Source organism: Gossypium arboreum, chromosome 5 (genome assembly GCF_025698485.1).
Source record: "Gossypium arboreum isolate Shixiya-1 chromosome 5, ASM2569848v2, whole genome shotgun sequence".
Classification (NCBI taxonomy): Eukaryota; Viridiplantae; Streptophyta; class Magnoliopsida; order Malvales; family Malvaceae; genus Gossypium; species Gossypium arboreum.
In genome coordinates, this window is record NC_069074.1 from 14,730,008 (window position 1) to 14,860,451 (window position 130,444).

The 130,444-nt window shown below is 33.2% G+C and overlaps 17 protein-coding genes, 2 long non-coding RNA genes, 1 other non-coding gene and 1 pseudogene across 31 annotated transcripts; 13 read left to right on the plus strand and 8 right to left on the minus strand.

Annotated features, from left to right (window-relative positions):
- The first annotated feature begins 31,855 nt into the window (after window positions 1-31,855).
- Window positions 31,856-32,737, plus strand: LOC128293031 (uncharacterized). Its single transcript, XR_008283052.1, has 2 exons — window positions 31,856-31,941; window positions 32,462-32,737. It is a non-coding gene; the product is annotated as an uncharacterized LOC128293031 (long non-coding RNA).
- Window positions 32,738-50,096: 17,359 nt separating this feature from the next.
- LOC108453783 (thiamine thiazole synthase 2, chloroplastic) lies at window positions 50,097-51,630 on the plus strand. Its single transcript, XM_017752077.2, has 2 exons — window positions 50,097-51,170; window positions 51,260-51,630. Exons 1-2 carry the CDS (start codon window positions 50,271-50,273, stop codon window positions 51,425-51,427), a joined length of 1,068 nt encoding a protein of 355 aa, XP_017607566.1. The 5' UTR covers window positions 50,097-50,270; the 3' UTR covers window positions 51,428-51,630.
- A 1,900-nt stretch (window positions 51,631-53,530) lies between these two features.
- Window positions 53,531-55,566, plus strand: LOC108450996 (pentatricopeptide repeat-containing protein At4g21170). Its single transcript, XM_053028378.1, has 2 exons — window positions 53,531-54,098; window positions 54,254-55,566. The coding sequence occupies exon 2, from the start codon at window positions 54,296-54,298 to the stop codon at window positions 55,394-55,396; it is 1,101 nt and encodes a 366-aa protein (XP_052884338.1). The 5' UTR covers window positions 53,531-54,098; window positions 54,254-54,295; the 3' UTR covers window positions 55,397-55,566.
- Window positions 55,567-55,700: 134 nt separating this feature from the next.
- LOC108453544 (probable dolichyl-diphosphooligosaccharide--protein glycosyltransferase subunit 3B) lies at window positions 55,701-56,957 on the plus strand. Its single transcript, XM_017751699.2, has one exon. It carries the CDS (start codon window positions 55,792-55,794, stop codon window positions 56,809-56,811), a length of 1,020 nt encoding a protein of 339 aa, XP_017607188.1. The 5' UTR covers window positions 55,701-55,791; the 3' UTR covers window positions 56,812-56,957.
- A 2,034-nt stretch (window positions 56,958-58,991) lies between these two features.
- On the plus strand, window positions 58,992-59,821 carry LOC108453545 (nuclear transport factor 2B-like). The gene is made up of 2 exons (XM_017751701.2): window positions 58,992-59,431; window positions 59,512-59,821. Exons 1-2 carry the CDS (start codon window positions 59,132-59,134, stop codon window positions 59,584-59,586), a joined length of 375 nt encoding a protein of 124 aa, XP_017607190.1. The 5' UTR covers window positions 58,992-59,131; the 3' UTR covers window positions 59,587-59,821.
- Window positions 59,822-60,983: 1,162 nt separating this feature from the next.
- LOC108452390 (pectinesterase 2.1-like) lies at window positions 60,984-64,705 on the plus strand (annotated as a pseudogene).
- A 768-nt stretch (window positions 64,706-65,473) lies between these two features.
- LOC108452040 (CRIB domain-containing protein RIC10) lies at window positions 65,474-67,789 on the plus strand. 4 transcript variants are annotated; one of them, XM_017749772.2, is made up of 5 exons: window positions 65,474-65,927; window positions 66,221-66,344; window positions 66,479-66,576; window positions 66,688-66,772; window positions 67,282-67,789. In XM_017749772.2, the coding sequence occupies exons 2-5, from the start codon at window positions 66,287-66,289 to the stop codon at window positions 67,470-67,472; spliced, it is 432 nt and encodes a 143-aa protein (XP_017605261.1). In that variant the 5' UTR covers window positions 65,474-65,927; window positions 66,221-66,286; the 3' UTR covers window positions 67,473-67,789. The 4 variants fall into 4 exon arrangements, with proteins under 4 accessions (XP_017605261.1, XP_017605260.1, XP_017605259.1 ...); XM_017749771.2 differs by having other exon boundaries at window positions 65,475-65,927; window positions 66,180-66,344; XM_017749770.2 differs by having other exon boundaries at window positions 65,475-65,927; window positions 66,183-66,344.
- A 453-nt stretch (window positions 67,790-68,242) lies between these two features.
- LOC108450272 (RNA pseudouridine synthase 6, chloroplastic) lies at window positions 68,243-72,161 on the minus strand. Of its 3 annotated transcripts, none has more exons than XR_001866222.2 (10): window positions 71,857-72,161; window positions 71,351-71,479; window positions 70,980-71,234; window positions 70,822-70,903; window positions 70,566-70,681; window positions 70,395-70,449; window positions 70,047-70,158; window positions 69,421-69,590; window positions 68,554-68,957; window positions 68,243-68,458 (listed from the first exon to the last, which is right to left on the minus strand). XR_001866222.2 is itself a non-coding variant. In XM_017747824.2 (10 exons), exons 1-9 carry the CDS (start codon window positions 72,087-72,089, stop codon window positions 68,676-68,678), a joined length of 1,434 nt encoding a protein of 477 aa, XP_017603313.1. In that variant the 5' UTR covers window positions 72,090-72,161; the 3' UTR covers window positions 68,243-68,458; window positions 68,637-68,675. The 3 variants fall into 3 exon arrangements, 2 of the variants coding, with proteins under 2 accessions (XP_017603313.1, XP_017603312.1); XM_017747824.2 differs by having other exon boundaries at window positions 68,637-68,957; XM_017747823.2 differs by having other exon boundaries at window positions 68,243-68,466; window positions 68,637-68,957; window positions 71,857-72,152.
- A 189-nt stretch (window positions 72,162-72,350) lies between these two features.
- LOC108450454 (phospholipase A I-like) lies at window positions 72,351-79,538 on the plus strand. Of its 2 annotated transcripts, none has more exons than XM_017748087.2 (18): window positions 72,351-73,167; window positions 73,439-73,586; window positions 73,789-73,867; window positions 73,954-74,107; window positions 74,203-74,415; window positions 74,519-74,764; window positions 74,830-74,992; window positions 75,079-75,339; window positions 75,422-75,540; window positions 75,846-76,007; window positions 76,138-76,330; window positions 76,414-76,550; window positions 76,830-76,968; window positions 77,071-77,277; window positions 77,371-77,845; window positions 77,939-78,146; window positions 78,250-78,339; window positions 78,852-79,538. In XM_017748087.2, the coding sequence occupies exons 1-18, from the start codon at window positions 72,643-72,645 to the stop codon at window positions 79,311-79,313; spliced, it is 3,981 nt and encodes a 1,326-aa protein (XP_017603576.1). In that variant the 5' UTR covers window positions 72,351-72,642; the 3' UTR covers window positions 79,314-79,538. The 2 variants fall into 2 exon arrangements, with proteins under 2 accessions (XP_017603576.1, XP_017603577.1); XM_017748088.2 differs by having other exon boundaries at window positions 77,377-77,845.
- A 7,887-nt stretch (window positions 79,539-87,425) lies between these two features.
- On the plus strand, window positions 87,426-91,648 carry LOC108489923 (tobamovirus multiplication protein 1). Its single transcript, XM_017794671.2, has 11 exons — window positions 87,426-88,053; window positions 88,433-88,523; window positions 88,636-88,688; window positions 88,985-89,077; window positions 89,234-89,305; window positions 89,501-89,573; window positions 89,727-89,772; window positions 89,865-89,928; window positions 90,105-90,158; window positions 90,879-90,956; window positions 91,042-91,648. Exons 1-11 carry the CDS (start codon window positions 87,895-87,897, stop codon window positions 91,132-91,134), a joined length of 876 nt encoding a protein of 291 aa, XP_017650160.1. The 5' UTR covers window positions 87,426-87,894; the 3' UTR covers window positions 91,135-91,648.
- A 3,907-nt stretch (window positions 91,649-95,555) lies between these two features.
- LOC108450155 (derlin-2.2) lies at window positions 95,556-98,652 on the plus strand. 2 transcript variants are annotated; one of them, XM_017747655.2, is made up of 6 exons: window positions 95,556-96,017; window positions 96,460-96,559; window positions 97,131-97,345; window positions 97,437-97,520; window positions 97,749-97,802; window positions 98,190-98,652. In XM_017747655.2, exons 1-6 carry the CDS (start codon window positions 95,919-95,921, stop codon window positions 98,367-98,369), a joined length of 732 nt encoding a protein of 243 aa, XP_017603144.1. In that variant the 5' UTR covers window positions 95,556-95,918; the 3' UTR covers window positions 98,370-98,652. The 2 variants fall into 2 exon arrangements, with proteins under 2 accessions (XP_017603144.1, XP_052884373.1); XM_053028413.1 differs by lacking the exon at window positions 97,437-97,520 and having other exon boundaries at window positions 95,611-96,017.
- Window positions 98,653-100,414: 1,762 nt separating this feature from the next.
- LOC108452801 (uncharacterized) lies at window positions 100,415-101,907 on the minus strand. 4 transcript variants are annotated; one of them, XM_017750594.2, is made up of 3 exons: window positions 101,605-101,883; window positions 101,074-101,131; window positions 100,415-100,760 (listed from the first exon to the last, which is right to left on the minus strand). In XM_017750594.2, exons 2-3 carry the CDS (start codon window positions 101,111-101,113, stop codon window positions 100,525-100,527), a joined length of 276 nt encoding a protein of 91 aa, XP_017606083.1. In that variant the 5' UTR covers window positions 101,114-101,131; window positions 101,605-101,883; the 3' UTR covers window positions 100,415-100,524. The 4 variants fall into 4 exon arrangements, 3 of the variants coding, with proteins under 3 accessions (XP_017606083.1, XP_017606082.1, XP_017606081.1); XM_017750593.2 differs by lacking the exon at window positions 101,605-101,883 and adding an exon at window positions 101,205-101,552 and having other exon boundaries at window positions 100,415-100,745; XM_017750592.2 differs by lacking the exon at window positions 101,605-101,883 and adding an exon at window positions 101,205-101,545.
- A 1,777-nt stretch (window positions 101,908-103,684) lies between these two features.
- Window positions 103,685-105,796, plus strand: LOC108450994 (putative F-box protein At1g67623). The gene has a single exon (XM_053028126.1). The coding sequence runs from the start codon at window positions 104,113-104,115 to the stop codon at window positions 104,830-104,832; it is 720 nt and encodes a 239-aa protein (XP_052884086.1). The 5' UTR covers window positions 103,685-104,112; the 3' UTR covers window positions 104,833-105,796.
- Window positions 105,543-106,340, minus strand: LOC108452021 (15.4 kDa class V heat shock protein). Its single transcript, XM_017749753.2, has 2 exons — window positions 106,067-106,340; window positions 105,543-105,950 (listed from the first exon to the last, which is right to left on the minus strand). Exons 1-2 carry the CDS (start codon window positions 106,215-106,217, stop codon window positions 105,682-105,684), a joined length of 420 nt encoding a protein of 139 aa, XP_017605242.1. The 5' UTR covers window positions 106,218-106,340; the 3' UTR covers window positions 105,543-105,681.
- Window positions 106,341-106,901: 561 nt separating this feature from the next.
- Window positions 106,902-110,105, minus strand: LOC108450056 (uncharacterized). The gene has a single exon (XM_017747491.2). It carries the CDS (start codon window positions 109,035-109,037, stop codon window positions 107,139-107,141), a length of 1,899 nt encoding a protein of 632 aa, XP_017602980.1. The 5' UTR covers window positions 109,038-110,105; the 3' UTR covers window positions 106,902-107,138.
- On the minus strand, window positions 110,023-113,276 carry LOC108451983 (uncharacterized). The gene is made up of 2 exons (XM_017749708.2): window positions 113,109-113,276; window positions 110,023-111,610 (listed from the first exon to the last, which is right to left on the minus strand). The coding sequence occupies exon 2, from the start codon at window positions 111,536-111,538 to the stop codon at window positions 110,240-110,242; it is 1,299 nt and encodes a 432-aa protein (XP_017605197.1). The 5' UTR covers window positions 111,539-111,610; window positions 113,109-113,276; the 3' UTR covers window positions 110,023-110,239.
- A 139-nt stretch (window positions 113,277-113,415) lies between these two features.
- TRNAR-UCU (transfer RNA arginine (anticodon UCU)) lies at window positions 113,416-113,488 on the minus strand. The gene has a single exon. It is a non-coding gene; the product is annotated as a tRNA-Arg (tRNA).
- Window positions 113,489-114,981: 1,493 nt separating this feature from the next.
- Window positions 114,982-117,623, plus strand: LOC108453515 (UPF0051 protein ABCI8, chloroplastic). Its single transcript, XM_017751659.2, has 2 exons — window positions 114,982-116,588; window positions 117,114-117,623. Exons 1-2 carry the CDS (start codon window positions 115,149-115,151, stop codon window positions 117,330-117,332), a joined length of 1,659 nt encoding a protein of 552 aa, XP_017607148.1. The 5' UTR covers window positions 114,982-115,148; the 3' UTR covers window positions 117,333-117,623.
- Window positions 117,624-118,816: 1,193 nt separating this feature from the next.
- Window positions 118,817-119,440, plus strand: LOC108452310 (uncharacterized). Its single transcript, XM_017750084.2, has one exon. It carries the CDS (start codon window positions 118,980-118,982, stop codon window positions 119,316-119,318), a length of 339 nt encoding a protein of 112 aa, XP_017605573.1. The 5' UTR covers window positions 118,817-118,979; the 3' UTR covers window positions 119,319-119,440.
- Window positions 119,441-120,644: 1,204 nt separating this feature from the next.
- Window positions 120,645-121,445, minus strand: LOC108452451 (uncharacterized). 2 transcript variants are annotated; one of them, XR_001866394.2, is made up of 2 exons: window positions 121,206-121,445; window positions 120,645-120,939 (listed from the first exon to the last, which is right to left on the minus strand). It is a non-coding gene; the product is annotated as an uncharacterized LOC108452451 (long non-coding RNA). The 2 variants fall into 2 exon arrangements; XR_008283347.1 differs by having other exon boundaries at window positions 121,053-121,445.
- A 3,126-nt stretch (window positions 121,446-124,571) lies between these two features.
- On the minus strand, window positions 124,572-127,635 carry LOC108449914 (protein DETOXIFICATION 40-like). Its single transcript, XM_017747295.2, has 7 exons — window positions 127,131-127,635; window positions 126,393-127,024; window positions 125,792-125,848; window positions 125,377-125,615; window positions 125,174-125,292; window positions 125,017-125,103; window positions 124,572-124,915 (listed from the first exon to the last, which is right to left on the minus strand). The coding sequence occupies exons 1-7, from the start codon at window positions 127,485-127,487 to the stop codon at window positions 124,850-124,852; spliced, it is 1,557 nt and encodes a 518-aa protein (XP_017602784.1). The 5' UTR covers window positions 127,488-127,635; the 3' UTR covers window positions 124,572-124,849.
- Between the last annotated feature and the right edge of the window lie 2,809 nt (window positions 127,636-130,444).

Below are 130,444 nucleotides of genomic sequence, written 5' to 3' on the forward strand. Positions count from 1 at the left end.
CTACATTTATCTCTCACGTAGCTCTCTTGTCTACATGGGATACATCCCGTATCACACATGTGACCTAGCTACTATATAGTATCTCGTAGCCTTCTTGTACACATGATGTGCACTCGGCACCATACATGTGACCTAGCTACGTACCATCTATTTTGTTCAATTTTTTTTTCCGAATGTTCAACCGGGATCTCTCTCTCTCTATTATTTATTTCCATTCTTTCAATAGTCTATTTATACTTCAACATCAGCTAATAGATATAAAATAGGCTGAAATATAAAAATGTAAATGAAATTTATGTATTATTTACATACAAACTTACCTCGGTGCAAAATATGAGAATTTTGCAATTTAGTCCAAAACTTTCTCCTTTCCCCGTTTGAGGTCGATTCCACGCCTTTCTTGATCTATATCAACATATTTAGCTCATTTAACACTCAAACTATTTATTTTAATCCAAAAATCACATTCTACAAATATTACATTTTTACCCCCTAATTTTTACAAAATTACAATTTTGCCCCAAGGCTCGGAAATTTAATTTCAGCCCTTATTCTTATGTTTAATGACCTACTGATCATTTTTCTCTTCTATGGAAACATCAAATTCTCACTCTAACACATAGTTATGCACAATAGATATTTTTATCGATTATCTTGGTTTTGCTCGTTTTCATTAAAAATCGCTTAGAAAAGATTGTTCCCTAACTTCAAACATTCATATTCTATCATCAAACAACAAAATACATGCCTATCATTCATGGGTAAATTTTAAACATAAACCTTAATTGAACTAATGGTAGAAATAAGTAAACCGAAACTACGAGGATTTTAAAAATGTGAAGAACATTAAAAACGGGACTTGAATTCACTTACTATGAAGCTTGAAAGTTGAAGAAACCCTAGCTATGGAGGAGAGAAATTTTCAGCAGCAACTAATGAAGATGATAACCAATTTTGTGTTATTTTTCCCATTTTATTTCATTTAATATACAAATGACCAAAATGCCCTTACTACTAAACTTTCAAAAAATTCCCTCCATGTCCAACTTTTGTCCATAACTTAAGAATGGGTCAAATTGCTATTTAAGACCTCCTAATTAATATCCCAAAGCAATTTCATACTAAAAACTTCTAAAACACGAGTTTTACAATTTATTCGATTTAGTCCCAATTCTCAACTTAAGCGCGAAATGCACAGAATTTCATCACGAAATTTTCATGAAATCATGAAATCATATTATAAACCCCAAAATAATTATAAAACAATTATTTCTATCTCGAATTTGTGGTCACGAAACCACTATTCCGATTAGGCCCTAATTCGGGTTGTCACAGAGTATTGAATACTCAATGGTGCTATCATAAATTGAATTAGAACATATAAACATAGAACACTAAAGCATAACTATGAAATCGAAATTTAATTATCGAATAATTTTTATTTGAAATATTATAATTCCTAATTCGAATCAAAACATATCAATGTGCCTTCTAACATTACATTTCGACCTCAAATTTTAAGTAATTTGATATTTTTAATAATATTGTTCATATTTCACTTCCATTCATTCATGATATCGATTACTCTCTAAGTCATCTAGCTTAATTAGCATCATAGTAGTTCCTATCATAACTTTACATCATTTATTTAATCAATATAATATTGATTAACCATATCAATTCTAACATAACATGTAATAGCTTGATTTTCAGTGGTGCCAAAAAATGTGGTTTCAGAACCCCATTTCGTAAATATTAAATATAAATATTTACAGAGTTAGAATAAAAGAATATTAAAATTTGGTCCTTCAATTTTCTCTATTAATTACTCAATTAAAGTACAGGACTAAATTATAAAAGTCTTATCATTATTGATTTTAATTACCTAAGGGACCAAAATAGTAATTAAACTATTTTCTAATGTGTGTTAGTGGGAAATGATGAAAGATTCTACTTAGAATTGATTAATGGTGATTAATTTTAATTAATTAAGGTTAAATTAAGTTAATTAAGTAATTAAAAGTTTAATTAAAGTATATAAGACAAATTAGGTAAAAGATGACATCTTTTCTTCATATTCTTCAACTTTTCGAAATTTAAAACAAAGAGAACCCTAGGAATCTTTCAAATTTTCGGTCCTTATTTGGTAAGCTCAATTAATGTATTTTCTTATAATTTTTATGTTTTTGAAGTCATGGGAGCTTGATTTAGCTAGCCCATGTACCAATTTACAAAACTGTTAAAGTTTTTGATAGATTCCAGTGTTGATTTCTTGAAGAAATTGGTGTTAAAATGATAGATTTTAAGCTTAGATTATGAAAAAAAGACTAAATTGTAATGTTTGTTTTTTAATTTTGTACATAAGGACTAAAGTGAATAAAATATGAAATTGATGTGAAATTTTGGTAATGATAGATAATATAGGGCCTATAATGAATGTAATTGAGGTCAATTTTCAAACCAACGCTCAATATTGAAAGTTATGGTTATTTTGGTTTTAGGGACAAAATTGAATAAAATGTAAAACTTTAGAGATATAAAAAAATGAAATTATTTAGGTTCATTCATGACATGGCATAGTGTATAAATGTTTGGTATTGATGGATTGAATGGAATAATTGTATAGATCAAGAATTGAATCAAACCGATGATAATCGAGGAAAAGTCAAAATTGTCATTAGTCCCTGAAGATTCAGTTGTTTGTTGTTTTGACCAGGTAAGTTTATATGGAACTTTCTACATTAATTTTTAGTTATGTATGAAATATATTTGTTAGAATTGAGTAGAATTAAAGTAATTGGCACAAATGTTTATATTAGACTAAATTGTAAATTCATGAAAGTATTGGTTATATGGAAATAGAACAAGATGCATGTAACAGCCCGTTTTTAATCAAATCGGAATAGTGGTTTTGGGATCACAAATCCGAGGTTAAAAATTTATTTTAATATTATTTTAAGTATGTACAGCTTGATGATGTGATTGTGTGAAAATTCCATGAATAAATTTTATCGTTTAAATGGTTAATTTGGTAAAAAAGACTAAATCGCGTAAAGTGTAAAACTTGTGTTCTATTAGATAGAAGTGTCAAATAGCTATACAACCTTAAATTTAAGGTCCTTAAATAGAAATTAGACCATTATTGTGATAGTGGATGATAATGGCATGGCATAAATGAAGTTTTGAATTAATTTAAAGGTTAATTTTGGTATTTGATTATTAAAGGTTATTTTAAGTAAAAACAAAACTCAAAATTTGGTGGCATTCATCTTCTTAGCTGAATTTAGAAGAAGAAAAGAATCCATATAATTTCATCTAGGGTTCGGTCATTTGAAAGCAAAATTGGTAAGTCATTTTGACTCGGTTTTTAATGATTTCTATATTTTTAAAATCGTTGCTTCTTATTCTAGCTAGCTCGTACCTTAAATTTTAAAATTGTTAAAGATTTGTCATGTTGCCCTTGTTGAATTCTTGAGTAATTTGATGATTTATGATAGATTTGGAAGGTTTAATGTTAGATTAATAGTTTTTGTAAAGAAATTTTTGACAAAATGTCAAAAAGGGATTAAATTGAGAAAATGTGAATCGTGGTTGTTAAAAGTGTGAATAAATTGAAAATATGGGCTGCTAGTAACATGTATTAAATTTGGCTAAGCATGGGTTTGTAACAGCCTAATTTTCAGTGGTGTCGGAACAGTGATTCGAGATCACTAAATCCGACAAATGAGTAGGAAATATTATTAATTTAGTGAGTATAAATTAAATGTGAAGTTAGGAAAAATTTTGAAATAGTGAATAGTGAGGAAAATTTTTGAAATAGTGAATAGTGTACTAAAAATAAATATTAAAATAATTAGAATAAAAAACGAGGTATCGAGACCTCGATAATTTTAAATTGAGCCATAAATATTTTTATAAATATTTATGGAGTGTCAATATGTTATTATTAAAGTTTCGTCAAGAAATTTTAAAGTTCTGATAGTTAATTGAACAAAAAGGACTAAATTTTATCAAATGCAAAATTGTGGGAAATGATTAAATAGCTTAATTGATAAAAGAAAGAGGGTTTAAAAGGAAAATAGACCCAAAGTCTATTTGGGCTGGACGGCAAGGGCATGAAATCAGCAAGAAAACAAGGAGAATTAAGGGAAAAATTGCAAAATTGCAAAATTTACTTAATAAAGCTAGGACTAAAGTGGAATTATCTAGATTTCTCTTTATTTTTCTGCATCCTCATCAGAAAAACGCCATGGAAGAGTTCTATTAAGCTGGTTTTTCATATTTTTACTTCAAGTAAGTTCAATTCTTGATCATTTCTTGAAAGTTTTGTGTTTTTGTGACTTTTACAACTAGGTCCTATTGTTGAATTCATTAGTTTTTGATTCTATGAAAGAAATTGAAAGTTTCTATACATATATGCTGGAAGTATATGATGATAAGTTTCTATACATATGTGCTGGAAGTATATGATGATTTGGCATAGAATTAGAGCTTTAAATTATTTATATGTTAATTTTATTGTAAGAATTGAATAGAAAGTGAATGTTTGGGACCTAATTGTAATAGAGTTTGAAGTTAGAGTTTTATGTGGAAATTTTGAAATTCAATAGTTATGAAATAACTTATAATATTTATGAAAAGTATTAATTGAGAAAATTATCTTAATTGAGGGGTTAATTGAGCAAGGACTGAATTGTATGAATTGTGAAATTTGGGGCAAAATGGAAATCAACATTTTGCACTAAAACTGTTTTGGACAGCAGCAGTAGTCTAACTTTGAAAAATCACCAAAAATTGTAGAAATGGAATTAGAGGATGAATAAAATGTCAAATTAAAGATTATTGAGTCTAGTTTCTTATAGAAGAAATAATGTAAGCAATGGAATTGTAAATCATGAGATATGATAAATTTTGTGAGACAAGGTCAGAATGATTTTGGGTTCCCCTGTTCTGACTTTGTAAAATCATCAAAAATTGGATAAAATAATTAGGGGCTTAAATTTATATGTTTAGAATCCTGAATGAGTTTATTTTTAAGAGAAACAAACGGGAACATCATTCGAATCCTGTACGAGGAGATAATTAATTTTTAGTGAAGAAGGGTCGGAACTGTCAGACAGCATAATAGGGGAGACTTCAACGAATAAACTGTATTAATTGGCCCAACCTAAAATTATGAAAATTTTATGGTAATAAGATATGTAAATCTAGTTTCTGGGAAAATTTATGGATCTTAATTTGGAGTTCTGTAGCTCAAGATAAAAATAATTTAGTGACTATGACACAGATGGACAGCTTGAATATTCACATAAGTAGATAGTGAAAATTATAGATAATGTTACATACAAGTGTGTTGTTTATACTAAGGATGTGGATGGAGAGGAGGAGGAGGAAAATATACAAAAATATATGAATGACTCGTGTATAAATTGATCACATGCCCAATTATAATCGATAAGTGTTGAATTAGAAACGATATAATGTTTTATTTGGAATATTTATTGTGAAATTATGATTATCGCTATAATACAAAAATCGAACTTGTGAGTTTATATAACTAAATTTAGTGACCATTTGTTAATATTATTAAATTTCAATATTATTTTATGAATGGTGATTAATATTTATGTATGTTAAATGTTGAAAATAAGTAAATTATGTACAAAAGTTATGAAATTAAACTGAGAATTTCAGAGGAACGGAACGCAGGAAATGAGTACAATTTTTCAGTGAAAAAGATGAATAAACGGTAAATTACCCAAGTAAATCGAGATTCAGCATTTGTTGCGAATTCTCGTGTTTGCTTTCCGTTTAGCTCTTACGAGCTTCCGTTAACTCATATGAGTTTCAGTTAACCCTTTTGGGGTTTCAGTTCACTCTAATGAGCTTCAGTTAGCCTCCGGGCTTTCGTTTAGCACTTATGTGCTTCAGCTAGATTTCGGGCTTCAGATCACGATGTAATCAAATTCGTAAGCTGTTCTTTGGATGGACAAGTTGGTAAGTCGTAAATGTAACATGTGGAAAAAGAAATGTAAGTAATGTTATCATTATTATTATTGAGCTCAATTATGTGATTTTATCATTCAGAGATTGTGTTTGACAGGATATGTTAGTAAATTATGAGTATGTGAATCAAAGTGACAGAATTTAAACACCTAATGAGGTTGAGCTGATTCACATGAATTTGTCATTTGAAATTGTGATTGACAGGAAGAAACAGTGAATTACATGCTTATCAATGGTTACACATAATTATCTGAAAAACAAGAAAAATGACGGTTACTGATATATGAATGTGGAATATGTTTGATAAATGTGTTCATTCTTAATTATGGAATTATGTACCTCATGTGTGCTATTTGCATAAAGATGATATTTCAAATACTTTGGTAAGTAGAGCTTAAATATGAAATAGTATGAAATCGAGACAAGTTGTTATGAAAATATATTTAAATTATCTGTAAGTGTTTTGTACTCCTCGGTAATGCCTCGTACTCTATTTCAACGACGGATACGGGTAGGGGGTGTTACAGGGTTTATACTAAATTACATGAATTTGCAATTTTATGTGATAAGGACTAAATTGTAAAAATATAAAAGTTTAGGGGCAAATGTATAAAATAGTCCTAATGTATATTTTGGATTGATTTGAATAAATAGTTGATTAAATGAGTTAATTTTAAATATTTTTAGATCAAGATAAACGAATTCGGATCAGGATCGGGGAAAAATGAAAGTTATCGACTAATTAACTCGACTCGTCGTTTTAATATTCGAGGTAAGTTCGTATGTAATAAGCATTATTATAATTATATTTATAATGCTTTGATATTGCATAAATTGTATATACGAGATTAAAGTTATGTTCAACAACAAATCGATTATTTGTGGCACTTAGTGTACGATTCGACATAGCTTCGGCTATATATGGTGTAATAACCCAAAGTTCACGGGCACCGGAAAAGTGAGTTATAGGGCCTCCGTCTTAATGAAATAAGTTCGAAAATAGTTATTAAAAATATTTATAAGCCTAATGGTGTGTCTAATTAGGTTTTAATTAGGTGAATTTAGCTTAATTTAGAGTAATTAGCAAAAAGAACTAAATTGAATAAGAGGTAAAAATTTAATTCTAAAGTAATAGAAAATAAAAAGCACCAAAATGGTAATTAAGCCATTTACACAAATTGAGGCGGCAAATGGAAGAAAAATCAAGATTTTTCTTGAATATATGTATTATATATATTTAATTATTACCATGGTTTTATATAAAATTATTATTATGGCTTTATAATTATTATGATTATTTAATGGATATTATGTTTTAAATAAATTAAATAGTTGATAAATGTATGGTAATAAAATATACATGTGTAAAAATTATATTGGTACATTTGTAATTTAAATACTTAATTACTTATAATTTAAGTATAAAGATATTTGTTAATTAAATAATTAAATTGTGAGATTTTTTGTTTAGGAAACAAATTAAATAATTACAAATATAATAAAATTATTGGTACAAATGTAGAATTAAATATGTGTACAATTGAAAAATATGTAAAAGATGTTAAAATAAATATTTATTAATTATTACTATTAAGTTAAAATATTTATTAAATAAACAATTAGATTATGAGATTTTATATGATAAACAAATTAAATGATGACAATTTATGGTATTGATAGTGTACATTTGTATGTATATGATTAAATACTTAATAGATATTTAAAATAAAAATATTATAAGATGTGTTAAATAAATAAGTAAAGTAAATAAAATATAAAAGAAAAAGAAACAAAAGAAAGGAAAGAAGAACAGAGAGCATTCGAAATAGGGGAAAGAAAAGAAGAAAAAAGGGAAAATAGGGTTTTTGAAGCTTGGAGTTAATTTGGTAAGTCAATTAAGCCCTTTTTAGTTAATTTTGATGTTTTAGAAGCTTTAAAACAAGGTTTTAATGAAATTAATTTGATAGTTTGAAAGTTTATAAGCTTTTAAACAAAGTTCATGTTGAAGAAAAAGATGAATTAGGGATTGAATTGAATATATTTTAAGTTAGAATTAGTAAAATGATTAAATTGTAAAGTAAACTATAAGTTTTGTATTAGAGGATTAAATTAAAAGAAATTTTAAATTAGGGTTATATTATGAATACTTGATAGTTAGGATGAATATGGAAGAAAAATGAATAGAATTGAAGTATGAAATAAATGAAACAAATAAAAGAGTCAATTAGGATTAAATTTAAAATTAGGCATAAATTGAGTAGAAATTTAATTAATTATTTAAATTAATGCTGTAATTAATAATGTAAAATGTTATTATTATTTTTATTTTCGTAGCTAACAAGGAAAACGAGGTATCGGTATCCAAAGAAAAAGAAAAGATCGTTGAGGAGTAAACTTGTATTCCGGGTTTGTATTACTATAACTCAAACTATTTATTAAATGTATATTGAATTTATAGTTATGGAATAATTAAGATAAGGTAAGTATTATATTTGAAATTAAATATGAGTATGTGTAAAAATTAATTTGTATATGAAATAAGATAATAGATGTTTGAATTGATTGAGTATTGAAAATTTTTGTGGAAATGAAATTGATATTGGAAAAGTAAAATAATACCCTATTAACTTGTCGAACTAGATTTGATACAAATGGCATGCCATTGGATTTGTGATGTGATGAGGAAATTTGTAGTTCGGCCGAGAAAATATTTCTGTTATTATATACTTCGGTTTATCCGAAGAGGCATTTAATGCCTTATTAGTGTGTTATGGAGGATTTATAATATTCCGGGTGTGTTTGGGCTGGATATTCTGGTGTGTTTGGGTGGAATCCGCGTATCTGTCAGAGTCCGAGCCTTGTTAATAGGGTAAATAATTGAAATGAAATTTTGAAAAAGAGATTAATTGTTTTGGTACAATTGAAAAGTATGAGAAAGGATGTATGAGTTAAATTATGAATTGAGTTAGTATGTGAAAAATGGAATATGAATTTAAGAGTTATGAAGTAATATAATTATATATATGTAATTAGTTTAAATGATTATAAAGTTTATGGTTGATGTTTGTAATTTATTAATGTTAAATAGTTTTGATTTATAGTAATACCATTGAGTATGAAATACTCAACAGACGATCGTTTTCATGCGCAGGTCATTAGAGTTTTGGCGATGTATTTCTTCCTTTTGTTAAGTGACATGTACTAGGTAGTTGAATATGAATTATGTATATACATTTAGGTTAAATGATTTTGGTTGTATGTAAATGATTATAATGTTTTGGATTATGAATATGATATAAAGTAATGAAATGGTAAATTTGGTATTAAAAAATTGAAATGAAATAAAAGTTATTAATTATACATATATACTAACATGTTATATTGTTTAAACTAAGGTATTAAATTATTATTTTGATAAAATTGGATGTATTTGAGTTTACCTAATCATTGGTTGGAGTATTCATATTGGATTGTTTTGGGTTTGAAGTTTGCATGGGGTTTTATGTAAAAATAAGCAGAAATACTATCGAATTTTTTATAAAAAAAATTACAAAAAAAATTTCTGGAGAATTCGAACAAGTTCCGTTTCACTTTTAATTAACGTTTTGGCTTTGAGCGTCTATTATTGGGACTTAACTATTAAATTATACTATGAATGTTATTTTATTTGTGAATTATTTTGTAAGTTGTCTGATATGTCTGGTAATGCCTCGTAACCCTATTCTGGCGACGGTTTGGGTTAAGGGGTGTTACATATGGCATTCAGTGTGTGAGAATGAGATAGCTTCGGCTATATATGGCACTTAGTGTGCGATTTGAGATAGCTGTGGCTATATACGACACTTAGTGTGCGAGATATCGAGTATGACACTTAGTGTGCAGGATATCAAGTATGACACTTAGTGTGCGAAATATGTAGTATTAAATGGCATTCTGTGTATGTATCAACTCGTTATGGATTGGTACAAGTATGTACATGTATATTATGAGTTTAAAATCGAAGAAGTTACAAAGTTTATATATATAAGCTTATGAATAAGCAGGTGAAAGGTTTGTTAGTAAACATTAAGTACATGATAAAATGTTTAGATTGATGAATGTTGTATTTGTGATTGGTTAAGTTTATATCATACGAGCTTACTAAGCTATAAAGCTTACTTTGTTTATTTTTCCATGTCTTATAGTGATTTCAAAGCTATGTTACGTCACACTATCCAACCATCACTTTGGTACTTTTGAGCTCTTGGTTTGGTCATATGGCATGTATAGGATTATGGTCATTTTGCTTATGTTTTGAAAAATGAATTTTGTCATTTGAGATGACTTGTGAATGGTTATGTTTTGTTTGTATATATAGCCATGAGATTTGGCTTAAATTGGCTAGTTTGGTTGTAAATATAAGTGTGTTTATGGTCTATGTTATGAGATTTGTGGAATTGGTGTTATGCTTGTGAATTGGGAACAAAATGATGTAAGTTTGGTATATGTTGATTAGATATGTTAATGCTATTTTGTAATGTGTTTAATGATACTTGGAAATGGTTGATGAATAGATGGTGTTTATAATTGAGATTTAGGCTAAGAAATGTTTAGATGAAATGATAGGAATTATGGTTGATTTAGTTGTTTTGGATTGTCTATTTTGCTTTGTTTTTGTGCCATATGTGTAGGTGAAGGTGTGTACCAAATGGGGTGGCAAAATGGCTTGGTAAATAGCCAATTTTTGTCCACACGGGTGTATGCCTTAGCCGTGGGTGACACACGGTCATGTTACATGGCCGTGTGTCCCCTAGTGTTGAAATTGAATTGAAGTTAGTATGGTCCACACGATCTCACACACGGGCGTGTGGTTGGCCGTGTGACCCAAGTCAATATACTCTCCAGTTTTCACACGACTTGGCACATGGGCATGTCTTCGTGTAACACCCTGAATTTGGGCCTAGAAGTTTTGGGCCTTGAGCATGGGAGCGGTTGAAGGCAGCTTATAATATTTTGTTGTGCTTGTAAATTTCGTTAATGAAGGCTTGTTTTAGTGGTTAAGCGTGCTGAGAAGTGTTGGAGAAGTCCTGGGGTCAAACCTGGACTCTAGCAAAAATTTTGATTTAAGGTGAATCAAACCCTGGGTGTAGTAGGTAGGCCTTAAGAATATTGTTGGAGAAATTGTGCCACAAAAAGCCTTGTGGTCTAGTGCAAAGTAGCGCCACATAAGAGGCAGGAGGGTGGCGTCAGAGAGTTGGTAAAGAGGTCCAGGGTTCGAAACTCATGGCAAGCAAAGAGCATTTATTTTACTAACAGGGGGCAGCAAAAGTTGGTGTTGAATTTAAACTCTGATGATGGAGGGATCCCACATCGGGAAACTAATATAAGAGTGGATGCGAAACTGGCTTTAAATAGAGAGAACCATGAGGAGAGTAAAGGTACCTTTCTTGGCTGATCCCTTTCGCTTTATGGCGTGCTCGTTTGGGTTGGGCGTCGGCTAAGAGTGCTCGGAGCGCAGATTAACTCCAGTCTCCTATCAGGTGTGTATTTTCTCGCTACTCTAGCTGTAGGATGACTACTTCGGGCCGAGATGGGCCTAAAGGGGTCATGTGGGCCCAATGGGCCTACAGGCCCTGTAATGGCCTAAATTCAAGGTTATCGGAACAGTGGTTTTGTAACCACAAATCCGATTTAAAGAGAAATTTATTTCAATATTTTTGCATGAAAATTGATATGATAGGAAAATCGTATGAAAATATTGATAGAAAAATTTTACCGATTTAGTGGTTAGTTAGAAAAAGAAATTATTCAAGAAATTAGGTAAAAACAAGATATCGGGACCTATATATTGTAAAACCGAGTTGAAAATAATTTTATAGATATTTATGAAATGTTATTAGTGTGGTACTAAAATTTTGTTAGGAAATTTTAATGTTTGGGTAGTCAATTAAATGAAAAGGACTAAATTGTAATAGGTGTAAAAGTTGCTAGAATGATTAAATAGCTTAAGAGTCTAATGAGAAAGGATTTAAAAGGCAATTAGACCCAAAAGTTATTTGGGATGGACGGAAAGGGTATGAAATCAGCAGAAAAATTGATAAATTAAGGGGAAAATTGGAATATTGCAAAATTAACTAAATAAAGCTAGGACTAAATAGGAAATATCTAGATTTCTCTTCATTTCTCTTCAATTCCAGCAGCTAGAAATGCCATAGGAGGGTTCTATAAGCTGGTATTTCATAATTTTTTCACCAAGTGAGTTAATCCTTGCCTTTTTTTTTGTAATTTTTGTGTTTCTAAGACTTTTACAACTAGGTCCTACTATTAAATTCATTATTTTTTGATTTCATGGATGAAATTGAAAATCACCATGGTTGAATTATGTAATTTTATGATGAAATATAATGAAATTAAAGCTTTAATTTGTTTATGAGATGATTTTATTAGGTAATTTCAATAGAAATTGATTTTTAGGACCTAATTGTGAAAATGCTTGGAATTAAAGTCTATTTCTGAAATTATGATTCCTAAAGGTTGTAAGCTAGTTTAAGGTGATATAATAAAATATTAATTGAGAAAACTCAGTTCAATTGAGAGGCTTATTGAGTAGGGACGAAATTATCATTTATTAAAAGCTTAGGGGAAAAATGGTAATAAACAGCTTGCACAAAAACAGTTTGGACAGCAGCAGTAGACTAACTTTGAAAAATAACCATAAATTGTAGAAATCGAATTAGAAGATGAAAAAAATATGGAATTAAAGCTTATTGAGTCTAGTTTCTCATAGAAGAAATAATGTAAGCAATGGATTTGTAAATTTTGAGATATAATGAATTTTGTGAGACAAGGTCAGAATGAATTCGGGTTTCCCTGTTCTGACTTTGAAAAATCATAAAAATTTAAGAAAAACAATTAGGGGCTTAAATTTATATGTATATAATCCTTAATGAGTCTATTTTTAATAGAAACAAATGAAAACATCATTTGAATTCTGTATGAAGAGATAATCAATTTTTAGTGAAGAAGGGTCAGAACTGTCGACAGCAGAACAGGGGTGACTTTAAAGAATAAACTGTACTGATTGGCTAAACCAAAAATTCTTAAAATTTTATAGTAAGAAGATATGTGAGTCTAGTTTCGGGGAAAATTATTGGATCCTAATTTTGAGTTCTGTATCTCAAGATAAAAATAATTTAGTAACTATGACTCAAGTAGACAGCTTTGAATGAACTATAAATAATAGTTGAATAGAGAATGTTGCATATGAACATGAAATGTATTAAATTGATAATTAAATTTACTTATTTAGATCCAGAAGATTCAAATACGAAGCTAGATCGAGGAAAGGAAAAAGTTCGGGATTAGTAGATTTTTTTTGTTTACAAATAAGTATCAAGGTAAGTTCATGTAACTTGAATTATATTCTTAAATGCTTGAGATTGTATGTTATTGACGTGAATATGATTTGAGTGTTCATTGTATGAAAATTAATGAAACATTGATATATTTGATAAAATGGGAAGAAATCCCGGTTGAATGAAAGGAAAATTTGATGGATCTCTGAAAAGGAATTGACGGTAAAAAGGATCTAGCCCGGACGGGTGATCCTATCTTGATATAGCCCTCCCGAAGAATATGTGTAAAATGGATTTGGCCGGACGGTAATCCGAATTAGGTCTGAATTTAGCCTAGACGGTAATTCAGATCCAAGCTCATTAGAGTAATTGTCGTTGCGGGATTTAGCTCGGACCGGTAATCCCGACAATACTCTATGAGTTTATATTGCGAGATTTAGCTCGATGGTAATCCCGCTGCAAGTTGAGGTTCGCGGGAGTGTGCTCTCTGAAATGGATATGTGCGCACATGAATATGAATTGACGGACCCGGAATTGTACACTAAAAGTGTACCTCTGAAAAATCCATCGAAATTCCGATAAATTCAACGGGATAAATATGAAAAAATAACAAGGAAATGGAAATCATGGTATTGATGAGCTCATCAATCATAGTATATATTATTGGTACATGGAAATTATTGTACTAACTTGAATGTTGAGTTTGTGCATATTAGAGTAATAATGCATTGAATGGATATAGGAATGTTTATTGTATTGTATTGAAAATATTAGGTAAGTATAATTCTTGTTACATGAGCTTACTAAGCACAAAGTGCTTACCCCGTTTCCTTTTTCCCTGTTTTGTAGTGTCAAGAGCTCGGAGGTCGGATTTGGTCGGAGACACATCACACTATCAACCTCAGGAGCTCGGTATATAAAAAAAATTTATTTTGGAAATCAATGGCATGTATAAGCTAATAAAGTAAATGATTCTGTGAAATGAATGTAGAGTTAGCCATTGGTATGGTTAACAAACCTGATTTTGGGTGTGTGATGACGTTATTTTATAAATATGCATGAATTTATCTTGAAAATATGTTGAATTGGACTGGTTGATTTGGATTGGTCTCGATATAATATTGCAGGGAAGGTTAGATATCTGTAAAGGGATTATATTGAATTTTCCTAAATAATAATAATAATAATAATAAATTCGTAAACTCTGGTAATACCTCGTACCCTATTCCGGCAATGAATACGGGTAGGGGGTATTACAGGCCCAATTGAATAAGTTGTTTGATTGTGTAGTAAATATTGGACTAGGCTAGGTGAATCTCATATCTGTGGCTAGATTTAGGCTAAAAGGGCCACACGAGCGTGTGGGTTCATTTGGGCCGGGAATAGGCTTTAGGCCCATTCGTATTATTATCCCTGTTTAGAAAACTTTAGTTTACCAAATTACTGAAATACCCTCAAATTGTAAAATTACCAAAGTACCCTCAATTTACAGAATTACCGTTCTACCCTCGATTTATAGAATTACCATTTTACCCTTGATTTATAGAATTACCGTTTTACCCTCAATTTACAGAATTACTGTTTTACCCTCGATTTACAGAATTATCGTTTTACCCTCGATTTACAGAATTACCATTTTACCCTCGATTTATAGAATTACTGTTTTACCCTCGATTTATAGAATTACCGTTTTACCCTCGATTTATAGAATTACCATTTTACCCTTGACTTACAGAATTACCGTTTTACCCTCAATTACAAAATTATTGAAATACCCTTGATTTACAAAATTACCAAAATACCCTCGATCAGTAAAATTACTAAAATGCCCCTGGTTTGTAAAATTACTAAAATACCCTTGGTTTATAAAATTGCCAGAATACCCCTGTTTTGTAAAATTACCAAAATACCCCTAGTTTGTGAAATTACCAAAATACCCCTGATTTGTGAAATTACTTAAATACCCTTGACTTGTAAAATTACCAAAATACCATTGGTTTATAAAATTACCAAAATACCCTTGGTTTGTAAAATTACCAAAATACCCTTGATTTGTGAAATTACCAAATACCCTCAGTTTGCAAAATTACTGAAATACCGTTTTACCCTCGATTTACAAAATTATTGAAATACCCCTGTAGGGTAGAATTATCAAAATACCCCTATAGGGTAGAATTATTGAAATACCCCTGTAGGGTAGAATTATCGAAATACCCTTGTAGGGTAGAATTACTGAAATACCCCTGTAGGGTAAAATTACAGAGATACCCTTGTGGGGTAAAATTACCATTTTGCCCCTAGGGTGTTAAATGATTGTTTTGCCCTTGTGGGCAAGTGACTGACTTGGACTGTGTGGTTGACGGATTTGATTGTGAATATATGTTAGTGATATGAATGACTTGACTGTGATTGTTTGATTCAAATATGGGCATGACATTCTGCATACATGGCATGTTGCATGGGTTGAGTTTTATAAAAATGGAGGAAGTGCTAAAAGTGCTTTGCCCCAGTTTACTGAAAAGGGCTTTGCCCCAGTTTACCGAAAAGAGCTTTGCCCCAGTTTACCAAAAAGGGCTTTGCCCCAGTTATTAAAAGAGGCTAGGCCTCTAGTTATATGATAAAGCAGCTATGCTGCCAGTGGAGAGTTTGGTTGGGTGGGTTGAGTTATTCCCCACATGAAGAGCTTGGTTGGTACGGGTGGAGAATAGCGGATGGTGGGTTGAGTAGTCTCCCCAAATGGGCTTGCATACATCTATTGGTATTACATGTGATATTGAAATGGACCTATGGGCCATACCGTTTACAGTAAAGGCTTCAGCCCAGTGATATGATTTACGAAAAGGCTTCGGCCTAGTAACCATTAAACGAAAGGCTTCAGCCCAGTATATGTCGAGACCGAATAGGGTTTTGGCCCAAATTGTACTGATATCGTGTTATTCACTGTTTGTTTGTTATTGGGATTACACACTGAGTTTTCGTAAACTCACCCCGTTTATTAACCTTTCAGGTAATTTCCAGCCTTAGACGGATCAGAGCTGCGAAGGGCTCGGAGATGGCCACACTACTGTTTCTGTTTCTTTTAATTGCAATTAGATTTCATTTTGGGTTTTTTTTATGTAACAAGGCCGTTGGTGGGTTTTAAATAATTTAATTTGGATTGTGATTTCTTATACTAAACTACTAGTCTAGAAAAACTCGAGATTTCAAAATGGCATGATTTTTCTAAGGAATACGAGCTTCCAACAACAAAGTTTTCAAAATGCTTCTGCGAGTTTAAATGAGGTAATATACCAATGGCAAACAAATTGGTAAACGTTTTGATGGGAACTGTGGTTTAATAAATTTAGATTCAGTAATGGATTTTCACCGGAAAGATTAAATTTGAAAAATGGTTTGATGTGACGCACCAGATTTAGCCATAACGTCTAGGCTGGGTTTGGGGTGTTACACTTCGGCCGTGTGAAGTAAGTCAGTATGTATGCCCTGTTTCCACACAATCTATGACACGGGCATGTCTAATGGCTATGTAAGACACACGGCCTGGCTCATATGCTTGTTTAAGGGACATTATGATTGTGTTTGAAAGATAAATGTATGAAATGATATTATGTATGTGATGTTTGTGTAATTGTATTGTAAGTCCGGTAATACTCTGTAACCCTATTCCGGCATTAAATACAAGTGAGGGGAGTTACAATGCAAATGAGATTGTTGATTGAATTTATTTCTTATATGAGAAATGAAGTTGTGTACAGGAATTGATAATGTCAAATACACGGAAATGATGCCCGAGTAAACTTAGTAAAAGATTAGGATATGTATGGCATACCATTAGGGTTATACGTGCAATTAATCAGGGCCTTACATGTTATTACGAGATCTAACATTTGTCGTAGATTCTTGAGTTATATGTATTGTTGGTTTAGCTTGGACGGGTAACGTCAATATGATGTCAGCTTGTGTGAGCAACCCTAAAATACTGTTAGCTTTTGTGAGCATTACATTCTTGTGTATCCCAATCCATTTTACTATAGTTCCATCGGGTGATGCTCAATTGATTGAAAAATGAAATTTAAATCATGAATTGAAAAAAAATGGTATTGATGATATTTGACATATTAATTGTTATATTATTATGTTTTAAATGTTGACATTATTTACGTTCAAGAACGTAACTAACGTATTCGAATTGTGGTGGTGATGCATATATAAATATGTATTCATGTGCCGAGGAAATGACATGCTTCAAGATGGTTTAGCATAGGTAAAGTATGGAGATTGCATGACTTGGTTATTAGTTGAAATGACATTGCATTGTTTAGGTTTACATGGTGTATAAGTAGTAATTGACTTGTTAAGAACTTGAATATGGATGCTTGTAGTATTTGGCATGTTTTGGTATTATTTTGATTTAAAAGAAATTGGTATTTGTTGGATATGTTGATAGGTTTGGTTGGAAACTTTGAAATAGGTATCAAACGGTTCATTTTTACCAAAAACAGAGTCCACATCTTGACAACCAATTTATCTTGTTGCAACATCGACCGACAGTGAGTCTTGTCATGACGTCATGTAATACCCCTAACCCTTATCCTTCACCAAAACAAGGTTACGAAGCATTACCGAACTTTATGGATTAACTACAAATATTTCACAGCCATTAATATACATATCAAGAATTATTCATAAATCACTCATATTATCCCTTATATGGGCCCTCGAGGCCCAAAATATGTGTTAGAAACAAATCGAAATCAAATCAGAAACTCAGAGAATTTTTATCAAAATTTCAAAATTTTCCTTAAGAATAAGCGACACATGCTTATGTTGCCGGCCGTGTGAGCCGATGTCTTCCGCCGTGTGGGCAATTAATGTGGAACACACGACCGTGCCTCAACCCGTGTCCTTACTCGTATAACTCTTTGACTTAGTTCACACGACCAATCATACGCCTGTGTGCTAGGCCGTGTGCAAGGTGCAAGGTGCAAGGGTCACACGGTCAAGTCACACGCCTTTGTGCTGGGTCATATGCAAAAACCTGGGCATTCTGTTTTGAAATTTTAAGGTGCAAGGGACACACGGTCATTCCACACGCCCATGTGCATGGCCGCGTGTCATACACGACTAAGACACATGCCCGTGTCTTTGCCCGTGTGGACGAAAATATGTCATCTTAGGGCCACTTTTCTCACCCTTTATAACTCCAACCTGCACTCAACATTTGAAACCACTAATATGTCCCAACCAAGCAACCAAAACAACCAAAATTCATGTTTTAAATATAATATATCATCACAAAACTTGTTTACCTAAACTTACCAAAACAACTTCATTCATTGGTTTACCCAAAATATACTACTAAATACATGCATACAAACATATTTAATTATGTAACACCTCTTAACCCTAAATCGCCTCTGGAATAGGGTTACGAGGCATTACCGAACATATCAGACAATTTACAAATAATTCTTAAATAAATAACAAACATATTATAATATAATCATAAATTCATATAATAACAAACATTTTATATTAAATTCATATAATTCTTTGCTAACTGACTTCATTCATTTTTTTTAAATTCAATATAACCCTTTTTCTAAATATTTAACCTTCCCTGTAAATTTCAAATTGCAACCAAACCAATTCTAGTATTTCAACCAATGCATTTATGTACTCAAATATACTTAAATTATACTTGACATATTGACTTAACGATTTAATTAATGAAAACCCTATTATCATTTCTAATTAGCTCATAAAACTATTCAAACCATTTCAATTCAATACCAATGCCATAAACAAATTTTACCACTTCACTAATTTAATTATCAAAACACCAAATACCTTTTTTTACAACAAAATTTATATAACATACCAAAATAACCATTATAGTCCCTATCTACATGCCACTTTCACTTAAAGGAAGAAAACATCATCAAAATCTTGATGCTGGAGTCGGGATTGTTCGGATGCTGAACCGGGACACTGGACTCCTATTAACCTGTGCACGAAAATAACCGTACGCTGAGTATTCCTTACTCAGTAGTATTACCATAATTCAAATTATAATAGCAAAAAGAATTATAATTACCAAGCATGTAACTATCCAATTTCTCAAATATCAATTCATTCTTAAACTTTCATTAATTAACAATAACAATACAATTTTTAGCTATTCTTCAATTTCCATCACATATCACATGTAACAATTTCAATCACTACATGAACATTAAGTTCATGCCTTTCATTTTCAATCTCAATTTCAATCCATAATTCAACTTTCTCATTTCTTTCAATATTTTCTATAATATAATCAATCAATTTATTTTAAATTTCTCATTTTAGTTGTTCACCCTATTAACAAACCCGGGCTTTGACGGATACACGGATTCCAACCCAAACACACCAGTACGACATATTGTGCCTAAAACGGTACATAGTACTTGATTAGTATACGACACATAAGTGCCTGAAATGACACACGATGTGCTTGAAATACGACACATAAAGTGCCTGATCGACAAAGCCGATAAATCCCGTACTCTTCCAAATCCTATGGTATGCCAATTATATCCGACTCAGCCCGATTAATTAATAGGGTATTCCATATTACTTTTCAATTTCAATTTCGTTCTCAATTTAATGACAACTCAATTCAATATACTTTTCCATTTCAATCCACATACAATTCAACTTCAATACATATTCATCATTCAACTCAATTCTCATTCAATTCAACAGTAACACTTACCTTATAATTTACTTACCATATACATAAATTAATTTAACATTTAATGAATAAATAAATAATTTGAATTATAGTAATACAAGCCCGAATTTCGCAGTTACTCCTCGACGACCTTCTCCTTCCCTTTTTGTGCCGATACCTCGAATTCTTTGTTAGCTACGAAAATTAAATAATTATACTATTAATTACAACACTAATTTTACAATAATAATTGAATTCCTGTTCAATTTCTTCCTTATTCTCAATTTGATTCTAACTAAGTTCACTTACTTTCCTAACTCAATTTATACTTTATTTCTATTCAAATTTTAACCAAACTCAAATTTAACTATTAAATTTTTAGCATAAATCCCTAATTTCAATTTTTTCTCAATTTAGTCCCTACAACACAAAGCTTATAATTTCTTTTACAATTTAATCCCTTTATCAATTTTAACTTGAAATTCATTCCATTAAATCCCTAATTCAACAATTTGTCCAACATGAACCATGCTTAAAAACCTATAAACTTCCAAAACCTCAACTTATTTTCAATAAATCTTTGTTTTAAAGCTTCTAAATCATCAAAATTAAATAAAAGGGCTTACTTGACTTACTAATCAAAGCTTTAAACCTTAAACCCTTAGTTTTTCCTTTTTCTTTTCTTCTTTCTTTTTCTTACTCAGTTTTGAATGCCTCTGTTTCTTTCTTCTTTGTTTTGCTTTTGCTTTTATTTCTTTTTGGTTTATTTAATTTATGTTATAATAATATAATATATAATAATTATTTAATAACAAATATCTTTTAGCTTAAATTGTAAATAATTATATATTTATTTTACATTTGTACTAATAATTTTATTACAATTGTTATTATTTAATTTGTTTATCAAACAAAAATCTTATAATTTAATTATTTAATTAATAAGTATCTTTAACTTAATAATATTTAATAAATATCAATTTTCTAATTTAAATATAATATTAAAATGTATATATTTTATTTATACACTTGTAATAAACCATCTCCATCCACTTGTCTTCATTTTATTTCCTCATAAAATATTTCATCATCACCCTACATTTGTCATGTTTTACTTTATTTATCCTATAAAAATCTCATAATATAATTAATATAAATTATAAATTAATAAATTAATGATAACAATAATAATACACTATAATAAATATCTATTTAATAACAAGTATAAATACTACAATTGTACACATATATTTTTGTACATTTGTATAATATCATTACCATCCATTTGGCAAAATTTTAATTTATTTATCATACAATTGTCTTTATTTCATTTATTTCCTATAATATAATATCTTAACTTTAATTAATATAATTTATAATGTTTTAATTAAATAATATTTTATAATATAAATAAAAAATTCTAATATTTTTCCATGTATTGCTGCCTCATATTAAGCCATTGGCTTATTTACCTATTTAGTCTCTATTATTTTCTTTTACTTTATAATTAAACTTTGCACCTTATTCAATTTAGTCTTTTTCACTAATTACACTAAATTAAGCTAAATTCACCTAATTTAATCCTAATTAAACACATCACTAGACTCATAAATATTTCTAATAATTATTTTTGAACTTGATTTACTAAGACGGAGGCCCGATATTGCACTTTTTCGATGCCCATGAATTTTGAGTCATTGCAATTTATATGTTATTCACAACCATATTTTAAATTTAGCTCTTTCCCAATCCAACCTTATACATGCCATATAAACCCTAAAAATGTATAATAAAATCTACCGGGGTAATCTGGATAGTGTAGCCTGAAGTGTTGATCCGATCTTTCGAACTTCTTGAAAATCTAAAAAGAACATTAAATAACATAGGTAAGCTTAATGAAGCTTTATAAGTTAATAGGCTTTAAATTTAAATCTTACCAAACATACTAAATATTTCATTTAAACTAAGCATTTCACAAACATTCCTGCCAGTCACAACTTTGATTGATGAATCCAATTGATTGAGCTCAATAACAATAATTACTTAAGTTCTTTCACACTAATTCCACATAATACTTACCAATCCTTGTCAAATTAGAGAACGTCTTACGGATTTGAGTACATCGTTTTCTTTGTGCCATAGTCCAACTATGGTCTTACACGTGTATTTCCATGAACCTACCATAGTTTTACATTCGTAGTGCCATAACCCAGTTATGGTCTCACCATCAGGATGCCATAACCCAGTTATGGTCTTACACATAAATATACCGCCATGGTCCAATCATGTTCTTACATTGAAGATGCCATAACCCTGTTATGGTTTTTTCATTAAAATGTCATAGCTCAGCTATCGTCTTACATTTAAATATTGCTATGGTCCAACCATGGTCTTATCCATCAATTCATACTTTTTCACTGAACGATAGTACTCAATCCTGCGTTCTACTCAATTTGAACATTCAATTCAATTTTCATATTTTTACAATAATCATAATTCAATAACAAAAATATGAAATAATACATTATATCATTCCTAAACTAACAATTAATCATGAAATTTCAACCATATGAACTTACCTGGGCTAATATGTAGAATTTGTTGTAATTCAGGGATTATTCGACTAATTTCCCTTTTTCACGATTTTCTTCGGGCTCTTGATCTAAAATATAAAATTATTCAATCATTAGCATATAATTCAATTATAATTCACCTCACAATTTATGCCTTTCCATTTTCAAAATTACACATTTAACCCAACTTTTACAATTTTTACAATTTAGTCCCTCATCAATTAACCCATCAATTGAGCTAATTTTTCTCAATTAACATTTTTTATATTTATTTTAGGCTACCATACAGCTTTTTATATTCATAATTTCAATACAAAACCCTAATTATTAACCATTTTACAATTTGGTCCTAAAATCCATATCAATCAAAATTGCTTAATAAAATCATCATATAACAAAATTAAAGCTTCAAATCCATGTTAATTCATCATAAACATCCAGAAATCATCAATGGTAACCTTTAAAATTACCCATAGCATCAAAAACTAATGAATTAGATAGTTGGACCTAGTTGTAAAAGTCCTAAAAATACAAAAATTACAAGAAAAAGGCAAGAATTGAACTCACTTGTAGCAAAAATATGAAAAAAAAGTTCAAGAGGACTCTCTTATGGTGTTTTTCTGAAAATGTGATGAAGAATTGTCTAGATTTCTTTTAATTGTTGTTTTATTTATTTAATTTTGCAAAACTTCCAATTTCATCCTTATTTCACCTACTTTCGAGATTTTTTTTCTTGCTAATGCCACTTCAGCCATCCCCTTTGGGATAATTTTCCCTTTTAGTCCTCCCTTATTTATCACTTGAGCAATTTAATCATTTGAGCAAATTTTGCACCTTTTTCAATTTAGTCCTTTTTAATTAATTTACTAACTCAATGACATTCCATAAATATTTATAAAAATATTTACGACTCGGTTTATAAAATCGAGGTCTTTATACCTCGTTTTCAAAACCAATTAATCTAATAATTATTCTTAAAGCATAAATCACTAATTCATAGCTTCCCTAACTTTACAATTGGCTCATAAGCACTAAATAATAATATTTACGAGCTCACTTGTCAGATTTAGTGATCTTGAATTACTATTTTCGACACTAGTGAAAATTGGGTTTTTACACGTCAAGTGACTTGAGGTCACGGCGTGACAAACTGTCTTGCCATATCACAACTTGAGGGAGATGACATCGCAACATCGGTCCTGAATATTTAAAAATTTTGCAATTTTAGCCTATTTCATGCTCGGGTTGAAAAAAGAGCTTTCATAAGGTCAATTAAGACTTAGATTTGATTGTTTAACATTAATTGAATGTGTTTGGCATTAGAATGCAAGTGTAAAAGATTTATTATTATATATTTGACTATAGTTGCCCTGACAACGAATGTAACATTTTGTAGCTCAGACTCGACGACTAGGTCGGGCGAGGAGTGTTACATAGCATACAACAAAATTACTAACATTGATCACTTATCATACCTTGAATGGCTATTAGCATTCATGATACTATAAATTCACCAAGAAACATACAATGAGATAAAACATACTTTCACCAATAATAACTTTGAGTCAAAAACTAAACAATAAGTTAAATATAGGATAAGAACATATAAATTAACACGTATTAAATTAGAGATTACTCGACTATGATATTCCTCTTCCTTTAACTCTTGACATTCCGACACCGTCTTTAGCCACGTACGATGAATCTAATAATAGAAATAATATTAGCTACACACAAACACATGAAAATACAAGAATTTAACATAGTTTGTATTTTGTTCATTTTAGTCATTTTATCTGAAATGCTTGTATCTTTTGATATTTAGCATCGAATCAAAATCCAATAATTCTTTACTAGAAACCTCGAACTTTTAATTTATAGTATAATTTCTTAACATATTTTAATTTGTTCAATTTAGTCTTTAATGTCATAAAATTAATTATAGGGCTTAAGTTGAATTTCTAATTAAATCCAACACTTTTCACAACATTTTAATATAGTCCTAACATAATCTATACATATCCTTTATAATTCATCATCATTAAGCTCCAATTTCACTAAAATTCAACAATGATAACTTGATATAAACTTAACAATTTGAAAATCTATCACTTGAGCTAACTTCAAAAGCTTAAATGACATAAAATCTATAAAAAATTGAAAGGAAAATACTTGATTACCTTGATAAATTTGGATCGGATGGCTAATAGAACAAAGAGAATTTTTTTTCTTCTTTCTTTCAAGCTTTAGACGACAAAACTAGAAAAAGATGGTGACTCTGTTCTCTCTCACTCACTTAAATATATATACTTTAGATTAATGAATTAATTTAACCTAATAAACTTAATTAAATAGTTATAATACATAACTAACTTTCTTAATTAAAAATTGAGTGGATGGATCATTACTCTACTATCCATGTTAGACAAATGGTTAAATAATCATTTGACCCTTGGTTGAATAACCAATTCAACCCTCTAACTGTAACACTCCCTAACCCTTATCCGTCCTCGGAACAGGATTACGGGGTATTACCAGTCAATACAGTTCAATTACGGTCATTAATTAAAATAATTTTTTTATTGAACAGTCATTAATTAAAATAATTTTTACACTTAACATAAATTTAACATATCGTCCCTTTAATGGGCCCTCGAAGCCCAATATGAACATTAAAATCAATTTGGGACTAATTTAAAATCACTATGAATTTTTCTCAAAATTTTAAAATTTTTCTTATGAATAGTACCCGCACACCCATGTGGATTGCTCGTGTGACTCACATGGCCATGTCACTAGGTTACAGGGCCATGTTAAGAGCCCGTGTAACTCTCTGAGCAGTTTTTACACGGCCAGTCCACACGCCTGTGTGCTAGGCCATGTGGACTCAAAATGAGTCTTAAACAACAAATTTACCAGCCCTGCAATTAATATACCAAACATTCCAATAACCATTCATTCAATTACTTTAAATCTCATTCAAACCTACTCAAAACATGTCAAATTAGATATTTTATGGGCCTATATGATAAATCTTTTTAAGTATTTCGCATGCATTTTCAAACAGTTCAAATTTCTTACCAAATAAGCCAATTCCTACCATATACTATTACCAAATCTAAGTTTACTTATTTCATCCTTACCTGACAATCCAAAATGACACATATAGACATTTTAAGTACATGCCATTACTAATAATTAATATACTTCATCACGTTGTGTTCGGGATCGGCCTGGGATGCTGATTCAACTGTCTAACTTTAACCTATCCTGTGCACGGAAACAAACCGTACGCTGAGTATGAACTCAGTGGTATTTCTATAATCCGAACACTTAATAATATAACATACACTTAAAAATCATATGACAATTACAATTATATATTTGTTCACTAAAAAGTTAAATCCTTAATAACTCACTCAATTTTTCTCATCTACTAACCCGATTAGCTTTCCAAAATAAATTTACAAATCATTTGAACAATAATATTTTCCATTAATATCTAGTTAAGAGATACGTAATTCATATGTCTCACTCATACTTCAGTCCGTTGTTCAATATCAATAAATAATATTCAACTATTTACTTCTCAATCAATATTCTATACTTATCCATTTCAATAGCAGTCAGTATTTTTCTGTAACAATCAGTTGATCTTTATTATTTAGTAACAATCAATCATTAGAGAAATTAGTCATTCAGTACCTTTATTTACCCCTATTAACATGACTCGGACATTGACGGATACATGGATCCAACCAACATACTAGTATGGCACCTAGTGCCTCATCGGCTTTGTAGAAGTAAACAGTAACAGTACGGTAATCCCCAAAATCCACGGGCACCGGAAAAGTGAGTTATAGGGCCTCCGTCTTAGTGAAATAAGTTCGAAAATAATTATTAAAAATATTTATGAGCCTAGTGGTGTGTCTAATTAGGATTTAGTTAGGTGAAATTAGCTTAATTTAGAATAATTAGCAAAAAGAACTAAATTGAAAAAGGGGTAAAAGTTTAATTCTAAAGTAATAGAAAATAAAAAGGATCAAAATGGCAATTAGGCCATTTACATAAATTGAGGCGACAAATGGAAGAAAAATCAAGATTTTTCTTGAATGTATGTATTATATATATTAAAATTATTATTATGGTTTTATAATTATTATGATTATTTAATGAATATTATATTTTAAATAAATTAAATAGTTGATAAATATATGGTAATAAAATATACATGTGTAAAAATTATATTGGTACATTTGTAATTTAAATACTAAATTACTTATAATTTAAGTAAAAAGATATTTGTTAATTAAATAATTAAAATTTTAAATTATGAGATTTTTGTTTGAGAAACAAATTAAATAATGACAAATGTAATAAAATTATTGGTACAAATGTAGAATTAAATATGTGTACAATTGTAAAATACGTAAATGATGTTAAAATAGATATTTAAAATAAATATATTATAATATATGCTAATTAAATAAGTAAAGCAAATAAATATAAAAGAGAAATAAAGAAACAAAAGGGAATAGAAACAGAATTGAAAACAGGAAGCAGGGGAGAAAAAGAGAAAGAAAAAGGAAAAGAAAAATAAAAGAGAAAACTAAGGATTTGAAGCTTGGAGTTAATTTGGTAAGTCAATTCAGTCTTTTTTAGTTAATCTTGATGTTTTAGAAGCTTTGAAACAAGATTTTGATGAAATTAAGTTGATAGTTCAAGAGTTCATATGTTTCCGAATATGGTTCATGTTGGACAAATTATGGAATTAGGGATTTAATTGAATGAATTCTAAGTTAGAATTAATTAAGGGATTAAATTGTAAACTAGGCTATAAGTTTTATGTTGTAGGGACTAAATTGAATAAATTTTGAAATTAGGGAAATATGTAGGAAATTTTATAATTAAATATAAGTTTAGACAAAATTTGAATAGAAAAGAGAGTGAATTGGATTAAAAAATAATTAAGTTTAGTTAGGATTCAATTGGGAATAAGGTAGGAATTGTTTAGAAATTTAATTATTTATTATAATTAATGCTGTAAATAATAATGTAAATTACTATTATTTTCGGTAGCCAACAAAGAACCTGAAGCATCAGCATCAAAAGGAAAGGAGAAAGTCATCGAGGACTAAAACGGGAGAATTACGGTGTGTATTACTATAATTCGAATTTTAATTATTATTGATTGCTGAATTTTTAATTGTTACGTATGGTAAGTAAGACTTGAGGTAAGTATGTGAAATTGATATGAATATTGAGTGAAAATGAAAGTGATGCAAATTGAATTAAATTGAATAGAATAAGTGAATTATGGAATATGTGATTATTTGAAAAGTGTATTGATTGAAAAATGAATGGTGATTTGAATTGTGAATTGAAAGTGATATAGAATTGAGAAAGTGAATTGAATACCCTATTAACTAGTCGGGCTGAGTCAGATATAGTTGGCATGCCATAGGATTAGAAGTGTTCAGGGATGCTTCGACCTCGAGTCGATGAGACACTGGGTGTCACTAAATTTCTTCGGATAGATTCGATGAGGTACTGGGTACCAACTTTACTTCGGCTAGGCTGATGAGACACTGGGTGTCAACTATTACTTCGAACTATCCGATGAGGCACTGGGTGCCATATTGGTGTGTTTGGTTGGATCCGTGTATCCGCCAAAGTCCGAGTTACGTTAATAGGGTGAAAAAATTGAAATGTGAATTTAAGGCATTGAAATAAAAAAAAAAAGAAAAAAAAAAGAAATTGAATTATGAATAGAAATTGGAATTGTGATAGAAAGAGAAAAGTATGAGCTAAATGTTCATAAGTGGTTTAAATTCAAGTTTGTGAAAAATACATTGATTGACGAATAATTAAATTGAATTGTTATTATGAAATGATGAAAATAAAAATAAAAATAAAGTATGAATTAGTATTTAAGAAATCAATTGTTATGTATTTTAATATTTATATTTTTATTATTGATGATAAATTTTGAATTATGGTAATACCACTAAGTATATCCATACTCAATGTACGGTTGTTTCCGTGCGCAGGTTAGTAGAAGTCAAGTGTCCTGACTAAGCATCCAGAACAATCCCGACTCCAACACAAATTTGGTGATGTATATTTTTCTTTTGGGTAAAGGTGGCATGTACATAGGTATTGTTTAGTCACTTGAATATGTATATTACTTTGGGTAGTGAATGATGAATTATAAGATTTTAGATGGTTAAATGAATGAAGTTTTTAATCAATTTAGAATGATGCTATGATAGTTATTAAGTTAAAAATTATGTTAATGATATAAATATTAGTTATATGAATGTGAAACATTGGTGTTGATTGTTTTGGTTTGAATTTGCAGGGGGTTTTAGGTAAAAATAAGCAGAAATGCTGCCGAAATTTTTTATAAAAATATATATATATTTCCAGGAATACTCGAACAAGTCCCATTCTACTTTTAATACGTGTTTGAATTTCGAGAGTCTAATATAGGGACTTAATTATTATATTATACTATGAAAGTTATATTAATTGTAAATTATTCGTAAGTTGTCTAATATGTCCGGTAATACCTCATAACCTCGTTCCGGTGACGGTTTGGGGTTAGGGGGTGTTACAGGTACTCAGTACCTCATCGGATTAAATCGATATAACCATGGTAGTATGACACACATGGTACATCATCGACTCTAAGTCGAAGTAACAGTACGACACTTATAGTGCATCATCGACTCAGGGTTGAAGTATCCCTGAACACTTTCAATTATATGGCATGCCCCAATTATGTCCGACTTAGTCCGAATACTATTAATAGGGTTTTCAATTCACTTTCAATTTTTCAACCAATACACATTTCAATTAATCACATATATTCTCAATTTAATGCAATTTACTTCACTTTTCAATAACAAATATTTCAATTTCATAATAGTCGATATTCATATTAATTTCATCACAATTTCAATCAATTTAATTTTCAATATAAATGTGAAAATAAAATAAAATAAAATAAAGAATACACATATTTTACGTGGAAACCATTTTGGGAAAAAAATCACCGGCAGAGGAGAAGAAAATTCACTATGTCGAATTCGAATAATTACAAGAGAAATAGACTATGTCTATTTATAGGCTTGTAAAGCCATATTCTAGTAAGATTGAAACACCTTATTCTAATCAATATAAAATAGATGGAGTTTAATAAGTTTTAAAAAACCTTATTCTAAAATAAAATAAAAGAAGTGTAGTTCTATATGGATTTTACTTTTATTTTATTTTACCACTGTATTTTATTTAAATAAGGATTCGGGTCATTTAATTCTAACAATCTCCACCTTGACACGAATTCTCAATGAACAAGTTCTTCACCGCGAACTCTCAACGAACAAGTTCTTCACCTCTTCTATAACTTCAACAATGAACACCAACCAAGTCCAAGCAATGTTCAAACTTGGCTATAGGAAGTGACTTAGTCATCATATCTGCAGGATTTTTATTAGTACTAATTTTGCTCACAACAATATCAGCACGAGAAATAATATCATGAACAAAATGATACCGAACATCAATGTGTTTTGTTCTCTCATGAAACATTTGATCTTTTGTAAGGAAGATTGCACTCTGACTGTCACAAAATACTGTATTGGTTTGAAGGCCTTCATTGAGTTCACTAAAGAGTCCCTTCAACCAAATACCTTATTTACAAGCCTCAGAAATCACCATGTACTCAGCTTCAGTGGTAGACAAAGTGACTGTAGTTTGCAAAGTGGCTTTCCAACTGATTGCACAACCTCCGATTGTAAAGACATAACCTGTGAGAAATCTTCTTCTATCAAGGTTTCCAGCAAAATCAGCATAAACATACCCAATGACTCCATCTCTAATTCTTCCAAACTATAAGCAGACATCAGTAGTACATTGTAAGTATCTTAGAATCCATAAAATTACTTTCCAGTGTTCTTTACCGGGATTCGCCATGTATCTACTAATTGTACTGACTACATATGATAAATCTGGACTTGAACAAATCATAGCATACATGAAGGATCCCACCGCACTAGAGTATGGAACATGTGACATGTACTCAATCTCATCATCAGATTGTGGAGACAAAACCGATGAAGGTCTGAAATGGGATACTAAAGGAGTACTAAGAGGCTTAGCACGCTGCATATTGAACTTGCAAAGAACTTTCTCAATGTACCCCTTTTAACTTAGGTACAATTTACTTACTTTTCTATCTCTGAGAATCTCCATACCAAGTATTTTCTTTGCTGGTCCTAAATCTTTCATCTCAAATTCTTCACTTAGTTGGGCTTTGATGTAATGAACCGAAAGTTACAGTATCGAAAATTAAGTCTTGAGTACTGTTTCCGTGAAATTTATTCATGAATATTTATTAGAAATATTTATGAATTATAATTGAATGGTTATTTAGTGTTTAATTAAGTGAAGTAGCTTGAATTTAGTTTAAAGGGCTAAATTGCATAAGGAATAAAAGTTTAATTATAAATTAAAGAAGTAAAAGGGACTAATCTAGTAATTAGACCCTATGTGCCATGTGTGTGTTAATATTGAATAACGTGTGTAATAGTTGGTATATATGTGTAATAGCTATAAGATATTTTATGTTATAACTATTACACATGTTAGTTTTATATTTATTATAGGTTAATAATAGTATAATAAGTAAAATTTTGATAAAATAGAAAAGAAGATAGAAAGACTAACAGAGAGCAAACGTGAAAGAAAGAAGAAAAAAAAAGGAAAATTTGAGGATTAAGGTCCTAAAGTTTGATTGGTAAGTTGTTTTAGCTCATTTTCTTATGATTTTTATGTTTATGGATGCCTAATTCAAAGTTCTACATGTATGAGGTTAAAATGAAGAAAAATAGAGAATTTTTAGATATTGATTTAGTTGAATAAATTGAGGTTTTATGGGTTAAATTGATAGAAATTGAAGTTAGAAGTGATTAGTTAAAGGAATTTCTAAGTTAGGTTTAAATAGGGACTAAGTTGAATAGAGCTCAAAATTTATGTTTTATAATGAATTTTATGAGTTAGAAATTGTTAATGAGTTGATTAAAAGAGAATATGAAGCTTAAGTTAAAGAAAAAAAGATTAGTGATGGAAAAAATGATGAAATTGGAATTTTTGTAAAAGTTTGGTAGAAAGTGAAAATGTGTTTTATGAATTAATATATTGATGATTTTTAATCGTATGATTTTTAGTAGCAAACGTAGCACCGGATACGTCATCAAAGAAGGGAAAAGAGAAAGTGAACGAAGATATCGATTAAATTCGATAAATAGTGGTTTGTATTTCTATAAACCGAGCTTAATCGTTATTGCTATATTTTATATTTATATTGTATGAAAATGTGAATGAGGTAAGTATTTTTACCATATTGAAATGAATGTGATTTTGAATATCCTATTAACAATGTCGTGCTAGTCGGATATAGTTGACATGTCATAGGAATTGGAAGTATTGGGATATTCCGACATTGAGTCGATGAGACACTATGTGTCGACTACTGTTAAAGTTTCAGATTTGTTCTGATGAAGTACTTTGCGTACTATAATGTTAAAGTTCCGGATTTATTCCGATGAAGCACGATGTGCTTATCCCGGAGTGTGGGTTGGATCCGTGTATCCGTCAGTGTTCGAGTTATGTTAATAAGGGTAAATAAAGTAAAGGTTATTAAAGTACTGATTGATATTGAATAATAGCAATAATGTGTTTGAATTACCATGTTTTAAAGTTGATTAAGCTATTGTTTATAGAAATACCACTGAGAGTATTCTTAGCGTACGGTTTGTTTCTGTGCGCAGGCTAGGTACGAAAGTATAATGACTCAGCATACAAGCCGATCCCCAAACTCAAATTGGTGAAGTTTCTATCTTTTTGGAAAATGGCATTGTACCTAGGATGTCTTTTGGTCATTTTGAAAGTACCTAAGTTGTTAAGTGATATTTTGGTATGTTTTGTAAATGTTACCAAAACCTTAAGTATGGTATGTTTTGATATGTTAGTGAAGAGTAATAAGAGGAATTGTTGGTAAATATTGTAGAGAGAAGAAATGAAGATGTTATAAACTTAGTTATCAACATTTTATACTAAAACAGATTTGGACAGTAGCGGTAGTCCAACTTTGAAAATATACCAAAAATAGTATAAAGTGAATTAGATAATGAATAAAATTTGTAATTGAAGCTTAATGAATCTATTTTTATATGGAAGAAATAAAATAGGTAAAAGAGTTGTATTTTATGAGATATTTACGTTTTGGTGAAACAGGGTTAGAACAATTTCTAGATTCTCTGTTCTGACTGTAGAAATTCACCATAAATTGTGTATTAAGAATTAGGACTCAAACTTTATTTGTATGGATTCATTATTGAGTCTATTTTTAATTGAAACAAATGGCATAGTCATTGGATTTCTGTACAGGAAGAAATTTGATTCGTAGTGCACAAGGGTCAGAGTAGCCGAACCCTGAAACAGGGGAGACTTTTTCTAATAAACTGTACTAATTGGCCTGACCAAAAATTCTAGAAAAAATTTAGTAAGTAGATATATGAGTCTAGTTTCAGGAAAAATTTACGGAATTAGATTTTGAGTTTCGTAACTCGAGATATGATTTTTTTGGCGACCGTGACGCAGATGGATAGTTTACTACGAAAACTGTTTAAGTGCTAAGATAAGTTTTGTAATGTCTCCTGCTCGACTCCGACGACGGTCTCGGGTAGGGGGACGTAACAAGCTTGATTGGTATCAAAGCTAATTAGATTTAGTCGGTTCTAGGACTAAATCGAATGTCAATGTGAATCTAGAGGTACATGCCATTACTGAGTCAAATTTGAGTTAGGATTGGATGCTGATATGTTTATTGAATACTTTTGTTTTATAGCATTAAGAATGTCTGATAAAAGCATTGAGGATACTGATCAAGAGATGTATAGTGAGGATGATGAACCGTATAATGTGAATGAATCGGAGTCTGCAACTCCAAGTGTGAATCAAGTAGGAAATCAACCGAATGTTGGAAGTGATAATACTGAAGTCTATAGAATAATCACCGATGCCCTTCAAAAAGTGGAAAGAACTATGCCTGCTACGTCCTCTATCCCTATTACCCGAAGAGCTCCAATTAAAGAATTGAGAAAATATGGAGCTACAGAATTTTTGGGTGCGAAGGGAATTGATTCAACTATTGCTGAAAATTGGTTAAAGACTACAAAGAGAGTTCTGAAGCAACTTGAATGTACACCACAAGAAAGCTTAGTGTGTGTTGTCTCATTACTGCAAGATGAAGCTTTCGTATGGTGGAAATCAGTGATTCAGAATGTACTTGAGGAACAGATAAGTTGGGACTTCTTTCAAAAAGAGTTTCAAAAGAAGTATTTGGGAGAAATGTACATAGAGGACAAAAGACAATAGTTCTTAACACTAAACAATGTGAGATGCTCATAGTGGATTATGAACAAGAATTTCTGAGATTGAGCAGATATGCCACTGAGTTTGTACCGACTGAAGCCGATCGATGTAAAAGATTTTTAAGAGGATTACGTGATGAATTTAGACTACAGTTGATGCCTCTTAGAATCACTGAGTTTGCGGATTTAATGGAAAGAGCTAAGATGATTGAAAAAGTTCTCGGAAGGGATAAAAAGTCTGAAGTTGCTCGTTCGACTGAAAAACGTCCCGGAATAGTTAGTTCAAGTCCACAGCCTAAGCGGTCAAAGGAATCACGAGGTAATTGGAGATTTAGTTCTCGATCGGAAAGGAGTGATCGAGGTCGGAAAAGACAGACTACTGTGTTTACTGGCAGTATCCGAAGTCCAGTTCAGAATGCTGAAATTCCAATATGTGAGCATTGTAGAAACCGACACAAAGAGGAGTGTAAAAAGTTGACTGGAGGTTGTTTCCGTTGTGGAACTACCGATCACTTTATTAAAGATTGCCCAAAGATATCTGGAACAGCACCGACAGTAGTGCAAAGATCTAAATTTGCTTCCAGAGGCCGGGGATCAGGCCGAAGTAGTTCGTTTGCTAGAGGTGGTACTAGAAGAACTAGTGAGAGTGCTACACAACAATCTGAAGCTAGAGCTCCAGCTCGGGCGTATGTTGTGAGGACTCGAGAAGAGAAAGATGCTCACGATGTGGTGACAGCTATATTCTTATTGAATTCAGCACCCGTTTATGCTTTAATAGAAAAAAAAATTAGAGTCTGAATTGTCTAAAGTTATGATAGAAGTGTCTAGTCCACTGGGACAAACTATTTTAGTGAACCATATATGTCGAAGATGTTCGTTAATGATTCAAGATAGAATATTCCCTGTTGATCTGTTGATTATGCCATTTGGCGACTTTGATGTTATTTTGGGAATGGACGGTTATCGAATATGGAGTCATTTTAGACTGTTATAAGAAGAAGTTTATTGTTCGAATGAAAGTGAAGATAGAATTGAAGTAAATGGTATTCGGACTAGTGGATCAATTCGTATTGTTTGACCATTAAAGCTAGCAAGCTTCTTCATCGAGGTTGTAATGCTTTCTTAGCATATGTGATTAATTCGGATTCAGTTGAAAGTCGATGTAGTAAAATTGATTGTATGTGAATTTTCCGATGTATTCCACGAGGAATTACGGATTACTCCCGATCGAGAGGTAGAATTTGTGATTGAAGTCTACCAGTCTGATCCGTGATCGATACCTCCGCACTGTATGGCACCCTCTTGAGCTAAAGGAATTAAAAGTACAGTTGCAAGACTTATTGGACAGAGGTTTTATACGACCTAGTACATCACCATGGGGAGCTCCAATGTTATTTGTTAAGAAGAAAGATGGGTCGATGCGGTTGTGCATTGATTATCGACAACTCAACAAAGTGACTGTTAAGAACAAGTATCCACTTCCCCGAATAGATGATTTGTTTGATCAACTAAAAGGAGCTTCCGTATTTTCAAAGATTGATCTGAGGTCGGGATATTATCAGTTGAAAGTAAAAGAGTGCGACATATTGAAGATGGCATTTCGTACGAGGTATGGGCATTATGAATTTTTAGTGATGCCATTTGGACTGACAAATGCCCCTGCTGCTTTTATGGATCTTATGAATTGGATTTTTCAGCCATACTTGGATCAGTTCATAGTAGTTTTTATCGATGATATTTTGGTGTATTCCAAGTCAGAAAAAGATCATAAGCAACATGTCCAGATTGTTTTGCAAATACTACGAGAAAAGCAATTGTACGAAAAATTGAGCAAGTGTGAATTCTGGTTATCAGAAGTTGTGTTTCTTGGTCATGTCGTATCAGCGGATGGAATTAGAGTGGATCCAAAGAAGATTGAAGCAGTTATTCAGGGGAATTAGAGTGGAAAGTTCCAAAGATAGCCTTATCGATGACCAAGCTACTACAGAAGAATATTCCATTTGTTTTGAATGAGCAATGTCAGAAAAGTTTTGAAGCATTAAAACGAATGTTAACAGAGACACCGGTGTTGACTTTACCAGAATCAGAAAGAGATTTTATAGTGTACAGTGATGCTTCATTAAGTGGACTGGGATGTGTACTGATGCAGAATGGGAAAGTCATTGCTTATACTTCACGGCAACTGAAACCGCATGAATGCAACTATCCAACTCATGATTTAGAATTAGCAGCTGTAATTTTTGCCTTGAAGATTTGGAGGCACTATCTTTATGGTGAAAAGTGCTATGTTTATACGGATCATAAAAGTTTGAAATATCTGCTTTCGCAAAAAGAATTGAATCTGAGACAAAGGCATTGGATAGAGCTTCTAAAAGACTATGATTGTGTCATAGACTATCATCCAGGGAAGGCTAATGTAGTAGCCGACGCACTGAGTAGAAAAGCTGTGATTGAATTACGAGCAATGTTTGCACAACTTAGTATCATTGAAGATAGAAGCCTTTTGAATGAATTAAGAATAAAGCCAGTAATATTTGATCGAATCAGATCAGCACAGTTAGAAGATGATAAGTTGTTAAAGAAAAAAGAGATGATTCGGAATGGTACAACAGAAAATTTTAGCATTGATGGAAATGGCTGTCTAAGATTTCAGAATCGACTTTGCATTCCGAATGATTCTGAGTTGAAAGAGTTAATTCTTCGAGAAGCTCATAATAGTCCATTTGCATTTCATCCTGGAGGTATGAAAATATATCGTGGTTTGCGTGAATTATATTGGTGGTCGGGAATGAAAAAGGATATAACTGAATATGTGGCAAAGTGTTTGACTTGTCAACGAGTGAAGGCAGAACATCAAGTTCCATCGGGATTACTTCAACCCATCAATATTCCTGAATGGAAATGGGACCGAATAACGACGGACTTTGTGACGGGATTACCAACGTCTACAAGTAAAAAGAATGCTATTTAGGTAATAGTTGATCAACTTACAAAGTCAGCTCATTTCTTAGCTGTGAGAACCGATTGGTCGTTAAAGAAACTTGCCGACGTTTATGTTCGGGAAATCATTAGATTACATGGTATTCCAAAATCAATAATTTCTGACAGAGATCCAAGGTTTACGTCAAGGTTTTGGAAGCAATTACATGAATCTTTCGATACTCGACTTCACTTTAGTATAGCTTTTCATCCACAGACTGATGGTCAATCTGAAAGGGTAATACAAATTTTAGAAGATATGCTTCGAGCCTGTATGATTGATTTTGAGTCTAACTGGGAATATTATTTGTCATTAGTCAATTTGTGTATAATAATAGTTTCCATCAAGTATACAGATGGCACCGTATGAGGCTTTGTATGGACGAAGATGCCGATCACCCGTATGTTAGACAGAACTGAATGAGAAGAAGATGATTGGACCTGAATTGGTTCAAGAAATAGAAAGTACAGTTAAGAAAATTCGGGAAAGATTGAAAACTACTTTTGATAGACAGAAATCCTATGCAGATTTGAAACGACGGGATATTGAATACTCAGATTTGAAACGACAGTATTTTTAAAGGTTTCACCTTGGAAGAAAATTCTAAGATTTGGTCAAAAAGGAAAATTAAGTCCTCGTTTTATTGGGCCTTACGAAGTTATTGAGAGAATTGGACCAGTAGCGTATCAATTGGCCTTACCTCCTGAACTATAGAAAATGCACGATGTTTTCCATGTTTCTATGCTAAGAAGAAATCGATCGGATCCTTCACATGTTATTACAACTGAGAATGTAGAGATTTGACCTGACTTATCGTGTGAAGAAGAACCAGTTGAGATTCTAGCACGAGAGGTAAAAGAATTACGTAATAAACGTATTCCTTTAGTAAAAGTGCTATGGTGAAGTCACAGTGTTGAAGAAGCTACGTGGGAACCGGAAGAAACGATGAGATCTCAATACCCCCATCTCTTTTCAGGTAAATTTTGAGGACGAAATTTATTAAGGGGGAGAGAATTGTAATGAACCGAAAGTTACGGTAAGTCTTGAGTACTGTTTCTGTGAAATTTATTCATGAATATTTATTAGAAATATTTATGAATTATAATTGAATGGTTATTTAGTGTTTAATTAAGTGAAGTAGCTTGAATTTAGTTTAAAGGGCTAAATTGCATAAGGAATAAAAGTTTAATTATAGATTAAAGAAGTAAAAGGGACTAATCTAGTAATTAGACTCTAAGTGCCATGTGTGTGTTAATATTGAATAATGTGTGTAATAGTTGGTATATATGTGTAATAGCTATAAGATATTTTATGTTATAGCTATTACACATGTTAGTTTTATATTTATTATAGGTTAATAATAGTATAATAAGTAAAATTGATAAAACAGAAAAAGAAGATAGAAAGACTAACAGAGAGCAAACGTGAAATAAAGAAGAAAGAAAGAAAGAAATAAAAAAGGGAAATTTGAGGATTAAGGCCCTAAAGTTTGATTGGTAAGTTGTTTAGTTCATTTTCTTATGATTTTTATGTTTATGGATGCCTAATTCAAAGTTCTACATGTATGAAGTTAAAATGAAGAAAAATAGAGAATTTTTAGATATTGATTTAGTTGAATAAATTGAGGTTTTATGGGTTAAATTGATAGAAATTGAAGTTAGAAGTGATTAGTTAAAGGAATTTCTAAGTTAGGTTTAAATAGGGACTAAGTTGAATAGAGCTCAAAATTTATGTTTTATAATGAATTTTATGAGTTAGAAATTGTTAATGAGTTGTTTAAAAGAGAATATGAAGCTTAAGTTAAAGAAAAAAGATTAGTAATGCAAAAGGATGAAATTGGAATTTTGTAAAAGTTTGGTAGAAAGTGAAAATGTGTTTTATGAATTAATATATTGATGATTTTTAATTGTATGATTGTTAGTAGCAAACGTAGCACCGGATCGTCATCAAAGAAGGAAAAGAGAAAGTGAACGAAGATATCGATTAAATTTGATAAATAGTGGTTTGTATTTCTATAAACCGAGCTTAATCGTTATTGCTATATTTGATATTTATATTGTATGAAAATGTGAATGAGGTAAGTATTTTTCCATATTGAAATGAATGTGATTTTGAATACCCTATTAACAATGTCGGGCTAGTTTGATATAGTTGACATGTCATAGGAATTGGAAGTATTGGGATATTCCGACATTGAGTCGATGAGACACTATGTGTCGACTACTATTAAAGTTTCGGATTTGTTCCGATGAAGTACTTTGTGTACTATAATGTTAAAGTTCCGGATTTATTCCGATAAAGCACTATGTGCTTATCCCGAAGTGTGGGTTGGACCCGTGTATCCGTCAGTGTCCGAGTTATGTTAATAAGGGTAAATAAAGTAAAGGTTATTAAAGTACTGATTGATATTGAATAATAGCAATAATGTGTTTGAATTACCATGTTTTAAAGTTGATTAAGCTATTGTTTATAGTCATTACTAGTACTTTTAGTTCCTTTGGGTTCGACAATCCGGTCTTGCTAAAACTATACTACTGTTCGATAGGTACACTTGCCTACATCGTGATAATAGTTAGTTTCAAAAACGATTAATTATAAATATTTAAAACCTATCACGAAATCATGCGATCAGAATCAAACCTCTTGTACCACTGTCTTGGTGACTATTTCAAACAGTAAAGAGATTTTTTCAGCAAGCAAACATAGTCATCTTTTTCTGAGACTATAAAACTCTTTGGTTGTTGCATGTAAATGTCCTCCTCAAGTTCTCTATGCAAAAATGCAGTTTTTACATCTAACTACTCAAGCTCCAAATCATGCATGGCCACGATACCAAGAAAAGCTCGAACCGAACTATGCTTTACAACTGGGGAGAACACATCTGTGAAGTCTACTCTTGGAATTTGACTATAACCCTTTGCAACAAGCCTTGCTTTATATCTGGGTTCTTCAACTCCTAGAGTCCCTTCTTTCTTTTTAAACACCCATTTACAACGAACAACCTTTTTACCTTTAGAAAGTTTCACAAGATCCCATGTTCTGTTTTTGTGGAGTGATTCCATCTTCTCTTGCATAGCAAACATCCACTTTTCTGAGTCTTCACAGCTAATTGCCTCAGAATAATTAGATGGCTCTCGGTTTACATCTATATCTTCTACCACATTTAAAGCATAAGCAACTAGATCAGTCTCGGCATACTTCTTTGGAGGTTTAATTTCTCTTCTAGTTCTATTTTTAGCAATAGAGTATTGTGGTGAAGAAGCAACTCTATTCTAAATTTTTGTACTGGCTTGAGGAGTTGACTTTGTATTAATCTGATACTCCGCTACTTTTGATTTTCTTTATTAGAAGAGTCTTTAGAGATAAGTTAGGTAGCATAGCAGTTTCATCAAAAACGACATCTCTGCAAATCACAACTTTTCTATTTTCAGGACACCATAACTTATACCTTTTTGCACCGGCTTTATAACTAAGAAAAACATATTTAATGGATCTCGGTTCCAATTTTCCATTATCATGAGCATACACAGGACACCTGATAAATCGTAAATTATACATATTTTTACCCCATGTTTAATGCATTTTATGGATGATTTCTTATTAGAATTGGTGAATTCGATGCTCAACGCTTTAATTTCATGTTTTATACTTAGGAGGGCATAGGAGAGCGAAAGGAACGAGAAATGGGCCAAAACGGAGAAAATGGGCCAAAGTACGAAATCAACACGGCCTGGACCTCCTCACACGGGCAGACCACATGGTTGTGTCAATCTGGCAGAATTGGAGCACGACTCACACGGGCATAGCACACGCCCGTGCCATTTTAACAAGCTCAAACACGGCCTGAAGTAATCGTACATGGGCGTGTCACATGGGCGTGTCTCTGCCGAGCCCAAGTTAAGTCCAATTCAGAAAATACCACTTTTGAGGGCTTCTAGGCATTCCAAAGCCTATAAATACACCCTAGAAGAGGAGAGAAAGGGAGACGGAGAAGGGGGTAAGGAATTACCCCAAGGAAGCCGATTGATCCATCTCAGAAGCCGGATTCATCATCAAGACTGAAGATCTCTCCTCAATTTCCTTCAGAGTTTTGGGTTTTCTTTATGTTTTATATTTTTATTCTTCAAGATGTTTTCTTATTTAGTTATGAACTAAATCCCCTAAATACCTAAAGGGAATGAAACCTAAGACGAATCTTGTTATTATTTTCTGAATCATATGATAAATATTTAACTTGTTCTTAATTATGTGTTCTTAATTCTTGTTTTGATATTCCAGGATACTGATTCAAGACATGCTCTTATTTAGATGAGGAATAAACCCTGTCTAAGAGTACTTTTTGTCATAATTAAGCGGAGTTGATTGCGCGCCTAGAAATAGGGTGACAAGATTTTGCCGGATTAGGGTGAAACTTAATAAGGGGATCCATAAATCGAGTTAATGCAACCCTAGAGTGTTAATTAGAGAAAAGTATTGGTTTTTCAATCTAGGGATTAGACATTATTAGTCTTGAATAGGGATAATAACATAACTTAGGGATCTCTGCGGAACAAGTTGAATGAATAAATCGTCCGATTCGGAGCCAGAATAACAAGTAAAGTCTAGGTGGATTCTTCCTTAGGTATTGTCTCAAGTCAATCGATTTCCCAAAAGCAATTCCCCAATTCTTTTCTCTGTGCGTTCTTAGTTTAGATAATTAGTTAATTAAAACAAAACCTCATTATTCTTAGGCTAGATAATAAAAAGACAGTCATTACTAGTACTTTTAGTTCCTTTGGGTTCGAAAATTCAGTCTTGCTAAAACTGTACTACTATTCGATAAGTACACTTGCCTACATCGCGATAATAGTTAGTTCAAGAACGAGTAATTATAAATATTTAAAACCTATCATGAAATCTCGCGATCAACACCCAAAAATTTTTAAGTCAGAATAATTAGTAGGATTACCAGACCATACCTCTTGTGGAGTCTTTTTCTAAATGAAAACGGATGGAGATCGGTTGATCAAAAAACATGCAATAGAGGCTGCTTCTGCCCAAAACGACTTTGGTAAGTTGGAATTTGACAACATACATCAAACTTTCTCCATGATCGTTCTGTTCATTCGTTCTGCAATGCCCTTTTTGTAACACCTCTTAACCCCAAACCGTTACCGGAACGAGGTTATGAGGCATTACCGGACATATCAGACAACTTGCGAATAATTTACAATTAATATAACTTTTATGGTATAATATAATAATTAAGTCCCTATCTTGAACTCTCGAAGTTCAAACACGTATTAAAAGTAGAACGGGACTTGTTCGAATATTTTGAATTTTTTTTTTTATAAAAATTCCGCAAAGATTTCGCTTATTTTTACCTAAACCTCCGCAAATTCAAACCAAAACAACCAACACCAATATTTCACATTCATATAACTATTATTTATATCATTAACAAAATTTTAACTTAATAACTATCATAGCATCATTCAAAATTGATTAAAACTTCATTCATTTAACAACTTAATGTTCATGTATCAAAATATCATATACTTTTCTTACCATTTCATTTAACCATCTAAATTTTATAAATCATCCTTCACTACCCAAAGTAATATACATATTCAAGTGATTAAACAACACCTATGTACATGCCACTTTTACCCAAAAGAAAAATATACATCACCAAATTTGTGTTGGAGTCTGGATTGTTCGGATGTCGAGCGAGACACTTGACTTCTACTAACTCATGCGGAAACAACCGTCAGACGCTGAGTATGGATATACTCAGTGGTATTACTATAAATCGAGTCATATCAACAACAAGAAAAACATAAATATTAAAATACCTAACAATTAATGTCATATGTACTAATTCATAATTCAATGTATTTTCTCAAACTTAAATTTATATCACTTATGAATATACATTTCATACTTTTCTCTTATTATCACAATTCCAATTTCAATTGTAATTCTTCTCATTTCAATGCCTCAAATTCACATTTCAATTTTTCACCCTATTAACGTAATTCGGACTTTGGCGGATACACGGATCCAACCAAACACACCAATATGGCACCCAAAGGCCTCATCGGATAGTTCAAGTAATAAATGACACCCAGTGTCTCATCGGCCTAGTCAAGTAAAGTTGGTACCCAGACCTCATCGAATCTATCCAAAGAAATATAGTGACACCCAAAGTCTCATCGACTCGAGGTCAAGTATCCCTAACACTTCCAATCCTATGGCATGCCAACTATATCCGACTCAGCCCGACTAGTTAATAGGGTATTAATTCACTTTCTCAATCCTATATCACTTTCAATTCACAATTCAAATCACCAATCATTTTTCAATCAATACACTTTTCAAATAATTACATATTCCATAATTCACTTATTCAATTCAATTTGATTCAATTTGCATCACTTTCATTTTCACTCAATATTCATATCAATTTCATATACTTACCTCAAGTCTTACTTACCATACATAACAATAAAAAAAATTCAGCAATCAATAATAATTAAAATTCAAATTATAGTAATACACACCGTAATTCTCCCGTTTTAGTCCTCGATGACTTTCTCCTTTCCTTTCGATGCTGATGCTTCAGGTTCTTTGTTGGCTACGAAAATAATAATTTATAATCATCAACACAACATGATTCAATTTAATTCATGGGCCTAAACATGCAAATTTAACCATTTTTAATGTATATATATATATATAATTTCACCATTAAGCTGTTTACTTGAGTCATTGTTACTAAATTATTTATATCTTGAGCTACGAAACTCCAAATTAATATCCGTAAATTTTCCTTAAAACTAGACTCATATATCTTCTAACCATAAAATTTCCAGAATTTTTGGTCTAGTCATTTAGTACAGTTTATTCGTTAAATACTCCCCTGTTATTTCATTTGACAGTTCTGACCTCTCTCTACTAAAAATAAATTATCTCATTGTACAGAACTCGAACAAGGTTCTTGTTTATTTATTTTGAAACTAGATTCATTAAGGAGTTCACATATATAAATTACACTCCATAATAATTTTTGTACAATTTTTAATGATTTTCCAAATTTAAAACAGGGCATCTCGAAATCACCCCGAACCAGTCTTACAAAATTTCAAATATCTCTTGATTCATCAATTCATTGCTTACACTATTTATACTATAAGAAACTAGACTCAATAAGTTTTAATTACATATTTTTTCATCCTCTAGTTCAATTTATACAATTTTAGTGAATTTTCAAAGTCAGACCATTGCTACTTCCCAAAACTGTTTTGATGTAAAATGTTAATAACCAAATTTATAACACCCATTCACACCTTATTCCTATTCAAATTTCATTTAAACTCAAATTTAACTATTAAATTTTCAACATATTTTCTTAATTCCGAATTTTCCTCAATTTAGTCCCTAAAACACAAAACTTATAGTTTACTTTGCAATTCAATCCTTATTTCATTTCTAACTTGAATTCCTATCAATTTAACCCCTAATTCATCTTTTTATTCAACATGAACAATATTTAGAAATCTAATAACTTTCAAAATATCAACTTAATTTCATCAAAACTTTGTTCTAAAGCTTTTAAAACATCAAAATTAAGAGAAAAGGACTAAATTTAGCTTACCAAATAAGTTTGAAGCTTCAAAATCTAAATTTTCCCTTTTTCTTTTCTTTCCCTTTTCTTCCCCTGTTTTTCGAATGCTCTCTGTTTCTTATTCTTCTTTGTTTCTTTTTATTCTTTTTCTTCATTTGTTTTATATACATATATATATATATATAATATTATTTAATAATAATAGTTAATAATAATTTATAATTTATAATTCAATAATAATCTAGAGAAATCTTTAGATTTTTTTCTTTGTTTGCCGCCTCAACTATACTAAATGGTCTATTTTCCATTTTGGTCCTCTTCATTTTCTTTTAATCTACAATTTAACTTTCATCCTTTATTCAATTTAATCATTTTTACTAATTACTCTAAATTAAGCTAAATTTACTTAATTAAAACCTAATTAAACACACTACTAGACTCATAAATATTTTTTTAATAATTATTTTCGAACTTATTTCACTAAGACGGAGGCCCGATAACACACTTTTCTGGTGCCCACGGATTTTGGGTCGTTACAGTTTTGCTGTTGAGTATGACGAACTGTCAAGTGTCTCATGATCCCTTCTGACTTGTACAGTCTATTAAACTCATCAGAACATAACCCTTAGCCATTATCTGTGTGGATGTATTTTATTTATTTTCCCGTCTATTTTTCAATCATAATTTTCCAAGACTTAAATGAGGAAAACATATCACTTTTCTACTTCAAGAAGAATGCCCAAACTTTTTTGGAAAAATCATCAATAAAAGTTAGCATATAATTAGCTTCACCTCTCGAAGGCACCCTAGATTTCCCTCACAGATCAGAATGAATATACTCCAACATTCCCTTCGTGTTATGGATTCCTCTGATGAATCGAACTCTCTTTTGCTTCCCAAAAATACAGTGCTCACAAAACTTCAGTTTGCAAATTCTTTACCTATCAAGAAGTCCTCTTTTGCTCAATTCTACCATGCCATTCTCACTTATATGCTCTAGGCGCACATGCCAAAGTTTAGTAATATCATCATCTGATAAGGAAGAGGAAGCGACAGCTGCATCACTAGTAACAGTAGAACCCTGCAAAACATATAACTTGGTAGCCTTTCTCTACCCTTTCATCACAACAAGGGAACCTTTGGAAATCTTTAAAACTTCACTTTCAGCTGTGTATCTGTACCTTTTTGAATCAAGAGTACTCAACGAAATTAAATTTCTCTTCAATTTTGGAACATGTCGTACGTCACTAAGTGTCCTGACAACTCAATAAAACATCTTAACTTTAATTGTTCCAACACCTGCTATTTTACATGAAGTATTATTTCCTATCAAAACAACAACTTCAGACACTGTTTCGTAAGTTGTAAACCAATCCCGATTGGAACTCTGGAACTCACATGGAAGGTGCAGCCTGAATCAAGTATCTAGTCATCACTCACTTTAGAATTGTTGACAGAAGCGACTAGAAGTTCACCATCGTTGTAATCTTCTACAACATCAGCTTTACCGAAATTTTCTGGTTGTTTTCCCTTTTGATTCGCAGCCTCCTTTTTAATTTTGTTTTGTAGCTTATAGCACTCAGATTTAATGTGCCCTTTTTTTTTTGCAGAAGTTACAAGTTTTACCTCTGTTTGAAAACTTTGATCTACCCTTAGATTTATCGCGATGATTCTGTTCCTGTGTCCTTACACGATTATCATCAGCATTCCGATCTTGTCTCCCACGAACAATGAGACCCTCTTCTTGAGAGTCGGGTTTAACCACAAGTTACTTTATCTTATCATACGAGGTCAAAGAATCATAAACCTCATCAACTGTGAGAGACTCGCAGTTATAGAAAATCGTGTCTCTAAAGGTTGAATAAGACGGGGGAAACAAACAAAGTAAAATCAACCCTAGATCTTCCTTATCATACTGAACCTCTATGGCCTTCAAGTTTAAGAGAATTTTTTAAACACTGTTAAGCAGTGTTCGTGTACAGACGCACCTTCCTCCAAACGATGAGCATAAAGACACTGCTTCATATGTAACTTGTTTGTTAGAGTTTTCGACATACATATTTGTTTCAGCCTCTTCCATAATGTAGCAACAGTCTTCTCATTTATCACATCCTGCAAAATTTCGTTGGACAAATGCAGATGTAATTGTGTTAATGCCTTTCGATCCTTACGCTTATTCTCTTCATCTGTTAATGTCAAAGGCATCTTATTTATCCCTAGCAGAGCATCTTCTAGATCCATCTGCGTAAGAACTGCTTGCATCTTAATCTGTCACAACGCAAATCTGGTGTTGCGATCCAACAACGGAATTTTATACTTCAAAGACGCCATTACCGTGATCGAGATGAACTACTTGGAAACTTGGATACCAATTTTTGAAAATAAAATTAAAATAAAATATAAATAAAATAAAGAACACACAGATTTTAAGTAGAAACCCTTTCGGGAAAAAAACCACGGGCAGAGGAGAAGAAAATTCACTATGTCGAATTCGAATAATTACAAGAGGAATAAACTATGTCTATTTATAGACTTCTAAAGTTATGTTCTAGTAATATTGAAACACCTTATTCTAATCAATATAAAATAGATGGAGTTTAATAAGGTTTAAAATTTTTATTCTAAAATAAAATAAAATAAGTGTAGTTCTATATGGATTTTACTTTTATTTTATTTTACCACTGTATTTTATTTAAATAAGGATTCGGTCATTTAATTCTAACAATAACATACATTCAATATTCAATTTCCACATTAATCACGTATATCCATATAAATTCAATAAATTTATCACATACCAAATCAATCCATTTCAATTATAAAACTCAATACAAATAATTCTCACCTTAATTATTTACTATAACATTTAATCAAAATACAACAATTAAAAATTAAATTCACTTTTCAATTTCAACCAATGTTCACTCCAATTCAAATAATCATTTCAATGCACTTACCATACATATTAAATAATAATTTCAACAATTAAATATTAAGTTCGGATTATAGAAATATAAACCGTAATCATTAAAACAATTTCCATAATTATTAATACAATACTAATTTACATTTAGGATTTAAATTTCTTATTGAATTTCTATTCAATTTCTACTTTAATTTCAATTTTAATCTTAACTAAATTCACTTACTTTTCTTTCTCAATTCATACTTTGTTTCTACTCAATTTTCAACCAAACTTAGACATAACTATCTAAAATTTATCATAAAACCCTAATTTTTAAATTCTTACAATTTAGTCCCTACTATGTAAAACTAATAACTTCTTTTACTATTTAATCCTTTAATCAATTCTAACTAAAAATTCCATCAATTAAACCCCTAATTCATCATTTTGTTCAACATGAACTATATTTGAAAACCTATAAAATTCCAAAATATTAGCTTAATTTCGTCAAAACCTTGTTTTGAAACTTCAAAAACATCAAAATTAAATAAAAGGACTTAATTGACTTGCCTTTTAAAGCTTAAAGCTTCAAATCCCAAATTTTTCCTTTTTCTTTTCCTTTACACCTTTGCTATTCTGTTCTTTCCTTCTTTGTCTTTTTTGTTTTATGTTATATATATATATATATATATATATATAAATATATTTATTCTTTTATTTTATTAATTAATTTATTATATTATAATATAATAACATTAAATATCTTTTATATAATTAATCATATACATACAAATGTACACCACCAATACCATACAATCGTCATACTTTCAATTTATTTACTAATAAAAATATTCTAATATAATTATTTAATTAGTAATTATCTTTTACTTAATTTTTAAGTAAATAAATAAATATAATACAAATGTATATATTCAAATGATTACAAGTGTTACTATCTAATTTGTTCATTACACAAAAATTTCACAATTTAATTATTTTATCTAATAAATATCTTTTACTAAAAATATCACAAATGTATATATTTTTATTAACACTTGTATTAAATCACTACTATACATTTATCTTTATTTAACTTATTTCATAATATTATAATAATTAATATAATTTATAAATTAATTTAAAACCTTCAACATGCAAAATCTAATAAAAATCTTAGATTTTATCTAAGTTTGCCGCCTCATCTATGCTAGATGGCATATTTTCCATTTTGGTCCTTTTACTTTTTATTAATCTATAATTCAACTTTTATCCCTTATTCAATTTAGTCTTTTTTCCTAATTATCTTTAATTCACCTATCCACAATCTAATTAACCTCACAATTAACTTCATAAATATTTCTAATAAATATTTTTGAATCTATTTTTCAAAAACAGAGACCCAAAAATATACTTTTTGATAACCGTAAAATCCGGGTCATTACACTAACATTTTCTAAATTAAAACTTAATAATGATTACACTTTTACAATTTAGTCCCCATATTATAGTTAACTGATTGCACTTTTACAATTTAGTCCCCATACTATAGTTAACCGCTTTCTCGATTCAATTACTTGACCATCCAATAATATATTTTTCATACTAAATATGTAAATCATCCATTCAAAAATTTACTAACTTTATTTACGGATTCGGCTTCGAAACCATATTTTTTTACACTGGCTAAAATTGGGTCGTTACAATCTGATGGCCAATGTAAAAAATTGAAGAATAATGCTATTTAGATTTTGGTTCGCATATTGATGACGTTCAAAGTAATTTTATGAAAAAAATTAAAATGTAGAAGATGAATGAAAGTTTACTCATCTAATTGGTGTTGGAGGTGAGAATGGAGAAGGTCATACAAAAATAATTTTAACAACCTAATGACTTAAATGAAAACTTTTCAATAATTTAATGACCATTTTCTAACTTTTGAAGTTGAGTGACCAAACCTTAAATTTATTAATAATTCAGTGACCTTAAATGTAATTTATCCTAAAATAAAAAGTAAATGATATGTATTAGTAATTTTTAAAGTAAAATTAAGATTTTTAATACTACAGCTATCATTAAACTATATATAAAATTACCATATCCTATTATGCCGCCCTTCATTTTCTAAAATTTAAATTATTTACTTTTATTTTATTAATGTAAATAAAATCTAGTAAATTTTAATAATATTATATTAAAATAAATATGATTTTATTATTTTTATTATATATACATTTTAATTTAATTTCTTGACTAGTGAATGGTCATTTTCTATTGTCATTTACTAATTTATTATTTTTATCATATATATATATTATTTTAATGTCTTGACTAGTTTAACCGTTACGGTAATTAATATCGCCATCATTAACTGTGGTCCGTTCAAAAGAAATCTTAATGATTCTTTTGTTTAGGGGTTGTGAATTTTCCAGAAGAAAGTCGAAGGAGCCTAGCAGCAGGAGATATCATTATACCCATATCCCAAGCTGATAGCAAATTTCCAAGCATTATGAACCGTTCAAATTCTATCTTCCATCACTGCTTTTCAGATTTTTTGAGCAGATATTTTGATCCAGCTTCGGCGCTCCAGTTCAGATATTTTCAGCTCTCTCCCCCCTGGAAACAAGCTTAAATAACACCCCAAGTTAAATACTCATTATCATATCCCCTCCATTTACCACACAAAAGCACCCCAGAAACAGTTTTGCACCATTCAATGGTAGCCATGGCAACAACCCTCTCTTCACTATCTTCCACCCCCAAACCATCCTTCTTAGACCACAAGTCATCCTTCCATGGCACCCCTTTAGCTTCTCGCTTTACTCCCATTAAATCCTCCTCCCAAATCTCCACCATTTCCATGTCCTTAACCCCTCCTTACGACCTGCAGTCCTTTAAATTCCAACCCATCCAAGAATCCTATGTCGCTCGTGAAATGACACGCCGTTACATGATGGACATGATTACCTATGCTGACACCGATGTTATCATCGTCGGCGCCGGCTCTGCAGGTCTCTCCTGTGCTTACGAGATTAGCAAAAACCCCAACATCCGTGTCGCCATAATTGAACAGTCTGTTAGCCCCGGTGGAGGCGCATGGCTCGGTGGCCAACTCTTTTCAGCCATGGTTGTGCGGAAACCGGCTCACAGATTCCTTGACGAGCTCGGCATCCAGTACGATGAACAAGAAGACTACGTAGTGATCAAGCACGCAGCTCTGTTCACCTCAACAATCATGAGCAAGCTCTTGGCAAGGCCTAACGTGAAGCTATTCAATGCTGTGGCTGCTGAGGATTTGATCGTGAAGGAAAACAGAGTCGCCGGTGTGGTTACAAACTGGGCTTTGGTGTCAATGAACCATGACACACAATCTTGCATGGACCCAAACGTGATGGAGTCCAAGGTTGTGGTCAGTTCTTGTGGGCATGACGGACCATTTGGAGCCACCGGAGTCAAGAGATTGAAGAGTATTGGGATGATCGATAGCGTCCCTGGAATGAAGGCACTGGATATGAATACTGCCGAGGACGCAATTGTTAGACTTACCAGGGAGGTTGTGCCTGGCATGATTGTTACGGGAATGGAAGTTGCAGAGATTGACGGAGCCCCAAGAATGGTATCCTTATCCTTGTGTTTAGTGACTGGGAACATGTTCCCTGTCGAGTAAAATCATGTTATTAACAAAATGTTGGTTTGATTTTGCAGGGTCCGACATTTGGAGCAATGATGATATCAGGGCAGAAGGCAGCACATTTAGCCTTGAAGGCATTGGGACAGCCAAATGCGATAGACGGGACCTTCAGCGAAGCTGAAAGAGTACAACCAGAGTTTGTTCTTGCTTCTGCTGAAACAGAGGAGATTGTGGATGCTTGAACATATTTGACAGCGGGTTTGATTTTCAGGGAATGGACTCCATAAAGATTATATGTAAATAAAACTACACCGTTGTGGAATGGTGTGTGTGAAAGACTGGCGCTGGACAAAAGGAGGACTTTTGCTTTGAGTTTTGGTTTAATCGAGTTATGCTTAATGTCCATATTATCTTAGAAAATGAGGAGAAAAAAATGTTATGCAAAGTAATTCTAAGTGCTACATAATTTAACCAATATTAAATGAAGGAAAGGTAAATGTTGCTGCAACTCCAGGTTGTGGTCCATACCTGAAGCCCTTGGGGTTGAGCAGAGATGCGTTATTACAACTAATGTGTTGTCGATATGCCCTTCTGGACTTTGAACTTTCAGAACAAAAACAAAAACCAAATTTTAAGCCCTTTTGTTCAATAACAAAACTTGCAACCTAAAAGGAATTAGCTATGCCATTTGTCTAAAAAAATTATTGAAAGAAGCTGAAAGTCTTTAAAATTTGCTAATATTTGAGAGATTAAGGTTATTTTCCTTTAACAGGACTCAAGCAAAAGCGACATGATTAAAGGCATCATTAAAATCCAAGTGCTGAAATTGGATTTTAATTGCTCATTGCAAATTGGACCTTTAATTTAAACCCAATTGCACCCTTCACAACCGAATCAATCACCACTTTAATCCATTTTTCTTTGCTATTCTACCCGATATTTAGACATGGTTTGGTTACTGGTTTTGAGGCGGAAGATTTCTTAATTACTTAAAGGGGGCTCAAAAGAACTTTCAGTAGAAGTTTACGCCTGATTTAAATATAAACCGAATTTGGATTTTAATACCTATAATCCATTTTTTTATTTTTATATATAATTTTATCATATAAAATTGAATATATACTACAAATTTTAGTTGTACGATCAAATTTAAATTTAAATTTTAAAAGTTTACCTCATATAACAATAAAAATATTTTTATAATAATATAAGTTATTTTAGAACTACAATTTTAGTTGATTCTCTAATTCTTATATTCGAGTTGGAATTGGTTACTAACACCAATTTCATTAATCAATTAATTAAAAATAATATAAATATTAATTTCAACTCGAATCGAAACGAACAAGAGTGTTAAAATTAGATTAAATTAGTTAAATCGATAATTTATAGTTTAATTAGTTCAACCAATACTATAAAATTAAAAGTTTAAATTGATAAAAAATCAATTGAACTAAATAAAAGATTGATTAAAATATCATTTGAATGAGATCTAAGTTAGTTTAAATATTTAACTTTATAAATAAATGCTTATCTTGGTATTATTATTTATTTATATTTATTAATTATTTTATCATTTTTGTTTTCGTTTTTTTCCTTTACTATTTTTAAACTTTTGTTAGAACTAAAATAGTCACTTTTATTTGTCACAGATTACATTTTAGTCATTTATGTTTGAAATGTTACGTTTTAATTACTTACGTTATCGTATTGTAACATTTTAATTATTGAGCTGTTGATTGCCATCAATTGTGTAACAATAAGTTGACGTGGCATGTTAAATCATCATTTCAAATAAAAATTTTAGGTTAAATTCTACAATTGGTCCTTATATTTTTTTTATTTTGAGCAATTTAATTTTTTTCATTTATGTTCTTTTAACTTTTTTTCCCATTCTCTTCTGCTTCTACTCTGTTTTCCTCCATTCTTCATTTCTTTTTAACGTAGTTTTTTTTATGTTTTTTTTAAGTATATAGACTAGTTGTAACAAATGAAAATTATAGAAAAACTATGTTAAAAGAAATAGAGAAGGAGGAAAATACAGGAAAAGTAGAAGAAAATTAAAATGAAAAAAAAGAAAAGTTAAAAATATAGAAGAAAAAATTAAATTATTTAAAACGAAAAAATATGGGGATGATTATATAAATTAAAATGAAATTTTATTTAAAATAAGGATTTAATGTGCTATATCAGTTTATCTTTATATTGTTAACTACTAAGTTAATAAAATGTTATAATGTAATAATGTAAGTAATTAAAAGTAATATTTAAAATATAAATAATTAAATTATAATTTAAAATAAATAAAATAATTATTTTAATACATTAATCATCTCACCATCTCATCAAAGACCATCGATACAGTTTTACCCGAACCCGATTCAACATATCTAGTTGAGGGGAAAAATGCTTCTCGAGAACGGTACTTTCTCAAGCGACGGAGAGTGTAAACTCTAAACTGAACTCCAATGAAGTTTCACTGCCGCTCTCGCCGTTTTATGAAACCTTTTTCAAGCCTCACACCAAGGCAAAGAACAAATCATCCTTCTTCTTCTTCTAATTGGAGAACTCAAATCAAACAAACCCAGCTGGTTTCCCAAGTCTCATCCATTCTCTTACAAAGACATAACTGGCCACCCCTTCTTCAAACTCTCAACCTCTCCTCCAAACTAACCCCATCTCTCTTCCTCCAAATTCTCCGCAAAACCCAACATCAACCCCATCTCTCTCTCTCTTTCTTCAACTGGGTCCAAACCCATCTGGGTTTTGAACCTGACCTCCTCTCCCACTGCCATATTATCCGAATTTCACTGGGCTCGGATGTTTCCCCATCCCTAGACCCCCTTTTACACTTCCTGATTCAGTCGCATCCTCCACCACTAGTTGCAGATTCTATGGTTCAAGCTTGCAGAGGTACAAATTTTGATTCCACTGCTTTAAGTTCGTTGATCAAATGTTATTCAGAAAAGGGTCTTTTTATGGAAGGATTTGAGGTGTTTAGGAAAATCAGAAGCTATGGATTTACTCCTTCAATAAGTGCTTATAATGAGCTGCTTGATGCTTTACAGAGAGGAAATGAGGTGAAACTAGCTTGGTGTTTTTTAGGTGCAATGATTCGAGATGTCGACCCTGATTCATTTTCTTGGTCATTGGTTGCTCAAATTCTTTGCAAAAATGGGAATTTTGACAAAGTGGTTAAATTGCTGGAGAAGGGCATTTATAATACTAAAATTTATGATCTTCTTGTTGATTTTTATAGCAAAAATGGGGATCTTGAAGCTGCATTTCATCGATTAAATGAGATGAATAATAGAAAGCTTGATGCTAGTTTTTCTACCTATAGCTCAGTACTTGATGGGGCTTGTAAATATAATGATAGTGAAGTGATGGAGAGGATAACGAGGATAATGATAGAGAAGCAATTGCTTCCGAGATGCCAATTTTCCGGAAATGATTCGATCATCCAAAAGCTTTGTGATTTGAGGAAGACACATGCAGCTGAAATGATGTTTAAGAAGGCTTGTGGTAAGAACATTAGATTACAAGATGAAACTTATGGATCTTTGTTAAAGGCCATGTCTCAGGTCGGAAGGATAGATGAAGCGATAAACATGTATCAAACGATGTTGAAAAGGGGAATTAAGGTAAAAGACAGTTGCTATTGTGCATTTGCAAATGTCCTTTGTAAGGAAGATCAATCTGGTGATGGATATGGATTGTTGGTGAATATCATGAAACAAGGACATCATCCTTGTCCTTCCCAATTGTCCAAATACATAGCATCACTGTGTAGGAGGAAGAAATGGAAAAAAGCTGAAGAACTCTTGAATCTAATGCTAAAGAAAGGGTTATTGCCTGATTCAGTTCCTTGTTGTTTGCTGATGGAGTACTATTGCTTTAATAGGGAGATGGACAAAGTTGTTGCATTGCATTATGAGATGGTGAAAGTGGAGGGAAGTTTAGATGTAACGACATACAACACGATTCTTGAAGGGCTGTGGAGGGAAAAGAAAGCAGAAGAAGCAGTCGGGGTGTTTGATTATATGACAGGGTTGAACTTGGTTAATAGTGCAAGTTTTACGATCATGATCTGTGAGCTCTGCCGCATGAAGGAAATGAGAAAAGCTATGAAAATTCATGATGAAATGTTGAAGATGGGATTTAAACCTGACAAGGGTACATACAAGCGATTGATTTCTGGATTTAAGTAATAGATATAGGTAGTGCATATATCACATTCACATGGCCATTTGATTATTAGGTTATGTAGAGCATTCAAGTTTGGGTCTCGAAAACTTACTCCTCCATTTAGATAGATATATATTTTTTGTGATTAAAGTATCTTTCATCTCCATTTAGATTCATGAAGACTATCTAACAACCTTGTTTCTAAGGTTTAAATTTGATCTCAACACTTGTTGGAGAGAAGGAAAAGAATATATATAAACTTTTAGATTATTTCAAAAAAAAAAAAAATCTTGTTATGAAACGGTGTCGTAAAGGTGGAGTTCAATATCAATTCAAAGTCTTCCGGTTCAGTCGAATGATAAACTTGACCAATATACCATAAACCAAACAATTCCAACTGGAAAAAAAGGGAGTAAAAATGGCGGATCATTTCTTCACATTCTCGATCATTACCCTTTCTCTCTTCGTTGTAGCTTCCTCAGGTGGACTGGAATCAGAGCTGGTAGCCGATCTCCTAACTCTACAGGCCGAATCAAAATCAGGAGTCATCCACTTAGACGACCGAACCGTATCCAAATTCCTAACCTCTCCCCGAACCCCTCGCCCTTACTCTTTTCTCATTTTCTTCGACGCTGCCAATTTCCACGACAAACCTGAACTCCGCCTCCGGGAACTCCGCCGGGAATTCGAAATCGTCGCCTCGTCTTTCATTACCAACCACAACAGCTCCAACACCAAGCTCTTCTTCGGTGACATCGAGTTCCGCGAATCCCAATCTTCCTTTCAGCTGTTCGGCGTCAACTCCCTTCCCCACGTTCGCCTCGTCGGCCCCACGGCGAAATCCTTGAAAGATGACTCGGATGTAATGGACCAGGGCGATTTCTCCCGTTTGGCAGAGTCAATGGCCGAGTTCGTCCAGTACAGAACTAAACTCACCGTGGGTCCCATCCATCGCCCTCCCGCTCTTTCTAAAATGCAACTGGGTCTCATCACTGCCCTTTTGTTACTCTGTTTACCCTTGGTCGCCAAAAGGATCTTCGCTGGCGAAACCCTCTTACACGATCCCAAAATTTGGCTTTCCGGTGCCGTTTTTGTTTATTTCTTCAGTGTTTCCGGTGCAATGCATAATATAATAAGGAAAATGCCCATGTTTTTGGTGGATAGGAACGATCCAAACAAATTGGTTTTCTTTTACCAAGGGTCAGGAATGCAGCTTGGAGCGGAAGGGTTCGCGGTTGGTTTTCTGTATACTGTTGTGGGGTTATTGCTAGCATTCGTGACCCATGTCCTTGTCTATGTTAAGGATGCAACAGCCAAACGCTTGGCGATGCTTTTTACGCTTTTAGTTTCCTTCTGGGCAGTGAAGAAAGTGATTTTGTTGGACAATTGGAAGACCGGGTATGGGATTCATGGGTTCTGGCCTTCCAGTTGGAATTAAAGGGATTATCATTTTTTGTTTTCCCGGTTACTATAATTATGGTTTTAACATGGAGGTTTTAGTTGGCAAATCGATACAAATTTAGATACTTAAATTGTATAACTTTGCTTGGAATTTTTGGCTTATAGAACATTATTTTGTTAGAAGTTGACATCTTTGCTTGAAAAATCAATTTGCATGCTTTAATCATAGCGTTCCACATTATGCGTCCACTTATTTCTGTTTCTATGCTGCGTTAGGCTTTACATGTTTAGCATTGATGGTTTCGCTAACCCTCGTTTCAGTCTCTGGGTTTAGAAATGAAGGCTTACATGCATGGGATAAAATCTTGTGGAGAAATAAAATTTGCCGCCCTTGCTTAGTTATCTACTTATACATGTCTACGTTTGCCTTTTCTTTGTTCTCTGCTTACACCTCCAATTTCGTGCACCAAAAATACTAATCTAATCTTTGTAATTGATATTAGTGACGCTTTAAGTATCTGCCGAAGCATAGATTGGAAAATGTCTTGTAGGATTTCATATCCTAAACTGCAAAGGAATCCTGTAGACATATGAGAACCATAGTTTTTATTTGGAAAGATACTAATCATATCTGTGTTTGGTGGTATCGGTGCAGGATTCTCTAAACCAAACTTTAATGTCCAAGTTGAATTCAAGCCTTGGACACCTTTTACTTGCCATGGTTCTTAGGATTTGTTTATGTCCTAGTTCCTGATGTTTTGTATCATACAAGTTAGCAGTCTTATGTCAGTCACGTGTAGAAGTTGATGTTCTTGATCAATAGAGTCACATCTAGAGCAGTAAACCGTTGACTGCACATTAAACATGGATGGGTTTTATATGGCTTATGCTCCATGTAGCAAACTCCTTGCATGCACGCCAGCAAACTGCTTAAGACGAGCAGTGGGAAAATTCCTTTTTCATGGCTCATACTTATGGGTGTTCAGATTGGCCAGGGCATAAAAGAACACACATTTCGTGTTATTTCTTCCTGGTTGAAATGCTGGTTTCTTTTTTTGTTTAGTAACTCATGATCCTGAATTCTTCGAGTTATTTTGGGGATCATGCTATGTTTTCTGTCTATTGAGAGGCTGAAGAAGAATGATTTTTGTTGACTAGATACTTGTTCAGTGCTTCAGAAACGAGAACACATCAGCTGATTGATTAATGTGAAAAACCATGAATTGATTAATGTGAAAAACCATGAATTTCATACCGTTGATTATTAGAAAACCTATAGCCCCAATAGATTCAAAGTATTTTCCGAGGGCTCCCTTGTTGATGACTTTTCCAAACCAAATTAGCTCCTTGGGTATATTTGGTTGTTGGACCTTGTTCTTCAGGTAAAAAATTCTATATATTTAGGGATTTAAATAGCGGTCTGATATCGCTATAGCGGCCGTTATATAACGGTAGCGGCACCGGCACCGTCCGAAATCGTTATTGCTGAAACCGCTATTATTGTTTTACAATAAGTTGTGTGAATTTTTAAAAAAATTCACGATCACGATACCCGCAGTGACCGCAATAGCATTCGTTATGTCCGCAACTGCGACAAATGCAATGCGACCGAAAACGCGGCCGCGTCCGCAATTTAAATTCCTGTTTCATACCAAAAAACTGAACTAAGTATTTAAGTAGTTTCACTTCTATGATAGGGATCTAAATACTCGCGCCTATTACACTGATTTAGCTGATTATGGAGATTTGGACCACTGGCTAAGTGTAGATATGGTATCCAATGAAACTCTCTTTGGTCCAGTTTCTGGCATTTGGAATCGGTTCTAAAGAGGATAAGTTTCTCAGGGGGAAAGAAAAGAAAAATATATTCCAAACTTTCGGCCCACCTCCTACTTCACTTTCTTAAGGTGTTCTTTTTCTTTCTTTTTTTTTTTTCAAACTTTTACTAAAAGAGATTGCTGCTGAGTCACTCACGACCATACAGGGCATTTATACATCACAAAAAGGTAGCTGTTGAGTCATTTGGACGGCTAGTAAAGGCTCTGAACTGTGGTTTCAATCCTCCATCCAATCAAACTTTGCGTATAATTGCAGGCAGCGAATTCCTCATCTTACAATTACAATCGCACCCCTCATCTAGTTGGAGGAAATCTCTACCCTTTTAAGCTGAAGGCAAATGAATATGGGGTACTATAGTCATCTAAATGGTAACCCGGGAGACAGTCCCTTTTGGTTGCTTAGCTTAGTTCGCATGTTATTCTCTTAATGTCATATATTCATCCAACCTTATATTCGCATGGCATGGTGACTCTCGAGAAGGAGGGAACCTTTTGAGTATTATTGAGAGATCATAACAAATGGAAGAACAAATTGATTTGGTGGGGAAGGCATTTGTGGATCATTACTACCATCTCTTTGATAATGATCGGCCTGCATTGTCTTCTCTCTACAAGCCTTCCTCCACGTTGACCTTTGAGGGCCATAAGATACAAGGTGTTGAGGACATCACTGCTAAGCTTATCAGTCTTCCATTTGATCAATGCCGACATGTAATCAGCACCATTGATTCGCAACCTTCTTTCTCTGGCGGCATTGTCGTCTTCATCAGTGGCAGTCTCCAGTTGTCTGGAGAGGAGCACCATTTACGGTTCAGCCAGGTTAGGTATTTCTTACTCAAAGCTTGGTTCTCATTCTTAATTAATACAATTTTAGTCTCTAATTTTTAATGGTATAACAGATGTTTCATCTAATCCCCATGCTTGAAGGAAACTTCTACGTGCAGAATGACATATTCCGCCTGAACTATGGATGAATGGTTCTTTTTCCCATTCAATCATTTATTGTTCAACATACATTTCTTGGATAAAACTCTATAATCACTGATCAATTTGTTCCTTTAGTATCGTTATATTCATTGTTGTCTGCATTTATCCTCCTCCTTGGATTGCTAAAGTTGTAGTTTACATCAAAGGCTGCCTGCCTGCATTGTTATTTCGGTTTAATATAATAAGAGATTGCAATATCCGTATTCGCGTTTTAAGCTTAAACGTTTCCTGCTCAAGGTGACTGCTTACTCCGCATTCAAGTACTAAACCTAGTTTATGGATGGATTAGTCAGATGGGATCCTTTGAAAAGCTAGTTGGGCCATTTTGATTTATTTGTTCATGGACCATTTCGAATGGGTAATTGTTTGGGATGGGCTAAGAGTAAACAACTCTCTAGGTATTGTAAAGAAACAGCGAGATTAAAGCAAATATCAATGTCCTTTTCGAGTTGAAAGATAAGAACCGAGAAGCATAGACTAGTATAAGTTGATGTAAATTTAAGTTTTTAAAATACGTTAAGTTGTTCCCAATGTTTAAACTTAGACAAAGTTCTAGGAAGAAAAGATGAAGAAGTGTAAAATAAAAAGGACAATAATAAATTTTTATTTAAAAAAAAAAGAATGGTAAACAAAGGTAAGTAGAATAGGTGAAGTGATTGAATGGTGATATTTAGCAATTCCATGATGGCTCACATTATAAGCGGATCTAAAATCCTCCACTTGGATTCTAAAGTGGCAGACAGTGCCATCATGATCCCTTGCTTTTCCGAAGTCATTGCTCAATAACTAAGCATTCACATACATATGTGCTTCATTTTGTACTCTTTAGTAAGTATTGTTTTTGTTCCAATTTGATTATATTTATGTTTTTAAAAGTATTGGGTGTGTTTCCGTATTAAAATCTTGTCTCAGCCGAATATGTATAAGATAATGATATGCACCTTATGCAATGTCTTCGAGCACTCCTCGTGTATTTATGAACCATTTGAACATGTAGCAATTTCATAACCATTCAACAGTTTTCAGATGCATGTTTCAAGCATTCGGAAAGTTGTCAATAATTAAAGATAAAAATGAGAGAGGTTTAATGTTTAGATTTAGTTGAAGGAACAAAAGGTTCGAGCTTATTCCTGAGCCAAATAGCCTTAGCTATAATGTTGCCGCTTAAACATTGAGGGACCCAGAGAAAAAGAACAGCCTAAAGCATGGTTACAAATGTCCCAGTTTTCCAAAGTTGACAAATGATCCACTGAGAAAACTTGATCATCTCAAGACTCAAATCCTGGGTAATGATAACTTCCATCTTCATTCATGGTGTTAATTATTTACCTTTTTTATTATTATCCATGTGTAACTGTTTCATACATTATCCCCTTATGTGCTTTACTTCAATGTTGTGATTAAGAAAATCCCGTACTGGATTCCCTTGCTTATTTAAGGATTATGTAGCGAAAAAGAGCCTAGCTACTACTGCAGTTAAGCATATCAAGCTTACTTAAATACCATGGCTAATATCCGACAGCCTTTACTAGACAGACCAAGAGGTTCTTACAGCAGGGATTGCCCCCTAATTTTCACATTGGTACTTCTAATATGCTTAGCTGCCCTGGTTGCAATCCATTTAGTAAGATTCAGCTCCTTCGATGCTAATCATCCATATAAATATTGTGAGAGAGCTGTTGACCAGAAATCATGTTTAGCCTTGCTCTCTGAAGTAGCCTCAAAGACAACCGTGAGAAAGAAGGGTGTTGATCTGCTACATGCTTTCTTAGAGCGATCTGCTTCTGATATGCAAAATGTCATCAACCAGGCTCGCAACTTCAACGATGGAATCAATAATAGTAGGGAGCAAGCGAGTTTGGCTGATTGTCTGGAGTTGGTGGAGTTATCCAGGGACAGGATCATGGATTCTATGGTTGGTGTTGAAAAACAAGATGTTAATTGGCATTCCAATGCTCAGGCGTGGCTAAGCAGCGTGCTGACAAACCATGTGACGTGCTTGGATGGGTTACAAGGGTCAGTGAGGACCCTTATGGAGCCAGGGCTCAGCGACCTTATATCGAGAGCAAGAACTTCCCTGGCCATTTTGGTTTCCGTTTCTCCTACGAAGACAGAATTCGATGACGACCCATTGATCGGTGGGTTTCCATCATGGCTCAGCAGCAAGGATCGAAAGCTTTTACAGGCTTTGCCTAATGAAATCAAGGCCGACGTTGTGGTGGCTAAGGATGGGAGTGGCAACTACAAGACCCTAGGAGAAGCAGTGGCAGCGGCACCATGTTGGGTTTTTGACACACTTTAACCGGGTAAAGTAAGAATTTCAAACAGAGCACCAGCAGCAACGTATTATACCCGGATAAAATATGAAGGAAAAATGCTTGAAGTTCAAGCCTTTAGCTATTGTTGGGGATTTTTGACAGCAGAGGAACGGAGCAGAGGAAGAAATACAGGACAGAACAAGACAGTATTTTTACTTGCTCACAAATGTGCAGCAAGGGAGCTATGGCTTCAGCTCATTTAGCTCATTCATTCAATTAGAAAAACAATACATTTATAGATAAAACACATTACCAAATACTACCTACTCCCACTTAGTAGCCTAGGGACTTGCTAAGCATTACTTGTACACATCAATAAGCTAAATTATCAGCTCAATCATCACCTAAACCCATCAAAACATCAATAACTAAGTTCATTTTCAACCAAACTAAACTAAATTGCAACTACAATAGTCAACATGTTGCTGCAGCATGTAGCATGTATACAAGCCGTATGCACTCAACAAAAACATAACAGCAGCATGGATGGCCAATTTCCAACACTCCTCCTTGGACTCCATGCTGCAAATGTCATTCATTCATCAAGTTTTTGAACTTGGCAGTCCTTAGATGCTTTCTTTCAAGCTGACCCTGCACAAGCACTTCATTTTCAACCTTGGCAAATGGAGTCTTCTCCTCCTTCACAGCCTTGGTTGACAACACATCTTGCCTTGTTCCCTATTACAGTCCTGCTTCTTCTTGCATAAACAGCTTGCAAGTATAGTTTGCTTGCCTTCAGTCTGCCATTTTTGGCTTCAGTCTGCCATTTTTGGCTTGCACCCACTCGGGCTTGCATTTTGCTGCTCGCAACTATACACCTTTGATGAGCTCGCTTTTTGCTTCTGTCTTCAACAGTGTCTTCAACTTTGTTGCTTGCAACCATACACCTTTGATGTGCTCGCACTTTGGCTTCTTGTCTTCGGTTGGTGTCTTCAATAGGCTCGCAACTATCACTTCTTGCTAAGCTTGCGCTTTGACATCTTGCTAAGCTTGCGGCTTGGACATTGGAAAGCTCACATTCTTTCCTTGAAACTCCTCCTTCAGTCTATCCCAGGCTTGTTTTGGTGTCTTAATTTTAACCACCCATATGTGATAGCCTTCTCCATTGGAGACCGGTGGTGCAATGGTGAGAAGCTTTGATGAAGCCATCGTTTTTTTTAAAGTTTGCTAGAACAGTCCCTTAAGAATGCAACTCTAGATACCAATTGTTGGGTTTTGACACACTTTAACCGGTAAAGTAAGAATTTCAAACAGAGCACCAAAGAAGAACGTATTATACCCGGATAAAATATGAAGGAAAAATGCTTGAAGTTCAAGCTTTTAGCTATTGTTGGGGATTTTTGACAGCAGAGGAACGGAGCAGAGGAAGAAATATAGGACAGAACAAGACAGTATTTTTACTTGCTCACAAATGTGTAGCAAGGGAGCTATGGCTTCAGCTCATTTAGCTCATTCATTCAATTAAAAAAACAATACATTTATAGATAAAACACATTACCAAATACTACCTACTCCCACTTAGTAGCCTAGGGACTTGCTAAGCATTACTTGTACACATCAATAAGTTGAATTATCAGCTCAATCACCACCTAAACCCATCAAAACATCAATAACTAAGTTCATTTTCAACCAAACTAAACTAAATTGCAACTACAACAGTCAACATGTTGCTGCAGCATGCAGCATGCATACAAGCCTATGCACTCAACAAAAACATAACAGCAGCATGGATGGCCAATTTCCAACACACCAGATAAAAGCAAGACCAGGTACATAATTCATGTGAAAAAGGGTACTTACAAAGAAAACGTCGAGATTGGAACAAACAAGAAGAATTTGATGATTGTTGGTGATGGCATGAACTCGACGATTATCACCGGTAGCCTAAATGTCATTGATGGATCCACAACCTTCAAATCAGCCTCCGTCGGTAAACATCTTTACCTTAAAATACATCTTAATGCATACATATTCCTTTCAACAGTATGGTTTACTTGCTTTCAATAATGCAGTGGCTGTTGGTGATGGATTTATGGCCCAAGACATATGATTCCAAAACACAGCTGGGCCACAAAAGCATCAAGCTGTGGCCATCCGAGTTGGAGCCTATCAATCTGTTATAAACCGATGCTTACCAAGACACTCTTTACGCCCACTCCAACCGCCAGTTCTACAGGGATTCCTACGTTACCGGCACGGTGGACTTCATATTTGGCAATGCAGCTGTGGTGTTCCAGAACTGCAAACTCGTGGCCCGGAAACCATGAACTCACAATCAAATATGGTCACGGCCCAAGGAAGATTAGACCCAAACCAAAACACTGGGACTTCGATCCAAAACTGTAATATTAAAGGCTTCATCAAGTCATATTTAGGTCGGCCCTGGAAGGAGTATTCAGTATTCACGAACTGTTGTGATGCAATCCTTCATTGGTGACCATATTGACCCTTCAGGTTGGTCGGTTTGGAGTGGGGATTTCGCTTTGAAGACATTGTACTACGGGGAGTACATGAACAGGGGACCAGGAGCCGACACTAGCAAGAGAGTGAAATGGCCAGGCTTTCATGTCATTACTAGCGCCAAAGAGGCCAAAAAGTTCACTGTGGCTGAGCTCATACAGGGAGGATCTTGGTTGAAATCTACAGGGGTGACTTTTAAAGAATGGCTGTAAATATATTCACTGCGACTCGAGTTTTTTTTTTTTTTTTTAATAAATGAAAGTCGTCCACCAACCCTTTCGCTGTAATAGTTTGGCTAAAACGGACACGAATTTAAGGTTTGCATCAAGTTTTAGTTCATTAACTAATCGATTGCTTTGAAGCAAGGGTAATAAGAAGTTGCTATTGTCTTACTCAATTCACTAAACTAAATTTGATGGTAACCTTTTACTTATAAATTAACCTTAGTTTCGTTGAACTTAAGAGAGAGATTTGCTGAGTATTCTACTTTGTACAAAAAAACCCAAGGCATATTCAAATTCGCCCTTTGTCTTTTAAAGCTGAGAAGGATTGGAAACCAAGTACTAAAGCTGTGTTTTATTCCAAAAGACAGCTGCTCCAAACGTGGCTACAACAACCAATTACATTTCAAAGATATTGTGTGGTTTCCAAAGAAATGCTTAGGAAATTTAGCTGTATCAGATTCCAAGATGATGTTGGTCAAAGCAGTTATAATATTATAATACCCTAGGAGGAAGACATTGTTAAAATCAGATTCATTGCCAGAAAATATTTTAAAGAGATGATGAGTATCCATGTGGGGGTCATGAAAAATCCATTATAATTGATTGACAATTATGGAAAGATACGTTTATGTTAATGAACCAATTAAAAGGAATGAATGATTCCTTTTGGTCTTTGACTTTTGATTTCCATCGAGAATTAACAGTGTAGCAGTAATAAGGTGAAAGAAAAAAAGGGAAAATGAAAAATTTTTTTCAAGGAAGATTAAACGAAATTGAACAGGATATGTCCAAACTGCAACATTTGGTGGGCAAAAGAAAGGCATTATATCTTTTTTGTCCTTCTCCCATATCTTCTGGTTTTTTGCCCCAACTTAAAAGAGTATCTTATTAACTTTGACGGAGTAGCCTTAAAAATACATATAAAGTAGCAACAACAAATACTGTCTCAAGTCTCAATCTTGTGCTTTTTAACCAAACAAACAGAGCCACCACCCGATTTTTTTATGTCGTGACTCGATTCTTTGTTGTTTTATTTGTCTGTCAAGGCCCATATTATCTCACCTTTCATTTTGGGAGGTTCTTATTTAGTTTCATTTCATGCCCTTCCACTATCTCTTCTAGTCCCTTTAGAACCCTCTTTCTTATCTTCTTTCCCTTGAAGCCGCCATCTGCATTGCCTTTCCCTTTCTCTTCCTTGTTATCTCTGTTGGGTTTTTTCTTTTTCTTTTTTTATGTTTATCCGTTTGTTAAAAAAAAAGTGATACAAACAAGATGAAGAATGGAACCTTGCATCAATGCTTGGAGAAGATGGGGGGAAATTTATAGGTACATTAAAGTTGTTTATTTTTACACCTAAACGATCTATCTTTCATCTATTTATTATCATAATTTGCTTTAGTTCCAAGGATAGATACCAACCTTGTTTCACGGGTAATATAGTCCCTCAATCACATGTAATTACTCCTCTGATACGCAGCAACTTTTTGTTTTTTTGTATTTCTATATATATATATATATATATATATATATATAAAAGTTAAAGCAACAAACTTCATGTCAAGTACAACTACTTTTCAGCAGGCAAAAGTCCAATCTCTTCCCATTTCTCATTTTTCTAGAGGTTCCTTCAACAATCAATCATTCTTTGAACCAGTTGCTCCATTGTATTCCTAGTCAACACCATCATGGTTACCAAGATGAAAGGGATCTACAAAAGTTTCAAATTCATTTCCCAAATCTTTGGTAAGGCCCCTTTCTGTCTCTTTCTTTATACATTCATTCCACAAATGTATGTATTTGAGCATGTTTCCTGGGTTAGTGTTGTGTTTTGATTGCTTTGGAGCTGAAGTGGGAAAGGGGTATTTTGTTGTTTGTAGTTGTGAAGGAACGAGAGATGGAAATTGGGTATCCGACAGATGTTAAACATGTGACTCACATTGGTTGGGATGGCTCTTCTGGCACTGCACCCAGTTGGGTAATGTTATCTCCACTTTGTTCCATATTTGATTTAACATTCAAGTAAGTTGTAAGTCCGTTTGTGTTTATCTCTTTAACTGTGTTGCCTTGGCATGGACCTTTATTGCAGATGAATGAATTCAAGACAGACCCTGATTTCACAGCAACATCAATTGGTAACTCCAGAGATTCTAATCCTACATGGTCTTCTCAAGGCATGTTTTCTCTCAATTTTACCTTGTTTTTATTTGATATGCTAATATGCGTGCATGATTTAGATGAAATAAAATAGTAGTCGAGAGTATGCTATACATACAGAGAATAATATTAGGAATTATTTTATTTTATTTTATTTATACTTGAAAACCATGCATCCATCATCCCTAAAGCATTGTCAGATACCATGTGGAGAATTCTTAATAAGAGTAAAACAATAGAAATAGGGCCATTTCACGGGTAAGATGGACAAGGGGGAAATGTTTTATATATCTCCATTATATTGAAGCTAAGTTTTCCAAGACATGGAGAAAAGATTTTGAAATTATTTGCTCCCTTGGCTCTTCTGTCACGGGACAAAAACTTCCATATCTAGGGGAACCCTATATGCTACTAGTCCTAACTAGAGATCATTTTGGTGGTCCCTTTCAATAATTTTAATGGATCTTTACACTGCTATAGATATATACACGTCTTCTGATGGGGTGTTTCATTATTTAATAAACAGATTTTGAGCAATCAATGGGATGCCAACCTGCAACGGAGATGATGACAAACCTCTCTTGCACGGATCTCCCAGATATTCCTAAGAAACAAAAGCGAAAAAAGAAGACGTCTTCATCCTCAAAATCTTCACGAACATCAAAGACCAGGGCTGCATATACTCAAATGGGTTCCTCCACACAACTTCAAATATAAAGAGAGATCTGCATGTAATAAGATTTTTGTGGCTTTTACCTTCCTTTCAGTGGTCATTAAGACCAGAAAGAAGTGCAGGAATTTGGACCAAAAAGCTTGTGTAAATTAGAAAAACATATTTATTTTACAAAACGGTAAAAGTAAATTAGCTTTGGGTGATAACTTGGACACAAAATGAATGATCCAGATGGGCTGGTAGTTTGTATTGGGTTGTGTTTGGTGGAAAGTTTTGCTAATTCATATTATTGGCTCCACCAAGTTTGTAAAGGATTCTAATTTTTTCGTGTTGTTATGGATGAAATGATAGTTTATTTTTATGTGTTCGACCTCCAAGTACATTTCATATGCATGAATGTCATACAAGTTTTGTTTGGAATTGGAAGTAATTGCCTTTGGAATTCCAGAGCATTTTTCTTTTTGATCCGTGTAGATATGATGCAGTGAAATTCCAATACTACATGCATATTATGAGCATCAATCATAAATGAGGAGATGTATAAGTTCAGGCCAATCAAAATGGTTGCAGTGGAAGTTTTATCTTGGAAATAAAAAATCTTTTCTTTTGAAAGTTCAGGCTCATGGGGCAAGGCTAAAGCCTTTTTCCTGTTAAGCCATCAACCAGTTCAAGAACTTTCTTATGAGCTTTATTAGTGAATTTACTTAAATAATTAAGGGAAGCTGGGGTGTAGATTAATTACATGCTGTAGCATATTTGAACTTCAGAGAATAAAATTGTAGTTGATTATTAAATTAAATTTAGATGGCAAGACTGAAGCTGCAAGAGACTAATAAATTAAATTTTTAACTATTTAGTGCTCAACTATTTGGAAACAACCTCAACCATATCTCACTTACAACCACTACAAAGGTTACAAGAAAAATCACAACCCAAGAGAAAAGGGAAATGGAGGATCTAGCAATTCAAAATGAGCCAAAGAGGGCCTTTCTAACTGGAAACATCTACAAATTGAAACTGCCACGTGACCCTGCAAAACTTCAGAAGGAGAAACAAAGATTATATATTGCAGGAACTCCTTACTTAAACAATGATCATCTGCCTTACTCCATCTATAGACTTTACCTTTATGCTGGTTACTAAAATTGTAGGGTCCCTTTGTAAACAGAAATGAGACCTTCACAAAAAGATTAACACGAGGCATGTACCTTAAAATGACTGATTATCCTTGTCCCATCGTATACAATTTAAGCCATTCCAGATCTCCACCAGGGAGATCTGGCTTCATAAAAGTGCTCACCATCATCCCATGAAATTTGACAAGCTTGCAGACCAATGGCAACCTTTGGCTCTTTCCCAAACCGGGCAAACCACTTTGTGACAGCCATTTCTTTATCACTCTCAGTAGTGTACTTTTTGTATTTACCAAATGGGTTAAGCCCAGGGTTTGCCATCTCTGCAATAGCAGCTGGCATGTACATCGAGTCGCCCACTATTGGTGCCCCACAGGCAGCCAGTTGTGCACGAACCTGCATCAAATGATGAGTAGTTATAAAAATCCATTCCTATTGCCAATACTATGAAAATTCACATTGAGCTTTGTTCTTTTCTGCTCCTCTCTATTAATTGAAGTACAAAAAACTAGCACCTAAATGAAGGCCGAGGGATGCAGAAATGGACTTAGAGCAGTTCAGAAACAACTCTAATTATATCTGAATTATCAGGAATCAACAAAATCCATTTCCCCTAGCTTTAGGTTTTTTAGATTTTCTAAAGCTCACCATAATCTAGACAAAATATTTGCTTAATATTAGGAACCAGTAGTCATCTCTAAAAGGAAAAGCATGCTACTAGACATATGTCAATAAATTACAGCAGTTACCTTTCGAACGCCACCATAAACCAGGAAAAATGATGCTATGAAAGAAACAAATAGCTTAGACTGCATATCATGTAAACTTGGAAGACTACAGAAAGAAATAACTTAATAACCTGATGAGTCCGACCAGTCAAAAGGTTTATTTTACACTCATAAGCACGATCTTTCGAGGGCCACTCAAAGTCCTCAATACAGTACTTTTGTTGAATGACAGGATCTGGCCAGGGAACCTCCTTGCATTCCATAACCTCAAGTTTACACAAGTACCATCCTTTAATAAAATCTGCAAGTCATATAAACTCCAGGCTTTAACCAATATTAGAAATGTTGAAACAGGACAGAAAGAAAATGCTAACGACCAAAAGAACTTCTGAGAAGACAATGTAAAAATTACTCGAGCAAATTAGTGGAGGGGGTTGAAATCTCCATGTAATTGCAGAAAACATGTAATAAACAACAACAGCAAAAAAAAAACATCACACATCCAATGAAAAGCCTTCAACTGTAATGCGATTAATTTCTACAAATCAAGTAGCTTTTAAAACAGGACTTGGCATTCATATCAATTCATGAATAGAAAGAGGGGAAAAGAGTGAGTGAGACATCATTTGGTCAGACAGAAGCAATATGGAGAGGGCTACATCTTTTATGTTCCATGTTTTTTCCTCATTCTTAGAGTCTTTCGGGTTTGATTGAGATATTAAATAGCATAATCAAAATGATTAGGAGACAGCATTACCCTCTGAGATGAGTCTAGGAGCAACATTGATTGGACGCATATAGTGTGTTATTATTCCAATTGGTACAGGTGCAGCTGTGAGAGCAAGATATAGTTTCTTTACCTTTTTCTCCTGTTGTGATAAAACCAGAAAGCGTCAGTGCAACACAGACAAGCAAACAGACTAGAACAAAGTGAACAAATATCCATTTGCTAAATTAAACCTTATACTCATTCATAGATAGTTAATTAATTAATCTATTTACTTTGATAAAACATGACTTCACAGAAATATCAGCTATGTTTACAAGTTAAAGCTATCAGATATAACTACCTTTCTCAAATTATACAAACCTATTAGAAACTTACTCTGATTTTTCCATGAAAAATTGAGCAATACTCCTTAGTCCTAGCTAATACAACACTGCAAGTAAATTACTAGTTATTACTTAGCATACCAACAAACAACGGAAATAAAATAATAAGAAAGAAAAGGCTATAATCAACCACAAGCAATGTAACATCAACAAGATACAATACCAGCCTTCCGTGCAATTATCTATCTGATGAGTAGTTTTCAATGGGGTGGAAAATCCCAAGGCACGACTAGCAAATGTTGCACAACTTTCTTCTATATTGTCTGAAGTTCCTCCAACCTAGCAAGTTGAGATAGAATATAGATATTATAATTCATCCACACCTCAAATTTGAAAATATCGGATTTGGGCATGCATTAATAGAATAACTTTGCTAAGTTCAAATCACAATTGAAGAAATAAAGGAAGCAGACACATACAGATGTACCAGCAGGTTTGTCCAAAACCACATAGGAGTCAGCCACAGCTATGATTCTTGATTTCCAGTCAATTTCATAACACCTGGTCTATATACAAGTTTCAATAGCATTACAATGAAAAAATAAATAAAGAAACAAGTGTAATAGTAGTGTTTCACCTTGGAAAACGTTTCGGGTGTACATGCACACGTAAGTATGTTCCAGCTTCAACAAACTGCTCAAAGTGAGTTATACGGAAAGTTTTCTGTGCCTCCCGTACGGTTTTCCCCTTAATGGATGTTCTTTTACTTAAAACTGATGGTGCTGTTACTTCTTTAAATATCCTAATTTGCTCCGGGGTGGCACTTGGAGGGGGCTGTGGACATACAAGGGCATAATATACTGCTCCAAAATGGATGAGATCTGCAACAAACCTTCAAAGAATGAAATTTTGAATGTATCACTCTGTTCTTATTAATGAAAAGATCAGTGTATAACACCATAAATCACGTAGTTTAAAACAAAATAAACATAGAGGATAATAACTTACAGAGGAGGAAGATCTAGTGATTTACAGATGTACTCCAGAACAGGCCCTCCTTCTGAAACAACTAAGTGTTCAACTCTTGGTGGGCCATTTTCTGAAGGACATGGAAGCAACCGGTCATATTTGTGATAGCTGCAAGGGAAATGAATCTCAATTACAAAACATAGAATTACCATATAAAAAGGATGAGTAAAACGATAAAGAAGGATAACCTCAATGTAGCACTACAAATAACAAAAGATCATCAATACCTCAACAGGATTCGAGTTGGAATATCAATATTTATAGTTTCCTTTTGCTTGAACTCTCAAAATTTATAGTTGAAACTATAGACAATAATAATAAAAAAAACTAAAACACACACCAAAAAAACATTTAAACTAAGAAAGAGAACCATTTTTCCAGTTACCTAACTTTTTCTTAACATTTACAATCCGAAAGATATATTTTTTTCTCTAAAAACAGATACCCGACAACAAAAAAGGAGAAGAAAAAAGAAGCTGAAGTACCCATTAACAGAAGAAGTCGTTGTTTGGGCAACGTCCACTTCGGAAGATAAACAAGCAAGCTCTATCTTGCTTGAACTCAAACAAGACAAAACTGCACCCTTGCTATTCCTCTTGTAATGCTTATATAAAGAAGAAGACGCTAACGTTCGCCAGGAGGAGACTGGAGCACCGAGACTCCGGTAGCCATTGCTGAAGATTGAAACTAAACCAGCTGAGGCTGAACCCATCTTCATGGTTTAGATAGCTTGAGGCAGTGTTGGTTTTGAGGGTTTATGATAAGATTATTCGGATAGGATTTGGCCCATTGTTTTGCGATTAACTTAGGAGGTTTTAGGCCTAATACCTTTTTAAGCCCGTATCTCTAATACAGCCCAAACGTATCCGTTTGTTAAGACAGTTGTGAGTGGGACTGGTTTCGACGACGTCGTTTACATTTTAATCATGTACATCCACCAAGATGACGTCGTTTGGCGGATCTCTCCGATTAATTGTAAAACGACAAAAAAAACAGTGTCAGACGAACAAAGAGGTAGTTGATTTCATAGGAAAAATGAACATAAATACTGTTCCAGTTTTTTCAGTCACTCTCTCATTTCTTATGGCTCCCGCCTTTTAATCTCTCTAAAGTTTAATCCTTAACACTAAAAAGAAAGTAACTTTATTTCCATTTTCAATGCAATTTTTCTTTATAATTCTCCATGAAGAAATGCAAATGTGAAACATCAATTGAACCGTTAGATCGGGATCATAGTTCTCTTCCCCGCGCATTTTAACTGTCCGATTACAATGTCTTGGGGACTAGGATGGAAACGTCCTTCGGAGACCTTCCGTTTATCTCTAAACTACGGATACGAAGAATCGACGGAAAAGCCTCACCGCAAATCCTCGTCACCGGTTCTGACTTCCTCTTCTTCCTCCTCGGCATTGTTAACGTCTACAGACCCGCAAGACCTCGGCTCCAAGATCGATCTGGATTGGGTGTCGGGAGATGACGACGACCAGGTGGCGCTAAGGCTGCAATCTCAGCTGATGGTGGCGCTTCCAGCGCCTCAAGATGCGGTGGCGATTGAATTGAGAGAGACGGCAGAAAATGTTGTAAGGGTGGAGATGAAGGTGGAGAAGAAAAGGGAGCCCTTACGAGCGGTTACAATGTTTAAGGCTGGCGGGTCGGGTCAGCAGAGTGATGGAGTTGGAGTCCTGGCTCGATTGTTAAGGTCAGATTTGGTTCTTTCTGGTAACGGGAGTCCCACCGGATATGATGACCATTGGAGGAGTGTAACTTTGCTTAGCCTGTGTGGATGTGGTTTAACGGTAATTTCTTATTTTCCTTTACCTTTTCATCGGTGATAGATATTTATATATTTGCAGAAATGTGGGAGCAATAGAGTGCAATAAAGTATAAGGCTAAGTCTAGGCTATTCTTAATTAATAATTGATTTTTTCATTGTCAACAATCCAAATTGGTATTGAGAAAAAGTGGGTCCATAAATTTTTTTAATAAGTATTTGAACTTTATCAGGCATGTTTCTTTTCCTTTCCTTCTGTAGTTTGATGCTCGCTGGTTGCTTACTTTTTGATACAGACACTGCCCATCGAGTTAACTCGTTTGCCAGTTCTTGAGAAAATATACCTTGATAACAACAAGCTATCACAGTTACCACATGAGCTTGGTGAATTAAAAACCTTAAAAGTTCTTAGGGTCGACAACAACGTGCTTGTTTCGGTTCCTGGTAAGCCTAATCTTGTTTTTACATTTAAATTACTTTCCTGAAAGTTATACTACCATATCAAGTTCACAACTTGCAACACAAGGGAAAATGTGTTCTCATGATTTTGGAGGGTCTAAGCCAATGATGTTGGAATCTGCCATATTTACCTCAGTGGCCATTTTCCTTTTCTTTTTTTTTTTTTTTTGGGGGGGGGGGGGAGCAGTAGAGTTGAAACAGTGCATCGGATTGGTGGAAATATCATTAGAGCATAACAAACTTGTTCGGCCTCTTCTTGACTTCAGGTCACTTTATTGAACAACTTATTTCTTTTAGGCTAGTGAATATATAGCTTTCTCTGGTCTAATGCTTTTCTCCAGTTGGATGGCAGGGATATGGCAGAGTTACAAATTCTGAGGTTATTTGGTAATCCACTAGAATTCCTTCCTGAGATTTTGCCTTTAAGGAAGCTCCGTCACTTGTCTCTTGCCAATATTAGGATTGTGGCTGATGAAAATCTAAAATCGGTGACTGTGCAAATAGAGGTACAGGTCAACCAATATTAGCTGTTTGTATGCTCATGCCTTTAAATGAGCATAATAAATGAATGAAATGAAGTGCTTCTCTTGTCGTGTAACAGATGGAGAATATTTCTTATTTTGGTGCGTCTAGACACAAGCTCAGTGCCTTTTTCTCTCTCATATTCCGTTTCTCCTCTTGTCATCACCCTTTGCTTGCCTCTGCACTGGCCAAGATAATAATGCAAAACCAGGGGAATCGTATAGTTGTCGGTAAAGATGAGAATGCATTGCAGCAGCTCATAAGCATGATAAATAGTGACAACCGCCATGTGGTACACTGGCTATACTTTCCTTTTATGAGGTCACATAGGGCATCATCTCTTTTTCTTTCCCCTCCCTATTTTGTACCTTCTTTATTATTCTGTTTTGTCCCAGGTCAAACAAGCCTGCTCTGCTTTATCAACTCTTGCTGGGGATGTTTCTGTGGCCATACAATTGATGAAATGTGACATCATGCAACGCATAAAAAATGTTATGAAGTCTCCTGCCCCAGAAAAACTGATTTCTGTGCTGCAAGTTGTGGTCACACTGGCCTTTGGATCTGATACTGTAGCTCAGAGGATGCTAAACAAGGATGTTTTGAGATCATTAAAATTATTGTGCGCCCATAAAAACCCAGAGGTAACTGTCTGATTATAATTGACTAGTATATTGAACGGTTTGGTATATTTAACCTATCCAATCAGGTGCAAAGGCTTGCTTTGGTAGCTGTAGGAAATTTGGCCTTCTGTCTGGAGAACCGCCACATTCTTGTCACCTCTGAAAGTCTGAGGGAACTTCTCATGCGCTTGAATTTTACACCTGAACCACTTGTTAATAAAGCTGCAGCTCGTGCTTTGGCAATTCTTGGTATATTTTTTTGGATTTTACTTTTTTTGTTTTTTTGGTTTAGAATCTTAAGATTATAAGATTATCTGATTATGTTCTTTTTCTAGGAGAGAATGAAAGTTTGCGACGTGCTATTAGAGGGAGACAAATACCAAGACAAGGCCTACGCATACTCTCAATGGATGGAGGTGGCATGAAAGGTCTTGCAACTGTGCAGATCCTTAAAGAAATTGAGAAGGGAACTGGAAAGCGGATACATGAGCTATTTGACCTTATATGTGGAACATCGACAGGTGGTATGCTTGCTGTTGCCCTTGGTATTAAGTTGATGACCTTGGAGCAGTGTGAAGAGATTTACAAAAAGCTTGGTGAGTATGCTGCATAAATATTCATTCAATAACAATTTACTTGTTTATTTTTTTACTTTATTCTCCCATATTGGCTCTGTAGGAAAACTTGTTTTTGCTGAACCTATGCCAAATAACGAATCAGCAACTTGGAGGGAAAAGTTTGATCAGCTTTATAAAAGTTCATCACAGAGTTTCAGAGTTGTTGTACACGGATCTAAAGTATGAATCTCTTTGATGTATACAAAATTTGTGCATCTTTTTTCAATGATAAGTTCCTCATGTCTTGCTGGAAAATGCATGTGCATCAGTATGTATACAGGGATATGCATGAATAACTGTGTGAAATTGGATCTCAAACAAATGGGATTTTCCTACTTTCTAACCAGATAATTTATGAGCTTTTAGGGGATTTACAATAACTTCTGGAGGTGTTCATTATACCAATAATTCAAATGGGCCTGTTTGTTTTACCTTTCAAAGTATCATTTGCTTTCAACAAGACATCATAACTTTTAGTATTGCAGCACAGTGCAGATCAGTTTGAGAGGTTGCTAAGGGAAATGTGTGCTGATGAGGATGGCGACCTACTAATTGAATCTGCTGTGAAAAACATTCCAAAAGTTTTTATTGTGTCAACTTTGGTGAGCGTGGCACCAGCTCAGCCTTTTTTATTCCGCAATTATCAGGTTGAGGTCAAGGGTTCCTTTTTTATCATATAATATGAACTCTTTTTGGGTTCAAGTATTTTGTTGCTTATATATGGTAATCTTGTTAGCTGTATAAATTTGTTACACTTTTTTTTTTCTTACTGTGCAGTACCCTGTGGGAACACCTGAAGTGCCTCTTGCAATATCTGAAAGTTCAGGAATCACCATTCTAGGGTCTCCAACTACAGGTTCTCAAATTGGCTACAAACAAAGTGCTTTTATGGGAAGTTGTAAACACCATGTGTGGCAAGCTATACGAGCATCTTCTGCTGCCCCATATTATCTTGATGACTTCTCTGATGGTATTTTTCTTCTGTTTGCTTAGATCAACTACATCTTTTAAGAATGTCTAAGCTTTTTAACCTTTATTTTACCATTTGTGTAGATGTGTACCGCTGGCAAGATGGTGCTATAGTGGCAAACAATCCAACTGTCTTTTCCTTAAGAGAAGCACAACTTTTGTGGCCTGATACAAAAATTGACTGTATAGTTTCAATTGGTTGTTGTTCTCTGCCTATTAAGGTAATTGCTTCCCTTTTGTGCTTTTGCAATTTAAGAATTTTTCATGACATTGCTCTAAGTATCCATAAACCTTTACCAATAACCATGACCCTGAACTGAAAATCACCATTTCACGAGGATATTCCTGCAGATTAATAGGAAACAGAACAGGTGCTTTTATTGATGCTTCAACTTCTATGTGATATGTTTCTATGTGGTTCTGATATTTTGCCTAACTGGATGATAAAAATCAAAAGACTTCAATTTCATAAATTCATGATTATCTCTTCTGTGTTATAGGCACGAAAAGGTGGTTGGCGTTATCTAGATACCGGACAAGTGTTGATTGAGAGTGCATGCTCTGTGGATCGAGCTGAGGAAGCTTTGAGCATACTGTTACCTATGCTCCCTGAGATCCAATACTTTCGGTTTAATCCAGGTACAAAAATTTACAGGTTCATTATGGCTTCCACGGTTGTGTAACAGCTCTTTAGTTAAATAATTATGAACTTTTCACTATTTTATATGGTTGCCCCTGTAGTTGATGAACGTTGTGACATGGAGCTGGATGAGACTGATCCGACAGTTTGGCTGAAACTAGAAGCTGCTGTAGATGACTACATCCAAAACAATTCAGATTCCTTGAAGAACGCATGTGAAAGGCTTCTTCTACCCTTTATACATGATGAGAAGTGGGCAGACAGTTTGAAATCTCCACATTTTACGAAGGCAAAGGCAACAAATTCAGGTGTTGAACCTTGTTGTTGTTAGTTGCATGTGTTCTAACTTTCTGGATGCTATGCTAAATCTTCTCAAATTCATTTTTCTTGGTCTATACTAGTTCCAGGTGAAAGTAGCCCTTCATTAGGTTGGAGGCGAGATATACTACTTGTTGAAGCTTTGAATAGTCCTGATTCGGGAAGAATTGTGCACCATGCTCGAGCACTTGAGTCATTTTGTTCAAGAAATGGAATAAGATTATCTCTTTTGCATGACATATCTGGAATTTCAAAGGCGGTACTGGAAAAAAAATTTCCAACATCATTTACCTCTCCTCTGATCACTGAAAGTTATCCCTCAAGCCCTCTTGTTTTCAGTCCTGATGTTGGCTCGCAAAGGCTTGGCCGAATTGACATGGTCCCACCTTTAAGCTTGGATGGATCTGGAAAAACAGTTACTTCACCCCCAGAACTCTGTCCTGAGCCCAGGCAGCTTTCTTTACCCGTACAGTCATTACACGAGAAGTTACAGAATCTACCACAAGTGGGCATTATACATATGGTACTTCAAAATGACTCCATTGGCTCAATATTAAGGTCTAAAAGCCTTTCTGTTTTGTCGCATAATTTGTGTGTGTAGATTATGCCCTAATCTTAACCTTCTAACCTTCTAGCTGCTTCTTTCTCTAGTTGGCAGAAGGATGTGTTTGTCGTGGCTGAACCTGGAGAATTGGCTGATAAGTTTCTACAAAGTGTCAAGGATACAATGTCCTTTGTGATGCAGAACCAGAATCGGAAGGGTGCATTACCTTTTGCTAATATTGCTGATTTGGTTCACTGCAGACCATACTTCCAAGTTGGAAATATTGTCCACAGATATGTTGGACACCAAACTCGAGTGTGATGCTTTTCTCATTTGCTTTGTAATGATTTCATTTGCTGTCAATTTGGCATTATCAAAACTAATGAACTTCTGTTGTGATTTTTATGAGTTGTTAAAGGTCGTGGAAAATGATAAAGAAATCAGGGCATACATGTTTTGTCGTAACATACCTTCTTTGCACATAATACCTGAAGATGTTCGTTCCACGGTATGTACGTTGCTTTCATTTGATTATCTAGTTTACCAGTCAAAGCACATGATACCTGAATCCCGATGACATCCATTGGATAATTTGTATTTCCCTTTTTCACTCTGGTTAGCTTTTGCATGGAGAAATAATTCGTGGTTAACCTCCATTGTCCACTTTATGTCTATTAATGTTCTGTGTTCTGGTTGTCTTGTAAGGCCAATATCTCATTTACAGGTCTAGTGTAATTTCCCTTGGTCCAATTGTATAACTTTATGGATCGAGATGACCTTGCTAGAAATAAGATTACCGTTATTTTTAGCCATTCTGGATGTTGTAGGGCCAATGTTCAGCAGATTCAATAATCCCACTTTCAATGGCAGCGGAAGTCTTCTTTTATATGTTTTATGTTATTTTCTTTCTGTTCTCTGTGGATAATGAGCTATGATACCCTGAAGAAAATTGTTTTGGTATCATTTTGCTGAAAATATTTTTTTCTTTTTGACAAATTGTGCTATGTTGAATAATGCCAGGTTGGAGCTTGGAGGGACAGGATCATAATCTACACCGGGACTCATGGTCCCACTGCAAATTTGATTAAGGCCTTTCTGGATTCTGGGGCAAAAGCTGTTATATGCCCCATTGCTGAGCCCCAAGATGTGTCAGTGACAACAGTTACTGGATCAGGAAAGTATAACACCCCGGAAAACGGAGAGTTCAAGATTGGTGCAGAAGATATAGAAGGTGAAGAGGCTGAACGTATCAGTCCAGCAAGCGATAGGGAAGACAACGACTCGGAGAAGAATGGAAACCACCAAACTAGCGGTTTCCCGGACGAAGAAGAAGAGGAACTATCAGAGTTTGTATGTCAGTTTTATGACTTGGTATTGCGTGAAGGAGCAAGCGTGGATGCTGCCCTGAAGAATGCTCTTGCCTCCCATCGGAAGCTGAGGTATTCCTGTCACCTTCCGCGTGAAAATGAGCTTGTCAAATAAATCTCATTCAACATTTAGAAACAAGTAATAAAACGAAGGCAGATGAGGCAGAGAGAGAGAGAGAGAGAGAGAGAGAGAGAGAGAGAGAATAGAAAATATCAAGTGCATGAATAACTCCTACATTTATTTTCTATCATTCATTTTAGGTTAAAATATACCCCTAGATCGTTCCTATATTTTTCATAGTTTGAGAATTTAGTTTTCTTTTTTCTTTTTATTTAAAAATTCATATCCAATAGATAGCTCTGTTAAAATTTTCTGCTGACATGGATTTTAGGAAAAAAATATTTGGTATTTTACGTGTCATTTAAAGGGTAAATTAGAGAAGTAAAAAAAAAACTAACAAAAAAAGGGAGTAAAAAGTTTCGTAATCTTACAGAAAAAAAACTTTGAAATCTTGGAAGAAAAACCGTAAATCCAGTCGTATTTTATGATTTTAAAGTGAAATACCAAACTCATTTTCAATCCCTGATATTCAAATTTAAACCCATCCTAAAACCTAACCCCTTTCGAGAATTTTGAATCTGGAAGCTAATCCGATCTCAACCTTCAATGGTCTCTAAATCTCAACCTTGCAATCTTTTGCATCTGGGATTGCAAAAGTTATAAATAAACCAAGTTTATCAGCTTGAATCTGATGGTTTACGTTGAGTGTGGGTTTTATTTATATTTTGGTGTATATATACAGTTTGTATGTATAATTTATGTATATATAATGGGTTAGGGTTTTCCTATAAAATACGAAATGGGTTTAACATTTCAAATAATTTCGATTCGATGTTGTGGGCTTGGTTTCTTTGTTTTTCATTTTTAAGATTAGTTGCAGAGAAGAAGATCATAAAATGTTTTTCCGCCACATTTCTCTGCTTGAGAAGAAAGTATTGAAACATGTTTCTGAAACATGTTTCTATTACTCATTAATTTACATTTTAAATGACATGTCAAATGCCAAGTAAGTGTTATTTTTCTTTCTAAAATCCACATCAGCATAGTTAAATAAAAAAAGTATAGGGATTAAATTCTCAAAACACCAATAACTACAGGGACTAAAAGGATATTTTAACCTTCATTATATTAACAAGAAGTGTATATATTTTGATTTTCTTTTATTGGAAATGTGTATAGAAATTGAAATTTCGTCTTAGCGCCTAGCGATAGCCTTTTCTGTGTGTTGTAACCTAGCCAGTGTCTTCTTATGAGCTTATTCTGTACCTTTATTAGAGTGCAGTTACTGAAAATGACCACAGATAGTTTTTTTTTTTTTTGAACAAAAAAACAGCCCAAACAGGCCTAACTTTCATTTATAACATCTTGAATAACAAGATCATGGATTGAAAATGACCACAGATAGTTACTATTGATGGTAAGGGTGATGGATTGAAGATGATGATTGCTATATGAAGTATAAACTCATTAAATTGATCGTACATTCTATTTTTTTTGTAGAAAATGATTTGATCTTTATTAAGATGATGGATTGCTTGCACGAAATAGAGAGAGAAAACTTTATTTCTTTTTTATCATTATTGCTTTCTGATGATATTTTCACTCGCTCACTAGAGCTTCAAATCCCCTTATGTTCATGTTTTTTTTAACTGGAAGAAGATTTATAATTGAATATGTTCTATTTTATTTAAATGGTGAATCCTGACGTTAACATAAAAATGCTACCTAAAACTTGATTGGGGGGCATGCAGGGCAATATTGCAAACACATGAAGTATATGATTATGTTATCCCTATCCAGTGCTCCAATTGTGCAGAAACCCATACTGACCACTTTTATTAAAAGTGATTAAGACTAAAATAGCTTATTAAAGTAACCTTAATTACCATATCTTCAAAAAGATCACCAGGGCCACCATTTTCTTCAGCGACAAGCTTCCATTAATAATACCACTTCGAATGCACCAAGTTTTTCTCAGAGAACTCCTGTTGTGATAGGAACAAGAGGAACTGTGGGATCACTACTCCAGAAGGAAATCGAGTACTTTACCAAGTTCGAGTTAGAGGGACGAGGGAGCTTTGCCTTTTGGACGTCTCGTGGACAAATAGTGGAAAAGGATTGCAGGAGTGGTCATTCAAAGTTTCTGGCCGGAAACGGAAGAGGTGGCAGCGGATTCCGACCATCGACCAAGCCTATGTTGCAGATAAATATGAATCAGCTAAAGAAGATTCCTGGTTTCAGTTACAGGATCCTTAAAAATGACGTGTATAACTTTCAGGTTTAGTCATGTTGGAGGCAGCCTCTTAAGTTGGATTTTTAGGAACCCACCCTTCAAGCCCAGAGCTTCAACTTCTCTTCGTAAAATCAAAACCCATGGTTACTCTTTTTCTTAGAGACACAATCATGTTGAACTGCGGCACAGAACCTTGGAGGTTCCCCTATGTATGGTTTCGTTATCTTTCATGCACAATCTTTGAATTGTATATGCTGATATACTTACAAAATGAAAAACACCCTTTGCTCTGTTTGGTCTTGCTTTCAACTGCTAATCTAATCAGCTCCCGACTTTATGAAAAATATTCAAATCACTTAATTTGAGAAAAGGGAATGAGATCCATGTCAAGATTTTGTATTCTTTTTACAAGTATCTTTGACATTTGAGGAATTCTGAAATATGATGTTCAGATAATGCCATAACAGCTCCAATTGGCCGCCTTCTTTTTGTTACTTTCTCTGCCTCTCAATATCGCTTGCTGCAATTGCAAGAACTTGATAATTGATAAAGACCCTTTACAGGGTACTTCTCTTCATGTAGGGAATCGCCATCACCATCAACTTCTGCCGGTCCTTAAATAATGGCTCTGCCTGCGGGTTAAAAGATTAATTTAAATTGACCATACATGATTGATTGAGTTGTTAAAATATTAATTATATAAAATATAATTAATTTATATAAAACTATTTTAAATTTATATTAGTGTGAATGAATCCTTACTAGTAATAAGTAAGAGATGATTAATATGATGAGTTTTTAGCTAAGCAATGAAACAATAACATTAGACGTAACTTAAAATCGAATTTAAAAAATTAATCTTTATAATTCATAAAATAAACTTAAAAGATATCTTAATTCTGAAACATGAAGTTCTGTTACCAAAAACAATTGATTATGAAATCCATATAAATACTAAAGTAACCAAGTTTTATAATTCGCTGCCACTTCATTTCATACATGCGAGCATAAAAATGTTAATAGCTATAAACCATACTTTACAAATTATAAAAGTGTTTATAGGTCATGCCTAAAACTACCTATAACTCCTCCCCAATTTTTAAACAAGAGGATAATGTGTTTTGACGCACTTAAATCTAAGGGTGAGCAAAATCAGATTCGATTCAAAAAACTCGATAAAAAATTCAAATTTTAAATTAAATAGTTCGAGTTATTTGAGTTAATCAAGTTATTTGGATCAATTCGAATAAAAAATTAAGTTTTTTTATTTAACTCGAATATGAATTACATAATTTGAGTTATCCGAAAATATGAATAAGAAAAGACAAAACTACATAGTTTTGATAAATGTTTACTTTATTAAAAGTTAAAAATCAAAATAATTAAGTTAAAAGGTAAAACTACGTCATTTTGATAAATGTTTACTCATTAAGTTAAAAGACTAAATCATTATATTGTTCATGTAGTTAAAGAATCTTGTACTTCATCTACTAGTTAAATAATCGGTCCATCTAAACACAACGTTAAGTATAAATAATAGGATTCATTAACTCGACTCGATTTGACTCGAAATTTTTTGACTCGATTCGATTCGATTCGAAAAAATTTCAAATTGAGTTCGGTTGCTAAAATAGGATTTGTCAACTAGACTAACTCGAAAATTTTTTACTCGATTCGACTCGACTCGATCGAATACTCACCCCTACTCAAATTTATATCTTTTTACACTGATAATAATGTTGATGCCAACTGAGCAAAGACTCTATCGACATCAAACGATATAATTATATCTTATATTTTATTTTAAATCATATACTAAATATATTTTATAACTTAAATTCATTTCTTAATTTTTTTAATTCTTATTTTAGAACACTTAATTTTTTATTTTACCAAACACAAATTAAATAAATTAAAATTAAAAAATATAAATTCAAACCCCAAAGCCAGGCGAACTGGATTGAGCAGAGCGGACCACCCGCCAATACATTGCTGATCCTTGTTCGGCATTTCCAATGTGATTTGTTCGGCATTGCTGATCCTTTTGAATTATGATAAGATAAAATAACGTGCTTCATTAATTGTAGCCTTCTCTTTTTATATGTATACAGACGTGAATTTTCGTAGCCAATCAACCACGTCTAGAGGCTTACGTGGATAGCAAAGGCCAAGGGTTCCAAAGAAATCAATTTCTTTAAATATGTTCATTATTTCATAAAATATAAACAATTTAATGCCTTAACAGCACAACACTAGATATGACATATCAGTTTTATAAAAGGAAACTGTATATATAATGGCAACAATCATACAAGATAAAAGAATTTAATGAGATTTTGGTGACGGGACATCGGATTATCTTTTAAAAAAATTTGAAATGGTATTGGTAGGGAGTCCACAAGCTTTTCAACAGTAAAAATATTGTATCTAAACTGATTAGGTTCAGTTTTATCTTTTGAATTTTGTTTTTAATTTCCAGAAGAATTCACCATGTCACTAAAGAATATTCTAGTCAAAATTTATGTCTTTATATTAATATGAGTGAATAAAAATAATACCATTTAAACTACCTATCTTAATAAGTGAGACTTTCATAAATTCTATAAATTTAATTAAACTCTCCTCAAAGTCGAAGAATAAAATTTGAAGATATAAACATCTTTAAACATAATATTTTCATTGTTAAATGATTGGTCGACTCTTAATAAACTACATTTTAAATTTTTTAAAAAATTCCATGTTTTCTCAATAGGCATCATATGCAAATTTAATCCCTCATCCTTTTATTATGATATAAAAACAGAAGGTTGTCAGAAGAAAACACAAACTATTATGCAATTGTTTTGTTGAACATCTCATCCCATTTATAATTACTGTAATATAAAAAGAGAAAATCTAATAAAACAACACTTATTGCCAAAAGAGATGATAAAACCGAACACGATAGAGCCTTGTTTGTATTAATAAAATAAATAAATAAATTGGAAAGTGGGGGAAATTCAGAAGACACCGCCAAAACCGACCATGGGCCATTGGACACGTCATCGATAGGGCGCAGTGAAGAAACTTCGCGTCACAAGCTGTTAACGTAGTACTTCCCGGTTCTCACTTCTCCATGATTGTGGGACCCCAACTCTCGGGGAATCTCTTACGGCATATCCCATCTACCACACCTGTTATCCTCTCACTTGCTTGGCCTTTCCCTTTTATATCATCCCATTCTCATCTCCGGTTCTCCATTAATTTTAATCAATAATTCTGTGATTTGGAATTTAAATATTTTAAAATTATATATCCAATTAGATGCTAATAATTGAACAAATGTACCCAAAAAGCACTCCTAATCACAATATTAATATTTCAATCCTTCGTCATCTTAATTATGTTGTTATTTATTAAAATTTTTATTTGATATAAATTTTAAAAAGTTTTAGTGTATATTTTTCTTCAATTTTAAGGGTTTAGAAAATATTATAAGTCATAATAGTAGTAGCAATTGTATAAAAACTTTATTATTTAAAAATTATAAAACCATTACAATAGAATAAATTTAATGGTAGAATATGTACTTAAATTCAATTATAATAATCAAATGAGAATATAAAATGATCATTAATAATATTAGAATAAAAATTTTATATAATCAACATTTTGGATTGTTTGAGCTTTATGAAATTATTAAAATTGTGTTAAGTTACAATTTTAATATTATTTTTATACTTTTAAATTTTAAAATTTTAGTTTTGACTAAATAGTAATAATTAAATATGTCTGGTTAAATTTTACTATTAATTATGTAATATGTGTAAAGTTATAGATTTAGTCCATATTCGTTAACTAAATCATTATTAACTACTATATTTTCTAAATTTTAAAATTTTAATCTCAATGAAAAAGAAAATCATAAAGTCCATTGACAATTTTTCAAGTAATATATAAAAATAGTAAACCGATGATAATACACATGTGATAGTATATTTGTCGCATTAAAATTAAAAATAATAAAATTTAACTTAATAAATTTAATAACTATTTTTGATCAAAACTAAAATTTTAAAAGTGCATGAATTAAAAATAACTAAATTAAAACATAAAAATTAAATCCAACAATTTATATATAATATAGATACAAATAGAATTTAACCTTCAATAAAATGTAGGTTGAGTAGAAATCAAACTACACCTTTTGTAAGAAAAGGTCAACTCCCTAACGATTTTCTTCTTTCTAATTTAAGTGTATGTACTTTTATTATTATTATTTATAAATATGTAAATAAGACATTACACTGTGCATCGTGATTTAACTTTTTTCTCTTTAAAGAATAATCACTATCAATACTACATTGGTGAGAAAATGTAAAAGAGTTTTCATATTTATACATTTTTAAATAATTTTATTATAAATTTTGATATGTTATTTTTATATAATATTTAGAATTATTTATAGCTCATTCCTAACTCATAAATAAGAGTATAATACGCTTTAGCATACTCGAACTCACATATTCTGCATTAACAATAATATCTATGCTAATCAATTAAAACTCAATCAATATTTATATTTATATTTTTAAATAAATGATATTTATGAAGGATAAAAAATCAAGGGTGCTCTCAACAAAAAAAATCAAGGTTATTTTTAAAACAATGGTAGATTTTTGAGGAGAGTTGCTTTTAATGCTAATATTTTGAAAGATATTTTAAGGAAAAACATTTGCATTAATATTGTTTTACAATTTTTCATAATTTTTCTATAATCTTCTAATAGTTTAATTATTATATTTAATTATATATATAAATCATATAAGTTTGAAGTAAATAATTTTTTGACTATTTGTTTTATATAATCAACCATTAAATATGTATTAATATGGACAATATTTTATATCGATATGATAAAATATTATATCAATTTGAAACTTTACATGCATAATAAATACAATTATATTGTCAAATTCAACTGTTATTTAAAATATCAATTGCTAAAAAATTAGAAAAATGCGTCAAACCATTTTAATTTTACATTGTAAGTGATTCCATCCATTTTTAAGTGATAAGTTATTTTATTTGAATATATATTATATATATTTTAAAAATTGCGTTTAAAATATTTATTATTTTAAAAAATTAATATTATGTCAATTGAGTTGTAGTTCAATTGGCATCGGCATTGTTGCTAGTACATGAAGATGTAGGTTCGAGTGTGCAGAATTGTATTATCGTCCTATTCAAGAGTTGAAAAGAGACTATGGGTAATTTTAAGCATTATATAAAAAAAAGAACAAATATGATAAGAACCTATCATAAAATTAATGTTAAAAATAATATTATTTAATTAAATTAGTGCTGGATTAATTTATAATATTAATTAAATCAAAATTTTTATACTTGTAATAAATTATTTAACAATTGAATTAATTTTTGAAATACTTAAAATCGATCATGGTATACGAGTAACAAAAGATGAAATAATAACTTAGGCGTTATGATTGAATTTTCTTTTATGTATGATTAGAATTAAAATGATATTTATATCACTAATGATTTCTTTTTGGTGAATTATAAAAGAAGAGCAAAGCTCTGATAATAACATGATTAATATGACTCAAACGCAAGTTACATTTGGGACGATAAATACATTGACCATCAAGTTAACACACGGGGTTCATCATTTAATACTTAAATTACATAATTTTAAATTTTATTTTTTTCTTGATAAAAAGATATTATTTTTAATATTATAATGATAAGAAATCATTTGAGTTGTTATTAATTTTTATATTTATTAAAAATATTATTTTATCAACATGGCTTCTCCAAAATTAACATGAAACAGGAAATATATAAAAAATGGAAATATGTTTGGACACCATAAATTAAAAATATTATTTATGTACCATTAATATTAACTTTTTTATATAAATCACGGCTCGACCTGTTTGAACCATAAACACCTCACCAACAAAAGGGAAGATGAAAGAGAGGAAAAAAAATAAAATAATGAAAAGCAAAATTGGAAATTGCAACTACCACGAACTCGTAGAAGCTTAGGTGGGAGTTGAGAAGGGAAGAGAAGGCAAAAGAGCGGCCCAATAAAGCCATAAAAAACGATAATAATAAAAAAAAGGTTTTCACAGTTTTATTGCTAATAATTACAGAAATTAGGATTAGCTCCATCGCTTTGGACCGACGGGTAGATTTATTTAATCAAAAAAAAAAAAAAGAAAAGAAAAGGGCCTCTCTCTTCCTATCTGTCTCTCACAGTTGGAGTCATTGGTGTCCTCGGCTTTTCAAAGTTTTTCATTTCTCTTTCAGCTCTTTTTGTTTTTAGGTTTTCTTCGATTCGTGTTTGGCTGAGGCGGGTTTTGTTTTTCCCGGGAAAGCTCGGGGAATTAAGAGAAAATGGTTAGAATGACGAAAATGCCACTGAACTTAACTTCTATGGAGCTTCCAGCTCTGGTGTCCGACTGGTGGGACGAGATCAATGAGTCCACTAAGTGGCAGGATGGCATCTTCTATACTCTCTGCGCCGCTTATGCCCTAGTTTCCTCCGTTGCTCTGGTCATCCTTCTATTCCTTTTTTTTTTAAAATTATTTTTCAAGTTTTTTTTTGTAAGTTTTTGTTTGATTCACTGAACTTTTCGATTTTCATTTTGTATGGATCAGTGCTTAGTAGAAGCCCTGTTCTTGGAGTTTATTTTTATTTTCATGTTTAGTACTTTCCAATATTTTAGGATTCAAACTGATTTAGTTTGTTTAGTTAGTAGTGACATTTTATCACTAGCTATTCTTTTCACACAAATTTAATATAGAATTAAAGCTTTTAAAGTTAATTTTACTACGTATTTTATTGTTAATGATTTCAATTTCGAGAAATTTATTCCCAGTACTGGGATATGAGATTAGTTTGTATGTGAAAGTTGCTGTTTGTAATGTGCAGATACAATTAGTAAGGATTGAATTGAGAGTGCCCGAATATGGTTGGACGACACAGAAAGTTTTCCATCTAATGAACTTCATTGTTAATGGAGGTAATATTCAAAGTCCTCAAAACATATGTAGTGTTTTCTATTACTGTTATTAGGATTTAGGATTTTGGATTTTAGTTTGATTATTTGATCTTGAATTTTGTTGTTGTTGCAGTGCGTGCAATTGTGTTTGGATTTCACAGACAAGTATTTGTATTGTATCCCAAGGTTAGTTTGCTATAGGATCCAGAGATATTGGTTCATTTCTGACACAAAGTTTGCATTGCATTTCCAAATGTGATAACATTTCATATTTGGGAATAAATTCGTTTCACTCTTTCTGCTTCACAATCTAGGCCTATTGTTTGAGTTTCTCATACAAATTAAGGTTTCTTGGGTAGCATAAGGAGAATAAAGGAGGATTCTATTTTGAGAGAACAAGGAGTATATAACTAGCAAGTTGTAATGATCCAATTAAGACAAGAGTTTTATAATACTAACGTGAGCATTACTTCTTGAACTAGGTCCTCACATATATGTTGTTGGATCTTCCGGGCCTTCTGTTTTTCTCCACATACACATTACTTGTCCTGTTTTGGGCCGAGATTTACCATCAGGCAAGAACCTATTCTTAATTGCTTTTGTGAAATGATGTGTCAAACTTTGTTTCTCCATGATATAAGATCAATATACCGGGTTACAAACTCATGTACTCGGTTCTTTCTTGTACTCTTGTGAGGAACTGTGCCATTTTACCTTTCCATTATGAGCAGGCTAGAAGCTTACCAACGGACAAACTCAGAATCTTTTATGTGTCAATCAATGCTGTTATTTACTTTATACAGGTGTGCTCCAACTTGCATTATCTTGTCTGTTTACTCAGTATTACCATCATTAGTACTAGGCTAATCTGTGAAGGAAGTGATTATATCTGTTTACTTATTTCTCTGTTGAGTTTTTATCTCAAATTTCCTGCCACTCTTGCTATGACATGTACTTAAATGTGTGAGTGAAGTTAAAAAATGATATTTTGACTTCAGGTCTGTGTGTGGGTATACCTCTGGATAGATGACAACAGTGTGGTGGATTTCATTGGAAAAATATTTATTGCTGGTAAGTGTTACAGTGAATTATCAATCCATGTTCACTAGGTTTATCCCTGGGTATTAGTTTTTCTTTTTTTCCCCTTAATGAAAATCTTATGCACATTAAGTCTTACTATTATTTTTTAACATTGCCCCTTATTTTCTATATTCTTTTCTCCAGTGGTGTCATTTATAGCTGCATTAGGATTCTTGTTGTATGGAGGAAGGTAATTATGGTTTGCTTACACAAAATTTATTGATATTGAATTATAGTGAGCTTCTAAGTATGACCAAATCCTACTTACTCAATTCCTTGCAGATTATTTTTCATGCTAAGACGATTCCCTATTGAATCGAAAGGAAGAAGGAAGAAGCTTCACGAGGTATTTTCCTTCCTTTATAACTCTATTAAATAACAATTCAATTTCAGTATAAGCCTGACATAGCATAAGTTTAACGTGCATTTCTATGTTCTAATCTCATGGTTTCTAAAATGGCCATCATGCTGTAAGATGTTCTCGACATTACTATTGTTTATGGATGTGTTATTTGTTTGTAGGTTGGATCTGTTACGGCCATTTGTTTCACCTGCTTCCTTATTAGGTGCTTTGTGGTAAGTTTTTCTTTCTTGACCAAACTTTGTTGTAGGTTTTCAAGCTATGTAATTTATTGCTTGACCGAGAATGTTGCACTTTAAACTATTACTTGTTTGATAAATCTCTTGTATGTAACTCATGCTGCAGTCTCTCTGTTCTCAACAGATGACAGTTTATTTGATTATTACATCCTGAGGCAAACTGATAATCTGAACTCACAAATATGCATGAATTTAGACTTGCTACATCCTTCACCTGAGAGAGTACCTCTGGGAGATTTAATTTGTATAGTATACTTTTTAAATTAAAATGAGGTAAAATGACTAACAATATTTTCCGAGCGAAAATTGCATACTTCATTCTGAGTTTTAATTCCACTTCTTTCTCTTCCCTTTGAACTGAAAGAAAACTTGAACCTTTAAAGAAAACTTGAACCTTTCCTCGAGTTTTTTGTTTTCTTGAAATTCTTGCTAATAATAAGAGACAAGGAAATAGGTAGTTTGCATTTGGCTAAATGCTCCCAGGAATTGGTGTATAGCTGAATGTAAGAAGATATTGATTTGCCCACTGGATATAGAGAGAAGAGAGGCATGAGGCTAGGCTTGACAACAGTCAAATGCCAAAACTCTTTCCATCAACCATTTAGAAACAATAATATTCTGCTGCTGATTTCATTTAGTTGCTCAACGTTTCCCTACTGCTTTATGTGCTCCTTTAACTAATTTCTCTGCATACAGGTGGTTTTATCTGCCTTTGATGCAGATGCGTCACTTGATGTTTTGGACCATCCAGTACTGAACTTGATCTATTACACGGTATTTAATGAACCCATTTCTCTCATGTCTTATTTGTCTCTCTTATATTCTCCTAAGCATGTAATTTCTATTGATCAAATTACAGCTGGTTGAGATCCTACCTTCGGCTCTAGTGCTGTATATCTTGCGTAAATTGCCTCCAAAGAGAGTATCCGCTCAGTATCACCCAATCCGTTAGTCGGAATGCATCTTTGTTCGTAGAATTGTTTATTCCCGTAGGAAAACAAAAAAAGATGGTTTTGGCATGTTTCAAGAGGGCTAGTTAAATTTCCAGTTGAGTGAGGGAATCAGAGCCAGGAGAACTGGAATGGTTGCTGACGCATGCAAAAATTTTTTAATTTTGTATGTGACATAGCTGTTTTGGAGCTTTCTTAAGGGGAGATCTTCGTTGATTTCTTCATTCGTTATGTGATCGAAGAGTTGGTTTATCTGACGCTTTGCGCATTATTGGTTGACAATTGAGAATTTAGTAGGGGTTTCCAAAAAAAAAAAAAAAAATCAGAGTTTAGTAGTTGTTTCATCGGTTTGCTTATTGGAAAATGAAGATGAACATGATTTGTGTTGGGCATGCACGCCTTTGTTTAATGTATAACTTTTGTTATAAGCAAGACATTATTGTTAGCTTTACTAGCAGAAGCTTGTTGAAGGGAGAGTTTGAAAATAAAATAAAAAAAATTCATTTTCTGCCACAATCTGTGAAACTGGTGCTCTTTTTTTCGTAATTTATGTTCCGACTTAAAGTCTTAGAAAAGAAACGAATAGTTTTCTTTTTCGTGAAAAATAAGAAACGAATAAATTTCATTTTCTTTTGTTTAAATATGATTGAATTTTCTGTTGATGCCTTGGCCTTGGGTATAATTGACTGTTGACAGTGTAATACTAGTAGGTTTTGATTCACTTGTTTATTTTATTCACACAATATTATTATATCAAATGATTTTTTTTAGATGACAAGTACGACCAACGCCATTTGAATAGTCAACCATTATAATTTGAATATATCTTAATCAAATCATAATAGAATTTATATAAATTGTAATTTAATTTGAGATTTCAATAATAATATTAATATGATATTGAAATTAATTACATGGTACTTGCATTTGGTTTTAAAGTTTAATTTCGTATGTAGATTAATTGATATTATGTGATCCAATGGATGTTTGACACGTGTACTCTAGAAAAAAAATATAGGTACTTTATTGGGATAAAAAATTGAAGTACCAAATTGGAAAAAAATACCTCAAGTATCCAATTGCAAGAATTTAGGTATCAAAGTGAATGTTAAAACTAAACTCAAGTAGGACAAAAAAATATAGGTATCAAATTGATTATTGAAACCAAACGTAGGTACCAAATGATTTATCAACCCATTTTTATACAATCAAAGACATTCCAATAGAGGGATGTTAAATGTTAACACTAAGGTGTCACTTTTAAGCATTTGCTCCTCGAGTTATTGGCGCCAATAATTAAAAGAGTTAATATGTAATTTGCCCCTTGAACTTGTCTAAAAGTGCTCAAGTGATGCTAGAGTTTTTTTTTTTTTTACTTAGTTGGTACCTAAACTTGTATTCTGTCACTTAGGTTGGTACTTCTACACTAGCATCGTTAGTTTGTACTGAAGTGATATTGATTGCCAATCTTATATCGACACGTGATGACCTCTCAGTATGATACATGACAAACATAAATTAAAAAAATAAAAATCATTTTAAAAATATAAATTAATTTAAAATGTATAATTTTTTGGACAAGTTTAAGTATCAATTAGATACTTTTGGACAAGTTCAAATACCAACTAAATACTTTTGGACAAGTTCATAGGGCAAACTCCATGTTAATTCAAAAAAAATTAACACTATAAACAAATTGGGACAATGTGTATGACAAAATATTAGTCCAGGTACCAATTTGATACAAAAAAAAAAAAAAATTAGGCGTCGACTAGGTACTTTGGCCAAATTCAAGAGGTAAACTACATAATAACCCTAATTAAAATGACATAAATTATAATATATTAAATCTACATATGATCTTTGGTCAAATGTGCAATTTCATACATGAATTTTGATTTGTTGTAATTATACATATAAAACTTTGATTATGGTTCATTTGTAAATATGAAACTTTAATTTTAATTTAATTTTATACTTTTAAAGAAATACATATATAAATTTATTCTTATATTGAATTAATATAATTGTTTATGTTAGTGACATATAACTGTAAAATGGTGCTACGTCAATAAGGTTGTTAATGGTTTGTTAAATTTAATTTAAATCGAAATATCATATATAAAATTATATAAAATCAAGGTTCATATATGACATTACACATTAAATCAAAATTCACATTTAGTTCTAATATTTATCTCTATCGGAAACAATGACTTAAATGAAATATATATACATAAAAATTTATATAGTAAGAATTATTGAATTTTGACTATTTTAACAATTTTAGTTATTTTTTCCAAAATAAATAAAAATTGATTATAGAAGTGAAATTCGAATTTGATGCTCAATGAGTCAAAAATTTTATTGGCTTAATTTAACCTTTTTATTTATACAAAAAGTTACATAGTTTTGAGCGTGATACAGTATGCATTGATAAATGAATAAATCTTTAAGATTTGCGTGGAAGCAGCAGTTAAGAAACAATGTTAAGTGAATATTGATTAGAAGATAAAGAAGAGCTTAGTACACCAGTATTGGACTGTGGTAATTAATGAGCTTTTTTAGTTAATAGGGGCTTAAATTTTTTTTAAGTTCAACAATAAGATCATAATCAAATTTTTAGAGAATGAAAATAAATAAAATTATTCGGGAATTAATTGAGTAGATAGTTATTGGCCAACTCAAAGAATAGTTGAGTAGGATAAAGGTTTATAATTTAAAACAAGGAAAGTAAAACTCTTGAAGAGATCAATGTTGCACTTTGCTTAAGAATGGCGGCCAAAAACTTGAAGGAAAAAAATATACATGGTGGAAAACTGTGTGATGATCGGTTAACGTAGTGAAAAATGTATAAATGGATCTCTTATTGATTTCGACATTTAAATTTTAAAAAATTTTATGCAAAACGCAGAGGATGAGTGGAGGATTAGTTAATTATAAATAAACTAATTGATCATGAAAATAGAATTTACAGTTTAGAATTTATTATTATTATTATTATTATTATTATTATCAAAACTAATATTTTGATGTATTGTAAAACTATGAGATATTTTTATTCAACATTAAGCATGTAAATAGTGAAATTAAGATAAATGTTACATGAAGATAGTTTTTTCTTCCCTTGATATGTACTTGACGAGAAATGAGAAAAATACAAAAGTTAACACTCATAATAATTTTGACTTAATTATTTCATTGACAGGTGGTAGAGCCAGAGAATAAACCATCAGCTGAGGTAAAACATATTTACGATGGATTTAAATATATCTAAGTAGGATCTTTTTTAAAAAACAGATGTGTAGGTAAATTTTGAAATTATGATTAGCTACGTTTACGCATTATGTGAGATTAACGAGTAAAAAAATTAATAAAATGAGATTTTAAAAATTAAAAGCCCTGTTCAAGGTAATGGTAATGGCTAATGAGTATGCTTTGTTTTAGAGTTGCTAATTGTATAGCGAAAGAGATTAGAGGTAGTTTAGATCGATTGATTTTTTTTTCCTCCACCTATATTTATGTGACGGATTTTGAAAGTAGATATACATCACGCACTGTCTACAAAAGTCGTTGTTAATTAAATTTGTCGATTCATCATTGCTTTTAAAAAAACTGCTCCTTTTAAGGAACAATTGCATGCTATTTCAAAGACATTGAAGAAAGTGATTAAATTGGTAGATTTATGCTTGAAAGAGAAGTACGAGAGAAGCTTAAGAATATTTAAACAAAATGAAAAAAAAAAATTAAACAATTTTATTTATAGATGATGTCACCTCGTGCTTATGTGGCACGCCATGTAAACTACTTAGTTGACTTGTAGTTTAACTGACGGTCAATTCACGTTTCCAGTTAATATTGAATTGATTTTTAAAAAATCATAACGACAAAAGTGTCAATAAAAAAAATAGATTAAACCTGAAGGTATTTCAACAATTATGACTTGAAAAGAAGTTAAGGTTTGGAGATGTATAGTTAGTGATAGGTGCTGAGGAGAAAATTATGGAGTTAGCGCGAAGAGATGAAACATGTTGGTAACTTAGTGGTAGATATTTATTGTTTATTTCTTGTGTGGATTTGTATTAGCTTTGATGCCATAGTTAAATAGTGTTTTGTTGTTTTTAATTTTCAAGAAGTAGATCATTAAGTAAGGTGCTTGTCTTATTTAATAAAATGGATTGTTGGTTAATAGAAGAATTGTAACTTTATTTTATTATTTCTTCTTATAAAAGTTTTGTACATGTTTTCTAAATTAAAAATAATAATAATTATGTAATTTGATTATATAGGAATTATTACTAGACTCGAAAAACTGTTTAGCAATAATTCATTTTTATTTTTATTTAAATAATAGAGTGCCAAAGTCCTTATTAACCCTAAATCATGAGTTTTATCGCTAAACAATCCATTCTCCATCCCCCAAGAAAAATAGGAATATGCTATGCTCTACTAATTACTATTTATTACCAATAAAGGCAATGCTATTGGTCTGTGTCATCTACTCGCTCTTTCATTCGCCAGGATTTGTCATTAAACAAAACCCGTAGTATACAGGACAGCCAAACTATTGTCAATTTTACTTCCTGCGCCATCTCGCGTTAATTCCCATTCGTTTCTTCTTTTTGGTTCTTCAAAAACAAAATTATTCTCTGTTTCGATCTTGAAGAATCCCCAAATCCCAGAAAATCAAATTAACAATTTTATCGAATTAGCCTTTAAATTATCTTGATTCAATTTTGTTATCGTTGAAATTAAGGAGATCTTTTTTTTGGTAAAAGAGAGGAAAATGGCTCAAGCTGTTGAAGAATGGTATAAGCAGATGCCCATCATCACCCGCTCTTATCTCACAGCTGCCGTAGTTACCACTATCGGTTGCTCTCTCGAAGTATGCCTCTTTTTCATTTTTTATTGCTTTTATTTTTGTTTTGGTGTTATTTTTCTTTCTGGGCAACAGGATTGATATCGTGCCTTCGATTTTCATTGACTAATTAATGCTTGCTTTTTAATTTATATCCAATTGGGTATGAATAATTTCGTTAGATTTGATCTGTGCTTATCTCATTTTTTTTCTCTAAATTTGGCGACTCCCTATTGGGTTTCCTATATGGTTGTAGCGAAATTTTATTTCTTCAGAAAGTTGGTAGGGAATATGGGCAGGCAAAGCTAACAATTTTTTTGTTCCTCCTTTCTGAGTTATTTTTTTTTTGTGTATAATGCACAATTGGTTATGATTGGTTTTTCACATCTTGAAATTGAAAAAAAAAAGAATTAGAATAAATATTTGGGATTGTTATGCTAATCTAATTTACTTTTCTGAATCTTTGCAGATAATATCACCTTATCATCTGTACTTGAACCCTAAGCTCGTGGTTAAGCAGTATCAATTCTGGCGCCTCATTACTAACTTCCTGTACTTCCGCAAGATGGGTAAATTTCATGTGCTTTTACGTCTGAGTGTTATGAAATCTCTGGTTTATTGTTGTGCCGTCAGAACGATGCTGTGTGGTATGTTGTGCTGGTCAGTGTTGTCAAGGGCGCGAGGAACTCTAGGTGACCCTGCTGTGTCCGAAAGGGTCTGAGGCCATAAGTGCGCCTTGACAACATCACTTCATGTTATTGCTAGAGATGTAGAATGTTCTCAATGGAACAAAGAGTTGTTTTTAATGTCCCCCTTCAAATGTTAGTCAAAAGTATTGAAATGCAGTTGTGTTTAGACTTCAGATGATTTTAAAAAGCTTGAACAGAGTACGTGTACGTGTAGCAGTGTAGGTAAAAGTGAAGTGACGTATGATTTTTTTTAAAAAAAAGAATAAAGTCCATTGTTCCTATGCCCTCCCTGTTTCCTTTCTTCGTAGAGTACTACACTAATAACGTTAAAACATCTTTAAAAAGAATAATTGATTGCCAGGCATGTATATGTGATAAATTTGAATATGATTGAGGTCAGCATTCTCAAATCATTTAGCATCTTTAACACGGTATCCCTTGATAATGCCAGATTTGGATTTCATGTTTCACATGTTCTTTCTTGCTCGGTACTGCAAGCTTCTTGAAGAGAACTCTTTCAGGGGAAGGACTGCAGATTTCTTTTACATGCTCTTGTTCGGAGCTTCAGTCTTGACTGGCATTGTTCTTGTTGGAGGAATGATACCTTATCTGTCAGCATCATTTGCCAAGATCATATTTCTAAGCAATTCATTGACATTCATGATGGTAATTTTGTCTGCCTTTAATTACATGCAAAATAGTAGTATATGTTTTTTGGAGTCCATTTTGGAAAGCCGTCTTATTGTACTACATGTAGGTTTATGTGTGGAGCAAACAGAATCCTTTTATACATATGAGTTTTCTGGGTCTTTTTACCTTTACAGCAGCTTATTTACCCTGGGTGAGTGCTTCTATTCTTTCTATCCTTTTTTTCTTATATTGTTCTTCGAACATGTATTTTCTTTATCAAAGCATTTTCAAGTTTTGACCAAGAAAGAAAAAGTAGCTATGTGGATTGCCCATTGAGCTAAACTCTAAAGTTTACTATTTTATATATGTTTGTGCTGTTGAATATGATTCTACTTCTCATAGTTAAAGAGTGTAATGGCTTCTGTTCCCTGACTTTCAGGTGCTTTTGGGATTCTCTGTCCTTGTTGGTGCTAGTGCTTGGGTGGATCTCCTGGTACGTTTCCCTTCCAGAGCCTGCTTTAACGTCAAAATATTGGGACACTGTTGTATGGGTTTTTTGCATATCTCCGAAATCCTTTGTTATATGTTAAGGGGGCCGAGCTTATATTTATATAATAAAGCATTTTTTTCATACATGCTTACTGCTGGGAAGTTCATAGTGCAAGTCTCGAAAATGTGAGGGGAGTAAGTCGATGGTGGACTGTCAGACTGCCTTATAATTATGTTGTGGTCCTATAAACTGCCACCTGTTCTAGTCTCACTTTGTTTAGTTAGATTCTCACTGCTGTTATGTTCAACTTTTGCGTCTTGTTGGTTAACAATTATAATTATTACTTTTGTGGCGTTTGTTTTTATCGAACTAAATATTTGGTTGATCCAGGGAATGATTGCTGGTCATGCCTACTATTTTCTTGAAGATGTATATCCACAAATGACCGGACGTCGACCCCTAAAAACTCCATCCTTTATTAAAGCGATGTTTGCAGATGAAGCTGTAGTAGTAGCACGGCCAGCAAATGTGAGATTTGCTCCACCCGCAGATGAACTTCACGGAGACTAGTCGGCCCTTGGAAAACTAGAGCAATTTTGGTTGAATTAATCTCTGATAGGAAAGGCCTAAAAAAATGCATGGTTGGCCCCTATTTCTTAGACATGTTCAAGCTTTAACATGCTTAAATTGGTGATTATGGACAACATATATCTTTTGGTAGAATTAGAGGCGTGTATAACTGTATATCTGTTGTTATTGCTTGCACTATATGTGCAGAAATTGGGGATGAAATCTTGTAATTATTACCAGACTCTGCTTTTGGTTGTTATAGAATGCCCTTTCTCATCATCAACCTTTTTGCAACATGGGGAAGTTCTACAAATATAAAATAATTCTGTATATACCACCACCAATTTGTTTCCATATATGAATCGATTGCTATTATATCTTATGAGAATTTCAGCCACTTCCTGTTTTCTTACAATAAGCTCTGGCTCTACTTTAAGATCCTAAGCCAAATTAAATGGGCATATTTATTAGGCTTCATTGAAAATTGAAAATTGAAAATTCAGACTAAAACGTACTTGCTGTTGCCATAATTCACTGAATGAAAGCTACATGCATTATTCACTTGGGTGTATTTCAAAATTCATTGATATTTACGGATTTAAGAATAAATTTTGAATTTTATTTTTGATCTAATGTCTACTATCTATAATCTCTTCTTAAACCTTAAATAGAAAAAAAAAAATCAATCAATCATGTTGGAAACCACACACTCACTAATTGAGCTAAGGCTTAACATTAATTATAAATTCTAATTAAAATTACAATTAATGCAAACTGGTATAATGATGATAGAAGAGCACTGAGGTGCAAGTTCCTCTCTATCTAGACTTAAAATGAAAAATATGTATCTATGCAATTTTTCTCAATTAAGTATTAATAGTTAACTCTAATTAAAAATCTAATATATTATAATTTGATTGGTTTAAAATTTTTTAATTAAAGTTAATGGTGGTAACAAAATAAAATTTTAAATAACTACTTTAAAAAATTTAAAACTTAAATGAGATAAATTACATAATTTGAATATATATTTTGGTATAAGCTCTTAACAAATATGAATCAAACTAATAGTTAAGCAACGACATGAAAAACAAAAATGATAACCTAAAACTAAGAGCAATTTTTAACTCCAAATCAAATTTGTACAAATATTTAATCCTACCAATTAAAGGATTTTGATTTCCTAATCTAGTCAACAAGTGACACCGCCTCTAATTCCCTTCCTATATGTGTGTATATATACACATAATATAGCTTCGTTGTATTATTAGATTGCATTGTAGGATTTGTTTTGAGAAACAAGCCTCTTATCAATCTCAAATAAAATCATATTGACGAAGAAAGATGCTAACAATAACATCATAAGGTCTTTTCCAAAAGATATGTTGGCGGAAATTCTCAAGCATGCCGCCTCAAATTCCATCACTGATTTCGTCAACGCCAAGTTAACTTGTAAAGCTTTTCATGGAGCATCAAACTACCATCAAATTTTGGAGAACGTTTCCATGGACATAGTGTCGTTCCATGGCGTAAAAGTGAGAGTCTTTCAGAAAAGATGAAAAGCTGCCAAGAATGACGAAGCATTATATAGGAAAGGAATGGTCGATTGTTTTAGTCGAAGGAAATAGGAGTCTGGTCTTTGTTTGAAGCATGCGGCAGAGAAAGGTCAGGTCAAAGCCATATATGCCTACGGCATTATCTTGATTTGTTTCGGAGGTTCAAGTTGTGTCGTCTCTCGATCTTGCAAATTCTAGTAAAAGAAGTTCAAAAATCATTGCTAGTTTCCGTTTGAAAACCGAGAAGTTTTTGAGCAGCATGTGGGTGTATGTTGCACTGACCGGCCGAAACAAATCGGCTGTAATTGCTGCCATCATGACATCAGACAGACCTGTTCGAGTTCTTCAGAAGGCCAATCTTGGGAAGCAAGTAACAAAGTCAGCTGTGGTTGCGATTTTTGTTTTTGGGATCACGAAGCAACTCTGTTTGTAGTTTGCTTAGGAAATATTTAGTTAATTAAAGTCAAAATTAGCCTAGTGCATGCAATGTAATCTAAGCTATGTCTTATATATCTATTGTTTTAATTGCAGAAACACTTGTTAACCCATTAAGCAAAGTACTTGAACAGTGCTGATAAACTGAAGAAAACAGTTTGCCCTTATTTATTCAGGTCCCTTGACTTGTCCCTCGACAATGCAATATATTCATCTTTTAGGCTGTTATATTTGAGGATCAGGTCATGGAAATCTTCCTTTTTCTCACCTGGGGTTTCCTTTTTCTTCTTCTGCTCCAACCGAAGCTTCACAGTTTCGATTTGTTTCTTGAGCTCTTGGATCTTCACTGTTTTCTCCTCGTGCTGCTTCTGCAGTGTTTCCAACTCTGACGCCGGTTTGCCTAACAGTTCAGTATTTCATATAACCAGCAAAATCCACACACACAAAAAAAGAAAAACAGCAGCTATAATATAATATAATTAATAAATTAAGTTGATAATTTCTAGATTGAGAAATCATGTTACTTGGGTTGAAAAAAAATATGCATGAGATCGGGGGAAAAGACAAGGAAGGAAAGCGTTTGAATATGGCATATATATTATACAAGCTTCCATATTATGTACTTTTTTTTATATAAACATTTGACCCCCCCCAAATATGTTGTGTCTGAATTTATGGGGAAAATATAATTCGAAGTGGTAAGAATTTGGTACCTGCCGAAAGGTTATAAGAGCTACCACTTCTGTCTTCCATGATTTTCTTCCCAGGTTCCTGTTGGACGGCTTCATTCAGGCTCAAATTCAAACAAGCTATAAACTACTTCAAATCCACCAAATAGACTTACATGTTTTAAGCTTGATTTCCAAACAATTTGATGAATGCAGTAAGAAAGAAATAAACAAATACGCCTTGCACATAATGCCATTGGCATTTTGAGATAAGGAAGCATCAGATTTTACCTCAAAAACTATAGTTGAAACACCAAGTCAATGAAAATTAAGATTAAGAAGCTATTAGCTAGCGAAGATAATATAGTTTTAAGATCTACATTAGTGCTAACTCTGTTTACGCATGTAGCTGATGTGTCAACATCAACTCTCGGAGCCGAAAATTAGACGCATCGTTAACATTTATGGCCACCTTGGTATGTTTTTCTTAATTACCAATCAATATACATGCAACACAATCTTAACTAGCCTTATAAGAAAGAGATGAAGCTAAATCCAATGCAAGAAAATCCTAACCTTTTCTCTTTGTTGGTGGCCACACTTCACAGTGAAATGCAGTTGGTGTTATAATGAAAGAACTTCCTCAATTTACGTATACATATAAAGATGGAGCTATGACAAAGAAAGAAGGTTTTTGCAAGTTAAACAGAAAAGAGCATCTTCCATTGATAGAAACAATTATTAAGGCCATAGAATCTCTGGGTACGATCATTTGCTGAGCCCCTTGTTAGTGAAAGTCTCTCCATCTGGTCCTCACATGCCCATGTATCTCTGGTGCTATTAAAAAAGAATCAGAATACTTCATATTTTCATGCTGAGTGATAATGATATCATGCAAATAAGGAGCAATGTATGACGTGACGTCTTTTATTTTTTCTTCAATTTGGACATGCTTTTGAGCTCATGAGACAAATAGGGAAATCAATCATGGTTTCATTTCATGGCACTCAATGCTTTTTGTTTGCTTTTCTGTATTGGCTCAGTTGCCATATGTGGGAACTTTCTTGGAAGTTCAAGGACCGTGTAGATGAAACTAAGTTTCAACATAAAGAAAACTGTGAGGTAACCTTTCACGTGTAAGGCTTGTGGGATGGTTGGGAAGATTATAGTCATTTGATTAAGCTACATAAGAAATTTGAAAATTGTATTGATCACTTAAAATTTGTTAAATCAGTAGCAGAATATGTTGAGTTTTTTGAAAATCAATTTCTTTGTTGAAACTGATTGAATTGAATGAGTGGTAAACTCACTTTCTTCAATATAAATTTTATGTGACATGATCGATGATAAATTGATAATTTTTTTATCTTTTTTATTTCAACCATTAATTTTAAACTCCTTCAAATTTTTAAGATACCAAATCAAAAATGATAAAATTATTATTCAAAACTCATTTTTCTTTTTAAAATATTAAAATCCATACTTTTATTTTTTTAAATATTAAACATAATATCATGTTTTATAATTAATTTAAACGCAATTTTTTATTACTTAAAATAATTTGAATTATAAAAAGAATTCAAACTAAGATTTATCATAATAATGAGTAATTCAATACTAAATTATTTGTAATGTTGGTTAAAATTTTCATTTTACACTTAAATGATCCGATTCAAATACTATTATTCCTACTCTCTTTTCAATAAAAATGTCACAGAGGCTTCAGACTAGAGTTAAATTGTATTTTACTCCACTTTATTTAAAAAATGGGTAAATTAGTCCATATACATTAAAGCAAAGAGTAAACTGGTCTTATATATTAAAATTTTTATCAATTTGTACTGTTTTAAACTGACATGATTGAGGAAAAAAACCGACAGTAACATGTGGCATATCAAGTGCATCTCATTCTAATATACAATAATAAGTTTCAAATAGTAAAAATGGATAAAATTTTAACAAAAAAAACCAAATTTTTTCTTTGATATAACATATAGAGACTAATTGCCTATTTTTGAAATAAATGGAGCAAAATGCAATTCGACCATTGCCACAAAGGCCTCTATGATACTTTTACCTAGGGCTGTAAATTTGACATTGATGCTCGCAAGCTAAGTTGAACTTGAAAAAAATTTAAATTTGATTTGATAATTATTGAGTCGAGCTTGTATAGCTCCAGTTATCAATTGAGCTAATTTCGAGCTTAGTAATATTTGACTCAAACGGCTCACGAACCTTACCCAGCTTTTTATATTTTTATATTGTTAAATTACGTTATTGCCCTTAATATATATTATTAACCTTAAGCTTAATTACTAAACCGAGTTCGAGCTTGAGTTTAAGTATAGAAATTGATAAACGAGCTTAATCGAGCTCAAGCTCGAGTAGTTCGATTATATCTCGAATAGATCTCGAGCTTAAAAATAGATGTTCGATCTAGCTCGAGTCAAATATCAAACTTCAAATTTCGAGTTGAGCTTGACATTCAAACTTGGCTCAGCTCGATTATACCCTTACTTTTACCCTTTCGTGATAAAAAAATTTATGTGAATGAATCCTGCATAGGAGGCAAGGTTTTGAAATGTGACGAGGATCTTAATCTTTAAGAATGATTGCTTATTATTAGAAAGGAACATTTGGAGTTAGGTAATGTGGAACTTGAATATTTTATTTATTTTATAAATTAAGTAAAAAGGAAAATATTAATTTATATATATAGTATATAGAGTTAATTCATGTAAGTATAATTTAGTTTTTCATGTATAAACGTTATTGTAGAAAAGTTTCTTAGTCAAACTTGCTCCAAAAGCTTTATTGTTCAAAAGGTGGCTGATGCCTGATGGCGGCTGTTTTTCTTTTTTACTTTGGTTTCTAATTCATTGAATGGGCAAAAGCAATTGGAAACAATAACTTGGTTTTAAGGATGCGTAAAAATTGTATTAAATATTTAATCCTACCAATTACAGGATTTTGTTTGCCTAATCCTGGTCAATCATGGCACCGCCTCTAATACCCTTCTTATATAGCTTTGCTTTGTAGGATTTGATTCAAGAAGCAGCTTCTTTATAATCTCCCAACGGAATCATGACGAGCAAAATTGTTAACGACATCGCAAGGTCACTTCCAGAAGATATGTTGTCGGAAATTCTCAAGCATGCGGCGTCGAATTCTGCCGCTGATTTCGTCAATGCCAGGTTAAGTTGCAAGGCCTTTCGTGCTGCTTCGAATTACGATCAAATCTTCCAGAACGTTTCAATGGAGAAACTTAACTTCGTTCCATGGCGTAGAAGCGAGAAAGTTTTGCAAAAAAGATGCGAAGCTGCCCAAAACGCCGAAGCTTTATATAGGAAAGGAATGATGGATTGTTTTAGTCTAAGAGAATCTGAATTTGGTCTCCATTGTTTGAAGAAAGCGGCCGAGAAAGGTCACGTAGAAGCTATATATACTTACGGTATTATCTTGATTTGTTTCGGGGGTGAGCTAAGGGAACAAGGGCTTCGAATTATATCTTCTCTTGATCTCACGAATTCTAGCAAAAGAAGAACAAGAATCGTGACCAGTTGCCGTTTAAAAACCGAAAACTTTTTGAGCAATATGTGGGTGTACGCTGCATTGACCGAACCCACACGAATCAGCCGTAGTTGTGATGGTGACATTAGGGAAAGACCGAACCGTTCATGTACTTCTTCGGAAGGCCAAGCTTGGGAAGCAAGCAAAAACGTCGGCTATTGTTGCGATCCATGTTTTTGGGACGGTGAAGCAACTCTGTTTTGTAGTTTGCTTAGGAAATATTTAATTAATTAGAGTGCACGTAATCTATGCTATTTCTTCTGTTAATTGTAGATACCAAACAATATTCCAATTTGTGGCTCAGGTGATTTCAATTTATTTTGGGCCGACAATGATTAAACAAGTTGCAACTTTGATAATGATAAATTTAATATTTTCGTGGATTTTTGTCAACTTCAATTAAATTAGTTGTGCTACAGATTTGAGTGATGGTCCCTAGTCCCAATGGCTGCTACGCACGTGAATGATCCTTTTTGTCGTTGCAGTGAGAGATCCACTCAAAAGGGAAAAAATTATCTAGCCAACTATATCAAGGGACTGTTTGGGTAACAGACTTGTTTAGAGTAGCAGCAGCAAAGGGGAAAAAAACAAGCCCTTGTTGTTAAGTTGTTTGCAGTTAAAGCCTGTTTGGTGGTCTGAATGCGTATCTTCCACCTCAGTTCACAGCTGTTCTACAATTTAGATTCCAATAATCTGAGCAACGGATCGGACAGATAAGAGAGAGAATTTGAAACATGCCAATATAATGTGGGCCAAGTGCTTGTGTTTCTTGACATATCAAAATGAGAGATTTCTTTTCTTTTTGAGGTAGATGGGAGGAATTTTAGATTATATTTAATCAAATAAAATGTAATGTACAGTTAATCCCATGTCCATAAACATGCCTGCTGAACCTGGATGTTTGTTTCCTGGAAAATTCTGAAGTTTTAGAGTTACAGGAGCCATAGTCCAAACCAAATTCAATCTTTCATCCTTGGGATCAATCTTTGGTACAATCAAATTCCCCAGGTTCTCACCCCAGACCAATCATAGCCCACAAATAAGGTTTACAATCTAAAGAAAAAAAAAATAATGTTCCCAATTTCAGGCGGCCCTTGCAAGAACTTCGACCCTATCAGGCACATCTGCAGGGTCAATATAGAAACTACCCCTCCTGAAAGTCCTTGGCACGGTTACTGTCAAGACCCCATCTTCATATTTAGCTGATATTCCATCAATATCTATGGAACCAGGCAGCCGGAATTTCCTCTTGAAGTCCATGGCTGGTTTTGTTGAGTCATCGATGGCCTCGGTCCTAATTATAAGATATCTTGAGTCCTCAACTTCCACTTTTATCTCCTCCTTCCTCACCCCTAATGTATAGTACAAAAAGAAAAACCATGGCATGAAACTAGTTTCTGGTACATAAATTAACAAGGTAAAGGAAAAGAAGATAATGAAAAGAAAATTTTCCATGGCAGAGAGCTACCAGGAAGATCAGCAGAGTAAACGTGATCCTCTGGGGTTTGAGTCCAATTAACATGGCTTTCAGGAAGAAGCTGGTTGGAGAAAAGGGCAGGAGATGGAAGGAGATAATGATACAAGGAAGAAAGTTGGTATGATGGGAAGGAAAACTCCATTTTTAGTGGGAGGTAACTTTTCTTGGCTGCCTAATGGATATATAGCCATCGGGGTTGGTTTTATAACGTGATAGGAACAGGGTTGTCTGCACTTTTGATAGGCCAAGTGGGCAAGTTGGGGGTCATGGAGGCATTTAATTGACGACCTTATTGGCTATTCAAAGGTTCAATCAAACTTTACAGTACTTTGTATAGTAAAAAGGTTGTTTTTGTAATGACAGACTTGATCTAGCATGGCATGGGCTGTCGAAAATGACATGTTACTTTCACCATACTTGCACATACTACTCCTGAGATTTTAAAAGGGAGAACTAAAATATTTGTTCGTGTACAGATTTCAAACCAAGTATTGAAGTATTCAGGCCCATGTAAGCATTAGGATTGGAACTTGGATGGTATCCACGTATGTATTGTAGGATGAAAAAGGAGAAAAAGAAAAGGAATAGAAGCCACGATTCTCATTTCCTCACGAAACAGTCGTATTATTGCAGTCAAAATCATATATGCCATTGCTAATTCCCTAATGGTCTCAGATTGCTAATTCCCTAATGGTCTCAGATACTTTAGAAACAGTCTTATCAAAATCAAAGAAAACAGAAAACTGTCCGACTATAATAATGAAATTTACCACCAAGTTAAGCAGAATAATATCTGGTAGCTTTCAGTCAGAGGAGGGACAAAAAGTTCGTTCACAGCCATAGTTTTTATTAATCAGAAGTGATGGAAAAATCATAAAGTTTACATCATTGTATTCAACTCAATAAGGGAAACAGCCTATCTTGCAATAAGAATTTCATTCCCAGATTGTCTCTCAGCCAATATCTTATCAGTAGGTAAAGCAGCTAACAACATTCAATATCTACTTCTAAAATAAAATCATGAAAAAACTTAGGTTCCGGTGTCCAGTGCCTGAAATTTGAGTCATGCATTTACCCCCAACACAAATCCATTGCTGTACGAAGGAAGATTGGTGGAAGAATCGTGATTCTTCACCGGGGAACGGAAGGGATTAGGTGTCACTGGGTGGGTGATATGTAGTCCAGCACCACGTAGAACCTGTTTAGCATTTGCACACAAAATTTCAGATTGCTCAGTGAAGAAAGCAGGGACGCCGATGGCTTTAATCAGATCAAGAGCACCACCCCAGCTGGAATACCTATCCAATGCACAGTTCAGAGCAACTATAACATGGGGGGAAGGCAAGTAGGTGGCTTCTTCCTGATAAACACCCCTTACTAGATTCACCCTAACTCTGCTACTAATTCCTGACGTGGTACCTGACAAGTTTGTCGGAACTTCAGGTCCTACCATAATGATTTGTATATTACCCAACCCGTTTAACAAGTGACTGATTTCAGAAAATGCAGGCATCCAATCCATCTCCCCTTCAGGCCCCAGGTAGTGAAGAATCACCTCCTTTCCCTTTAGTAAAAGATTCTTTGTATTGATACTGAGAGCCGTCAATATATGATAAACGGTCAAAGGGTGGGAAAGAATATCAGCAACAGGGCTCGACAATGACAGGGACCGAAGGTTATAGTACTCGGACCAACCAGAAAGAAGGATAGGGCTAGAGATCCCATCTCGAAGTTGATTGTGGAAGGGCAAATCACCAGGGTATTCTTCATCATCTAGCCCACCCCAAGAATCCCATAACCCACCTTTAACTGGAAGGAGACCAAAAGGGCAGTGAGAGTAGCAACTGCACTTCCTTCTCCACATCCCTTTCTGATGGATTCCCAATGATTCAAGCCATTTACAAGGTTGGGCAGCAGAGCAAGGGAACATGAAGATTTTCATTACAAGCTCTTCTTCCCTTTCCATCATAGCTTTGTACAGACCGCACATGCTTTTATGTGACTCCTTCCAGTGCTGCTTTTGGCAGAGAGAAGTGCAGTAGACCACTGCTCGACATCGCCCACAGCAGAGAGATTGATCTCCATGAACTTCTTTCTCACACATTGCACAATGGATTGAGCTTGAATTTGAGTTTACTCTAATATCCATGAAGGTGACCTCATCTGGAGGCTCTGCATACTTGGTTGGTGTTGAGCTGGTGGTTGAACTTATCTTTTCTTCATATGCCTGACCAGGTGGATGTGAGATTGTAACAGCAACAAGCTCATGACCTCTAGCCATTTCTGAAGGCCACTGAATGTCAACCGTCTCGATAAAGGGGTCAAAACTTATCAACCTTGTCCAGTTTGGACCGCTTTCTTTATCCGCCTGAAGCAATGGGTGCACCAAGGAAATGGCTCTCATGAAAGCATAGACAAACTTCAGTTCTTCTAGGGTAGGATTCCTAAATTGAAGCTCACCAGAAGATGTGCAGCGTGCGACATCAATAACAGGAAACCGATCGTTCCCAGATGCTTCCAATGACAATGACTTGATCATTTTGCGGTTGGAAGGAAACATTAATGTCTCAAGCTCGTACGTGACCCTCAAAAGCTCAACATTTGGAACTCGAATAGTCTCCCTTAAGCCTGTCATCTTCTTAGCATCATTTTCAGATCTAAACATATAAAACCCAATATCCCCACCATCTCCTCCAATGAACTGGGAACACGGAAAAGGCTGTTTTTTGCCTGACCAATCCGAATCTTTCCCGACTCGGACACCAAACAAATGCCCTGGGCGCAATCTTCTCCAAGGTTCAGTTCTATATAAGGCAGCAGAGGCTTTAAATAAGGGCTTTATAAAGTTAGAAGAAATGCCTTCTACCTTCATAAGGCACGTCCCGGATCCAGGACCGAGACCAGGACCAGAACCAAATTGCTCCTGGAATCTATCAAACAGATTCTTCAAATGTAAATCCATTCCGACCCTAGTATGAAATCTAGCAAAATCCTGGATGTCTCTTAGAAAACGAGATAAAAGATAACAATTCCAGTTGCAAAGATGAAATCAGTCAAAGTCTGTCAAGAGATCTCATAAGATAATCACTTTAAACCCAGCAGTTTCTCCAAGCATATTCAGTAAAGAGCAGCTATTCCAGCAAGTAATTGCTATACACGCTAAAACTGCTTAAAACCTAGAAAGAAGGAAATTCTGACTACCAGGCAAGATGAACGAGTTAAAAGCAAGAATGGAAAGCAGTCAATTACCTCAATTTGGAAGACAAAAAGTTAAAAATTCATATAATGTATTAGCTGTACTCTAGAATTCTCCTTCAACATTCAGATTCAAAAGAGTGGAAGAGCTGTCAAAGATCCGTTGCCTTTTAACTTTCAGACCGAAGAGTTTACAGTTTGTACAGCGCACACTTCAAGTAAAAGACCAAAAAGGAAACTGATTCGAGACAATTAGAAGGTTATTGTAAAAACCCAAATTAGCCCATATTTAAAAAGAAAAAAAAAACCCCTCTGATTTCATGTAAAATTATCAAAATATACCTTAAATAACATATTTAATATTTCCTTGACTAAAAGTGATATCTTTCAATTATATAAATTTTGATATGTATTTCTCCTACTTAACCTTTAGTTACCCATTTAAATAGGTAACAAACAAACCTATTTCAGTCATTTTGACAAACACCATATCAGCTTACGTTCCCATTCTTTGAAAGCTTTTCTTTTCCAAACTATTGCAGTACTTTTTCACTTGCTGATAATAAAAAGAACTACGACAGTATTTTCCTAAGCTTTTCCTAACAAAACCTTTCTCACTCAAACCATGAGCCTCGTCGTCAGGAATGGTATACAGTTAAGCGTTATATAATTACAATGACAGTTGCAAATTTTCTGCCCAACTTATGGGTCTTTTTCTCTTTTTATAAAAATAAAAAAAGAAAGAAAAAATGTCCCTGAAACCATGCACTGCACACAATGTCGACTGCTTGATGTTAAAGGTAGATTGCAAAGAGTACCAATTGCAAATAATCCAAATTTGAGAAAGGGTACCTAAACACCACCCCCAATGTCACCTAAACTCAGTAATGAATTAAACACTAATCATTCATCAAGACTTTTGACTGTAAAGCTCGTTCCTTTTCTGTTTTTAGTTTGACAACTTGAAAACTAAGATTGCGGTGGTGGGATGGCATCTTTGGCATTAGATTCCACACCATTGGTGTCAGCCGCCATTAAGGAACTACTACTATCTTCAGGTACAACCATTTCTGGAACAGTTTCTTCAGCCGCAGGCTTTGGCTCAGATGGGATGGTTTCTACTCCAAATATCATTACTGGTTGGCTGTTCATTGACTCAGAGCATGAAACTGTCGTAGCAGTTGTGGCAGCCTCACTTGCAGATAATCCATCCATGTGAGACGTGCCAACTCCACCAATTATCTTTGTAGCAAGCTCCAATTCAGTATCTTGAGAAATATCTACATCTAGCCTGGATGAAGCCTGTTTTTCGAACAAGTTGGTTTGAGTGGGTTCACCACCATCGGCTTGAGCTTCAGGCTCAGAAATTTTGGGAGTTTGGTTGTTACCAAGGTCAAGGTTTTTCACATCATCATGAAACAATTCCTGTGACTTAAGATCAGAACATATGGCCTGGTCATCAACTTGAGGATTTGGATTTACAATCTTAGCGGCTGGCACATCAGCAGTAAACATTGCAGACACTGGCTCAGATGTATTAAGTGCCTCCACGCTAATATTTGGTCCTTTCATCTGCTTTAAGGCTTCAAATCCCAGCAGTGACTGATTCCGTCCCACAGCTTTATCTGTCTGCAATCCGGAATCTAACATTCGGTCTTGCAGGACCTTTTGCCCCACGGGAAGACCAGTGTCATTAATTGGCAAGTTACTAGCTAGAGGAATTGAAATACAGGCAGATTGGCTCTTACTAGCAGCCATGGCACCAGAACAAAGCCCAATTTGTAGACCTTGGTCTGGAAGGTTAGGTGCATCGTTTTTATCCTCAACAGGCTTCGCACTTTTCCCTGATGAAGGACTCACAGCATGGAGATGACCCTGTGCGTTTACCAATGGGATAGGAATATCATTTCTTTCATACATCTTAGCATGCGGAGCCACATCATTTTCAGCAGTAATCGGAGTGAATCGCCCTGGTAGAAATGCAACACCCCTAAGGTGCATGTCGGTATCACAAACCTTAACATTAAGAAGGTATCCAGCATCAAATGAACCTTCAATGACACCAGAAACCATCTGACCTACCATTTCATTAGACGTAGGGTCGCTTGTTCCCACACTCTGCTTGTTTTTCAGATTCTCAGTTGCAGGTGTTGGAGGTGTGCTGTCCCGTTGAATACTATCATCCTTACGTGGACGCCCACGTCTCCGCTTTACAGGGGGATTTTCTGTCAAAGATATGCTCGCCCCTTGACTCTGGTTGCTCATCATCCACAAATGGATGCACAACCTCCTTTAAGCTATCTTATAACAAATCCTAGTCAATAATCTTCCTGCGTTTACCTGCAATGATGAGAGTAATAAAAACTTTTGTCATCCATATGCTCAATCGAGAGCTGAATGCACTAGGAAAATGGTAGAAAAACATAGTTAATCAACACTATTACCACTTCTTTTGCCATGCTAGTAAACAGTATTTTACAAGAATCAAATATACCAGACTATATAACGTCAGGTCCTCTGGATTATTATTAACATAAAGTTTGCCTATTGGTGCTATAGCTAAGTGTTCTCTTGGAGTAGGCCCCAGGTTTTGGCCTAATATTTTTATTTAAATAAGTGCTCAATGCCACAAAGGAATTAATGTCTTAATTTTCTCAAGTGACAGATAGTATATAAATGGGTTAGATTTGAACAGCAAAGATCACCTACTCAACAAAAGGAGCTACTGGTGAACTGAGATATGCATATCAAGAAGGTCACCAATGTAATAGGTAGATTCAATAAAAAGCCAGATGGATGCAAATACAAAAATATAAGGGAACATAATTTGGGCACCTAAGCAGACAATAAAGTTACTAAATGCTTCATAGGTTCTCAGTTTGTTTAAGATGTTGAAGAGTTTTAAATTTAATCAATACAAGTTTGGGAACAAAATCACAAAATAAATGCTATGGATGTCAGGACCTTAGACCTTTCCACCTCTACAAATATACCAGGCGGGATAAAATCAAAATATAGATATTGTCTGTGAAGGGTATATAGAAGTCTAAGCATGACCAAGAATTTCTAGTACAGATTTGATATCATGATGAAGGCCCAAAGTTCAAGCCATAGATGTTGCTTGTTTCGTCTATTCCTTTAACATTTTGTCAACAGCAATGTACCGGTTGGCCATATCTGCCAATGAAATGCTAAACAAATTCCCATTTTTGATCTATGATTTCTTAACCCAAGTCTCACACTATCGAAGGATTTTGAGACTTGAGATAACCAAAAGTTCATCCTCTAAACAATTTCCAACATGATATGATACTCAATAGAGCTACAACTTTGATGTAAAAAGAGAATATACGGAACATCACAATCACCGACAAAAGATGGAAGGGACAGTTCTAATATCTATGCATAACAAACATAAAAACATGGAATCATTCAATAAAACAACGCACACCAACCTACACCTTTGATGACCTTTTTCCAACAAAACGACGTAATTCTTGGATCAAGAAACACCCTCAAATATGAGAAAATTTGAACCCATAATCATAACCCAAATCAGGCAAGAATGAACATAGGAACACCCTGTTGAATACATTCCTAAGTTACAACGAGTCCAAAAGAACAAAACCATCTTCTTCACAATCTAAAGAGGAAAATGAATCTGTCTAAGTTAAGAACTAAGACACAATCCCAAATACAAGTCTCTTACTCATTCAATCAAAATGGAAAAGGAAAAGAAAAGAAAAGAAAAGAAAAGAGAAACAAACTCAGTAATCAAAACGCAACGACATAAGGTAAACTACAGTTTCTAAAAGAAAAGAAAAGAAAATTAACGTGCCTTTTGTTTTTACGAGAGATTCCGAATCAGTTAGTGGAAAATGGGTGGTGAGCTCATCAATAAACAAATCGAAAATTTGCTGATTTTTCTTCTGATTTCTTTGGAGTGGCTGTTTAGTTCGCGGGATAATATAAAAACCGTAATGCGACGAAACATGAAAGGCAATCAAGTGTTTTTGAGCCATTAGTTGGGCTTCAATTCGTTAAATTGTTAAAAGAGAAATCGACAGAAAAGAACATGAACTTGGCCCAAAAAAGAAAACTGGAGTTTTAGCCTGCTCGAACCCAAAAACAAAAATCCTTTAAATCACACCTGGTGGGACTCGAACCCACAATCGTCTGATTAGAAGTCAGACACCTTATCCATTAGGCCACAGGTGCTTTTTTTTGTTGGACGGAGTCACACTTATATTTTTATCTCTATTTTCTTTTGCCCATTTTACAAATGGTTAAATCTTAGTTTTGGTCCCTCTAATAGCTTAAATTTGATATTTAAACTACATACTTTAATTTCTCACATAATTTGGTCCTTATAGCTTTATAATGTTATTAATTAGTCTAAATAGTTAATATCGTTAGTTTTTCAATTAAAATATACGTAGTTATATATAATTTGAATACCTAAATTTTAAAAACCAACACATGACTTTCCATTTCTTTTAGGTTTGCATAAGATTTTTTTTTTTACATTATAAGACAAGGGTCAAATTTTAATTTTGACTCTATACTATGTTGAGACTTGTGATTTAGTCAATATATTTTAATTTTGGATTAATGGTAAAAAGGCCCCTGTATTTTGGGGTTTGTTCTAATGTAGCCTTTATACTTTCAAAATGTTCAATTAACCCCTGTACTTCATTTCCGTTAGCTAAATGGCCCCTGATCCTAACAGCGTCAGCTTTTATACTGATGTGGCACGCGGCCCAATCAAAGGATGCCACGTTTACCATTGTTGACTTTTTGACTTAAAGCTTAAGGACCATTCAGCAATTAGTCCTTTTTTTGAGTTTTTTAGAATTAAATTAAAAATATAAATTTTATTTTTTATAACAAATCTATACTTTGTCCTTTTTATTTTTTTTCCTTTTCATTTGTTAGTTTTTCCCCTTTTCGTTTCTTCTTCTCATCTGTCTTTTGTTCCTTTGTTTTTTCCCTCTTTCTTCTCACCTTTCTCTCTTATTCTGTTTTTTCCATCTTCGTGTCATCTTCTCTTATTTTGTTTTCCCTCAAAACCATCACTGTTATTTTGATACGTAACCCCTCTCCTTTCTAATCTCAAAATCAAACCAAGATTTTGAATGGATTTTAATATTTGGGTTAAATTTCCATTTTCTAAATAAAAAATGGTTAATTGCTCATAAGCGTCTAATTGGGCACAAGCAACGTCCCTTTAACTAACAGAAATAAAGTACAATGGGTTAATTCGACATTTTGAAAGTATAGAGGTCACATTAGAAAAAACTTTAAAGTATAGGAGTCATTTATGTCATTAACCCTTTAATTTTTTACATAACTTATAACATCATTAATTAATTTAAACAATTAATATTGTTAACTATTTCAATTAAGTTACTACATCAATTTTTAAAAGCACTGTTTTAAAAAAATTAGTCATTACTATTTCAATTGAGTGATTTATAAAAAAATTTTAATAAATGTTTTAATATTAATTTTTATTTTTAATATTACACTAAAAATTTTAATAAAATTATTTTAACAACGATATAAACTAAATCTAACTTTTAAATCCGAAAATAAAAACTAATTTTCAAATATGAAAACTAAATCTAAAACTCATACTATTACGTGTTAACTTGATGGGTCCTACAAAAAAAATTCTGTGGCGAGTGCGTGTTGCCCACAAGACCATCTAACAATATCATAGCCAAGAAAAATTAAGACAAAAAAAAAAGAAAAAGAAATTAGATAGAAACCAGAAGCTAGTCATTTCAAATTTCACGTTTATTTTAATTTCCTTTTATTTATTGTTTGTTTGTTTTCTGGTGCTTTCTTTCTCTATCCTGAAACCACAGCCGTAACCATGTCTTCCTTCCTAGCCAACGGCATTTCCAGCTTCTCACCACAGCCTACTTCCGATTCAACCAAGTTCCTTAAAGGGTTCTTCCCAAAGCTCGATTCCGTCAAATACATAACCCCAAAACTCCAAAGTTCAAGGCTTTTGAAGGTCAGAGCAGATGTTGGTTTCGATCCTCAAACTCTCACGTCAGATCCCAGCTCTTCATCAGGTAAATCCTACGATGACAAAATCCAGGAAATTCTTCGAAACCGTGATTATGATAAGAAGTTTGGCTTTACTATGGATATCGATTCTTTTGCGATACCCAAAGGGCTTTCTGCAGAAACAATCCGTTTAATTTCTTCTTTAAAGGAAGAACCTGATTGGATGGTGGAGCTTAGGTTGGATGCTTATGAGAAATTTTTGAAAATGAAAGAACCCAAATGGTCTGATAATCGGTACCCGCCGATTGATTTCCAAGATATTTGTTATTATTCTGCGCCCAAAAAGAAGCCAGCTCTGAATAGCTTAGATGAGGCTGATCCTGAACTTCTAAAGTACTTTGATAGATTGGGTGTCCCTTTGAATGAACGTAATCGATTGGCTAATGTCGCCGTTGATGCGGTTCTTGATAGTGTTTCAATTGCTACTACGCATAGGAAGACCTTAGAAAAGGCTGGGGTCATTTTTTGTTCGATCTCCGAGGCAATTAGGGAGTACCCTGATTTAGTTAGGAAATATTTGGGGAGAGTTGTGCCTAGTGAGGACAACTATTATACAGCTTTGAATTCAGCTGTTTTTAGTGATGGGTCGTTTTGTTACATTCCAAAGGATACGAAATGCCCGATGCCAATTTCGACTTATTTCCGGATTAATGCATTGGAAACTGGGCAGTTTGAGAGGACTTTGATTGTTGCTGATGAGGGAAGCTTTGTGGAGTATTTAGAAGGATGTACGGCGCCTTCTTATGATAGGAATCAGCTTCATGCTGCTGTTGTTGAGTTGTATTGTGCTAAGGGTGCAGAGATTAAATACTCCACTGTACAGAACTGGTATGCCGGTGATGAGGAAGGAAAAGGAGGGATTTATAATTTTGTTACTAAGCGTGGACTATGTGCTGGAGATCGTTCGAAGATATCCTGGACCCAAGTGGAGACGGGGTCTGCTATTACTTGGAAGTACCCAAGTGTTGTTTTGGAAGGTGATGATACGGTGGGCGAGTTTTACTCTGTAGCACTCACAAATAACTATCAGCAGGCAGACACGGGTACAAAAATGATACACAAAGGGAAGAATACAAGAAGTAGGATTATCTCGAAGGGTATTTCTGTTGGACATTCAAGAAACTGTTATAGGGGGCTTGTTCAGGTTCAATCAAAAGCAGAGAATGCTAGAAATTCATCACAATGTGATTCAATGCTTATCGGCGACAATGCCGCTGCAAACACCTACCCTTACATCCAGGTGCGAATATTTGATTTTTAGACATCTTTCTCGTATATTTTGTGAAAATATTTGTCCCTGTACAAGTTTTTATTGATATTTTGTGTATAGAGGTGATTCCCATTTCTTTCCTATTTGCTTTTCCTGTTTACCCATGTAACATATCTGCAAACCTCAAACTGTTTGATTGATATTTTGGCATACATATGTTTTCCTTTCTATCCAACTTCTTGTCATCTGTGTCTGAACTGTATTACTCCTTGCTGAAACAATGTTGACTCCCATACCATGCATGCTCTGTAATATCAATCCATTACCGTGTTTTACCAACTAGAGCTTTATTCAACCTCTTATGAAGAAACAGTGGAATGCCAGTTGGGATAGAACTTTATTCTCATTATTTTTTTTTTGAATGTTTGTGCTGTAATAGTTACTTTTCCCACAGTGCCATTACATACCATTTATGGTTCATTGTTGTTATTTGTTGTATCAAGAACCTAGATGCTCCATTTTGTTACTCACGATTGGATTGCTGTCATTAAACAGGTCAAGAATCCATCAGCTCGTGTTGAGCATGAAGCCAGCACCTCCAAAATTGGTGAAGATCAGTTATTTTACTTTCAGCAGAGGGGAATTGATTATGAGAAGGCCATGGCTGCCATGATTTCTGGATTTTGCCGTGACGTTTTCAATGAGCTTCCTGATGAATTCGGTGCTGAGGTGAACCAACTCATGAGTCTGAAGCTCGAGGGATCCGTGGGTTAAGTATGATGAAGGTTTTATTCAACCGAGGTCAAGTTGGACAATGAAATAATTTTGTCAATGAAATCAATAACGTTCAAGCTCTTAGCATCTTTTTACAAATGACTAGTTAGCTGTAATGTACTTTGCTGTTCCTGAAGTGCTGTTTAGTGTATTTCCTGGAATATACCTCTGTGTATATATTTGATCTCTTAAACCATGAAAAACTGTGTTACATGCATTTTAGTAGTCCATTATGTGTATTGCCGTGGAGAGGAATAAGATCAATAAGTTTATGTCAATATTACCAAATAATTATCCTTTTTTTTTTATGAGTTTGCTTTTTTGTAAACTGTCGGTGTAATTCCATTATTCACCAGCAATGTTAGAATCTTGTTTGTTGCATTTCTAATGGGAAAGTTAACATCAAAGTTAATAAAACTTGTTTGTATTTCCAGCAGGTTATCCCTTGAACCATTATTATTACTGTGATGATGATGTAGATACCAGCAGACCTCTTCTATCATTCCCATGCTTGTCACTTTCTTTGTTAATTCTCAAAAGCATTTAGAAATAATTGGTCCTTTTTATTATTGAAAAACAATTTACTTTTGAGTCAATGGCTTATCAGCACATAATTGGTAGGCTGACTCATGCTTCAGGAACTGTGTTTGATAATATACAATCTGAACATAACCAGTCGGTAGACACTTTGTTTGCTTACAAAAGATGCTTCATGACATACCATGCCGGTGGAAATTTGGTCTGTTTTATAGCGGCTACCTTTGACTTTAATATTTCTCCTTTCTGTCTCTGGCCCAACCCGACCAATAAAACACCGAAATGATATCTCTGTTACACTCTTCACTCTTGAGTTCTACTTTCCATATATGGCGTTCTCTCAGACCTATCAATAGCTGGATCATATGCGCTGATCCAGCTTTCCACCACGTGCACCATTTCTCCTTGCAATTGGGATTAGGATAAAGCCTTTAGAGTGGTCAACGTGATTATTAAATTTATAAAAATAACCGGAATTACCATATGAATAACTTGATTTTATCTTATTTTGCAAGAAATGTTTATTTTGTTACATGCGGATGAATAAACTAACATATCCTGATCTTGTAACAGGAAAACATTAATAACAGGAAAACATATAAGGTCTAATTAAGTAGAAATACCCTCAATTTTCATTGATAATATTTCTTCATTGGATTTCTATAATTTTCAACGATTAAAATATATTTACATAACTAATTCAGGTCATAATCTTCGACGTACTTCATGCTTAATCTGCATTCATTCATTTATTTTTAAAATAAAATAAAACCCAACCTAATTTGATAAGTTTAAATTAACCTGCATTCAATTAAAAGCTTAATAATTATCTTATCTAGTGGCATGTTGTTTCCTGAGCATTGCAGCCCAGAGCAGGTCAGTTTTCACATTGAAAAAAGCCAGCTAATTTAAAACCTATATTTCTCCATAATTATTGTTGTTTTAATTTTATCTAATGAATATTGCTTCACATGTACAGCTTCAGCACCATATGACATCCTCAATAGCTTAGATACATCCCCCCTATAAATATTGCTTCAACCTAAGGTCTCGTATTGTTTCTCTTTTAACTCCCTCTCTGGTAGTAGAATCTTTCCCAAAAAAACAAAAATGGTGATTCTGAGGAGATCAAATGGTTACTCAAAGGTGGATAAGGAAGACCCAGAGGAGATAATCCATCGACGAGCTCAGTTCTTGATCCACAAAGTGCTGGAGCGAGCAGATTGTAGAAGAAAACCATCGTTTCTACGAATCAGACTGTGTAGGCTAAAGGTGAAGATCGGGAGAAGATTGAAGAAGTTAAGGAAGAGTGCGTTGGTTAGTATTTCGGCAGCAAGAACTGGTGTTTACAAGCAGGTTATAGATCAATTGAAAACATGGAGACGCTTGTTTAACCCTGCTAGTCATCATGGAACCATTGCCACCCTTCCTCGCCCTTTGTTAACTTGAAACATATATATATGTGGCCTTTATATTATACACATTTTCTCTGTGTTTTTTTTTTTGGTAAAATATAAGAATGATTCGTGTTTTCTTCTTTTTGGCAATAACAAGTTTCTTCTTCTTTTTCCTTTCGTATCTCGGCATTGCTTCATTTTTCTTTGTCGCCAAAATTAGAGCTTTCTAGTGGGTTAATTTGTTTGGTTGAGAATTGAATTAGATCATCATTTGGAAAATTCTTCCTTTCCTTTTTTTTCCTTGATGAAATAAACTCAAAATTGGATCTGCAAAGAGCATAAGGATAATACAAAGACATCATGAAAGAAAGGTTTATTTTACAAGTTTTCTTTGTAATAGAGGACAAATCCTTGTTCCATTGATATTTTTTCTTTTTTTCAGATGAACCCCAAAATAAAAAGTGAGGATTATGAGATTGTGGTCCTGGTTCCAGCTAGGTGCTTAGAAATGGTAAGATCCAAGCGTGATTTATGATTGACCCAAGCTGAGATTTGAAGCAGCCTCTCACATGGGTTTCAATTTCGAATTAGAATCAGCAATTTACTCATTTACTGAAATGTTGGCCATAAACCAAACAGCCGAATTAAAAGCTTGAAAACGATTGGTACTTTAGTGAGTGCTTGAAGGATCTAGCTACAAACCAGACATTTTCCCTCTATCCTTATCATGCCGGACTGTCCTGACTGTACTCTCCCACGTCCCCAATCAATTACTTTAATTATTGATTCGCTCGATGCCGGTGCCCAATTGGCTTCTGGTCAACCCAATGACAACCACCCCGGTCTAATTAATGCTATTTAAACATTTAAGTATTTATATTGCTTTTTATCTATTTGGGTTCTTGAATAGCTCATTGAAATAGAGTATTGTATGATTCTATGAATATACAGTCAAACTAGCAATAATAAAAATTATTAGTTACTCAAACTCTTTTGGCACTCATGCACTCATCATTGTTCATGCACTGCGCACCTATTAAATAAAACCTCGGGACCACGTTGTCCCCTCAAATTTCGTATGTCAAAAGTCATGCTTCACAATTCTTACGGCTACGGGCTTTCCGTGATTTTGACTGAGGTTAGTTGATGTTTATGTACCGTTGGTGATGGATTGGACTGGTAAGTTTTTTTTGGGATCGATGAACCGAGTTTTATATGGGTTGAAATTTGTGGCAAGACGAAAGTGAGTTAAAAATAGAGTCGAGCTTGTGGGTCTGAATCTTGATGCTTACATCAATGAATAAACGAGATTTTGTAATGGAGAAAACAAGGGTTCAAGTTTAGCAACGCATAATACCAGTATTTGAGAGTCTAAGAGTAGGGGAAAGTTGGTAATATTTATTGAATTAAAAAGGCAAACAAGGGGCAAAACACGTCAAGCAGATGCAAAATACACATACTCGCCTGAAAGTAAAATAAATTGAACAAAATAGAAGCCAAAACCAGAACGAAAACTCCCTTATAAATTCGCAATCTTCATAAATCCCCACAAGTCGAGGACACCGTTCCACAAAGTTGCCCATATATCACCAAGCAGGAAGTCGATCCACCAATCCGTGAAAAGCCAGTCCACCGGCTACACCCATCGCCAATAACATTCTCAAACCACGAACCTATAATCACAGCAATTAAACCGACTATAAAATTCAAGATTTAGTAAAAGATCACCCTCAAAAAATGAAAGAGAAAAACCATAAAAGACATTATCTCTGACATAAAAATCAACCTATCTTATATCTTTCTTCAACAAGCACTCCTCGAAGACTCGACACAATCTTTCAACTTCGGAATGGGACAAATACCTCGACTTGACAACCCGTCAATCGATAAAAAATGCTAATGTTAGAATAAAAAGAAAGAAAGAAAGGATACACCAAACCTCAAGAAAACGAAATCAATCCTCTTATTGATCCAACTTCAGACTCCTCCCCTCAATCTGCACTAATTTCTTGATCACCTCTTTATCATTCTCGATAACCATGATTAGAGAGATATTAATAATAAATTTTTTTATTCAATGAATCAGAATTGTTGATAAAGAGAGACCACCAAATCAAAATTGTTAATAAAAGGGTCGGGATATTTATATAAAAATACATATCTAAACGATAAATATTTTAAATTTGGATATTTTAATCATCAAAATTTAAAAAAACAAAATAAATTATTTAAGTTTATTTTTACCTAATTAATATTTAGAAACTATTTATACTTAGATATTACAATTATTAAATTTTATTTTACCAAATTAATATTTAGATACTATTTCGTATTAGTTTACTAAATTAAACTAAAAATATCACTGAATATATCATTAAAAATTATAAATGCTATAAAAGAAATTAAATTTAAAAAAATAAAAAAAAACTTTGGGGCCAAACACAAAATTTTCCTTTTCTAAATACTAATCATAATCTTAAAATAAAAAATATATAAAATTTCAAAAAGCTAAAAGAAATTTACAAAATTTAGACATATGGGGAACTGCCAACCCTCTTGATTTTGCGTCTGTTATTTATATACTTTTAATATCCATAATAATATTATTGTTATTATTAATGATTCAAAGTGTAAATCTTTTAAGTTAATGAGGAACTTTCTTTTATTATATTTTGATGTCGTAGAATTATATTTAAAAATAATTTCATATATATGTTGCATTTTAGCACTTTTATCATATTTATGGAATTAAGAAATTGAAATCAAATAAATGATTAATTAATAAGTTGATGACATTTTTAAGAAAAATTTACATCGAATTTTTATTATTTTAAAATTTATCAAATTATATTTACTTTATCTTTTATGTTAAATATATTTAATTATTTTAATAATTAATAACATAATAATAAAAATTTACTTTCAAAAATATATAATAAAAATTAACTATCATTTTGTTACCTAAAATTTTTAATAAAAATTAAATAGTATATTACATTAAAATAAATTATAATTTCTATCAGACTAATATTTTAATAATAAAATATTATGATAATAGGTTAAGAAATCCTGTCAAACATTTTAAGCGTAATAACGTAAATCTATATCTCTACCAGCAGATTATAAGGTAGAGTAAGCTTTGATGTTAATCAACAACTCCAACCTTTATTTTAAGTCCGTCAATAAGTAGTCCAACTTTTGGGGTTTATCAAGTTTTGTATGAGATTAGGATCTCCTATTAATCAAGCAAGGAGTTCAACTTTTTTAACTTACAAGCAAGTTTCACAAAAATCACATTTTATAATATAAGTCTTTGTTATTTAAAATTATAAAAATATCAATATCAATCCAACTTAATTTTTATTAGCAATAAAATTTTAATAAAAATAAAATAACTTTTTTCATTATAATACGAGTTTAAAAAAACTAAAACAAAAAAGCAAATGATTTTCTTTTATTATCCAAAGTTGCTCTACCCCTATTGTACGACCCTTTATGTGGCCCACCACTAATTTTTTGACATGTGGATTAATGAATATTGAGTAAATTAATGGATCTTTACTATTTCTCTTGTTCCCTTTTCAATTCACTCCTCCTCCTTCACTTCATGTTCTGTTTACAAATTCTATGGTTAAAAGTATAAACACTAACTGATTTAATTAATTTATAAATGTTGGTGACACATCGAGAGATCGGTTTTGGTGTATTATTATTGGGCATTTTGGCTTTTGGGAATTACTGGTTTTGTGCTACTTTTGCCTGTAAATATTAACATATATGAATTAAAACAGCTTGAGTTTTTTACATCATGAGATTATAAAGGTCGGATTGTAGTTGAATTTCAAGCCTAAAACAGCTTCAGTTTGTTAAATTATAAGAAGTTTGACTGCTAACGGTTTCATGGTGGGATATCTAACTCAAATGTAATAATAGAAATCAACTTTTAACTTCAATTGTTTAGGGTTAATGACATATAAATAAAGAGAAAGACATCTATTCTTAATTAGAATAGATGAGATTTTTTGAGAAAAACTTTTCTTCCTTATACTTTTTAATAGAATTATTAGTGTTTATACTTTTTTAACCATAGATTTTCTAAATACAACATGAAGTGAAGAAGGAGGAGGACTAAATTGAAAAGGAAACAAGAGAAACAATAAAGTTCTATTAATTTACTCAATATTCATTAATCCACATGTCAAAAAAAAAATAGTGGTGGGCGCATAAACTTTTGCAAGGATACTTGCATGGCGCAAGATTTGTTCCATTCCTTGAAAACGTGCATGATTTTGATCTCCAAGTGCATGTTCATTAGATTTCTAATTGCTTGATGCACTGACTTCCACATCCCAATCCCGCTTTAACCCATCATACGCCCTCCACAGTTGGACTTCAATGACCGGACAAATACCAAGGTTACGTGCAAACCCCTCACGCAAGCACCATTTTGGTCTCTAATGACTCCCCTACAGACAGCAAGACCAGTATTACTGCTCCTAGCACCATCTGTATTAACTCAATACCAGCCTAGAGACGGTTTCTCCCGTCGTATTTGTTGCCACTCTTTGCAACGAACTTGGCCATGCAACTCCATCCTTGCTTTGCTCACCTCCTCACACAATCGAAATCCCGAGCAAATTATGAGAGGTTTGTGTAGAACCAATCCCAATTTTCATTTTGATCCATCATAGAACAAATGAGCACATGAACGTTTAGGCACTAGAGCCGATTGAGTACAATTGTTCAACACAAATTCTTAAAATTTTAATTATCAGAATCTATCAATTTAGTCGTTTACAACTCAAATAAATGAATTTAAATTCTAATAATTTAAAAATATTTTGGAACAAAAAATTTCTAAAATCTTTTCACTTTAAATTATAGTTTATATACGAAAACATAAACCCAAGATCCATGAGATTATGCTAGTTTTATGGGCCAAAAGTAATAACAGAAAGCTTCGTTAAAGGAATAAGTTGGTTCAATCCCTATGCTTGATGACGTGGTTTCTAATAGGTTGAACTCAAAATTTTCATCTTTGTATTATATTTAATTGAAGTATTTACAAATATTTTACTTTTATATATAATATGTCTTTGTTGAAATCATTAATATCCCAAATCAACTAAGATTTTTTTTTAAAAAAACCCTAAAAGTTTAAATCCCATGTTTCCCATTATAATTTTTTTTAAAATTTCATGGTTTTGACTTTAAAAAAGCTCTACTAGACAAAAAGAATAACATTAATAATAAAAAAATCAAATTAAAATACAAAAAATCAAATCAAATTAAAATAAAAAATAAATTCCACCATAAATTTACTCATTACTTAGATTGTTTTGTTAAGCAATTCGCATGAAAATTCCATATAGCTTGAAGAACAGAACCGGGAACACATTTGACGGTAGTAGAACCAAAATGACTTGGTAGGTGTATAGCAGCATATATTGGGTTATCCGGATTCTCAGTGCTTACTGCTTATCATCTTTAGCTTTAATTTGGTGATATGACGTATTACAGGTGGTGGCTAAACCAATTTATTTATTGCATTTGCTGGCAAAAGCTTAATTCTGTTTTCAACAATCAGTTCTTAAGAAGTGGCTGCTTCTTGTCTTCCCATCTGTCCAACCGCCTCCTTGCTATCTCCACCTGAAATTTCAGTAATCCGTTCATCAGTTCCCACCACATCAGAGCACATGATTTTCAGACAAATTAAGACGACCAAGTGTGTTTCGACGGGACGGACTTACCTCTTTGTTCCAATCTGTTGTAAATGTCACCCACAATAAAATGAGGGTTTGCATCATTGTTCCTCCTATCATCCCGGACCATATTCCCTGTTCAAAGATGGGAAAACATGGTTTATTTCCCAAGGAATCGAATGACTTAATTCAAGGCAGACTTTACCTTTGCACCTAGGTCGTTCTTGAAGCCGAGAACACAGCCCAAGGGAATCCCAACAACGTAATAGCATCCCACGTTTACATAGGCTACAAATGCTTGCCATCCACATCCAACAGCCACCCCTGCATCCATCCATCCATCATATATTTCGTTTCACTTCCAAACATGGGAACCTCACACAGCTGGTGGCTGAAAATTTTTCTTACCAGACAAAACAGGTTGAATCCCATTAAGGATAAGAGTGACAGCCAAGAATGGGCATAGGTCCGAGACTGCTTTTGCCACCGTCTCACCTTCCGTAAATGCATAGCTTATAACATCTCGCAGAGCTAATACAATGACAGCTTCCACTACAGCAATTATGAGGGAGACCAAAGTCACGACAGCAACCGTGAATGCCGCCGACTTGGGATGTTCCGATCCGAGCTCGTTGCTGACCCTAACACTGTTCTAAGGGAAACATAAACACTTGCAAGATTTTAGCTTAAATTTTTTGATCACCGGAATTAAAGGGAAGTAGTCTTTACGGTAATTTTAATTGACTTTTTTGGGATTGTAGAAATATAATTTTGGGTGCTTCTGTTTGTTAAATAAAATAATAATGAATTAAAAGCGACGAACCTTGCAGCTGCATTGAACCCGACAGAAATCATGAACATCAATCCAGATATAGACATGCTGCACCCAAGAAAAAACCATCAAATTCTTGGTCAAATTTAAGGGTTAATATTTCACGTTGACGGTACAGTTAATAGAAATGAATAATAAAATAAAATGAATTGATCTTTTAAAATTTTGGATAATAAGTCATCATTTGATTGAATAATAATATATATTATGAATGATAAAGCATAAATCCGACCGACAAAAATATTCGTTAGAAGGTAATAGTCAAATTAAACTATAAATTCAATTGAAAATATATCCTTTGGCAATAAAAAGTGGAGCGCATCGTTTACTCCCATATACAGACTTTGTCATAAATCTCATATAATATGCATTTTTTGGAAGAATGTAATAAGGTTTTACTATTCCCCCTTTTCACCTTTTGCTTTTAGAGCAATGACCTCATATAGTGCTTTGTCATTTAGAAACTTGATTAACAAGTTGAATTAAAAGACAAACTAACCAAGATCACAATCTCAATGTCTGCATAATGGATTATAAAATATAGGACGATAACTCAAATAATATGGAAGAATATAGTTGCCAAGTATCTTACCAGATAGAAAGGGAGTCGAGTGCAAGCTCAGGATTCTCCAGCAAACCAGCGATCAAGACCAGTATCTGAAAGTACCAAGTCTCCAAGCACAGCATGACGGCCGAAGCAGCCGATAACTTCAAGAAATCCCATAGCCCAGAAAAGGCCTGCGAACTCAGCCCAGACCATGTAAGCCTACACTTGTCACTTGTCAAGATATACACCATTTGGGCCCCCACTATGATCCACCACGACAAGCTGAGCACCAGAGATGCACCTATCAAACCCAACCCTATCTTGTAAACTGCGAGCCAACTTAGCACGAGGTGCAGCACAAGTGTCGCAGCTGATATGTATGCACTGGGAATCACAATGCTTTGAGATTGAAGGAACTTTTGTATGGGGAAGTTGGCAGCGTAAGCAAAGATTTGTGGGATCAAACCGTAGACAAAAACAGCAGCCGCTGATGCAACCTCCGCCGGCTCGCCTAGTAACATCAAGATTGGCTTGGAAAAGATATAGGCCAACATCAGCGGGATCCCTGTTAGTGTAAGGACAATGGTTGATCTCTGAAGATAAATCCCTAACATGTCGTATCTAAGCGCCCCATAAGCTTGCCCGCATAGAGTCTCTACAGCACTCCCCATCCCTAGCTGCAAAACGTTAGTTACATGAAGTGATCGAGGCTAAATGTTTCAAATATTAAAAATAAATAAAAAATAAAAAAAAGAAAGAATAAAGTAGGTTAAATTTTATCACCATGAGACCATAAGCAAGGAGTTGGATGCCGCTGTTGCCAAGAGAGGCAGCGGCAAGCTCAAGATTGCCTAGATGACCACAGAAAACACGAGTGGATAAGGACATAGCATTGTTGATCATATAAACAAACACCGCCGGTGCTGCCAGACGGAAAAGGAGCTTCATTTCAATCAACGTGGCCAATCGGAGACGCTTGAAGAAAGGCAGTTCGGTGTCCGACAAAACTTTCTCGAGTCCAGAGTCGACCTCATGGCCATGACTAGCTCCTGATGAGCCGTCCGAGGGTAGCAGGTGCTGATGATCATCATCCATGGAGTTATTCAATATTGGGTGATTCAGCTCCTGTTGGGAATCCATGGTGTGTGTGTTTTTTTCCCTAGCAGTTCTAGGCTATGGTTGATTGTAATTAGAGAAAATATTAATCGGCCTTAAAGGAGATTGTAAGGAATTAGGGATTATTTTTGTTGATATATTTATAGTGTTTTATTGCATTGAAGTGAAGTATAGTGCCAGTTGCCATTGTCAGTAATGGTTGGCGGCTATTATTTCTTGAGATTGTTAATTTCTGAATGAATGAATAATGTAACGTTTGAAAATTCCAAAGGCGAATGCCATTTTCTTCTACCACTCACTTTACCACACAAATACCGCCGCTAATTGGTAACTTTCTTAAATTAAAAGTTTAAACTGAAAAACTTTATTAAATTACTATACAATATGTCGCTTTTTTAAATTTTTTCCTTAATTTTATATTAATCTATTGTTACGTAAAGGATTTCAATAATTGTGCCAAAGGAACAACAAAAATTATCCCAAAATTTATGTGTAAGTTTCCTTTATGATAATGCATAATTTTTATTGTCGTTATTTGATTATATTAATCGTAATTATATCTTGCAATTCTGATTTTAATTTATTCCAAAAAAAAAGGTAAACAATTATAAAAATCAATCAAGGAAAAACCAGTTGAAGATATTAAATCACTTTTACATAGGTGTTCAAAATTATTGAGAAAAGAAAATTGGTAGGTCCAGGAATTCCATTTTCGATTAAATATTTCTTTTCAAAGACATCAGCCAAGTAACATAATTAACAAAATTACAAAATTGATTGAATGTGTTGGGAGTTTACTATAATGGTAGGTGATAATGTTTAGAAAACTGTTAATTGTATTGTTGAAACATAACTTTTGCACCAAAAACTATTCAATTATAAAAGCATAACTTTAAGTAAATTTATTGTCCAAAACAACACAACATTATGAAGAAATATTTTCATTGAAATATGCATCTTAATCTCTCATGGAAAGATGCATATAACTTATATTTATATAAACAAAGAGTGTATCTAAAATTATCCATAATCCTTCATCAATCCTTAAATAGGAGAGTAATGTGGTTCAGCGCACTCGAATCTATGTTTTTCTGTACCAAAAAAATATCGATACCAATCGAATTAAAACTGAATCGACAATAAACTATTGATATTTAACTTATACCCAATTAACCCTAACCTTTACTTTGTACTTCGATGGAACTTTAAATTTGAAATAATTCAATAATTTTTTTTAGCATTTTAACCTACTTTTAATATACTTTTAGATGAGAAATACACTCTTTTTCATTTAACAAGGAATTAAGACCCGTGACAATGCACGTTTATAGCCCCATTTATTTATACAAATCGGTATGAAGTTTATGGTATTTGGTAAGAACTACTACAAAAATTTGCAGTCGATCTATGGCCTCTACGAAGCAAACAAAGTAGATAACATTTGAAGGAATCTTGTCCTAGTTAAGGTTAAAAAAAAAGAAAGAAATTTTTTCCTTTTTTTTACTGAGGATCTTGATCTGGTTTATTTTATTATCGTAGGGCCAGTTTCTTTCCCAACTGTACATATATAAACATTAAATATTAGATATCGGGGTTAGTAACATGTTTGATCTCAAATCTCGAGTCAAAATTTAATTTACTTCATAATGTTTAAAAACATAATTAATAGATCCTTCAAGCTTATCTTAAAATCTTTTATTTAACTCATGCCCGTGTATCACACACATAGAAATGTGGCATGCGTGAAATCCAATTTCAATAAAAATTCCATCGTGATCTGAACCCGGTTTTTCTCATTCATTACCTCACGTATATAAAAAAAACCTACAACTTTTATAGGTCCCCCCACAAAAGACGGAAACCGATTTATGTAGTGCGTGGCATATTGTTTGTCTTAATATTATATATTGGATGACCCCAAGTTTCATTATTTACTAATTTACGATTGTTTTCTTTCTTGTAGGTTTGGAGAAATTAAGATACTATTAAAAACAGGAATGTTTGGGTTGCATTTATGTAAACTTTGGAATCCTAATACGGCAGCTTCTATTGGCTTTAATCCATATCATTATTCTCTCCCTCATCATCCATTTTACATCCAACACCAATTATTTAAGTTACCATTTGCAATCACATTTTCGATTGTATCATATTTTTCATGAATACAGATCTAACAGATATTATCACAATCGTGAGTTTTATTTTTATAATTTTAATTTTAAAATTATATTTACAATCATAAAACTTATTTTCTTATCATTTCTAAAATATTTTATAATATTGTAATTAATTTAATATCTTTATATATATTAAATAAATGCACTTGAAAACGTGCATTCTTTTTAATTTTATATATTATTTAAATAATTTTAAAAAATATTATATAATATTTTATAAATATAAATGTTACTACTATCGTTGAAATAAATAATATATAAATATATAAAAATAAAATCATCTAAATTTGTAAATGTTATTTTTTTCTTTTCTTTTTTCCTCCTGACTAACTTTTTATTCATTCTAGTTTTTCATCACGTGTAACATTTTTTTTTTTTTTAATTCATCTCTTTTGACTTTTGCCATCTTCTTCATCTGCTCTTCGCCTTCACACTGCTTCTCTCTTTCTCTAACAGCGGCCTTCTGTCTATCTTATTATCTCCTTTTTTCTTTTTCTTTTTTTCTTTTTTTAACGTTAGGAAAGCTTAAAAACGGGAATAGCGGGCCGTTATTACCGCTATCACCGCTATACCGATTGTTACAGCCGTTATTCTCTGCTATTGTAGTGATTTACAATCAAACCCGTTTTCCTTCCGATAGCGGTGGCAGCCGGCGGCGCTACCGCTAAATAGCGGGCAATATACCGCTATTCCTGCGCTATTTGAATCCCTTTAGTATTCAACACGATGAAGAATTTAATCTGCAACACAATCATATTAATTAAAAAGAAAAAAGAAAACGTTTGTCTTATTTTGTCTGTAATT

Coding starts and splice junctions, on each gene's coding strand:
- LOC108489923 (XM_017794671.2), top strand. CDS start 87,895: ATGGTTAGAATGACGAAAATGCCACTGAACTTAACTTCTATGGAGCTT. Junction 90,159..90,878: donor TCCTTATTAGGTGCTTTGTG/GTAAGTTTTTCT, acceptor CTCTGCATACAG/GTGGTTTTATCTGCCTTTGA. Junction 90,957..91,041: donor TGAACTTGATCTATTACACG/GTATTTAATGAA, acceptor ATCAAATTACAG/CTGGTTGAGATCCTACCTTC.
- LOC108450454 (XM_017748087.2), top strand. CDS start 72,643: ATGTCTTGGGGACTAGGATGGAAACGTCCTTCGGAGACCTTCCGTTTA. Junction 75,340..75,421: donor AGAGATTTACAAAAAGCTTG/GTGAGTATGCTG, acceptor TTGGCTCTGTAG/GAAAACTTGTTTTTGCTGAA. Junction 76,551..76,829: donor GTTGTTCTCTGCCTATTAAG/GTAATTGCTTCC, acceptor TCTGTGTTATAG/GCACGAAAAGGTGGTTGGCG.
- LOC108453515 (XM_017751659.2), top strand. CDS start 115,149: ATGTCTTCCTTCCTAGCCAACGGCATTTCCAGCTTCTCACCACAGCCT. Junction 116,589..117,113: donor ACACCTACCCTTACATCCAG/GTGCGAATATTT, acceptor GTCATTAAACAG/GTCAAGAATCCATCAGCTCG.
- LOC108451983 (XM_017749708.2), bottom strand. CDS start 111,538: ATGATGAGCAACCAGAGTCAAGGGGCGAGCATATCTTTGACAGAAAAT.
- LOC108453545 (XM_017751701.2), top strand. CDS start 59,132: ATGGAAGAACAAATTGATTTGGTGGGGAAGGCATTTGTGGATCATTAC. Junction 59,432..59,511: donor ACCATTTACGGTTCAGCCAG/GTTAGGTATTTC, acceptor ATGGTATAACAG/ATGTTTCATCTAATCCCCAT.
- LOC108450056 (XM_017747491.2), bottom strand. CDS start 109,037: ATGGATTTACATTTGAAGAATCTGTTTGATAGATTCCAGGAGCAATTT.
- LOC108452310 (XM_017750084.2), top strand. CDS start 118,980: ATGGTGATTCTGAGGAGATCAAATGGTTACTCAAAGGTGGATAAGGAA.
- LOC108452021 (XM_017749753.2), bottom strand. CDS start 106,217: ATGGAGTTTTCCTTCCCATCATACCAACTTTCTTCCTTGTATCATTAT. Junction 105,951..106,066: donor TTACTCTGCTGATCTTCCTG/GTAGCTCTCTGC, acceptor ACTATACATTAG/GGGTGAGGAAGGAGGAGATA.
- LOC108450272 (XM_017747824.2), bottom strand. CDS start 72,089: ATGAAGATGGGTTCAGCCTCAGCTGGTTTAGTTTCAATCTTCAGCAAT. Junction 71,235..71,350: donor TCACTAGATCTTCCTCCTCT/GTAAGTTATTAT, acceptor CATTCTTTGAAG/GTTTGTTGCAGATCTCATCC. Junction 70,682..70,821: donor ACAAACCTGCTGGTACATCT/GTATGTGTCTGC, acceptor TCAACTTGCTAG/GTTGGAGGAACTTCAGACAA.
- LOC108452040 (XM_017749772.2), top strand. CDS start 66,287: ATGGTTACCAAGATGAAAGGGATCTACAAAAGTTTCAAATTCATTTCC. Junction 66,345..66,478: donor ATTCATTTCCCAAATCTTTG/GTAAGGCCCCTT, acceptor TGTTGTTTGTAG/TTGTGAAGGAACGAGAGATG. Junction 66,773..67,281: donor TCCTACATGGTCTTCTCAAG/GCATGTTTTCTC, acceptor TTTAATAAACAG/ATTTTGAGCAATCAATGGGA.
- LOC108453544 (XM_017751699.2), top strand. CDS start 55,792: ATGGCGGATCATTTCTTCACATTCTCGATCATTACCCTTTCTCTCTTC.
- LOC108449914 (XM_017747295.2), bottom strand. CDS start 127,487: ATGGATTCCCAACAGGAGCTGAATCACCCAATATTGAATAACTCCATG. Junction 125,293..125,376: donor GATTCAACCTGTTTTGTCTG/GTAAGAAAAATT, acceptor GGATGGATGCAG/GGGTGGCTGTTGGATGTGGA. Junction 125,104..125,173: donor AGAACGACCTAGGTGCAAAG/GTAAAGTCTGCC, acceptor ATCTTTGAACAG/GGAATATGGTCCGGGATGAT.
- LOC108450994 (XM_053028126.1), top strand. CDS start 104,113: ATGACGAGCAAAATTGTTAACGACATCGCAAGGTCACTTCCAGAAGAT.
- LOC108450996 (XM_053028378.1), top strand. CDS start 54,296: ATGATTCGAGATGTCGACCCTGATTCATTTTCTTGGTCATTGGTTGCT.
- LOC108450155 (XM_017747655.2), top strand. CDS start 95,919: ATGGCTCAAGCTGTTGAAGAATGGTATAAGCAGATGCCCATCATCACC. Junction 96,560..97,130: donor CCTGTACTTCCGCAAGATGG/GTAAATTTCATG, acceptor TGATAATGCCAG/ATTTGGATTTCATGTTTCAC. Junction 97,803..98,189: donor GTGCTTGGGTGGATCTCCTG/GTACGTTTCCCT, acceptor TGGTTGATCCAG/GGAATGATTGCTGGTCATGC.
- LOC108452801 (XM_017750592.2), bottom strand. CDS start 101,309: ATGCTTCCTTATCTCAAAATGCCAATGGCATTATGTGCAAGGCGTATT. Junction 101,132..101,204: donor GGAAATCAAGCTTAAAACAT/GTAAGTCTATTT, acceptor GCCGTCCAACAG/GAACCTGGGAAGAAAATCAT. Junction 100,761..101,073: donor CTCTTATAACCTTTCGGCAG/GTACCAAATTCT, acceptor CTGAACTGTTAG/GCAAACCGGCGTCAGAGTTG.
- LOC108453783 (XM_017752077.2), top strand. CDS start 50,271: ATGGTAGCCATGGCAACAACCCTCTCTTCACTATCTTCCACCCCCAAA. Junction 51,171..51,259: donor TTGACGGAGCCCCAAGAATG/GTATCCTTATCC, acceptor TTGATTTTGCAG/GGTCCGACATTTGGAGCAAT.